The sequence below is a fragment of the Maniola hyperantus genome, chromosome 4 (genome assembly GCF_902806685.2).
Source record: "Maniola hyperantus chromosome 4, iAphHyp1.2, whole genome shotgun sequence".
Lineage (NCBI taxonomy): Eukaryota > Metazoa > Arthropoda > Insecta > Lepidoptera > Nymphalidae > Maniola > Maniola hyperantus.
In genome coordinates, this window is record NC_048539.1 from 335,842 (window position 1) to 480,020 (window position 144,179).

A 144,179-nucleotide genomic window follows, 5' to 3' on the forward strand; every position below is an offset into this window, starting at 1 on the left:
CCCACGGGATTTTTAAAAAACATAATTCCACGCGGACGAAGTCGCGGGCATCAGCTAGTGTATCATACAAATGATTACCTACTATGAATTGTTTCGGTCAGTAAGAAGTAGGTATTTGTCCACCCATCGTCACTCGTAAACAGATCCGTTACAGTTCGTCGGAGAGCAATCAAGTTCTACGCATCATTCAATTGCTGCTGGAGATGATTCGTTGAGAGAAGTTGCTCTTCCTTCTAAATATAACTTCCAGTAGGACTTCCATACAAAATGATTTCGCGAGACATTTCAATTTTTAAACTATTGCACTAAGAGTCAGCGATTGCCAGACGTTCGTTATTTTATAAGAGCTGAAAGTTTCTCTATGTACTTGTCCCCAACACAGGGAAGAAAAATCAGCGACTATGAAGTTTGGATAATGGTGGTGTTGGTAGATAGCCTAAGATAATCTAAATATATAAAAGGAAAAGGTGACTGACTGACTGACTGACTGACTGACTGACTGACTGACTGACTGACTGACTGACTGACCTATCAACACACAGCTCAAACTACTGGACGGATCGGGCTGAAATTTGGCATGCAGATAGCTATTATGACGTAGGCGTCCGCTAAGAAAGGATTTTGGAAAATTCAACCCCTAAGGGGGTGAAATAGGGGTTTGAAATTTGTGTAGTCCACGCGGACGAAGTCGCGAGCATAAGCTAGTATAATATGTAAGATAATGATTGATTATTTATTTATCCATGATGGATTTTCCTCACGTGAGAAAAAAGGCCCCATAGGCAGCACACATCGAAGCTCAGCTAGGGGCTTGGCTCTATTAGAGATCTCATAACTTTTTAACAGTGAAAGCATTAGGGACTTGTAAGTCTTGGCAACCAAATTTATATCAAATGTTGTTTAAATAATGGTGGGATAATACATAGGTATATTCCCGTGACATTGATTGTAACTCATGTTACCTCTACAGCAGTGGCGTGCAGCTCATAGAGGCATAAACGCACTGCTTACCCGCATTGTAATAAGTCAATGCTTATTTTTCAGTTTAACCTGCCGTAAAATAAGTTCATACCTAAATGCATTCCCTGGCTTGAACTCCTGTGCACGCCACTGCTCTACAGGCTACTCTGGGACCTAATCGTCTAGATCCTGTCCGTAGCGTCACTATTTCTGCATACGTAGGAACTAATATTATACTTGGTGATGGAGCCTTTTTGTATTTACTTTTTAAGATTTATTTTTGTAACCTGTCATTTGTGTTTTTGTGGTGCAATAAAGTACATACATACATACACACATTTCACAGCTATTGCAGGTGAAAAATAAGTCTGCCGATCCGCACTGGGCCCTTCTCATTCTGAGAGTAGACCTGTGCTGGTGATGATGATCATGCGGAAAATAAATTGAAAAGCTTTTTCATAATGATGTAATTTAATAAATATAACCTTAAGTTGCCTGTGAAAAATCGCGGAGCAAAATCTCACAAAATTTAAAATTATGGGGTTCCTCTGGTGCTGCAAATGTTTATGGGCGGCGGTAATCACTTAACATCAAGTGACCCGCCTGCTCGTTTGCTCGCTATCTCTATTTTTAAAAAAATTATACGAATGAAATGATTACTTGCATCGATCGCTGCGTGTCAATTTCAGTAAAAAAACCGGCCAAGTGCGAGTTAGGTTCGCACAATGAGGGTTCCGTACTACAGTCGTATTTTTTCGATATTTTGCAGGATAATTCAAAAACTATGATACATAAAAATAAATAAAAATCTGTTTTAGAATGCACAGGTGAAGACCTTCCATATGATACCTCACTTGATATAGTTATCATACTTAGAAAATTGAAAATACTAATTATTAGTTCATGACCACAATTTATATTTTTTGTGTGAACTAACCCTAAATTCCCCGTTTTCAGATTTTTCCCCAAATGTCAGCAATAAGATCTACCTACCTGCCAAATTTCATGATTCTAGGTCAACGGGAAGTACCCTGTATGTTTCTTGACAGACAGACAGACAGACAGACAGAAAACAAAGTGATCCTATAAGGGTTCCGTTTTTCCTTTTGAGGTACGGAACCCTAAAAATCATCTGTGAAAATCCTGTAAAAGAAAAAGAAAATAACAACAACATCGCTAGTTCTAGTAGGAACTCGGTCCGAACTAACTGAATAATGTCGAACTCATCACAGCAATAATGTGCACCGGATCTTACGTACCTACCTACTATCAACTATGGCGTAGTTTTTTTTTCAAAACACCAACTTTGTTAGTAATAGTTGGTGTTTTACGAACTAAATAAGTAGAAGCATTCAATATTTTTGTTGGTATAAAAGGAATGCTAATTTGTTTAGTTTACTTCGACCACCTGCGGCCTCCTATAATCGCACACCTCACTACAATAAAAATCGGTCAAGTACGCGTCGGACTCGCACAGGAAGGGTTCCGTACCATCGTATAAAAAATAACACTTTTTAATTTTTATGGTGGTAATTTTGATTGTTACAGCTGCAATACACGTTCTATGAAAATATAAGATCTCTACTATGGTTCACGAGATACAACCAGAGGAGTCTTAGTAATATAAGATCCCGCTGGCACCCTCGGGTACGGAACCCTAAAACGTATTGAAAACATGCCATATTTACCTACCTATAAGAATAGGATTTTCCAGCTAAGTAATTTGTCCCAATGAACAGAATTGTTTTGTTGTGATGGTACTTAAAGCTTACTTAGATACCTACTTTCAATTTTCAATCGTTTTATATTCACTTACGTCGTTAGTTTACGCAATCTTTCTAAAATAGAATAGGTATCTACAATTTAAAATTTTCCATGCTGGTGTAGAAAATTTGCACAGTTCAATAATAATTATAAAGTCGTCATATTTTATGGAATTAAATAAGAGTATTTTCAACAAAAATCTCGCTACATAAGTAGATACGTAGGTACCTACTTAGTTTTGTAATATTGCTCAAAGGTTTGTTAAGAATACCTACAGTTGGAAATGCCTACCTTTTTTTTTTTTAACCAATATTCAGTCTCATTTTTTATGGAGGCCACTTCACTTACCTACCTAGTTAATCGCGCAGCAGAGTTTAGATAACATGAGTTCTTGTATAAAAGCTGCGATAGCCTAGTGGTTAGGACGTCCGCCTTCTAATCGGAGGTTGGGGGTTCGATCCCGTGCACGCATGCTAACTTTTCGGAGTTATGTGCATTTTAATTAATTAAATATCACTTATGTGCTATGCTTTAACGGTGAATGAAAACATCGTGAGGAAACATGCATGCCTGATAGTTCTCCATAAAGTCTACCAATCCGCACATGGCCAGCGTGGTAGACTAGTGACTACGACCAAAACCGTTCTCACTCTGAGAGGAGACCCGTGCTCTGTAGTGAGCGGGCGATGGGTTGATCATGATGATTATGAGTTCTTGTATTGTATCTAATATTATGTTATCTATCAAAGATCGACATCAACCATCGCCAAGACGAGCCAAACTAAAGGACGGGGCACTACGTACCTTTTCTCGAAGCATTTCGTCGTATTTTCGAGCAGTCATAGCTTCGGTCTGAATGACGCTAGAAAGCCGAAATTTTCAGGATAGGGTGTCCTCAGCAAACTTATTAAAAATATTCGTATTATACCGCAATTCGAGTAGGCTATTAAACTTATGATTACAAGCAAAACGATACGTTACGTTACAATACAATACACATCACCGCGTCGTGGCCCGTGGGTGCCGTGTGCCGTGTGCCGTGTGCCGTGGGTGTAGAACAGCAGGCCGATTGCGAATCGACTGCATCTATCATTTAATGACAGCATCAATGTCAAAATATGGTTTTCCTATCACGGTTCGGTGAGACAGTCCACAAAAGATAGATGTGGACAAAAAAATGTTTTGACAGTTCATTTACACTATCGATAAAATTTATTGTATGAAAAATGCTATTGCGGACGCGTTTTGAAGTTTGATGTCATATAAGAACCTCGACAAATGTTACGTCAAATGAGGTTTTCATTGAAACAACTCGAGAGGCAGGTCAAATTACGCAGTCTATCAGACATGGGTGTTATGATCAGTGACGTAAATAACGTACCATATACCTATTTTTATCGTCTCACATTCTGTCTGTGCTTTTTAATAATAGATGATTAATTATGATTGGCATGTTTCATGAAATATACTCTCCGTACCACCAAAAATAATATCTACTTACTTGAAATAGAAGCTGTTATAGCCTAATGGTTAGGATGTCCGCCTTCTAATTGGAGGTTCGGGGTGGGTTTGATCCCGGGCACGCACCTCTAACTTTTCGGAGCTATGTACGTTTTAATTAATTAAATATCACTTGCTTTGACGGTGAAGGAAAACATCATGAGGAAACCTGCCATAATGTTCTCATGTGTGAAGTCTACCAATCCGCACATGGCCAGCGACCTTTCGGTTTTCAGTCCACCCAAAGGAGTTGAGCCCCGTCAAAAGGAGGAAAAGGAGTCCCGTTGAGCTATTGATGCTCAGTTGATCTAAGGTTGATGTATTCGCGCGGCGTGTGGTCGTCAACTCGTCACATCGCTGTTGAAATGTTTCCACTCGCGGGGAAATTGCGGTTGTCTACTTCCTGCCTCCCCTTTGATGACTACGTCATTTGCCTGTTTATTAGAAAACGCTTACGTCTTACCGTTATAGTATAGGTACGAGGTGCTAGGTAATATCCGTAACATCCTGATAAACTGAGGCTATGAGTTAGGACCAAATGTGTCGACTTTTCTTGACAGACAGACAGACAACGTTTCCGTTTTTCTTTTGAGGTACGGAACCCTAAAAATAAGGCGCAGCGAGCCTGCTGGATTCAGTGGGTGTAAGACCGTGGCGTGTGGAAGTCCTTAAAAGAGACCTATGTCCAGCAGTGGACATCTATCGGTTGACGATGGCGACAACGAACCTAGAAAGGTATTTTAAAAAATATGAATATCCATGATCGAGTTTTCTACAGTTCGCTAAGCAAACACAGGGGGGTCTTTACTCAAATCCTCTGAGACAGGCCCACGGCCCACCGCCCACTGCTGTGGTTCGATAGTCTTACACAACTTGAAACTGCTTTCAGGAACTCTAAGTTAGATACATATATTATTATGCTCGAATGAATCTGGATTAAATGTTTATCTACATAGATTAAACCAGTTTTATCTGGATTAAACCAATTTTATCTGGATTAAATAAAACATTATTTGCTACTAGCTGATCCACCCCGGCTCGCTAGGGTATTTCTAAAAAAATATTTTTGAATTTTTGTTTTTTGTTTGAGCTGCTCAGTCAGTTTCTACTTTGAAACCATATACTCGTTTAGTTTGTAATATTGGTAGTGATTCATATCACAAAATGTAAGTATATAATCATAATCATTTATTACAGACACACTTTCGCATTTATAATATTAGTATGGATTGTGCTTGAAAATTATAATAAAAGACTACACGTTTAGCCAAAAACCTGCATCGCACGTGTGAAAAACAAGTGTTAATTTTGTGATTTTCGCACGTTGTATCCGACATGTTTTATCCGGCTATTAACACAACATGTTGACGTTTTCACATAATGACGTTTTCATGCGCAGTCAACGCGCGTTTCAAAACACGGCATTGCGAATGTATATGGAATGTATCTATCAAAAATGAACGCGTTCTAAATTGTGACGTCTCTGGCGTCACAGAATTAGCACTTGGTCAGCGTCCTGCGTTCTTCTTCTTCTTCGCTCTGGGCTGGTTTCCGCACTTAAACGTTTCCGTCTGTTGTGCGTGTATTGCCCCTCCCCGCTGAAGTCTTCACCCCAGCCATCCAAGCTCACTCCAGAAGCAGAGTAGACCGCCCAGGTTGCCGAGGGCTTCATGGAATGAGGTCGGGGAACCCAAATGGCGTTCGCGTTGTTCTGCTACGCCCGTGCACTGTGTACGTGCGTCGGTGTTTCGTCGACCTCCATGCAGGCCCTGCACAAAGGACTGTCGGTAACACCTATAACGAAAGCGTCCTGCGTTATGGCCAAAGACTTCTTATTCTGAGAGGAGATCCGTGCAGTAGTGAGCTGACAATGGGTTGATGATGATTGATGATGATTACTAAGCTAAGTAAGTTAAATTACTGTAAACTAGTTGTATTCAATGGGGTACAAAGCCACATAGCAAAATAACAAGAAGTAAATGGGGTACGATAATGTTGGCTGTCATACAGCAGCCTTTAATAAAAGATTGAAAAAGAACGGAACGCGTTCGCAGCGCGTTTTATTGCGTCTGACGCGCTTCAACTGCGCGTGAAAATGCTTCCGTGTGCAAATACACTTATGTTTTAAGAGTGATGTGCGAAAAATATAAAGTACATGTAAATTAGTTGTTTTTCCGCATTGTACCGGTAAAGCATGCCGCTAGCGTTCCGGTACAATGTTCGTAGAGACGGGGATAGGTACATGTAGTTCTACAGGAGTACCTACCTACAGTAGGCTTCGGCTTTATAGAGCGTTGTCTCTGTCACTCATACCTATATGACGTGTTGTCAGTCCCAACGACAGCGCTCTACAAATTTGCTATCTCCTTCTAAAGGTCGATGTACATTACTTTCGGCCGCGTACTCTACCATATACCTATTTGAAATGTTAAAGCCTCATCCAAACCTGCGCGGCCAAAGCGACTACGAAGCGGGAACGTCAGCCGCGCGGCGGTCGTTTCCAACGATATATGGCGCGGCGCCATGCACAGGCACACCTTCGCCTTTCGCCTCCCGCATCGCGTCCCGCATCCCGCGTTTTGATGCGCAGGTGTGGCCGTAGCTTTACCCGATGTTTTAAAAGCTTTTTATTACTTTGAAATCTTATGTTGTCATACCGTCGAAATCGGTAGTGTTTTATTTTTATCACTAGGTAGGTACTTTCTCCTAGTTTCGGAAACTCTAATGCTATTCAAAGTCAAAGTAGTTACAGCACCTAAACTATAGAACAAACTGAGGTTTTCTTATGACAACTGCGGGACATAGGCCTAAGTGATATTTTTTTTATTAGATTAAGTAGGTACCTACCTGCATACGATTTAAAAACAGCAGTATGGCGATTTCGTAAAACCTGCATCAATCATTTATAATAATCAATCTCAATTGTAGTGATTGGCTGAATTTGTGCTATTCTTGTTGCAACAATGCATTGTAGCCAATAGTGAGCGAGCGTCAACTAATCAAAAGTGATTGCGATCGCGACATTGTAACTGTCATTCTACCGCAATCGCGCAGCTTATTTGTTATCAGGTGTCGTACATTAAAAAAACAGCTTTACACTCTCTGTAAATATTATATATTATAACATGTACTACATTATGTGCAAAACTAGAAACAACAAATTGATAGTGTCGTACGAGAAAATGAGCCATAATTAGAATTCAGCACCGTGAAATATGCGTGAAATAAGTATCATATTCGAACATAACGCCACGTGTAACAACACTGTGGCAATTTGTTTTGCAGTATTCTAAATTCTTCATACATGAAAATCCATAACTAATATTTTTTGTTAAAAAATAGTATAAGAGTCTTCTGCTTTAATATGTAAATACCTGCTAGTTTATCCTCGCGACTTCATCTAAGTGGATTTTTTTTAAATCCAGTGTTGAAATTGTTGCGTGTTTTCAAAATCCCAAAAGCAAACACACACGCATGAAATATCAAATCTCTTAAGTCTTCGAAACTATACGAGTTCCTTGTTTGTTACGGAACCCTAAAAACAATAAAAACTTCATCGAAACAGAAAATTGGTCCCTTGGGTATTCTTATTACCATCATAAGGTTTATACCGCCACAATATCGTATTTAATTAGAAACGCCATAAGAAGAACGGTCCAAAATACTTCTAGGGGAAAAAGGATGAGGAAAAATTCGCTCAAAAATCTTTCATATTAAAAATGAATTTTTTTACAGCCTACCATAAACGTATCTTAAATACTTCCTGTTTATGACGACGGGGTTTACAATTTTTCCGAAAAAATTAAACAAAAGCTCATGACCTCGTATGCGGCAAATTGAAAGCTATACAAGGGTCAAATTTTCAATTTCCGTAACCTTACGTTCAACCTTTATCCTTTAGAGCACGTCTTTTTAGGGAACAATATTCAAGAACCATTAGCTTCAACAATGATTTATTGCTGTTGACTTGAAATGTTGAAAGCTGGCGAACAAAACGGTTAGATTACACTACTGATGAAAATAATTTTCAGCCACAGAGAATGCAACCTCAAGAGTACGCATTACGCAATACGGTTTTGCATGAAATCAAAATCGTAAATTGTTGGCGGGGGACAGGGGAGAATCCTTCGTTGTGATTGGTGGACTCAAAAGTCACGTAATCAAGACAATGTGCGGAATGAGGGTACCGAACGGGCGTGGGCCGATTTTTATGCTAAGCAGTTGCCTAAGCTTGGCGATGGGTGTCCGGCTATTAGGCGTCTGGTGGTGGACTGTGTTTTCAGCTCACTGAACACAAATCTCAATTCATTTCCAAGCAAAACTATGAGTTATGTATAGCAACCCATTCCCAAAAGCTTTCTTATCATTAAAAATCCTTTAGGTATCATATAAATACGTTTTTTCAATAAGTTTACTTTTCAAAAAAAATAGTCTGCGTGCGCGGCTTCAGCTTCGTTCGCGACCAAATAAATAATATTGAGGAAAATTATATCAGGTACAACCACTGCAATGGACATAATATTATATCTACAAGTACGCTGGAAGAGGGATGCCATACAAAATGACAATTATTTTTGTGTCGATTCGAATCCCCCAACTGAGCGTACCGGGTATCAAAATTGTCACTTTGTGTCCAAATGTGGGCAGGCCATGCCTCTCGTAGAGGCGATGGCCGTTAGAGCCGGAAAATCCATGAGTGGAGACAAGCATAGTGTGGGACACCCGATCCGAGTACGATAGACCGATTAGGTATATAAAGAGGCTGGTGGGAAGTGACTGGTTGAAGAAGGCTGACGATACTGAGAAACGGGTGCGGTGGCGCTGTCAAGGGAAGGCCTATGTCCAGCAGTAGATGTCCACAGGCTGATGAATATGGCAGATGTATCAACACTAACAATCTCTACACTCACCACCTGGGTTTCTGGAGCACTTCAAACACCCGTTGTGCCAGATCCTTTTTTCCACGCATATGCAAACTATGGAATCAACTCCTATCGGCGGTGTTCCCATTAGTTCCCAACAAATTCCTAAAAGGCTGGCAACGCATAGGCGGTTCCTCTGGTACTGCAAATGTTCATGGGCGGCGGTAATCACTTAACATCAGGTGACCCGCCTGCTCGTTTGCTCGCTAGCTCTATTAAAAAAAAGCAATACAAATACGCTCACATGACTGCTCACGGCTGCTGCCTATCAGCGTCAAGATGGCGATCAAACCAAGTTGATTCAAAAATAGGTTGCCAATCGCAGGTCCAGTGTACTCGTATTAGTAGAGGTCAGTGGATACGACTCAATGAAATCGCGCCATGTCGTTGACACTATAAAACTTGATCGAAATATCGAAAGCTTTATTGCGTTGATAGAATAAACGAAATGTAAGTGAATTCAGGAAAGTTCGGAGCTGATTCCAAAAGTGTCGTTATATTTTACGCGCATTGCTTTCATTGAATTAGGTATGTATTTTATGTGTCGTAAAATGGTGTGATGTGATATATAGTGTAAACTAAGACTACAGAAAAATACGGATGGGACTTTACGAATCAACCTACTTCTTTATTAATTTTTGTATGTAGCATATAAACGGAGATGTACGGCGCAGCGTTCAACCCACCACCTCCCATGGCCCCACCAACCTCGCGGTTATATGGGCCGAAGCGCGGGAGGGCGCCCGTTCGGTACTTGCTCGGTGGCTTCTTGACTCCCTACAAATTTATTCTTTCCTGTCCTTGTCCCTAATTGGTCTTTCTCCCCTTTCTGGGGCAGACGTACACAATACGCAGATCCCCGCGTGCCCCGCGGTCCGGATCCTTCCTCAAACACCCACTGGTCCACGATCACGGTCCGAGCTGTTCCGCCTCTTGTGCCAGTGGTGCGCGAACTCCCGTAGCTTGCCGAAGTTTTCCGCCGAAGCAACGAGGTCCTGGTAGTAAACCGGACCCCCTTCCTCGCGAACAATCCCGTCCAGCAGGGCGCACCGGAGGTCCTCGTACAGCGCACACTCCTACAAGACGTGGTGGAGGTCCTCCTCCGCGAGTCCGCACAAGCAAGCACCAGCAGCGTTCAGGGGGAACAGGATATGTACGTGAATTTTTTCGTTAACTATACGCACACACTTGACCACAATCACACCTGATGGGAAATGACTATGGCCTTAGGGCGCCTTCAAATTTTCCCCAAAGTACTGCGCGTATAGGCAGCGTGGTTGCAGTGCTGCAGCCGCGCTGCTGTCGCTAGGTTCCAGCATCACAGGGTTGTTTATCTAGTTTCACGATGGACTCTAACGAAGAAACACTGCTCTTGACTGACTTTTTTTTAGAATAATTTATTTATTACTAGATGATGCCCGCGACTTCGTCCGCGTGGATTAAAAAAGCCCAAGGTAACTCATTGTTTTTCCGGGATAAAAAGTAGCCTATGTCCTTCCCCGGGATGCAAGCTATATAGATGAAATCGCGAGCATAAGCTAGTCTAAATATATAAAAGGAAAACGTGACTGACTGACTAATCTATCAACGCACAGCTCAAACTACAAGACGGATCGAGCTGAAATTTGGCATCATCATGAGCAACCCATCACCGGCTCACTACAGAGCACACGTCTCCTCTCAGAGTGAGAAGGGTTTTGAACATAGTCTACCACGCTGGCCAAGTGCGGATTGGCAGACTTCACAGACCTTTGAGAACCTTATGGAGAACTCTCAGGCATGCAGGTTTCCTCACGATATTTTCCTTCACCGTTAAAGCAAGTGATATTTTAATTACTTAAAAAACGCACATAACTCCGAAAAGTTAGAGGTGCGTGCCCGGGATCGAACCCCCGACCTCCGATTGGAAGGCGGACGTCCTAACCACTAGGCTACCTTAGCTTTATTTTTTACCACAGAAATTTGGCATGCAGCTATTGTGACGTAGACATCCCCTAAGAAAGGATTTTTGAAAATTCAATCCCTAACAGGGGTTTGAAATTTGTGTAGTCCACGCGGATGAAGTCGCGAGCATAAGCTAGTAAAATAAAGAATTAAAAAAGAAGTTTGAAATAAGTTTACAACGCACATAGCTTCGAAAAGTAATGTCTATAAAGATATTATATAATAATTTACCAGACAAAATTCGTAACATAAACAATGAAAATAAATTCAACAGAATATTAAAAAACTTTTTATTAGAAAAGGGCTACTATGCCGTTAATGATTTCCTAAACGACGAACAAAAAAATAAATAATAATATCGGTCTCCCTAACTAAGGTCTAAGGACCAAATTGCGACACGCAAACTGGGTATCCATAATACTTTGTACATACTTAATATGGAAATGCAATAAATGAAAATTGAAAATTGAAGTTAGAGGTCCACATTGCAATTGTGACTATTGCAATGTGGTAATAGCAACTACCGTGCTGCCCCTCGGGCCCTCTCTGCTGAAGCCTGAAAGCTTTAGGTTTCAGGAAGCTTCAGTATACGCGGCCCGTTGGCTGGAACAGGTCGTCTCACGGTGAACTGCGTGTCGTTTTCGCGAACAAGTTAGTTTGATTTACTTACTGGTGAGTGTATTGCTTTTCAAATATTAGCCTATCTTTTATCACGCAGGTATTAAACTCTGTAAAGGAATAAAAAGCTCCGTAGGCGGTATGGAAAATAAGCTTTTGAATTTGTAAAGGTAATTTTTTTTCGATGTTCTGTTTTCATGATAATGGAAAAGCAAAAAAAAGTATTTCAATATACTTACGTAGCGTCAGGATTAGGCTTGTATATTATGAAAGAAGCTGTGATAGCCTAGTGGTTAAGACGTTCGAGGGTTCGATCCCGGAGACGCACCTCTAACTTTTCGGAGTTATGTGCGTTTTAAGAAATTAAATATCACTTGCTTTAACGGTGAAGGAAAACGTCATGAGGAAACCTGCATGCCTGAGAGTTCTCCATAATGTTCTCAAAGGTGTGTGAAGTCTGCCAATCCGCACTTGGCCAGCGTGGTGGACTTTGGCTATGCCCTTCTCATACTGAGAGGAGACCCATGCTCTGTAGTGAGCTGGCAATTTTGTACCATAAAAAATAACACTAGTAAAGGTACCTAGTTTTTGCAGTTTATAATCCATCTTATATTTCATGCAGTGAAATGAACTTTTTAAAATTCACTGACCGTCGACTGCTATTATACATTTTTTATTTAATATTTTTACGTAGAATAGTTATTTTAGTTATTTTAGTGAAATTAAGGGGCGGAGGTTGATATCAAATGGATTAAATAACATAAAAGTGTCATTTATATTATATTATTTTATATATACCTAAAACTTAAAACAAAGGACCCAATCACGGTTGTGATAACGCGCGAACGGAGCAGCGTAATTATTATTTATCTCTGTAATTTGAATTTCAAATCTAATAAAAACTTATTTGCGTTATGAATTTATTACCTTCATTTTGTACAACCAAATTTCGCCATAAAATTGCTTTCCATGGATGAAACGCCAAGGTGCTATCGTCGAGCAAACTAAGCTACATGTAAGTAATGTTCCTAGGCGAGTTTTTCGAACCTTTTATATACTCGTACGTCTTAGAGTTTTCTGCTCGGGCTCTTTTATTTAATAATAATAAGTCGTTGACCTATGTAATTGTACAGGGTCATAAGAAATAGGGACTACCCAAAGGCAAAGGGATCACTGTACTCAGAGTGACATATTATAAACAACTTTTCCTATCACCATCATCAACTGATACTTGATAGACGTCCACAGCTTTTTTTATTATTCAGATACAAGTTTAGCCCTTGACTGCAATCTCACTTGGTGGTAAGTGATCATGCAACCTAAGATAGAAGGGGTATGGCAATTTTAATTAAACCCATACCCCTTTGGTTTGTACGGCATCATACCGGAACGCTAAATCGCTTGGCGATACGGCTTTGCCGGTAGGGTGGTAACTAGTCACGGCCGAAGCCTCCCACCAGTCCAGACCAGAAATTTGGAAATTAAAAATTCCAAACCCCTGCCGGGAATCGAACCCGGGACCTACCACTAACAAGACCACACAGCACTTACCACTGCGCCAGGGAGGCCGTCAAGCTGCTGCTGGAGCTGGACTTAAAATCCCTTGTGGGGACTTCCACACAGTGGAAGAATCCACACGCCATGGTCTTGCCCCGCCCGAGTCCAGTGGGAAGTATCCCGAATGCAAGGTCGCCTTTTGTACCTACTGATACTACTACTATGATAGCCTAGTGGTTAGGACGTCGGCCTTCTAATCGGAGGTCGGGGGTTCCATCCTGGGCACGCACTTTCTTTTCGGAGCTATGTGCGTTTTAAGTAATTAAATATCACTTGCTATAACGGTGAAGGAAAATATCGTGAGGAAACCTGCATGCCTGAGAGTTCTCCATAATGTTCTCAAAGGTGTGTGAAGTCTACCAATCCGCACATAGCCAGCGTGGTCGACTATGGCCAAAACCCTTCTCACTCTGAGAGGAGACCTGTGCTCTGTAGTGAGCCGGCGATGGGTTGATGATGATGATGTAGTACTAGTTGGTAAATAATAACAATAGAGTTTAATTATATTAACAATAGAGTATAATTATATTATATTAGAGTTTGTTTATATTATTTATGGAAGCACTATACCCAAAATCGATTAATGGACGGAATGATAAGCAACATACTAAACCTTAGTGGTTTTTTTGTTGTGTTAAAAGTATTTGTAAAATGTTCAATATTTGATAGTTAATAAAAAAAAAAAAAAAAAAACCGTCCGTGTGAGATATGTTGTGGCCGTATGGTAATAATTAAATGCGGCAACGGTGAAAGATGTTTATTGAGAGCCGACTTATGATCTACTCTCGCTTATGGACTAACAATAACAATAAATAAATCTTACATACTATTGTTTTAAATCTTATTGCTTAACTACCTAACCTACATAATTTTGCATCACCTCTCTTTCAATCCGATGTGCAGGCAACCTACTTTGATATATTGAGGAGTTGCATTTTTATGTTACAGCTAATATGAACATGCTACGTTTAAACTGTCAATTCGTACATATTACACGTGTACTAAGTAAAGTCCGCGACAGGTCGAAATGGCAATCGGGGAATGAGGTGGGGGGACGCCCCGCACGTCACGTGCGCTCGCCCGCACCGGGCTAGCGCGGGGACTGTGCGGGTGTGCGGGGCGTCCCCTCCCCGATTGCCACATCGACCTGTCGCGTACATACGGTATGCTACAATAAGTAGTGTCTGCTAATATTTAACAGTAATGCTTAAACAGTATATATAAAAGGAAAAAAAGCTGACTAACTGATCTATCAACGCACAGCTCAAACTAATGGACGGATCGGGTTGAAATTCGGCATGCAGAATGCAGATAGCTATTATGACGTAGACATCCGCTAATAAAGTATTTTTGAAAATTCAACGGCTGTGAAATGGGGGGGGTTTGATATTGGATTCGTGTAGTCAATCGTTACAAACATACAAATCTTTTTAATATTAGTGGTAACTGGTAGTAGAAGTTTAGAATCTACAATCTAAATCTAAACTTTAGATAATCCATTCCATTATCCAATGTCTAGACTAGGGATGAGACGTATTTACGCTACCAGGTTTTAAAACCAGGGCTTTGCTTGGAAGTAGGGCGCCCTGGTGCGGGTGGAATTTACTTGCAAGTAATTCTTCACAAATAGGATTGTGCTCCTTATACATATGAAAACACGGACCGAATTTCTATGCAAGTATTTTTGCAAGTATTTTCCACAAATAGGAATGTGGACTTTATATGTATGAAGACACGGATCGATTTCATATGCCATAAAAAGATTTCGACCTTCAACGTATTTTTTACCTGACTACGGCAAAGCCAAAAGTAAGGGTTATGAGAACGGCCGGGGCTTCGAACTTGCAAGTCTTTCTTCACAAATAGGATTGTGCACCTTAAACATATGAAAACACGGTCCAATTTTCTATGCAGTAAAAAAACTTCGAACTTGCAAGTATTTCTCACAAATAGGATTGTGGACTTTATATGTATGACAACACGGATCGATTTCATATGCCATTAAAAGACTTCGACCTTCAACGTATTTTTTACCTGACTACGGCAAAGCCAAAAGTAAGGGTTATGAGAAGGGCCGGGGCTTCGAACTTGCAAGTCTTTCATCACAAATAGGATTGTGCACCTAATACATATGAAAACACGGTCCGATTTTCTATGCTTTTAATACTTTAAAGTATTTTAAAACCTGGTTTTAGACCCTGGTATTTTTACGTACTCTTACTTGGAAGCCCTGGTATTGAATTTAGCAAGTATGTCTCATCCCTAGTCTAGACTAGACTCTAGTTATCTATCTATGATAGTATCTTTTTAATATTAAGTGTTACCGTTTCACAACGGCAATATTTTCAAAAATTTAATCTATCGGTTATAGATCTGATGAATATGTCGAAAAAGTGTTATAGATCATGTTTATGACGCGTATGCTACAATGTTATCGCGTGGTGTAAACGACAACTAGCGCCATCTTGTTTTAGCGGGCGCAACTAAGTGATTTTTGTGATACGTGCATGATAAAATAATTTAATTTATTAACCGACTTCAAAAAAAGGAGGAGGTTCTCAATTCGACTGTATTTTTTATTTTTTTATTTTTTTGTATGCTTGTTACGCGATTACTCCGTCAATTATGAACCGATTTTGATGATTCTTTTTTTGTTTTGTAGGACATACTTCCGAGGTAGTCCCCCATTTTAATTTGGTAAAGATCTGTATCTGTAAAGAACTGAGCAAAGGATACTTTATTAAACCGAAATTGCTGGTTATAGATAAGTAGGTAGATACATTCGTCATTCGCCCAAGCGTGTCTCCACACTTTCTGAAGATGCCCCCGTCCTTGGTCGGCGTGCCGTGACCCGCGTACACTGGGGGTACCTACTTACAACACTTTACTTAGGGAAAGTGGTTTGCGTAGGGCGTGAATCGACTGTAACCAATCGTATAACTCTGGATATTGGATAAATATATGAGCTGATATACCTAATATATCCTAGGAAAGGTATAGGTATAAATAGTATTGTACGAAATTTTCTGCACCCTTATTTTACCTACTCACCATCAAAATAAAAATACCATAAAATTTCAATTCAATCCACAGACCTAATATTAAAATCATGACTTTGACGACCTCCCTGGCGCAGTGGTGCGCGCTGTGGTCTTAATAGTGGGAGGTCCCGGGTTCGATTCCTGGCAGGGGTTTGGAATTTTATCATTTCTAAATTTCTGGTCTGGTCCGGTGGGAGGCTTCGGCCGTGGCTAGTTACCACCCTACCGGCAAAGCCGTGCCGCCAAGCGATTTAGCGTTCCGGTACGATGCCGTGTAGAAAAAACCAAAAGGGTATGGGTTTAATAAAAACTGCCATACCCCTTCCAGGTTAGCCCGCTATCATCTTAGACTGCATCATCACTTACCACCAGGTGAGATTGCAGTCAAGGGCTAACTTGTATCTGAATAAATCTGAATAAATAAATCTGGCTCCTCCGACATCAATGATTCAATAACACGTTCATCATCATCATCACCATTAACCCATCGCAGGTCCACTACTGAGCACGGGTCTCCTCTCATAAAGGGAAGGAATCCACTAGGCTAGCCAAGTGTGGAATGGCAGACTTCACACACCTTTGAGAACATTATCACTATTAAAGCAATAATATTTAATTTCTTACGCACAGGAATCGAACCTGACCCCCTGAATAGGAGACCGACGACTACCAGGCTATCACCGCATTATTCACAATACAGGATATTATTTCGAGAGTCAATTTCTCTATCAACGCTTATATCAAACGTTTATAGCCTGCAGATTCTCTACCGTACCCGGCAGGAAATATTGTACATCGATCTTTAGAAAGAGATAGCGGTTTCGTAGGGCATTGTCTCTGTCATTGAGACCGACATAACGTCACATGGGTATGAGTGACAGAGACAACGCTCTACGAAGCCGAAATCTTCTTCTAAAGGTCGATGCATATTTCCTACCGGCTACTGTAAACTTGTTATTTCACTATCGAACCTCCTTGTACTGTGAGTACTGGCGGGTATGTATATTGGATTACAAAAAAAATGAAAACCGACTTCGACACACAAACACTAAAAATTGAAAAATAATTTAATTTATTACCGAATATATTATGTATACAAGAGTTAATATAGTTCCATAATAATATTTTTTGGTGCCGGTGCCAATTAGCTTTAGCTGCGCGAATCGTCTAGACTTCATATTTTTATGAGACTCCACAATGGCACCTCATTGGCACCGACCCCTAACCCTTTGAGCAGCGGAGCGGAAAACTACGCTACGTACGCTTTTCACTGGGGTGCAGAATGTTAACGCCATAACTAACATCCATTACTTGTACCTACTGTTATAATAATAGCCGTGATAGCTTAGTGCTTAAGACGTCCGCCTCCTATTGGTATCCTCTTTTTATAATGTAAATACTAGAAATAAAAATAAACTTGTAATTCCCACCTCCAGGCTAAGTAAAGTTAGCAATTCATTTATTGGAAAATCTATAAGTTTTTATAATAAGCTTCCAGAAGACATATTGGAGATGTCTCTCAACAAGTTCAAGGTTTTCATAAAACGTAAACTAATTGAAAAATCCTATTACAATGTAAAGGATTATTTAAATGATAAGCAAGCTTGGGAATGAGTTGCTTAACGGATTGTGATAGTTCTAATAAGTTTCAATAATTTTGTAAAGTGGTGATAATAAAAAGAATACCCGGCTGAGTTTGTTGTGGGCTCTTCTCAGACCTGGGCGCGTTTGGAACCCTCGTAGCTTTAGTTTTAAGTTTGCGTAATTGTCACCACTATATCTTAGAAATCCAACATCTGACCATCAAAAAGCGTTATTAATTACCTATTTTGAATAAATCATTTGACTTTGACTTTGACTTTTTTAGGCATAATAGTTTTTGATTTATCGTGCAAAATGACAAAAAAATACTACTGTAGTAGTGTAGTGCGCGAGCCTGACTCGCACTTGGCCGGTTTTTTTAAGAATCCCGCGGGATCTCTTTCGCATTTGTACCACTACAATGGAATATGGATTGGCAAAAACAAACCAACGATATCATCCCCAACGTGAAAAGCTTGTCAACAAAGGAAGACGGATAGCTAAAAGCCTTGTAATCAGTAAACAAGACAGCTAGCGATCTCTATTTGTGTGACTTTCGGTCCGGATCAACTTTGCGCTAAATAAATCTCAACTAACTCGATCCTGCATTAGAGGAGCTATTTTGTACGAGACGAATAAGGACAACAGTCCACTAATACCATCATCATGATCAACCCATCGCCGGCTCACTACAGAGTACGGGGTACGGGGCAATTGTGCATTGTAAGGTCTACATCTCCTGAGGATGCTCCGGTGTCGGGGCGAAACGTGCGTCGATTGTGTTTGGGATTTGTGTGGTGCTGCGTGGTGGTGGTGCGTATTGCTTGCCTGGTGGCTGCTTCTTCCTGCATGTTTAGCAGTGGGAGGACGGGCGGTGCATTTCGCATGCTGCATGTTGCACCATACAGATTCGACTTGTTTCAGCGGATTACAGCAAATTAAGCTTTTGGTTCATTGTAGAGTACGGGTTTCCTCCCACTATGAGAAGGGGTTGGCCATAGTCCACCTGATGATTTGCACATTGCAAGGGAAGGACGGACAGAGAAGGCAGGAGGTTTTAGTCCGCAGGTCACCGAGAGCACCTCAGTGAAGTCGGGCATGTCAATTGACACCCATGAGGATTTCCTTCTGCCAAGAAAAAAATATCTACCACGCTTTGCAAGTGTGGATTGGCAGACTTCACACACCTTTGAGAACATTATGGAGAATTCTCAGACATGCAGGTTTCCTCACAATGTTTTATATCACCGTTAAAGCGAGTGATATTTAATTTCTTAACTCCAAATAGAGGTACGTTCCCGGGATCGAACCCCCGACGCGACGGTCTGACGGTTGACGGCATTCTAGGTCAACGGTATCTAATAGATTTTCTTGACAGACACGACAGACAGACAGACAAACAACGAAGTGATTATACACAAGTAAAGTTTGTTTGTAAGTTTGTATTTAGGAGGCTATGGGAATAGGGAAAATAGCCCCATTTTCGGTACTAATGATTTGCTTCTGAAAATTGTTTCACTGAGAGATAGCTACATCTAACATCTATACATTATCCCCGTGCGCTAGAAATTGTAAATTATATAGCTACCTATAAACTTGATTAACTAATAGGTACATTAGGTACTCATCAATTAACGGATAGGTACTAAATTAACCAAACTAAGGCTGCGTTCTCGGCGCCGATATGGTGACAGGAATATCGAATGAACGGACATGCTAACGCATGTAGGTATTAAGGCTCTTTTTCATTTGTAGAAAAACGCGAAAAACAACCGGGAAAACGCTTATTTCTTTTGTTTTATTTTTTGTTGTTTCTGTTACTTTAATTTTTTTTGTTGTTTCTGTTATTTTATTGTTTTTTTTTAAATATGATAAAAATGAGAAAAATAAATAAATGAGAAAAGAAAAGAAAAAGGGAAACCCCATATTTCATAGAAAAAAATCAAAATCAAAATATTTTTTATTCAATTAAACTTTTACAATTACCTACCTACCTACTTTTGGATCGTCGAATTCATATATGTTCGGAATGCCAAGACTTTGATCATGTCTTCCATGATTATTTAAACGATATAAACTGGTAATGTGCATGTTCTCTTACGGCATGCGGTTAGACCATCGCACTGTACAGGGGATTCGGTTACGGACGCGGAGCCGTAAATATACTAAATATAGCTCGAAGGTCCGCCGGGAAGTATAAGATTCAATGTTAGCTTTCGCCCGAGGCTTCGTAATGTGCTGCAATAGCTATTCATAGATCCATCGTTGCATACACACGATCACACAGATGATTTTTACGCGATTGTGAGAAAAAGAGCTGCATCTGTGATGAGCAGGGTGCGTGGGAGCTCCAACAGTATTCTGAGAGCAGGGTGCGTGGGAGCTCCAACAGTATTCTGAGAGCAGGGTGCGTGGGAGCTCCAACAGTATTCTGAGAGCAGGGTGCGTGGGAGCTCCAACAGTATTCTGAGAGCAGGGTGCGTGGGAGCTCCAACAGTATTCTGAGAGCAGGGTGCGTGGGAGCTCCAACAGTATTCTGAGAGCAGGGTGCGTGGGAGCTCCAACAGTATTCTGAGAGCAGGGTGCGTGGGAGCTCCAACAGTATTCTGAGAACAGGGTGCGTGGGAGCTCCAACAGTATTCTGAGAGCAGGGTGCGTGGGAGCTCCAACAGTATTCTGAGAGCAGGGTGCGTGGGAGCTCCAACAGTATTCTGAGAGCAGGGTGCGTGGGAGCTCCAACAGTATTCTGAGAACAGGGTGCGTGGGAGCTCCAACAGTATTCTGAGAACAGGGTGCGTGGGAGCTCCAACAGTATTCTGAGAACAGGGTGCGTGGGAGCTCCAACAGTATTCTGAGAACAGGGTGCGTGGGAGCTCCAACAGTATTCTGAGAACAGGGTGCGTGGGAGCTCCAACAGTATTCTGAGAACATTGGCTGCAAAGTGGGAAAACCCTTTTATGAAACACTGGGTGTACATACACATGAACACCAAGTGGTCAAGGGGGTATATGAATTGATTATAATTTGAATTAATTAATAATAATAATTGTAATTTTATTTAGTTACTAACATAGTTAATAAGGTCTTCTGTTTCTAACACATTATGGATGAAACATCTGAAATAAAATAAATAATAAAAATAAATAAAATAACCATAAGGATAGCACGCGACAGGTCGAGATGTCGATCGGGGTATGAGACACTCGCACGTCACCCGCCCTTCCCGCACCTGGTTAGTACGGGGGCTGTGCGGGGCGTTCCCTCCCCGATTGTAATCTCGGCCTGTCGGTACTATAGATAAGTACCTACGTGTAGTGTTTTTGAGAAGCTAGGTTTTACGAGTCATGTATTTCTACTCTACCGTAGACGTAAGGGACATTAAAGGTGTGATAGCACAGTGGTTGATACGTCGGTCGTCCGATTCGATGCCGGGCATACACCTCTATCTTTTCAGAGTTATAAATAACTAGGTGATGCCCGCGACTTCGTCCGCGTGGATTTAGGTTTTTTTAAAATCCCGTAGGAACTCTTTGATTTTGCGGGATAAAACTATCTATTTATTTATGCCTATGTCACTTTCCAGGTCTTTAACTTACCCATGCAAAAAATCACGTCAATCCGTTGCTCCGTTGCGACGTGATTTAAGGACGAACCAACAAGCAAATACACTAAAAGATTTTTCGGCACGGTTAAAAATTTGTCACTTGCTTTATACATATACTAGCTGATCCCCGCGGCTTCGCCCGCGTAGATTTAGGTTTTTAAAGATCCCGTATAGCCTATGTCACTCAGGAATAATGTAGCTTTCTACTGGTGAAAGAATTTTTAAAATCGGTTCAGTAGTTCTAAAGATTACCCCCTACAAACAAACTTAACGACATTACCTCTTTATATAATACTAGCTGATCCCCGCGGCTTCGCCCGCGTAGATTTAGGTTTTTAAAGATCCCGTATAGCCTATGTCACTCAGGAATAATGTAGCTTTCTACTGGTGAAAGAATTTTTAAAATCGGTTCAGTAGTTCTAAAGATTACCCCCTACAAACAAACTTAACGACATTACTTCTTTATATAATACTAGCTGATCCCCGCGGCTTCGCCCGCGTAGATTTAGGTTTTTAAAGATCCCGTATAGCCTATGTCACTCAGGAATAAAGTAGCTTTCTACTGGTGAAAGAATTTTTAAAATCGGTTCAGTAGTTCTAAAGATTACCCCCTACAAACAAACTTAACGACATTACCTCTTTATATAATACAACGGGCCGTGCAGCAGAAATCGTAATATTTTAATTTCGCCATAACTTCAAAACCAAACGTCCAATTTTAATCATTCAAAGACCAAATATTATCTCCATAAACTGTTCTTAGTGATGAAATCATTTATTTTGATAAGGATTAATAGCATGAGTAAAATAAACGCGTTTAAATGTAGTCCAAAAAAAATTCAAGATTTTTAAATAAAAAAATGGTTGCTGTGCCTCACTCGACATAGATGGGTATAGTGTGTCGCGGACTTTTTTGTAGATATTTATAAGATCTACAATTAATTAGAACATTTTATGGTTCTATCTTTTATAGTTTAGGCAGCGTACGCAAAATAAGTAACTTTTCTGGTTGATTTTTTACACCTTGTGTCCGAAAAACCCAAATATCTTACGGAACCCTATTTTTTTCCAAAATAAAATATAGCCTATGTTACTCGTGGATAATGTAGCTTTCGAATGGTGAAAGAATTTTTAAAATCGGTCCAGTAGTTTTTGAGCCTATTCAGTACAAACAAACAAACAAACAAACAAAGTTTTCCTCTTTATAATATTAGTGTAGAAGTGTAGACAACGGGCCGTGCAGCAGAAATCGTAATATTTTAATTTCGCCATAACTTCAAAACCAAACGTCCAATTTTAATCATTCAAAGATCAAATATTATCTCCATAAACTGTTCTTAGTGATGAAATCATTTATTTTGATAAGGATTAATAGCATGAGTAAAATAAACGCGTTTAAATGTAGTCCAAAAAAAAATTCAAGATTTTTAAATAAAAAATGGTTGCTGTGCCTCACTCGACATAGATGGGTATAGTGTGTCGCGGACTTTTTTGTAGATATTTATAAGATCTACAATTAATTAGAACATTTTATGGTTCTATCTTTTATAGTTTAGGCAGCGTACGCAAAATAAGTAACTTTTCTGGTTGATTTTTTACACCTTGTGTTCGAAAAACCCAAATATCTTACGGAACCCTATTTTTTTCCAAAATAAAATATACCCTATGTTACTCGTGGATAATGTAGCTTTCGAATGGTGAAAGAATTTTTAAAATCGGTCCAGTAGTTTTTGAGCCTATTCAGTACAAACAAACAAACAAAGTTTTCCTCTTTATAATATTAGTGTAGATTAATATAGAACTACCTTATGCCCACGACATCGAACGAGTAGGTACGACCGCGTGGACTAAGTGCACAAATTCAAACCCCTTGTATGAAGCTTTGACTCTGTTCCGTTTCTTTCCTCTGTGCCCTTATATTTTTATTTGAACTTCCAAAAATCATTTCTTAGCGGATGTCTACGTCATAATATTATATTTATCTGCCGCCCGATCCGTCCAGTAGTTTATTTAAGCTGTGCGTTGATAGATCAGTCAGTCACCTTTTTCTTTTAGGTATATACCTAGGTACTATTTATAAGTAAGGTAACGTATAAAAAACAGGAAACAGGAAATGAGCTGCCAATCTACGTATTACGAATCTCGAATTAAAAACCAAGCACGGAACTGGCTCGGATCAAAATTAAGAGACGCGCTTTACAGAATTGCAGATGACAAAAACCGGCCAAGTGCGAATCAGACTCGCGCACTGAGGGTTCCGTACTACAATCGTATTTTATCGACATTTTGTATAATAAATCAAAAACTACTTACGATCGCGTTCAAACCAACTTTCGGTGGAAGTTTGCATGGTACATACATCATACTTATATTTTTATGGAGGGGACACACACACACACACATTTTACCACTTTGGAAGTGGCTCTCGCGCAAACTATTCAGTTTAGAAAAAAATTACATTAGAATCTACTACCTCTCTATCATTTTTAAAAACCTATCCATAGATACACGTATGGGTTTGATGAAAAAAAAATTTGAGTTTCAGTTCTAAGATTGGGGAACCCCCAAAATTATTGTTTTTTTTTCTATTTTTGTGTGAAAATCTTAATGTGGTTCACAGAATACATTTACTTACCAAGTTTCAACAGTATAGCTCTTATAGTTTCGGAAAAAAGTGGCTGTGACATACGGACGGACAGACAGACATGACGAATCTATAAGGGTTCCGTTTTTTGCCATTTGGCTACGGAACCCTAAAACTATGCCTATATATAGGATACTTACTCATTTTCCTTATGACTCTATCCATTTCAAGGTAATGGCGAGAAATAGCAGACTATGGGAAAAATAGACGGATGGACGTATGGCCGTGCTTATACCTAAACGTGAAACTAGAAAAATAAATACAGATGACCCAACTCCCAAAAATAGCTGAGTGATAAGTTCCACGAGTTAAATGCATGTGAAAAAGTTGAAAAAAAATCTAAGTTGAACTTAGAAATTCAAGACTCCTTAAAAGTCTTGTACTTAATAAAAGTAACGGCAGGTAAATACAGTCATGTAATGATTTATTGTGTACTAGATGATGCCCGCGACTTCGTCCGCGTGGATTTAGGATTTAAAAGTCCCAAGGGAATACTTTGATTTTTAGCCTATGTCCTTCCCCGGGATGCAAGCTATCTCTGTACCAAATTTCGTCAAAATCGGTTGAGCGGATGGGCCGTGAAAGGCTAGCAGACAGACAGACAGACACACTTTCGCATTTATAATATTAGTATGAAAGTATGGATTGAAACAGATGGTTGGGCCATTGGCAATTTTGTAAATCACCTCATCCATCATCAGCATCATCATCAACCCATTGAAGGTCCATTACTAAGCACAGGTCTCTCTTCTCATGCTGAGAAGGATTTGGGCCACAGTTTACCACGCTGACCAAGCGCAAATTAGCAGACTTCACACATCTTTGAGAATACAATAATGAAGGACTCTCAGGCATGCAGGTTCATGATCTTTTCTTTCACCCTTAAACCAAGTGATATTTAATTACTTAAAACGCACATAACTACGAAAAGTTAGAGGTGCGTGCCCGGGATCGAACCCCCGACCTCCGATTAGGAGGCGAACGTCCTAGCCACTAGGCTATCACATGCATCAAGCTGTACCTAACCCAAATTAAGTTGCAGCCCGCAAACATTTTAGTTTGCAATGACCGTCTGCTCACATAGAGGTCGTTAGTCTGTCTTCATTTTATTGACGGGACGTTTTCTATGTTTTCCTTTAGTCTATGCATGAAAAGCAAATACCATATTATTTTAATTGTTGTTTCTATTGGTGCCAAAACATACTCGGCAAGTCGGTCACGGACTCGGAACTATCGATAAGTGTATTTATTATAGAATCCTATGAAGTTTAAAGGTCTGGACAAGCAAAACCACGTGCAGTGACGATGTGTAATATCAGTGACATATTATATATTTTTTTGTTTTCAGTATACTTAACAATAAACTAGAGCCTCAATAGTTCAACCGGTAAAGGAGTGGACTGAAAACCGAAAGGTCGGCGGTTCAAACCCCGCCCGTTGCACTATTGTCGTACCTACTCCTAGCACAAGCTTGACGCTCAGTTGGAGAGGTACAAAAGGGAATATTAGTCTTTAACGTGGGGCTAATATTCTTTTTAAAAAAAATCACCGTTTTAATTTATTTTAATTTAATTCAAACAATTAAAATCAATATCACTTGCTTTAACGGTAAAAGAAAGCACCATGAAGAAACCTGCATGATTGAGAGTTCTCCATAATGTTCTCAAAGGTGTGTAAAGTCTGCCAATCCTCATTTGACCAGCGTGGTGGACTATGGCCTAAACTCTTCTCATTCTAAGAGGAGAACCGTGCTCATGTAGAGGGCCGGCAATAAGTAGAGATGATGACGAATGTATAGTGCATTCAAAAGAAACTGGCGTGTTTCCACTTGAGACCGTCATTAGCAATAACAATAGGATTAAGTCGTGGCGGATGAATTCAATAGTATCAACACTGGTTGGTTTGCAACAAAATATATAAGGTTGAACCGGCTCTTTTAAAAATGAATGGGCTCTATGAGTGTTTGCTTTATTACCCCTTTTATTTACGTGGCATGTCGAATGTAATCTTACTGTTATTGCTTATGCCGGTCTCAAGTGGAAACACGCAAGTTTATATTGAATGCACTAAACCTACTAACCGTTCTACTAACCTAGTTAAGGTTCTTATCAAAACGTTCGACTCGACTCTGTCTGTATGCGTGGCCCTTTAGGTTTAGCCTTATCTCGTTTTGCGTCGACTCACTAAATTAGTCATTGTAAATATTTTTCAGTTACGCTTTAATTATTTTATCAGAATAATAATAATATTATGGTTAAGTACCGTTCACGGTTTAAACTAAGTTCCATTGAAACTGTTAACTCCAACTTCCAAGGTTATTCAATGGTTATACCACCATTACCACCATTACCTAATAACACTTCCTATTTAGGGAGCAATAATTATTATTAGTAGCATTTGTTTTCAAAGAGTTACAAACTAATTGTAATGTTCTACGGCTTCACAAATTGTTTCTTTCAAAAACGTTGTAAGTGAGTAAAAAGTAAAATATTCTTTATTGTACACCAAAACAATAGAAATATAATATGTCGGCAGACGTCACATAAAAACCTAAATCCACGCGAACGAAAAAGCATAAAAAAAGCATATTACACAATTGAAGATTATCTAAATGATAAAAGAGCGTGGATTTGACCTGCAGCTCGTTCCAGCAACGCACAAGACTGCAAATACTATTTTATACATGGCATAATCTTGTACCTATATCAAATATTTGAAAAGAGCAACCGCCGAGTTTCTTGCTGGTTCTTCTCGGTAGGAAAGGCATTCCGAACCTGTGGTAGATGCATCCGACTATTCGTAAGTACATACTTGTAAAAGTTTATTCGAATAAAAAAGATTTTTATTTTATTTATTTTATTTTATCAGTAAGTAGACAATTTTTATTGCAAGTTTTAGAACAAGTAGGTTGTTTTTTTTAGAAAAAGTGTTACTAACCTATTTGCCTAGTTAGCAACAGTTGTGTATCTGTTGACATATCACTACGCCGCTAAAATTGTCGACTATCGCATGAGGTCATATTCCTACTGGTCAGCAGGAAAGGTGATTTGTAAGACGTATAGAATTGCTAGCTGAGCTGAGGCCCGACTTCGTCCGCGTGTAGGGTTGCCAGGCGTCCGGATAGAGCCGGACATAGGTAGGCTTTTTGATTGCGTGTCCGGCCAAAACAAACGGTGTCCGGCTTGTCCGGCTTTTTTTAGGTTTTTTACATTTCGCAAACGAGCGTGGCCGAGCGCAGGCGAGTCGATTGTCGGTCGCTCCCGCATGCGGCAGTGCCGCCTGACAACAAGATTTATGACAATAATAAAAAAAGCTTGATTTTACATACAATTTTTTTTTTCGTACCTATTAATACTAAGACACAAAATCCTCATTAATCTAGGGTGTCCGGCCTTTATACCCAAATGTCCGGCCAAACTGGCTAGTCTGTCCGGCTATTAGATTTGGCGACCTGGATATAGATTTTCAAAAATCCCATGGAAACTCCAGGTCTTCAACTATATCTATGTAAAAAATCACGTGTATCTGTTGCTCTGTTGCGACTTGCGACGTGAATGAAGGACAAACCAACAGACCAACACACAACCACAAACACACTTGCGCATTTATGACTAGCATCCTGCCCCGGCTCCGCACGGGTACTTTATAACAATTTTCCGTCTGTAAATGAATAAATAATAAATAAATAAATTCTTTATTTTACCAAATTGTGGGTAAATAACAGTTAGTATTACAATGATTGGACCCGACACAACCTATTGCCGCAGACAGTGTGCAAAATTATAATTAGAATTTTAGAATTAGAATTAAACAAAACATGCAACCACATCTAATTAATGATCACCAAATCAAATAACATTAGAAAATTTAGTCAAAAAAAAAACATTCAATCATAGTCAAAATCAGTCTTAAAATACCTACGTTTTTGAAAATTCAATATCGTCCATTTAACAATTAATATTCATTAATAGCATAATAATTCTTTTTATTCAATATGTCAAAAATCACGAGTTTAAATTGTACTAATGGCAGATTTTATGACAATCTGGAAGTTTATTATATAATTGCGTGTGCGTTGCTAGATCAGTCAGTCGCCTTTTCCTTTGATATATTTAGATGTTGTAGTAGTAGAACATAACCAATAAAGTTATTGAATAGGAAAAAACAAGTTAAAACGAGAGCCCGTATTAAAGAGCTATTAACAATGCTCGCTCATTTTCCTCCTGTGCCTATAAACTATAAATGCCTATAAATAAATACACTAGATGTCAGCTGCAAGGCCGACCCGAAGGCTTTTCCTGCGACGAGAATTTCCGAATAGCTTCAGTAATGATTCGGGACAAAGAGTTTTATAAATAAACAAAAGTTTTTCAATGATTAAGTTTTTACAAAATCATTAGTATATAAAATCGTTTAAAGGAGCGATTTTCACACGACCACCCAAAAAGAGGAGTGTAATGTTTTCTGGGTTAATGTATTATTATTTGTATTAATGTATTATTTATGGTTGTGAGTATATTTTATTCCACCATAACATTTAAATGCCTGAACAGATTTGGATGGCGTATTGTATGGATTTGATATTGGGTACCGTTAGAATCGTTACATCATCTTGAATGACGTGTGGAAACTTTAGATAATTTTTAATTCGTTTTTTGGCAATCCTTGTAATTTTCTTACTTAATTACGACTTATATACTAAGACTTATCAAAACTCTATATCAATACGTATCCATATTTGGAGTGGAGGCGAATGATTTTTCCTAAAAACTTTATGTGCCTGCCACATAATCACATGCCACCAGGTGAGATCGCAGTTAAGGATTAACTTGCAATCGAATAAAAAAAAATCAAAAATATTTATTTCAGTAAAACAATTTCACATAGTGCGTAGAAATTGGGACCATCCGTCCTAGTAAGAGACTAGTATTGCTACGAGTACTTGTGGCAGGCGTGAGGCGACCACGCTCTCCCAAAGTTAAGCACTAAGAGCCCTCGCCCACGGCGACTTTTTGTAGCGATGCTGTCGCGCGTTTACTAAACGCACGCCAGCATCACTACTAACGCGTGTTAGTCGCATTTGCAACGTGCTACTGCATCGCGACTGTATCGATGCAAACGCGCGACTTTGTCGGATGACATCGGGGGAAGAACGGAGGGAGGGTGGCGCGTGAATAGAGAACCGAGCATCAGTGCAACATTTTTTCTCGTTTGCATCGACACAGAAGCGTGACAATATCGCGTTTGCATCGCGACTGAATCTGAGACCGTGGGCGAGGGCACACAGCTAGCGACCGCTTCGCGACTGTATCGATGCGGACGCGCGACAGCATCGCTACTGTATCGCTACAAAAAGTCGCCGTGACCTTTGGGCGAGGGCTCTAAGAGCCCTCGCCCAAAGGTCATTTTTCATCATGACAGCCTCTAAACAGTCATCAATAAAAAAGTATCAATTTAGATGTTCCCAAAACAATAGCAATGGCGATGTAGTTCGCCGTAGTCCCCCAGGGTCGGCCGCTCGCGACCACTTCACGGCTGATTGCCGTTTGCCGACGGACGACGACTAATTGAACCGTCGCGTCCGTCGTACTTCCGCGCAGCTCGCACAAACACAATAGCTAGTTGACTCCCTGTCTAAACCTACGAAACTATTGCGTGTCGTGTTAATCAGCATCATGATCAACCCTTTGCCGGCTTTCAGCTAAGAGAAGCGTTCAGGCCATAGGCCGCCACGCTGGTCAATTGCGCCGACTTCATGTTTTAATAGAGATAGCGAGCAAACGAGCAGGCGGGTCACCTGATGTTAAGTGATAACCGCCGCCCATGAACATTTGCAGTACCAGAGGAACCACTGCGCACGGGAAAGACGTATGTTCAACTGTATACCTGTGTAACTGTATAACTGTATGAATATATATATAGTATAGTATAAATATAGTATAGTATATAATAATTATAATATAATATAGTATGAATGAGGTCGATGAACTTTGTCAGCCCTAGCACAGACTACGGTCTATTTGGGCTGCAAACTGCCAACACCATTCTCGGCTTTTTATCTAGTGCTTTGGTCTAAAAGTGTGGTGTAAATTATTCACTTTTCGTTTTGTCTAAAAATAAATATAAATAAAAAATAAATAAATAAATACGTCCGCAGGCTGAAATCTTCTTCAAACCTCTGTATATCATATCCTCAGTCTGTGGCCCATCGAGTTCGCGACGTCTGGCATGCATCGGATATGCCAAATACGTGTGACTTCCTACCAGCAGCGCCTTTGTCCTGCGCACGCGCACGCCTTACTTATTAGCGCACTCGTTGAGCCATTGTTGTGATTTGGGGTTACAAGTTACAACTGGCAAGTGTAATGTACCGCGAGGTCAGCTATTTTTGGCTTCGAGTATCATTTGGAAGAACACCGCGTTTTCTTAGAGATCTAGAGATAAGTGCTTCCTTATTTACTTTTTACGGTTCCGTACCACAAAAGGAAAACGGAACCCTTATAGGATCACTTTGTTGTCTGTTCGGTCTGTTAAGAAACCTACAGGGTATGTACTTCTCGTTGACCTAGAATCATGAAATTTGGCAGGTAGCTAAGGTCTTATAGCAGACATAAGGGGAAAAAATTTGGGTTATATCACACAAACAAAATTAAATTGTGGTCATGAACTTATAATTAATAATTTTCGAAGTAAGCTAACAATATCAAGTTGGGTATCATATGAAAGGGCTTTACCTGTGCATTTTAAAACAGAATTTTATTTATTTTTAGACATAACAGTTTTTAATTTATCGTGCGTTAAAAGGTCGATAAAATACGATTGTAGTACGGAACCCTCATTGCGCGAGCCTGACTCGCACTTGGCCGGTTCTTTTTCTCTTTATTTTACAACTTTCTCGTACAAATAATAAAAAATTCGCTCGAGCGAAGTCGGGGAGGGTCAGTAGGTACCTACTCAGTAGTATTTTCATAAGTTTAATTTTGATTTAGAAAAAAAAAGATTCCGACGAGTTGAGAACCTCCTCCTTTTTTGAAGTCGGTTAAAAATAAAAAATCATACTAATGTGTTTTCACGGCTATACTTTTCTAAATGAATAGTCAATCAATCGAAGTAGTACAATAGATCAATCGCCTACATCTCGCCTGACAGTTAGCCATTGTACCGTAGCGCCTGACGCTCTCATACATTATCATTGTCTCCCGGTAGAATTTCTAGAGAAAGCAAATAATCAACTTGTTCTTACGTATGGGGGACTTCCACATACTTCTCTACATAGTACGCAAAGTCGCTTCCCGCTGTCTGTCCCTATGTACGCTTAGATCTTTTAAACCATGCAGCGGATTTTAATGCCGTTTTCATCACTAGATGTAATGATTCAAGAGGAAGGTTTATATGTATAGTTTTGGTAAAATAAATAAATAAAAATATTTTTATTCAATATTTATTGTAATAAAACGAATTTTTATGCTCAATTGTTTAGATTCGTTTTATTCAATTAAACTTTTGCAAGTATTTTTGAATCGTCAGCGATTTAATATCAGTAATTATCAGTACTGTCACCTGTCTTCGTTTTTGCCAGCGCAGCGTTATGGTTACACCCTGTACCCTGTACAGCCCGTTCACACTAGTCGTAAGTCGCATATGACTAAAATTCGAATGCTCTGGTCACCATACACTTTATATGGAGCTGTTCACATTGGATGAGACGCGATTTTTAGTCTAATACGACTCAAAAAACCATCCGACGGGCCAGCGCCCGTTGTAAGACTAAAAATCGCGTCGAATCGTGCTCGCATAGGTGCCTGCTTGTTGCTGTTCACACTAGTCGTGCATCTTATCGACTCGAGCGCGTTGTTACCTCTCTCCCCGCCCCGCTTCCTAGATCGCTACACATTGCTTGCTCACTCCATTCGTGTTTTATTCGTCGTCGTCGCTACGTACCGAATGGCGCGAAACTACGACCTATACGACTCGCGATGCAGTGTGAACAGATACATCATACTTTCGACTTTTAGTAATATGCGACTTACGACTAGTGTGAACGGGCTGGTACAGTCGTAATTCCATGATCGACGCAGGTGGTTCCGTCACTTCGTAGTTCGTAGGTAGTATTGTATGCATACACGATGCTCGCATTTGGTATTCGTCACGCTTCGTCTTGTATTCGACCACTGCTGTGTCTGGTGCATTGTGCATTGTGCAACATGTACCTACCTAACACAGTTTGTTATTCTTGAGATTATTTGAACACAAGGGCCCTACCTTAATGCCTTTTGTATACTTAGGAAGACTTCTTGTTATTTAGACGGGATTTTCACAGACAAGTAAAGGATTAACCATAGGCTAGGATAGTAACATAGGCTACTTTTTAACCGACTTTCAAAAAAGGAGGAGTTGTGTTTTTCAACCTATGCACATCGAAATCTCCGAGATTACTGCACTGATTTGCGTAGTTTCTTTTTTAATCGATAGAGAAACTTTGCGATTGTTCCGTAAAAAAATTGGATTCCGACTCCTCAATGCTGATGCTGCACGGGACCTGACCACCAAATCCGATGGGATTTCGAAACTGTCGGTTATAAATCGATATTGGAGGTACCTACCAAGTAAAGCCTTTTTGAACTCGATAACCCACCTTCTCAAACCTGATGCTGTAAGGAATTGCATTCCTATATTATCGTGGTGATCCCACAGGATTTTTAAAGGATCATGCGTTTAAATTTATTTGTATCCCGAGGACGGGCTACTACGGATAGCCTATCCGTAGTAGCCCTTTTGATTGTAAAATCAAAAGTTCCCACGGGACTTTTAAAAACCTAAATCCACGCAGGCGAAGCCGCGGGCGTCAGCTAGTGTAACATAAAACACTTTTAGCACAGAATACATAATATAATATTAGCTGTGTAGGTACATTTTGTCCAAACAACTTTATGCCCAAATGCTTCATGGCAATATAGTAACAATTGTACCTATACGACTTATTGGTTCATGTACACATGCTATTTTAGGACATAAGTTTGCGCCAACTTAGAACGTATTGTGTGTGAATATGGGTCATATTTGCATGGACTGTGTACCCATTTGGATAGATGTTTCTCAATAGGTTAATGCAGGGGATTATGTTCCTAATTTTGTAAGTAGTAAAGGTCAGATTGGTGTGCAGGCTGCAGGTTGTAATACGCAGTATGTAACTAGTAACAATCTCGTGGGTATTGCGAATCGCCATTGACGCTGCGGTGCTGCGTGCTCCACATTGTGATTAAGATTTCCTGTGTGAAACTGTAGTGTCGTCCAGGAGTTGCGTAATACAGGGTGTAACCAGAACGCTGGCAAAAACGAAAACAGGTGATTGTACTGATAATTACTGATATACCACTAAAAAACGCGAAAATTAAAAAAAAAAAAATTGACAAAGCTCACGACATATTATTGCAAATGAAACATCTGACTGGCGCTACAAGTCAACAAACGTTGCGTAAGTAGGCCTATCGGAGTCAATGCCGCGTCGTAGTTGGGGCATTAGCCCCAGTTTTGCGCGCTTTACTTTGCGGGTTTGAAAAATAGGTACTAAATGACTAAAATTACTAAATGAGGCAGATGGTTATTGGTATTGGCTTATGTTTAGGTAGTATAACAATAACGCTAAGTTTTTGCTAGCGTTCTGATTATATCCGGTAGGTACGTGTACCCACTTAGGTACATATCAAAAATAATTCCATAGGTAGATAGCTAACTACTGGAATAATTTTAAAAGGACCAAAATCTCGCATGTTTGTAATTGACTGCGATTAATATTGCAAATAATACACTAATATAAATTATTTATTATCAAATTTCAATTTAAAATTATTCTATGGAGGTCTTAACCACTATCACAGTAAATCAGTAGGTACAACCCGTCGGAAATATCTGAGAAGCTGGCAGTGACATCATGCAACGCGCTTGCATTGGCACCGCGTACTGGATAGGTGATTACAAAAAAAATAAAAACCGACTTCCATAATAATATTTTTTGGTGCCGGTGCCAATTAGCTTTAGCTGCGCGAGTCGTCTAGACTTCATATTTTTATGAGACTCCACAATGGCACCTCATTGGCACCGACCCCAAAAAATATTATTATGGAACTATATTAACTCTTGTATACATAATATATTCGGTAATAAATTAAATTATTTTTTAATTTTTAGTGTTTGTGAATCAAAGTCGGTTTTTATTTTTTTTGTAAAAAAAATTTATTTCACAATTTTTAGTGGTCCCATGGAATTATGCTATGACTGGTTAAAAATCTACTGTTTACTAAGCTATTACACTGATCGCGAGCAATTTACTCTTATCCGTTGAGGAGTTCCAGTATCTATCTTCGAAGATGTTCATCAGATCTTCCCCAAATTTTAATGGGACTAATTTTGAAGTATACCCTTTCAAACAAAAAAAAAATTTCAAAATCGGTCCCGGCGTCTTCGAGTAATCGGGGAACATACATAAAAATAAAAAAATAAAAAAAAAGATTCCGATGAATTGAGAACCTCCTCCTTTTTTTGAAGTCGGTTAAAAACAGGAAACTGCGGGGAAGCGCATTACAGCGCGGTGCGCAGATACTTCCGACGGGTTGTACAGTGTAGGTAAATTGTCCTTACGAGTAGGTAGTGTACATTAGCTAGGTTGGGTAGTGGGTACAGCATTCGTGCCGCTAATACTGATCAATGATCATCCACTTTGCGAACGGCAGCACGAAATGCTAATCGCATCATTACGATAATTACGGTTTGTCATTCCAAGGACGCACATCGAGTCTTATCTACACTCGCTGACGAAAACAATCGGTCAAGTGCGAGTCGGAGTCGCGCACGAAGGGTTCCGTCCCGTACACCTTGACGAAGTCGTTGGTATTATCTATCCCGATCTCAGCCACGGACATCTGACGGACGGAGTGATAGGTTTGTAAAGGGTGATAGAAGGATAAATTAACAAACACACTTTCAAATTTATGAGATTACTAGCTGATGCACGCGACTTCGTATACGCGTGGATTTACGTTTTTGAAAATTCCGCGGGAACTCTTTTATTTTCCGGAATAAAAGTAGCCTATGTATGTCACTCTCCAGGTCTTTATCTATACCCATGCAAAAAATCACGTCAATCTGTTGCACCGTTGCGACGTGATTGAAGGACAAACCAACAAACAAACACACTTTCGCATTTATAATAAGGGTACTAATGTAGTGGACTCTAAAACAGATTTTTATTTATTTTTATGAAGTTTTTGATTTATCGTGCAAAATGTCGAAAAAATACGAGTGTACTACGGAACCCTTGGTGCGCGAGCCTGACTCGCACTTGGCCGGTTTTTTTTTAAATCATGCATTTGAGTCACATATGCATAATGCAAACCTAATTGACAACAATTAGGTAATTGCTCTAATTAATCAGCTCGATTCAAACGAACGTAGTTTGCACTGCAGTAGGTAATGATAGCCAAAGTAGCACGGGTAGCAGTGGCGTGCAGGTCATAGAGGCATAAAAGCTCTGCTTACCCTAGTTGAAATGGCTCAATGGTCATTTTTCATCATGACAGCCTCTAAATAGGTAACCTAACTGACTAATGCCTACCCTAGCTTGGAACCCTATGCACGCCACTGACGGGTAGCTATAATGTGTATCAGTTGGTAGTTGTGCGAAATGCCAGCTCAAATATGCAATTTTATGCAGCGACACAGTTATCGCTAATTAGCAGAGTCCATACTTAGCGAGGCTTAGACCGAGACAAATATGTAAATAATTATTTAATTAAACTTTTACAAGTACTTTTGAATCGTCAAATCACTGGTTCGGAATGTCTTTTCTTTGCTGTTCAAAAGTACATAACATTATATTATATCCGTTGGTAAGGTAGTGTGGCAACTGTTTTTTTATTCAGATACAAGTTAGCCCTTGACTGCAATCTCACCTGGTGGTAAGTGATGATGCAGTCTAAGATAGAAGCGGGCCAACCTGGAAGGGGTATGGCAATTTATATGAAACCTATGCCCCTTTGGTTTCTACACGGCGTCCTACCTACCAGTACAAGATTTTACGTCTCACCAAACGAAACCAAATTCGAGAGTCGAAATACTTCCGCGTTACAGTAAAATGGACCTAAACAGCCTTGAATTGAAGTCAAATATTCAATGCCACTGATTTTAATTTCGCAATGTTTCCGCTTGGAGCGCTGGCTGTAGAAGTGTAGACAAACTTGAGCTTTAAAACAAGGCATTTAAGATCCAGTTTACTGTAACGCGGAAGTATTTCGACTCTCGAATTTGGTTTCGTTTGGTGAGACGTAAAATCTTGTACTACGGGTACAGAATGCTAAATCGCTTTGAGTTTGTATGTAGAAAGTGATCTCCGGAAGTAACGATCCGATTTTGAAAATTCTGTCACTGACAGATATTCATATTATCCTCGAGTGATATAGACGGAAATACTCGTTTTAACTATCTACCTACATATCTCGTTTTAACTAAGTAACTTATATACTAACTTATATACGTTTGGGTAGTATAAAAGGCGGTCACTGAAAATCAGCGTTGGGGCGTCTGGTACCTCAGATATTTGCTCTAGAGGTGTGTGTCTGAGGGGCCCGACGTCTCAACACAAGCTGAGTGGCCTACCTGTTCGAGGTGTTGCACTGCTGTACAGGACGATATTGCCTACACCATGTACCACCTATATACCTCGAATAAACATTATTCTATTCTATTCTACTTACTAAGCCCCTTAAACTACCGTACAAAAAATCACATCATTTTATTACTACAGGCCAAGACCCTAGTGTTAGTGTGCCGCGGTGCTCAGTGTGGACTCGGCTAATTGCGCAACCTACAAATCTAAATGAGTACCTTTTCAGGCGTATACGCGTCGCTGCATTACTGAGAACACGTGACTGTGTTCAGACTCCAGCTAATTGGCTCGAAATTAACTGCTTTGTGACGTTACGCTTCCAATTAGTTTAACGGCAAAGTCCTACGGTCGTTATAGCGCGGATCAGCCCCCCAATTGTGTAAGGATAACCATTTCATGGCTATCGCAATCGTCAAGAATTCTGCCCTTTGATTGGCTGTGAAAAAATGTAAACAGCGAATCAACCAATCAAATGGCAGAATTTCTTGACGATTGCGATAGCCATGAAATGGTTATTCTTACACAATTGGGGGGCTGAGGCTGAATGAATGAAAGGCTGGCTGAAAGGTTGAAGTGAGAGCAGAGCCCTGTTGCAACAATGCATTGAGCGAGCGTCAACCAATCAGAGGTGATTGTTACATTTCGGCTTTGTAGAGCATTGTCTCGGTCATTCATCCTATGTGACGTTTTGTCGGTCTCAACGACAGAGACAATGCTCTACAAAACTGCTACCTCGATCCAAAGATCGATGTACATTATTTTCTGGTTTTCATATACCTACGTAAATGTCACATCTGTCTGCCTGTCACACCGCAGAATGTATTATAGTACTAGTCCCACTCAGTACGTGTTTGGCATTTCAATTTGGTACCTATATTACGCGACAGGTTGAGATGGCAATCGGGGAGGGAACGCCCCGCAAACCCGAACAGCCTCGGGACGGGACGCTAACGGGGTTTTCCAGACCTAAATCCACGCGGACGAAGTCGTGGGCATCAGCTAGTTTTCTATACTTACTTCATATCAAAATCATAATAATGAAGAAGAATGTAAGAAGGTATAGATTACTTAAGTAGGTATACCTAAATACCACGGCAAGTAACACAGCTTTTATAAAGCACAAAAAGTACCTAGTCAATTAATTTTAAAGTTAATTTTTTTTCATTATAGGTTTTTGTACTTTTTAGGGTTCGGTACCTCAAAAGGAAAAACGGATCACGTTGTTGTTTGTCGGTCTGTCACGAAACCTACAGGGTACTTCCCGTTGTCATAGAATCATAAAATTTGGCAGTTAGATAGGTCTTATAGCAGACATTAGGGGAAAAATCTGAAAACCGTGAATTTGTGGTTACATCACACAAATAAAAATTGTGGCCATGAACTAAAAATTAGTATTTTCAATTTTCAAAGTAAGATAACTATATTAAGTGGGGTATCATATGAAAGGTCTTCACCTGTGCATTCTAAAACAGATTTTTATTTATTTTTATTATGCATCATAGTTTTTGAATTATAGTGCAAAATGTCGAAAAAATATGTCTGTAGTACGGAACCCTCTTGCGCGAGCCTGACTCGCACTTGGCCGGTTTTTTCTATTTTTCTTATGGTATTATTCAAATTAAGTTCGAAATGCGTTAAAAGATTGCATTTGACTTTACCGCGGTGAATAAACTCGCTTTATATACTTATAAAGGTGACGGAAAACGTGGTTTACGAGCGTGACTGTTGGTTACAGGAATAACATTCAACACGTTGATGCAATCACTGCAGTAGTCAGCGTGCGTACGATTGGCTGACTCTCTACCATATTAAGAGGAGCTTATTCGTAGCGCGCTCCATATAAATGTACAAAGCTGTCATTTGAATGCTAACCAATCAAACTCATAGATAGTTTTAAGATTTGTGTGTTGTTTCACGCAAATCTTAAAACTATCTATGAGTGCCACTTCACACTGGGCCAGCGTGGCGGATTATGGCCTAAGCCCTTGTCATTCTGAGAGGAGACTCGTGCTCAGTAGTGGACCGGTGATGGGTTGATCATGATGATGATGAATGATTAATATGTTTTTATAACAAGAAAATAGTAAAATCGTACTATAGTGTAATAGTGGGCATCAGAATAACACACATGTTTTCGTCCGCAGGTTGCTGACAGCGGATAAGCGCCGCCACATCGCTCGGATTAAATCAAAGTCGGGATCAACTAGCAAGTGACCGGTGCGCCCGCGCAGCACCCGCCCGCGCCCGCGCAGCACCCGCCCGCGCCCGCGCCGCAACGCCATCCGCCACACGGCATACCTAGTCCGCGAGCCGCGAGACACGGACGCGCGGCACTCCAAGTGTTTCCAAACAAGTGTTGTGACTTCCATACCATCATACCATACGCCATACTCTTTCCACCCAGTGATCCCAACCGAAATTGAACCCCTCGGTACAACAATTTCACTCACAAACCAACAATCAAGTGAGCGGCTGAGGCTACATTCCAAACCGGTGTCGTTCAAGTGTGTTACTACTGTGTGTGTGTTGTTACTTAGAAGTGACTGGTTTAGTGGTTTAGTGCAGCCCCGCGTTGCGAACTAGATAAATAAACAAATAAAGCTGTCCTACGCGAGACCATGATGTAAAGTCTCTCGAACTTAAAGCTCGTAAGTTTAAGTTTTTCAAAGTTAAAATGGCTCGCGGTGCGCTAAGTGAAAATGAACGCCATTGCTTCGATGCGAACGCGAAAAGCCAAGAGCGACTACAGGAAACGGAAGCTAATAAAACTAATGGACTGAGAGTTCGCTTTCTTGACGAGGAAGGAAAGACGGAAAGAACCGTCAGCACCGACGTAGTCGACTGCGCTGTTTCCAGAGTCAAAAAAATTCACATTCTAAAGAACAGAAGCTCTAGTGAAACTAGCATTCTTTTACGAAACCCGTCCCTCATTAAAAGGCGTTTGAGTTCGGAACGCCGGTACAGCGATGGACACACCGATTCCCTAAACAACAATTCCCTCAGCGAGAATCTCAATGGAAAACATAACGATTCCGGAAGTTCGAACAAGACTGAGCAAGGAACGGACCAAACCAAAGACAGCCCGAGCTTTAAAAAGAATTGTAATGTCTACAGCGTGAACCAAGCGAAGACGTTGACGCCAGAACGGAAGAGATCACACCAGTTGACGATTCCAAGATTGATTGCGCACAAAGAACACGATCAAATCAAATCTTTTCTACCGGCAGAGGTCTGTTTGGCTGATAGTGCTTCTGGGAAGGACTTCACCGCTCGTGCGATTGGGAGGCTCTCCCGGGGCTTGGGCCGCCTGCTGCGACGCACCAACAGTGTCCGGATCAGCGAACCTGATCCCATGTACAAAGTGGCGTATCTAGGCAACGTCCTCACCGGCTGGGCCAGAGGTGAGTGCTTTATTATATTAAGAAATAGAGTAAGATTATTCAGGTACATTGGTTTCGATTCTGTGGTAGATAGAGAGAGAGTAACATTATTCGACACCAGCTCAGTGGTATACTCCTCATACTTTTTCATAAGAGCCACTATTTAGCTTAGATGGAATAGGTAGATATTTTTGAATGTGAATATGTTTTTGTCAACAGACTAAAGTTTGACGAACTGGAGAAACGTACATTCTTAACGATTTTATAAACGGTCCAATTCCCATACACTTTAAAATTATCCTATGTACCTATATAGATCGAAATATTTCCTCCACTAACCATCTATGTAATAAATTGCAATTGTTAACTTTTGAAGATGTATAGCCGAAATTAGTCTGTGATCTGTCGATAAGTTGCTTAACAACGGTCTTGTCAAAAAGACCAACAAATTATTGACAAATAACAACGATGCCAATTAACTCTTCGAAAGATTACCAATAGATTAATTATTATTAATTTTGGTCATTAGAGTTCATTGCAGCATTCCAGATACAAATTATATTTAACTATCCAAACATTAAAATACAAAGAGTAGGTAATACCACAGTTCTACAAGGCTGTGGTTATACCTTTCAGTTATTTGCATTCTGAATAATTTTTGATTAAACTAAAGACCTAATAACAAGTTTGCTAAGTTATTACAAAGTTCTAATTAACTGGCATTCAAAGATTGATGATGTTGTCAAATCAAATATAAACAAGTACGGAAACCGAACTAAATTCATAATGTCGTTATTGAATTTACAAAACTTAGGTAATCATTTCTGCGGGCACTCAAATTGAATGAAAGCTCCATAATAATTTTAATAAATAATGTTCACAGCATTTATTTACTAAACACAAAAAGAATGTTTTATTGTGATTTATGACACTATGCGATATCGATGAACTGTACAGTTGAAAATCAGACAAATCTTGAAATAAGATAAGGATAAAAGGAGGAAGCGTACTAAAATAAAGAATGACCTGAGTTGAATGGAATGCAACTCATAATCATTATAATTTAGGTACAAAGATAGAATTGAAACATATTTTCGTAACATCAACTAAATAATTAATTAGTGTTACAAAAAAATGTGTCAATAATTATATTGACACATAATTATCTATTCTATAGTAGGAGTTACCTATAAAACGTTTCAAAACGAGTGACCCTAAGCAAGGTCACCTGTTAGTTGTTAACTTTTCATTACCACTTTATCATTGAATGAATTGCATTGAGAGTCACGTTTTCATAAAAACCTATCAGAATTTTATTGTATTAAATTTTTTTTAAAAGAATATTAGCCATGTTAAATGACTAATATTCCCCTTTCCTCTCCAACTAAGCGTCAGGCTTGTGCTAGGAGTAGGTACGATAATAGTGCAACAGGCGGGGTTTGAACCGTCGACCTTTCGGTTTTCAGTCCACTCCTTTACCGGTTGATGCACAAATGTTTTTATACATTCGTGTGTGACTGTAAATTGCTTTACAATACGGTATTCTAGCGGATATATTTTTAAAGGAAATGCTCAGGAACTCCTCAATTTTGTTCCTCCTTCACTACTACCACAGAACAGTGAAAAATCGCTTCACACCCGAGCACAGGCTCCTTCTCTATAAAGCGCAAGTCCGCCCACATATGGAGTACTGCACTCACCTTTGGGCCGGATCACCCCAGTACCAACTCCTTCCATTTGATCGGATCCAAAGGCGGGCTGTTTGTCTTGTGGACGATCCCAAACTAACCGGCTCGTTGGAAGGCTTGGAGAACCGCAGAGACGTAAACTCTCTTTGCGTGTTCTATTGCCTCTATAATGGGGAGTAAATGAGGACTTCTTCACTTCTATCACGTGTTTAAAATTTGCTCCTCCTTTTATAAATCGGTTAATATGGCTGAAGTCTGGCTAGCCTGACTAACCCCATTGACTCAGTGATTCAATGCTAACTGTGCCACGATTAAATAGTAGAGCATTAATATAGCCGTATTTAATGAAGACTCGTGCGGCAAATACGATAACTTCGAGAAGATGATTGCAAATAGTGAAAAAAACTTACGTAACTGATTAATTTTTTATTCAATTCTTTATGAATACTAAAGCCTAATTTACACGTATTAAGTTGTCAAGTGGTTAACTAAATTTTAACTTAATTTTAAGTAAGCGTTTTCACGTATCCAGACAAGTAATTTAGTAAAACTCTCTAGTTCATTCCGAGATTAATAGCGAAGTGCGTGAAATAATAAACTCTGTAATTCTTTACGTGCTCAGCGAAGTCACAGAAGAAATTAAAATAAAATAAAAATTTAAAATTTACCTTTAAAAGTTTTATCCTACTGTAGTCACCGGCGGGGTTGCGCGGGGTGAGGAGCGCGCGGCTACTTAACCGAAAAATAAACAAAATTCTATTCTACTTGTTTTCTATGCCCACTAAATTTTAACTTGCAACTTATTACTAAATTCACTGTTTACCTACATGCATTATGTAACTTAAAATTAAGTTAGTAATAATTTGTTGATTTTCTTGATTTACGAGAGTTACTTGCAAGACAAATGATTGAACCCAAGGTTGAAAAAAACTTTTAAGTATTACCTACAACATTCAAAAAAACCGGCCAGGTGCGCTCAGAGGGTTCCGTAATACAATCGTATTTACATAAAAATAAATAAAAATCTGGTTTAGAATGCACAGGTGAAGACCTTTCATTTCATACCCCACTTGATATAGTTATCTTACTTCGAGAATTGAAAATACTAATTATTAGTTCATGACCACAATTTAATTTTTTTTGTGTGAAGTAACCACAAATTCACGTTTTTCAGACTTGTCCCCGAATGTCTGCTACAAGACCCACCTATCTGCCAAATTTCATGATTTTAGGTCAACGGGAAGTACCCTGTAGGTTTCTTGACAGATCGGCAGACAGACAGACAACAAAGTGGTCCTATAAGGGTTCCGTTTTTCCTTTTGAGGTCTGGAACCCTAAAAAATAACCTACGACGACTTTTTAATTAAGTAGGTAAGTACTATAAAAACTTTAAGGGCAAATACCAACAGAAACTGGTTTATCGTTTTATATGTGCAATCGGATTTTAACTTTAACTTGGTAAGTATGTACTAATTAAAGTTTTTTTTCTTTTAAAAATGTAAATAAATCTATGGACACACTATACTTACGCTACGAAGTACGCAGTGGCGTGCACAGGGTTTGAAGCCAGGGTAGGCATTTGTTAGGTAGGACTGAACTTGTTTACTGGCAGGTCATAATGTGCATGTGAAAAATATGCATTGAGCTATTACAACTGGGGTAAGCAGTGTATTTATGCTTCTCTGACCTGCACGCCATGTGAATGTGTGATAGTGAAACGCCATGACAATGCCGCGCGTAATAATGTACGTATATTTTGATTTCTTATAGCTATTTTTAGGGTTCCGTACCTCAAAAGGAAAAACGGAACCCTTATTGGATCACTTTGTTGTCTGTCTGTCTGTCGGTCTGTCAAGAAACCTTCAGGATATATCCCGTTGACTTAGAATCATGAAATTTGGCAGGTAGGTACTTAGGTAGGTCTTATAGCAGACCTAAGGGGAAAAATCTGAAAACCGTGAATTTAGGGTTTCAACACACAAAAAAAATTAAATTGTGGTCACGAACTAATAATTAGTATTTTCAATTTTCGAAGTAAGATAACTATATCAAGTGGGGTATCATTATGAAAGGTCTTCACCTGTGCATTCTAAAACAGATTTTTATTTATTTTTATGCATACCTAATAGTTTTTGATTTATCGTTTAAAATGTCGAAAAAATACGACTGTATTACGGAACCCTCGCCTCGCACTCAGCTGGTGTTTTTATGCACATTTTGGGAAACACGATTTAAATTTTTTATACTTCATAAACATGTATATATATAACATAAAGTATCGAATTCTGTCTAAGCAGATTTTTTATGGTAATTAAAACTTAGTGGTGTATCACGTAGGTATAATATATAATAATAAAATAATATGTAAGAAAAGGATGTGAGCATGATTGGTTTCTCTGCGGATATTAAATAATTAGTGATTTCTTAGAAGCTCTTGAAATTGATTAACTAAAATAATCGAGTTCTAATCTTAGCCGAATAATAATTTATCGTAAATTTGGTGAAACCTTCGCGCAAAGAGAGGGCTCTCGACTCGCAGTAAAGGCCGGTGTGCGTAACTAGTTCAAGGTGTATTTGTTAAACCAACAATTTACATGATTTTAATGAAATTTGTTCAATTCTCTTTGATAGTCGAATTCTCTTCATATGCCCAACACATCGCTTGCTCACTAACCTCTCAGAATGAAAAGGGTTTGGCTAATTCTAAATTTCTGGTCTGGTCTGGTGGGCGGCTTCGGCCGTGGCTAGTTACCACCCTACCAGCAAGCCGTGCCGCTAACAGATTTAGCGTTCAGGTACGTTAGTACTATTACATATTCTGTGGTTCAGGTACGATGTCGTGTAAAATAAAAAGGGGGTATGGGTTTAAAAATTGTTGACCAGGTTAGCCCGCTCCCATCTTGGACTGCATCATCACTTACCACCAGGTGAGATTGTCGTCAAGGACTAAAGGTACGGACAGACGTGCTCATTACTAGCACGAAAGCATGCTTTTATTGAGCAAGTGCTCATTAGTAGCACGTGTGTCATGTAATGAGCATGCTTATTTCGAGCATGCTCAAAAATCAACCGACGTTTGATTTTCGAGCATGCTACCTGAGGCGCGGGTAGAAGGGGGCGTGCTCCGAGCGCGTCTGAACAGGGTTTGCTTATTAGCATGTACTCAGTACAACATACAACATATAACTCTACAGTTTATTTAAGCATGCTTATTGCTGGCAAATGTGAACAGTTGCATGAGCATGCTAACATTAAGCTAGCATAAAAGCACGCTTTTTTTGAGCACGTCTGTCCGTACCTTAACTAAACTAGATAACGATACGATAACGATCTCCTAATGATTTGCAGAATATAGAAAACTGTTCATAGAACAATATACCTAATCCAAATATGGAAATTCAAACTTGTAATAATTATTAACAGATACAGTTTTTGTTTCAGTGCTAAAAACTTTGGATAACAAATTATTCGTAGGCTAACAAAGTTGTTGTTATTAAAATTACATTATAACTTTCGCATTGGAGCGACATGTTCTACATAAATGGCATAAAGACAAAAACCGGCCAAGTGCGATTCAGGCTCGCGCAACGAGGGTTCCGTACAACAGTCGTATTTTTTCGACATTTTGCACGATAATTCAAAAACTATGTTGCATAAAAATAAATAAAAATCTGTTTTAGAATGCACATGTGAAGACCTTTCATATGGTACCCCATTAGGTATAGTTATCTAACTTTGAAAATACATAATATTTGTTCATGACCACAATTTTTTTTTATGTGATGTAACTACAAATTCATGTTTTTCAGATTTTTCCCCGAATGTCAGCTATAAGCCCCTACCTACCTGCCTTTCATGATTCTAGGTCAACGGGAAGTACCTACCCTGGAGGTTTCTTGACAGACCGACAGACAGACAGACAGACAACAAAGTGATCCTATAAGGGTTCCGTTTTTCCTTTTGAGGTACGGAACCCTAAAAAATCGATCGGCGCGGCGGTGTGTGCACTTAAACGTTAACTTTCATTTCGCCGACAGACCATGTCACGGTTGACCATTATGTACCTACCTTTAGTTTAATCTTAACTTTTATCTTCTTTACATTTATTCTTTAGATGACTGATGAGTTGTATTATGTTATAAAGTTCAGTTAAATTAGATCTTTGTTCTCTTTTATGTTCAAACATTTCAGTAACATTTATTTTCACTTCATCACCATATAATCAACCGATAGACGTCCACATCTGGACATACTCGAACTTTTAATTAAACAACACGTTTTCACATTAGCTAATGTCAAATCGTAAAATAATGATATGTACCATATTATATGTGGTTCAGTTGTGTCATGTGAATGAGTCAATGAACCAGTTCCCGCTTCACTATTTTAATTTGAGCTTACACAGGCAGAGTAAAAAGGGAGCATTATAAAACTAGTAAATAAATAACTAAACTAAAATAAGTACCTATTTAATTAGTACACCCCTTCCCCGCTTTCTTTAATTTCTATAATATCCTTTACCCTAAGGTTGCCTGGAAGAGATCGCTATTTTAGCGATAAGGCCGTATTGTACAATGCACATGCTATCCTTGTTATGTTTCTATTGTTTTGGTTTTGGTGTACAATAAAGCATATTTTACTTTACTTTTACTTTAATTTACGTAGTAAGATACGATTTTCGATTTTGATTTTGACCAATTACGTTATCTAGATCTATCAACGCACAGCTCAAACTACTGCACGCATCGAGCTGAAATTTGGTATGCAGATAGCTGTTATGACGTAGGCATCCGCTAAGAAAGGATTTTCGAAAATTCAACCCCTAAGGGCGTGAAATAGAGGTTTGAAATTTGTCTAGTCCACGCGGACGAAGTCGCGAGCATAAGCTGGTTAATTATAATATTTTATACCCATATTATTATAAATGGGAAAGTGTTTGTTTTTTGGTTTGTCCTTCAATCACGTTGCAACGGAGCAACTGATCGACGTGATTTTTTGCATGGGTATGGTTAAAGACCTATAATAGAAGAGATAGCTTCTCGGAAATCGAGTTGGTTCGTTATCGGCTGATGCAGGTCACTTGGAGAGGGTCAAGTAGGCCGAGATAGTGAAAGTCAGCTCTCAGCACAGTGTAAGGCAGCGGTCCGACCGCCGGCGAGTAAACGACTAACTATCGGCGATTTTCTCTCTCAAGAAACGCACAATAAATATACATTTCGTGTAAACGAAAGAGATGCTTAAATCAAAAGTTGCTCTCTGCCTGTTCACACTGCATGCCGGCGACGACTCGCTTTACTAGTTTTGTCGCTGAGCGACGAGCTGTCGAAAATAAACTCGCTTAGCGATATTCGTTCAGTGATGCTCGCTCGCTTGAACACGTGTAACGTGCGTGCAGGTTTGCACAGGACTGAGCGACCGCGGGCGAATGGCGCGAGTAATCGCTCGCCGCACTTGCACACTCGCTTATAGGCCGGCGACAAAACTATCGAAACTACACACTCGCTTCCCGCTGATCGCCAACTCGTTTCAATTTCTAGTTGTAATCGTTTCTCGTTCGTCGTCAGCGATCGGACCACTGCCTTATCCTGATGATTGCAAACAAACTGCGCACTCACGCTCGCGAGAGATGACGGCTACAGATAAACTCGTAAATCATCGAAAGTTAAACCAGCTTTGTTTACAATGCTAATAATTTATGGACTTGTTTGTTGGTTGAATAGAAGCAGGCGTTACTTTGCGGAATTCCATGCAACTACGGGTGAAATCTATAGAGCGTACTTTGACTTTGCTCTGACTTAAGCTTCAGTTAAAACGAGACAGATTTATGTCAGTTATACAACGCTGTCTCGCTTTAACAGTGTAACTATAGGTTTCAGCTTAGGAACTACAAGACAAGCTTCATCACTATCATCATCATCAACCGATAGAAAAAGAAATCTGGAGAAAAATCAATTGTCAAGCGAGCAACCATCAAAATAAAGATCGTGATTAATCTTCCAAGAATAGAAATGCAACAAAAGAAGAATAGAATAGAATAGAATTGTCTTACCAAATTGTATCCAAATACCTAATGTAAAGCCCTTTTGCTTAAAAACTCGTGATACAAAGTAGGCAAAGTTCACTTGATGGATCGTTGTCATCATCCTGATTAACCAATCACCGATCCACTACTGAGCACAGGTCTCCAGAAGGTCTCAGAGAAGGGTATAGGGCTATAGTCTGCCACGCTAGTCAAATGCGGATTGGCACACATTTGAGAACATTATGGGGAGGAACTCTCAGGCTTGCAGGTTCCCTCACGATGTTTTCCTTCACCGTTAAAGCAAGTTATATTTAACTTGCTATCTTGACGGCTGTGTGTGGACACAAAGCCTTAGCCCTGTTATCCGAAGATCAAGGCTGGTCTCCGAGTCCGACGTCACAGCATTATTAACGTGATAATATTCTGATAAGGATGTTTGATCAAACGATCAAAATATTTGATCGGGCACTTTGCTTTTGATTAGCGGATCTCTGCGTAGCCGTTTGTATACAAATATACTTAGCATTTAGGTGTCAGACTAGCTGGATAAGATTAGGGTTGGTTCTTGTAACAGAATTGGTAGGATATTATGAAAAAACCGGCCAAGTGCGAGTCAGACTCGCTACAGTCGTATTTTTTCGACATACTGAACGAAAAATCAAACCGATAAAAAAAATTAAAATCTGCTTTAGACGGTACAGTAAAATACTTTGAAAATTGAAAATACTTAAAAAATTATTTGTTCATGAACACATTTTAAATTTTTTTTTGTGATGTAACCACAAAATCACGGTTTTCGAATTTTTCCCCTTATGTGTGCTATAAGACGTATCTACCTGCCAAATTTCATGATTCTATGTCAACGGGAAGTTATATATATAGGTTTCTTGACAGACAGACAGACAACGAAGTGATCCTATAAGGGTTCCTTTTTTCTTTTTGAAGTACGGAACTCTAAAAAATATTCAAAAGCGTTCATCTAATTGCGCATTATTAATTATTTATTATTAATTAATTATAACACACTATTATATTGGTAAATACACTGACTGCGAACTGTTGTACTATTACCACCTATATTTAATTTCTACGTGTAGTTGCAATAAATAAGTCATTATTATGATTACGAAATCAATCACATCGTTTGATTAGTAAATAATACATTATATTTTATGAGCATTATCCTTCTTTGAACCAATAATGAGTCGTTAATCATAATTCAGTGGCTATTAACTATTAATTTCAGCTGTATGAGAACAATGTGTACGTGTGCAACCTCACTAGTGGCTTAATAAGTAGTTACAAGTTACAACTTCATCAACCAATAGACGTCCACTGCTGGACATAGGTCTCTTGTAGGGACTTCCACACGCCACGGTCTTGCGCCGCCGCCATCCAGCGGCTCCCAGCGACTCGTCTGATGTCGTCCGTCCACCTAGTGGGGGGTCTTCCAACGCTGCGTCTTCCGGTGCGAGGTCGCTATTCCAGCACCTTGGGACCCCAACGTCTATCGGTTGTTCGAACTATGTGCCCTGCCCATTGCCACTTCAGCTTCGCAGCCCGTTAGCCTATGTCGGTTACTCTAGTTCTCCTACGGATCTCCTCATGTCTGATTTGATCACGTAGAGAAACACATAGCTCTCTCCATCGCCCGCTGAGTGACTCTGAGCTTTCTTATGAGTAACAACTTACAACACATAGGTATGATAAATATTAATATAAATCTTCATATCATTATCTAAATATATAAACGACAAAGCTAACTATAACTGACTGACTGATCTATCAACGCACAGCTCAAAGTACTGGACGAATCGGGCTGAAATTTGGCATGCAGGTAGCTTATGACGTAGCGTAGGCATCTGCTAAGAAAGGATTTTCGAAAATTCAACCCCGATGGGGGTAAAATGGGGATTTGAAAGTGTAGTCCACGCGGACGAAGTCGCCATCATAAGCTAGTTAGGTTCATTTATTAAAAAGAGGCAAGTACTCTAAATTTTAGTTGCGCTCAAAATCAGTACTTACTAAAATCACAGACCTGACTATTCATAAGCACTTTTAAAAAGTTTACATGAATAAAAAAACATTCTACTCTATTCTATTCTATTCTACAGAAACGGTTTAAAGTGCAATTATGAATAAACAAAATTAATAATAGTAATTAAGCAAAGCTATATGTATTTGTAAGCGTCGGTTCATGACTAACTCGACGGTTGTCCTCAAAAACTGACTTCCTGCTGAGTCGGCAATGAAACTGTATCGAATGTCTACACGCCAATATTGGACACGACTGCCATCGGAAGTGGCAACAAGATGCTAAACTTGTTCTCTTCACGGCCACTAACACAATTAACACTAAGAAACTAAGATCTGGGATTGATTCATGATTAAATCAGATTAATAGTTTTAAAATAATGTTGAAGCGGTAATAGTCTAGTGGTTAAGACATCGGCCTCCTATTCAGGGGACCCCTATTTTACTTATTTAGGGGTTCAATTTTCAAATTGAACTCCTAAATAAGTAAAAAAGGCATTCCGAACCAGTGGTAGATGCATCCGACTATTCGTAAGTGCTTGTAAAAGTTTATACGAATAAAAAAGATTTTTATTTATTTATTTTATTTATTTAAATATCGTTTCTTAGCGGATGTCTACGTCATAATAGCTACCTCTATGCCAAATTTCAGCCCGATTTGTCCAGTAGTTTGAGCTGTGCGTTGATAGATCCTACCTAAGTTATCACATACACCTGAGTCCCCTATTTTTAAATAGCGGAAATACAAAATTATACAGTGAATTGTGCCTCTCGCTCACACAATTTTTAGGGTTCCGTAAACAACCAGATAGAAAAGGAACTCTTATAGGATCACTTCGTTGGCTGCCTGTGAGTTTGTCACGAAAATCTACATATTATTATAGGGTACTTCCCGTTGACCTACAAACATGAAATTCAACAGGTAGGAAGGTCTTATAGCAGAAGTAAAGGAATAAATTTGAAAATTGTGGATTTGTGGTTACATTACACAAAAAAAAAGTGTTAATGAACAAATAATTAGTATTTTAAATTTTTAAAGTAAGATAACTATACAAAGTGGGGTATCATATGGATGGGCTTTACCTGTATATTCTGAAACAGATTTTTATTTTATGCATAATAGTTTTTGATTTATCGTGCAAAATGTCGAAAAAAATACCCTAATACGGAACCCTCGGTGTGCGAGTCTGACTCGCGCTTGGCCAGTTTTTTCGTATCACATTCCATCATTGTTCGCAGCTCCCACCGCCACACTCCGTAGCTCATACAGTACCACCATCAAATGCAGCCAGCAACAACTCTATTGCCTCAATAATACAGTTAGTTTTTATTTGGCAAGCAAACTACAAAAACTTGTTACTAGTCTGCTTGTTTCGCGGTATTTGACAATGTTACAATACATAATAGTATACCTATTTACCATCTAATACGTGCGATAAGTATAGGTATTTACTTCTACAAGAAAAAGCTGACTGACTGACTGATCTATCAACGCACAGCTCAAACTACTGGACTGATCGGGCTGAAATGCATGCAGATAATAGCTATTATAATGTAAACTTTTTTGACGTATGGTACTATTTTGACGTAGACATCCGCTAAGAAAGGATTTTTGAAAATTCAACCCTTACGGGGGTAAAATAGGGGTTTGTTGTGTAGTCCACGTGGACGAAGTCGCGAGAACAAGCTAGTATAAGTTGATAATAATATTATGTGCTCTAATTTTGATTTACGATTTACTTATATACCTACCTACGCTATAACCAAAGACAAATAATGCAATTTGATTCTTCAAAATTTACTATAGGTACCTAGGTAGTCTAGGTTCATTTTGTTTTCCTATAGCCGAAAAACTCTAAAGTAATACATAATTAAACTAGGTAGTATGTAATTAACTGAATAATTAATGCATGATAAATATTTGTGTTCATTAACCTAAGCTAATTTAGCATTGTACCTATTAAGTAAAAATGTAGTTTTTGAAGTCTTAATACTTAATTTTTAATTATATTCAGAAATCAGAATACATCAAATACCCCAAACATTAAAACAAAAGGAAAAAAATCAACTTAAATAATTATCTGTAATAAATTAATCAAATTCATAAGTTTTTGCTGGATGTTATTTAATTATTATATTACGTACCTACTTAATAAGAAACTGAATAAAATACCTAAAGTTGCTAAAAACGTTGGCAGTCATTATTTCTAAAAAATTGGCCAAGTGCGAGTCAGGCTCGCGCACCGAGGGTTCCGTATTACATCCGTAATTTTTCGACATTCAAAAACTATTATGCATAAAAATAAATAAAATAATAGTTGAAGCATTTTTTTGTTTTTTTTTATATTCATTATAGGCAAACGCTTGACCGCAATCACACCTGACGGAAAGTGATGATGCGGCATAAGATGGGACGCGTTTACCTAGAAGATGCCTATTCACTCTTGTTTTAAAGATACCCGGGTTGTAGTTAGTAGGAAACACATATCGTGGAAGAAATGCATGAAAGCATGCTATATGATGCTATTTCAATCTAAAATTATGAGTGAGACATACCAAAAGAAAAATGCATGGCGTATTGACAACTCTAATCAATAAATAATTATTTTGGCAAGAATTTTATCAATATTTTAACCAAACATAAGACATTATTATATGTAAAGTATGACTCATGTAATGCTGTAATTTCTTATCAGGTTTATTTTTGTTCGAAGTTACCTACTTCATGTCCTGAAATAGAGATGTTTCAAGAGTCATACTCATATCTTTCAAAACAAATACATACAATAATTCTACTATATTGTTTACTTGATTATTCATCTGCGACGTCGTCCGCGTGGATTTCCAGTTTTATCAAGATCATATTTGAATATCTCTAGATCCTTCCTTAGTGCACCTCTACGTTCAAATCTCTAGGTTTACTGGTTTAGGTTGTATATTATCTGTCGGTCAGTTAGGCACAATGAGCTGTTTTTAGGGTTCCGTACCTCTAAAGGAAAAAAGGAACCCTTATCACTTCGTTGTCTGTCTGTTCATCTGTCGTGTCTGTCAAGAAAACCTATAGGGTTCCCCCGGGTTACTTCCCGTTAACCTAGAATCATGAAATATAGCAGGTAGGTAGCTATTATAACGTAGGCATCCCCTAAGGAAGGATTTTCGAAAATTCAACTCCTAAGGGGGTAAAATAGGGGCTTGACATTTGTGTAGTCCACGCGGACGAAATCGCGGGCATAAGCTACTTTTAGTAATAATAAAATACTTTAAATAATGGTGAAATCTAAGTACTAAACAGCTTCTTATAATGTTAGTTCCCATTTGTATTACAAATAGATATTGAAACAACATTGAAATGTTGAAATGCAATATTGTTGTGAATGAGACAAACCTGTACGTATACATTAGCGTAATACAAGAATGTGTTACTTATTTTGTTATATACCTCCATAACATATAATAGCATTATGTCATACTTCCTCACAATACAATGTAAAGAAAAGTTGTACTCTAGGAAGTTATGTCATATTATATCAGCGGAATTTCTCGACGAGCTCTGAAATATAGGTAGGTAAGTAGTGAGATTTTTGTTATGTCACTATAATCATCATCACGTCATACATTATATCACTTACAGTACTCGGCGGAAAGTAATGCACATGGGCCTTTAGAATGACATTTCGGCTTTGTAGAGCGAGAGAGACAGAGACCACTCTGTCACTCATTCCTATATGACGTTTTGTTGGTCTCAACGACGGAGACAATGCTCTACAAATCTGCTATCTCCTTCTAAAGGTCGATGTACATGTAACATGGTACGGAACCCTTCGTGTGCGAGTTCGACTCGCACTTGGTCGGTTTCTTAGTTTCTTTTAGATTCCAGATTTATTTTTTCCTTAAAAACATTTAAATCTCGCGCTCATTTTCAGGAAAACCAATAGCAATACTGATTTTTTAGACAAATCTTATAGACCTACAGGCTTAATTTTTGAGATTCATGTGTATGGTTGTTAAGAACTAGCTTATTCTCGCGACTCTGTCCGCGTGGACTACACAAATTTCAAATCTCTATTTTACCCCCTTAGGGGTTCAATTTTCAAAAATACTTTCTTAGCAGATGTCTACGTCATAATAGCTATCTGCATGGCAGATTTCAGTCCGTTCCGTCCAGTAGTTTGAGCTGTGCGTTGATAGATCAGTCAGTCAGTCACCTTTTTCATTTTATATACACATAGATTTGTGTAGAGGTTTAATAACTATGGCGTAATAAAGGCATTAACTATGAGTTAATCAATGTTAATTTATTCATGAAATATGACCGGTGGAGCCGGTGGTTATTAATCACAAAAATCTTAAACATATTTGAGTTTAAACAAGACTAACTAGATAATTTTTTGCGTTGCAAAACGCCTACCTATAAATTACAGTCTGTCTTAAGCACTTTTAATTTGTCTAATTATAAAGATCTAAAGCTTCGAAATAGTAATTAAAGTTCGAAAGGATAATTTTAACTGCGCGCCGCCGCGACGCGCCGCTGCCCGCACAGCCCGTTGTGCCACCTCAGCCAACCCTGACTCCCTTTGAAAAAGGAACCCGGATGAGTTCGAAACTAGTAAATCATGTCCGCCATCTTGGATTTCAGAATAAATGTCATCATCAAATTCAGCACCCTCGAAAACCCTAAAAACGACACCCATGTCAATTTTTTGTAAAAAAAATCATGTCCGCCATCTTGTATTTATAAATAAATAACATCCCGGAAAAGTGCACAATCAGTTAATACTTGATACACGCGCAATAATATGTATTTATGTAGGTGTGACACAAGGTGCCAACAAGTTCAAATTAATTCCCGTTGTGTAACAGTGTTACTCAACGGGAATGTTTTGAAATTTTAGGCACCTTGTGTCACAGTGTTACACACGGGGGTGTGACTCAACGGGAATAACCCGGACTAACGTCGACTAAACACGTGAGTATAGCCGGGTGAGAGATATTATATAATATGCTAAAATTCTTTTTAAAAAGACTTACTGGTCCCTAGTACAGTTTTTCTGTATCTGATATGGGTTTTATTTCCCCATATTGTCCCAATTAAATAAACACAATTTGTCAACAAAGAAAATTAACGATGCAATCAATAACCTACGTTGTTTCAATTAAAGGGCAATTAAAAAGTATGTTATGTACCGTACCGACTTGGTTCATTAAGTTAACGATGTAAATAAGGCGGCTGATAGCTAAACTAATTATCTGACTCTCGAACCTATCGGATATACCTAGGGTTTTTTAATAGAGATAGCGAGCACGAACGAGCAGGTGGGTCACCTGATGTTAAGTGATTACCGCCGCCCATGAACATTTGCAGCATCAGAGGAACTTCAGAGGATTCTACTTTCAATATTTATTTCGACGACCTCCCTATAGCGCAGTGCTGAGCGCTGTGTCTTATAAGTGGGTGGTTCCGGATTCGATTTCTGACGGGCAATTTTGGAATTTTTCATTTCCTAAACCGTCTCTGGTCTGGCTGATGGTGGCTGGCTTCGGCCGTGGCTGGTTACTAAATACCACCCTACCGGCAAAGCCATGGCGTCAAGCGTTTTAGGATACTGGTTACTGGTACGATGCCGCGTAGAAGCCGATTAAGGGTGTGGGTTCAAGGAAACTGTCGTACCCCTTCCACGTTAGACCGCATCATCACTTACTCTCTACCGACCCGCCAAATTTCATGATTCTAGGTTAATGGGAAGTACCCTGTAGGTTTCTTGTCAGACCGACAGACAGACAACAAAGTGATCCTATAAGGGTCCCGTTTTTAGGGTTCCGTACCTCAAAAGGAAAAACGGAACCCTTATAGGATCACTTTGTTGTCTGTCTGTCTGTCTGTCTGTCTGTCAAGAAACCTACAGGGTACTTCCCGTTGACCTAGAATCATGAAATTTGGCAGGTAGGTAGATCTTATAGCTGACATTTGGGGAAAAATCTGAAAACCGTGAATTTAGGGTTAGATCACACAAAAAAAATTAAATTGTGGTCATGAACTAATAATTAGTATTTTCAACTTTCGAAGTGAGTGACTATATCAAGTGGGGTATCATATGAAAGGTCTTCACCTGTACATTCTAAAACAGATTTTTATTTATTTTTATGCATCATTTGATCATTGAGGTACGGACCCCTAAAAAATAAAACGTGTTGCGTCACGTGAGCTTTATAAGTACAAAGTACGAAGTGCCAACGATTAGTGATAAAAAAGTTTGGACAAATTGATGGACTTTTTATGGTACTTCATCGAGCATACGAGAAGTATTGTACAAAAACCATAAGAACATGTCATATTTTTTACCGAATAAATAGATATACGATTTACGTGGAAATACCAAATGGTGGTTGAACTCTGATTTTAAATACTAACTGTAGCTTGCGAATTTGCTTGCGTGGATTTGGGTTTTTGTTATAATATTATAAATTTATAAATTACTAGATGATGGCCGCGACTTTATCCGTATGTATTTAAGTTTTCTAAAAATCCCGTGGGAACTCTTTAATTTTCCGGGATAAAAAGTAGCCTTCCCCGGGATGTACCTAAGCTAAGAATCAAAATAGTAGCCTAATAAGAAGTAAAATAGTAGACAATATGTGTAGTAGTGTAACTCTTCAGTAGGTAGTTAGCTTTGCGTGTGACCTTTTGGTATTGTTTGAGGCCATATCCAGATAAAGACCTAGTTATAATATAATAGCTCGCGCTTTATAAAAGACTAGCTTATTGCCGCGACTTCATCCGCGTGGACTACGAAAATTTCAAACCCCTGTTTTACCCCTTTAGGGATTGAATTTTGAAAAATCTTTTCGTAGCGGATGTCTACGTCATAATAGCTGTCTACATTTTAAATTTCAGCCCGATCCGTCCAGTAGTTAGAGATGTGCGTAGATAGATCAGTCAGTCACCTTTTCCTTTTATATATTTAGACTAATTAGATTAATCCGAGTATCCGCTAGTAATAGATAGAATAGGATTCAAACTTCATACCTATATAGATTTTTTCCTAGGTATAACTGAGATGTGCCTACCTATATAGTATTTATAAAACTAGTTTACTTATTGAATGGGCGAACAATACGTGAGAACAGTCGATACAAGTAGATCAATGGCCGAGTTATCAATGCTCTATAAATAGCGCTTCTTTTGTTGTCTTGGAAACTAGCTGCGGCTTGCATCTAATGGGGATGTTGCCTAGATGTCAAATAATTATTTGTTATGCAAGGGTGCAAAGATGTTATTTTGTCCCGAGAAAACTAGCTTATGCTATAGAATAGAATAGAATACAATGTTTTTTTTATTCATGTAAACTTTTTACAAGTATTTATGAATAGTCAGGTAGTTATAATTTACCACTGGTTCGGAATGCCGTTCCTACCGAGAAGAACCAGCAAGAAACTCGGCGGTTGCTCTTTTTAATTTTTCAATTTACAATATTATTATACCGTACTATACAAGCCATTGCAGCCCCGTGCATTGCTGGAGCGAGTCAAATCCAAGCTTTTTTATCGTTTACATAGTCTGCGACTGTATAATATGCTTTTTTTAGGAGCATACTTTTAACACATTCTTTAAACTTGTGTAAAGGCAAGTCTAAAATTGCTTGTGGAATTTTATTATAAAATATTACACTCATTCCCACAAATGACTTTCCCACCTTCCAGAGGCGGAGCGCAGGAGTAGCTAGCTTATTTCGGTTTCTAGTTTGCCTATCGTGAAAATCACCGATTTTTTTGTAACTGTGAATGTTTTGTCGTACAAAAATTATATTATGTCGCTCGCGACTTCGTTAGCTTCGGCCGAAGCCTCCCAGCAGACCAGTCATGATTAATATGACTAGTATTCTTTTTAAAATCAATGGCAAGTTAACAAACAGAAAAACGAGCAGACAGACACTTTTGCATTTAAAATATTAGTACGTTAGTAGGTACTATTATTTATTCTGTGATATTAGTGTGGATTATATTTAATATTATATTATGTATCTACGCTCACCCAACATAATATTAAGTTTGCTTGTAAATACATAATAACAATTTTATTATTTAATTTTTTCCCCTATAATATCAATCATTAATAACAGCCTAGAAAAAGGCATACTTGAAGATCGTAAGCAGCCAAAATTTCGATAAAAAACGACAATTAGTGTAGATTTCCATAGAAGTGAACTTTTAACCCTACTGAGTACTGACGTCTTTGTCGGCAAGAGCCAAACTTTTTGTATATCGTTTTTGTTTACTTTATGGTCTACGCGCATCTCCGTCACATTTCCGCGTCATCTAAATATATAAAACCAGCCAAGTGCGAGTCAGGCTCGCGCAATGAAGGTTCCGTACTACAGTCGTATTTTTTTGACATTTTGCAGGATAATTCCAAAACTATGATACATAAAAATAAATAAAAATCTGTTTTAGAATGTACAGGTGAAGACCTTTCATATGATACCCCACTTGATATAGTCACTCACTTCGAAAGTTGAAAATACTAATTATTAGTTCATGACCACAATTTAATTTTTTTTGTGCGATGTAACCAGAAATTAACGGTTTTCAGATTTATCCCCAAATGTCAGCTCTAAGATCTACCTACCTGCCAAATTTCATGATTCTATTCTAAATGATTCTAGGTTAACGGGAAGTACCCTGTAGGTTTCTTGACAGACAGACAGACAGACAACAAAGTGATCCTATAAGGGTTCCGTTTTTCCTTTTGAGGTACGGAACCCTAAAAAGGAAAAGGTGACTGGCTGACTGACTGACTCTATCAACGCACAGCTCAAACTACTGGACAAATCGAGCTGAAATTTGGCATGCAGATAGCTATTATGACCTAGGCATCCGCTAATAAAGGATTTTTGCAAACTCAACCCCTAAGGGAGTGAAATAGGCGTTTGAAAATTGTGTAGTCCACGCGGACGAAGTCGCTAGCATAAGCTAGTAATAAATAAGTAACCAGATATCTAGGTAGACTAGGTATGTAGTTACTTAGGAAAAATGATCCGAAATCGTTGATTGATTTAAGTTTAAAGGTTTGGACACTGAAAACCGCAGATACAGATCAAAGGCTTCGGAAGGGGTCATTGAAACCATAAAAGCTTTACCTGCAAGAATCCGGTTCATATTTTGAATGTTTTTTTTTATAAAAATACTGGGAGCTAATGAGTTTTATTTTTGGAACATTATAATTATGTCACCTCTAAAAGAAAATCATCATTCAACCGATAGGTCCACTGCTGGACATGAGTCTCTTGTAGGGACTTCCACACGCCACGGTCTTGCGCCGTCTGAATCCAGCGGCTCCCTGCGACTCGTCGGATGTCGTCCGTCCACCTAGTGGGGGCTCTTCCAACGCTGCGACTTCCTATTACGGTTCGCGAGATAAAGCTCGCTGACAGACAGACGGACGGACGGAAAGCAGAGGTTTAGTAACAGGGTCCCGTTGGCACTTTAGTAGGGAACCCTGAAAATGCAATACTTGTGCAGCTTATATGGTTTTTAAGGCGGTCGACCTCGTGAAGCTTGAATTTTTAATGTTTCGCCCAAAAATGGGTCGTCAATGATGTCTGTTGATCTGTTAACGATCTACGGATTCTGGTTTGTACCGGTTTGGGATCGAGGCGGCCTTGTGGAAGGGCAGAGTTCACATTGGTTAAGTCTCAGAATAAATACCTTTAGAAGTAGCCATATTGTGACACTAACTGTTAGAGCGAGATAGCTAAATGTATTTCAGCTCTTATTAGAACGTGACTAAATGATTATGTTTTGTCCTTATCACCGTGGCCACTTTTGCCAAAATGTATTTGTACGTGAGATTTTGGCAAACAACGTGAAGTGAGGTTATGTTGACTCAAGTGATGTAAATAAATAATTGATTCGTTTTGTTGTTTTTTGTGTTTGAATTTATTGTGCAATGGTGGGTTGCAAGCCGAAGCGAACGTAAAATCGATAGTAGATATAGATAGTAACATTTCACAAGTCATTTCACCTCTGCTTGAGCGAGAGGGACTGAGGGGTCTAGTTGCATATCTGGGACATCTGTGGGTTGAGTGAGAGTCATAACTTTTTTAAGAATATTTTTTTTATCCGTAACCGAAGGGTGTCTACTGTCTAGTACTAAGCCTATTACTAAGCTTCCGCTTTCCGTCCGTCTGTCTGTCAGCGGGCTACAGGAGACCTATGTCCAGCAGTGGACGTCTATCGCTTGGTGATGATGATGATGTATTTCTATTGCCGCTTCAACAAACCACTAACCTTACCTAATATAAACAAATCCGATACAATCTGGCATCACAATATGTTTTTAGGGTTCCGTACCTCAAAAGGAAAAACGGAACCCTTATAGGATCACTTTGTTGTCTGTCTGTCTGTCTGTCCGTCTGTCTGTCAATAAACCTACACGGTACTTCCCGTTGACCTAGAATCATGAAATTTGGCAGGTAGGTAGATCTTATAGCTGACATTTGGGGGAAAATCTGAAAACCGTGAATTTAGGGTTAGATCACACAAAAAAAATTAAATTGTGGTCATGAACTAATAATTAGTATTTTCAACTTTCGAAGTGAGTGACTATATCAAGTGGGATATCATATGAAAGGTCTTCACCTGTACATTCTAAAACAGATTTTTATTTATTTTTATGTATCATAGTTTTGGAATTATCCTGCAAAATGTCAAAAAAATACGACTGTAGTACGGAACCCTCATTGCGCGAGCCTGACTCGCACTTGGCCGGTGTTTTTAAATAATAGGCGAAAATCACCAAATTCAAGTTGAACGAGGCCATCTGCCTTAAAAGTGGTAATAAGCCATAATAATATTTCAATTTAAATGACCAATTTTACTCTTTCGGCCCAAGTTCGTACATTCGTGGCAGGATCGTGACATTGACACAAAAAAATCTTCAACTTTTATATTTGTACAAAGTGCTGATGCAAAATGTTTCATGTAATCCAAAATGTGTGTTTTAGAAATTAAAATTACTCGCTTTAACGGTGAAGGAAAACATCATGAGGAAACTTACATGCCTGAGAGTTCTCTATAATATTCTCTAAGGTGTGTGAAGTCTGTCAATCCGCGTATGGCCAGGCGTGGTGGACTAAGCCCCTAGGGCCAAACCCTTCTCATATTGAGAGGAGACCCGTGCTCCTCGTAAAAGAGTGTAAACCCTTTAAAGATTGAATCTTCTAGAAATCCTTTCTAAGCAAATGTCTACGTCGTAATAGCTTTCTGCATGCCAAATTTAAGTCTGATCTGTCCGTCAGTCAGCTTTTCCTTCTCTACATAGCATGAAATAAAGCCGCTTCCCGCTGTCTGTATCTTTTAAAGTAAGCAACGGATTTTAATGCGGTTTTCACCAATAGCTAGAGGAAGGTTTATAGTTTTTTTTTAATGAAAATGGCGAGCAAACGAGCTGGTGGGTCACCTGATGTTAAGTGATTACCGCTGCCCATGAACATTTGCAGTACCAGAGGAACCACCAATGCGTTGCCGGCCTTTCAGGAGTTTAATATTATTTTGTGTTGATTTGTTCTAAATCTAAACACCCGTGCGAAGCCGGGGCGAGCCGCTAGTTTGTATGATTACGCGTTAGCAACAGAGTCGTTCTCAGTTTAGTTGAGAGAGGCGGTAATGCGACTAGATATTTGATCTGCAGCGGAGCGTGGCGCGAGATGCGAGCTGCAAGTGAAAGTAGATGCGGCTGCATTCCGATCCGCTGCGCAAGTCGAATGTACCAGCTTCTACGCAGCATAGCACATCGATACAGTGAGACGACGCCGTTCGTGTTTGCGGACGAGCCCGCTTTATGGCTGCTCTACGTCAGCTCTGAATGTACCGGCCTCTACGCAGCATAGCACATCGATACAGTGAGACGACGCCGTTCGTGTTTGCGGACGAGTCGGCTTTATGGTCGCTCTGCGTCCGCTCTGAATGTACCGGTCTCTGCGCTTGATAGCACTTGGATCATCAACACAGTGAGACGACGCCGTTCGTGTTTGCTGACGAGCCGGCTTTATGGTTGTAGCACCCACATACGGCACACCCGAAAGACAGATCCATTATTATAGGTCAGAACCAAGCGAAAAATGCGATACTGCCCAAAAAATGTGATACTGCCCAAAAATGCGATACTGCCCAAAAAATGTGATACTGCCCAAAAATGTGATACTGCACAAAAATGTGATACTGCCCAAAAATGTGATACTGCACAAAAATGTGATACTGCCCAAAAAAAGAGTAGGTTATGTTTTCAGGGTTCATGTATGTGATAATTATGTGAGTTTCTTTATTCCATTAAAAGTTAAAGAGATTAACATTTATGGGGTATCGTTAGAATCCTCACACCATCCCGATATTGTTTTTGTTTTTTTTAACATGGTGGCTTTATGGTACCTTTTTGATGTAAAAAAATACTAAACTTTTTAGTTCGTTTTTTTAATTACGACTAGTATAGTGTGCTATACTGCTAAGGGCCTCAATAACCGAAGTAAATCGTCGAAGCGTGACGGGAATGTGTGTCGATGGCCGTAGCTGGCAGCAAGGCCGCGCTACGGCTGATAGCGCTAGGTATTTGCATTCAATTACTCAAAACCAATCAACGTGCTCGCATTAGGCTCAACGTACACTGAGGCAAGCCGCAATATGCGCACGCGTCCAATGCGACAGTTCTTAGTAGTAATACAATAAATTATATTATATTTAATATACAAGAAACGTATAGTTTCGTCCACTCCCTTTGCCCGTCTGTCTGTCACAGCCGTTTTAAAAAGAAAAACCCTTACCTAAGGCTGTGGCCACGCTGTTGTGGCAAAAAACTTTGGCGGTCATTATTTCTTAAACGGTAGTTTTTATAAAAAAAAACTGTTTTAGACACCTCATAATTGGTAAAACAGTTTTTTTCGGCTTGCGCTTTTCATATTCAAAAGTTTAAAATAATATAATATATTTGTGGCTACTATAACTGTAATTAATTTCAAAGGTACTGTTCTTTTACATTACAGACAGACAGACTAAGTTAAGGAAACTATAAGGGTTTCTTGTTTTCTATGCAACAAGATTGTCTTGAAACGTCGAAATTTTTCCTATTGTTATTTGAAATGAGTCATTAATATTATTTCAGTTGCACGATACCAACTTAGTAAAATAACAACAATACATTTAAATGGCCTCATATTATGTTATTTTATTATGTTTAGTAATTTTTAAAATATTTTCTTTGTTTCAGGTAAGCTTCCGTTCCTTTCCAAGACAAAGCAGAATCTGTTATCATTTTATCAATTGGTAAGCACGGTTTATTGGCTCTACATATTATATCATCTTCTCTATGTGACTAATTCCATTGTACCTACACATCTGGCTAATTCTGCTGTACACTTGGCTGTACACAACATCTAAATTGATAGGTCTAAATCACTAATGCCCGGTTTCTGAGGTACTTTTAACGACGGTTTATCTATTCAATAGCGCTTTTGGTCCGATAACTCGAGACAGTGCGTTTCTGAACAACGCAATGCAAGATAAACTCCGTTTACACTTAACTGGCCAATGTGCGTCGTTTATCGATGCCATAAAGCCAGATAATGAGAACATAACTGACGAGTTCAGAAACCGGGCATTAAACTACAAAACGAGGCAAATGGTTATTGGCATTGGATTGTGTTTAGGTAGATAACAATAACGCTAAGCGTTTTGAGTTTTTGCTAGCGTTGTGGTTATACCCTGTATAAATACGTATGCGAACAATTTGCTCAAGAGTTGCGTTTGGTATGAAACACGGGAAGGCACGATTTCTATATTTACCAACTGCCTCCAATTTGCTAAATTAATTATTATGAGTTCGTGGCGCGTGCTTAATTAGGTCCAGTTGCATGACAAGCGGTTAAAATTACGTCAAATTACCGGTTACTTTGACCATCAATAAAAGTAAAAGGGGTTGTCACAAGTCTTGATAAGTTTGAGGTAAAATAGCTTTAAGGCGAATATGTGTTTGTTTATTGGGTTGTCCTTCAATCACGTCGCAACGGTGCAACGGATTGACGTGATTTTTTGCATGGGCAGATAAAGACCTGGAGAGTGACATAGGCTACTTTTTATCCCGGAAAATCAAAGAGTTCCCACGGGATTTTTAAAACCTAAATCCACGATAACAAAATCGCGGGCTTCAGATAGTATTAAAAATAAAATTTACAGGACGAAGTTGTCGAAACTTAGACTACTTACAGCCGCACTCAGAGTCGCTGATCGTTACTTAAGATTGTGTTAAAGCGAGAGAGATTTGTGTGAGAGATATCGCTCTGTCTCGTTTTAACTAAACTTAAGTAACGATTAAGCAACTCTGAGTACGGCAGTTAGTGTTGTTCCAAATAAGTTAAGCGTTTTCGCCTTGACACTTAAATGTAGGTAAAACAATGTTTATCTCTACATAGTATAAAATAAAGTCGCTTCCCGCTGTCTGTATGAACGCGTAGATCTTTTAAACTACGCAACGGATTTTAATGCGGTTTTCACCAATAGATAGAGTAATTCAAGAGGAAGGTTTGTAGGTATATTTTAGTTCTCAAAAAAAATAAAGATCCCTAGGGAAATTAAAATAATGTTAATTAGGTCGGAAAAAATCCTCTCATTTGAAAGTTTCCGAGTCGTGCGCTGCCTAAATGGTAAAAGTTACACGAAAACAATGTATGGTGAAATTGTTTCTCTTAAAAAGTTTTACAAAAAAAATCGCGATAGCAATTATGTATCTTTTAAGGTTGGCTCACAATAATCGATTTTATTATTTTGTGGTCGCATTTATAAAATTAGTATGGAAGTAGGGATTATTATTAATCACTCCTCACTCACTGACACCACATTAGTATCTACATGGCACCCATGCGAAGCCGGGGCGGGTCGCTAGTGTAGATATATAACAAGTTACTCTGTTAAGATTATGTAATACTAAAGGATGCCCGCGATTTCGTCCGCGTGGATTTAGGTTTTTAAAAATCCCGTGGGAACTCTTTGATTATGCGGGATAAAAAGTAGCCTATGTCCTTCCGCGGGATGCAAACTATCTCGGTACCAAATTTCATTAAAATCGGTTGAACGGATGGGCCGTGAAAAGCTAGCAGATAGACAGACAGACAGACACACTTTTGCATTTATAATATTAGTATGGATTGATCCTTGTGTTACGTTTTAATTTACTTAATATTATGTTTCCTTTTAATTTTCATATGTCAAGATTAATCGTGTAACTTTAACAACATACCTAATAATATAATGAACAAGTTTTTGTTCGAATATTTGAATTAACCTCTACATTCTACAAGGTTATACCTACGCAGTATGTATTTTTTTATTGAATCAAAATGAAAATAAAAAAACCGGCCAAGTGCGAGTCAGGCTCGCGCAACGAGAGTTCCGTACTACAGTCGTATTTTTTTCGTTATTTTGCACGATAGGTAATTCAAAATCTATGATTCATAAAAATAAATAAAAATCTGTTTTAGAATACACAGGTGAATACCTTTCATATGATACCCCACTTGATATAGTTATCTTACTTCGAAAATTGAAAATACTAATTATTATTAGTTTATGACCACAATTTAATTTTTTTTGTGTAATGTACCCACAAATTCACGGTTTTCAGATTTTCCCCGAATGTCTGCTATAAGACCTACCTACCTGCCGAATTTCATGATTCTAGGTCAACGGGAAGTACCCTGTAGGTTTCTTAACAGACCGACAGACAGACAACAAAGTGATCCTATAAGGGTTCCTCCGTTTTTCCTTTTAAGGTACGGAACCCTAAAAACGTACAAGTAATGCTTTTTAATTGAAAAGAGGAAGTTCCAACTAAAGAGATTTAGTTTACCTAGAAAGTAGTTTGAAAGACGAGTAAAAATTTTACCCTTTAAGGGCAAAAGGAGCTCTCGTGTTAGTTTGTGTGACCCCTATTTAACTTTCACCTGAACTTAAGACAATGTACAACTTTCACTGACGTGTGCTTACGTCTCCGCTCATCATCATCATCACCATCACCGGCTCACTACAGAGCACAGGTCTCCTCTCAGAGTGAGAAGGGTTTTGGCCATAGTCTACCACAGCTGGCCAAGTGCGGATTGGCAGACTTCAAACACCTTTGAGAACATTATGGAGAACTCTCGCCTGAGAGTTCTCCATAATGTTCACATGCATGCCTATGCAGGTTTCCTCACGATCTTTTCCTTCACCGTTAAAGCAAGTGATATTTTAATTACTTAAAAACGCACATAACTCCGAAAAGTTAGAGGTGCGTGCCCGGGATCGAACCCCCGACCTCCGATTGGAAGGCGGACGTCCTAACCACAAGGCTATCACAGCTTTAACTTTATTGAATTTTGTTATTAAGTACATCAATCCGCGACTGGATTTTTCATCGGCATTTATATTTATGAACTCAAAATTTTCTACAAAGCTTTAAACGAAATAGCCCTTAATCCGATAGTAATTCCTAAAACAAGCAGTTTAATAAGTTGGAATAGCAAATGGTATAACATGAGTCGTTCCCCACGTCGTTCGACGGCACCACAGCCAACACCGCCACCGACGGCACCACAGCCACCACCGCCACCGACGGCACCACAGCCACCACCGCCACCGACGGCACCACAGCCAACACCGCCACCGACGGCAGGCATCCGATCCCGTTGCCCTAACGGAAACCAGAACACGATGTATTATAACCACTTAATCGGTTTAGCTTGGTTAGGTTCGCTTTGTACCTAGCCTGCAGTTCTAGAGCGAAGGCACACTAGCGACTTTTCGATTCATACCTATTTAAAACTAGCTTATGACTACACTTTCAAATCCCATTCACCTCCTTAGGGGTTGAATTTTCAAAAACCCTTTCTTAGCGGATGCCTACGTCGTAATTTTTTTTTTTTTTATTGATCACGTAAATTTCAATAATACATTTTAAAATACAACAGTTCGCCATCCTCTAGAAACTGTTAAAGTTTATGTGAGGATGGCGAGTTCGCGTTATACAAATTTAATAAAATCTAGGTAAAAAACTGTTATAAAAATTAATAGCTATCTGCATGCCAAATTTCAGCCCGATCCGTCCAGTAGTTTGAACTGTACGTTGATAGATCAGTCAGTCAGTCAGTCAGTCAGTCATTCAGTCACCTTTTCCTTTTATATATATAAGATTAATGTAATGTGAAAAATGACTTTAATAGAAACTTTCATCCTCTATTTAACGCTCTTGGGGGTGAAATTCTAAAAATCCTGAAACATCTTCTTCAGTTTTACTCAAAATTACCAAATAAATAACCAGATTGGTTAAAATGTCCACCAAGGTGACACGACAAAAAGTTGCAAGACACAAATGTCGCCTGTGCGTCTATCCACTAATAGGACGCATTGGTTAGTCGAAGCGCGCACTTTACATAGAATGGCCGACACATAAACATTTATGTGCAAATAGTTAAACTCTAACCTCCGTACATTCCTTGCGAGACATTCAACTCGGTGAGCGTAATAAATTCCCATTAATTGTTAACCGCTATAGTAAGTGCAGTAAATAGAGCATTTAACCTCGCATTAAATTTCCGATCCAATTTTTTTTTTTTTTAGCTTAAGGGTCACTTACTGACCATACAAATCACAAAATTCTGATAGATCCAGGTGGAGCTTCGATCGCAATCTTGAGGGAAAGTTTTTGGCCGATATCTCGGAAACTATCCACTTTAGGGCAAAAATTATATAAACTATTATTGTAGAAAATAAAATTTCACATCTTTTGTTTCCTGTAAACTTTTTTGTAAAACTTACCGTTTACGATTTATGGCCGATTTAATGAACCGGTTTTTCTATTTCGGCCGATAACTTTTAAAATATTGACTTTTTAAATAGAGCAGAACTTTTATGTGGTTCTTAATTTTTATGGGATTTTATTCCGACACGAACACCCAGCCATGGGGGCTGAACTAAATTACAATCTAAATTACTTACCTATTAGGTACCTACCTACCCATATTACGCATACATATTATAAATGCGAAAGTGAGTTTGTTTGTTGGTTTATAGGTTGGTCCTTCAATCACGTCGCAACGGAGCAACGGATCGTTGTGATTTCTTGCATGCGTCTAGTATAGTTGAAGACCTGACATAAGCTGCTTTTTATCCCGGAAAATCAAAGAGCTCCCACGGGATTTTTGAAAACCTAAATCCACGCGTACGAAGGTGCGGGCATCAGCGAGTCAGTCTTAAGTCATACCATGTGTACAGTGGCGTGCACAGAGTTTGAAGCCAGGGTAAGCATTAATAAGATAGGCCTTAGATACACCTTATAGAGACCTGCTGAATGGCAGGTCATAAAGAAAAATGAGCACTGGTCATTTCAACTAGGGTAAGCAGTACTTTTATGCCTGTATGAATTGCACGCCACTGCATGTGTACATATTGGTGTTAGCATTGCAAAGCTGTTTCACTCGATTCGCCATATCGCGAACAAGTTACTTTGAACCTGTTTTACACGTTCATTTGGAGTCACATAAATGATATACCTACTTAAAGTACTTATAAGAACCTTACTTACTCTTCCGAACCTTCTTTTTGTAATATCTGTAGTACTGTTTACCTACTCGGTGTGTTTACCCATATTCGCAAGAAATAAATTGGAATTAAATAAAAAAATGTTGAAAATTACGTGGACTTTATTTTTTTAAAGCCTTGGTATTTGACTACATCAAAAATAAATTATTTCTCAGTGATTATTAAATAGAGAATTTTCTAAAATACGTAAAATTACATAAAAATTAAGATTAATATTTCTAGTTCTGCTCTATTCTACATTGCAATCATCATCATGATCAACCCATCGCCGGCTCACTACAGAGCAAAGGTCTGCTCTCAGAGTGAGAAGGGTTTTTGGTCATAGTCTACCACGCTGGCCATGTGCGGATTGGCAGACTTCACACACTTTTGAGAATATTATGGATAACTATCATGCATTATAAATACTATCTGTCCCGGCTTACTCACGTGTGCGGCGCGGCGCGTGCGCGGACGGACTCCCTTGAAAAAGGACCCCGGATGGGTTCGAAACTAGTCGGGCTAACGTCGACTACACACGTGAGTAAGCCGGGACAGATAGTATTTATAATGGAAGTCACTCACGGTAGTTTAAACGCTAAAATTACTATCATGCATGCAGGTTCCTTCACCGTTAAAGCAAGTGACAAATATATTCTGTGGTGACAGGTATTTAATTGCTTAAAAGGCACGTGTTGGTTCACAATGATCATTATTATCCTCAATTTAACATCCATTCAGTTTCCTCATTTAGTCTGTTTCCTCATTCGCTAAGAAGTAAGACCCCAATCATTTCGATCGAGATGATAGACCATCCAATCGGTTGCAGAGAACAAAAACATGATTTATGTATGGTTTAGTCGATTTATAGTCATTACAACAAGGAATTAATTTCGCAAATGTTGCAATGGCTTATTTATATATCTATATATCATTAGTTATCTACTGTTATGATCACTATTGTCGACGCATTTTAAACTGAGTCGTCGAGTTATCTGTCTGTTTCGCTCGCACTTACAGGCCGTAGATACAGGACAGATAACTCGACGACACAGTTTAAAATGCGTCGACTATAGCTGATATTATGATACTATGCTATACTAGCTCATGCTCGCGACTTCGTCCGCGTGGACTACACAAATTTCAAACCCCTATTTCACCCTCTTAGAGGTTTAATTTTCAAAAATCCTTTCTTAGCAGATGCCTACGTCATAATAGCTATCTGCATGCCAAATTTCAGTCCAGTAGTTTGAGCTGTGCGTTGATAGATCAGTCAGTCAGTCAGTCACTTTTTCCTTTTATATATTTAGACTAGCTGATGCCCGCGACTTCGTCCGCGTGGTTTTTGAAAATACCGTGGGAACTCTATGATTTTCCGGGATAAAAAGCCTATGTCCTTCCCCGGGATGCAAGCTATCGCTGCACCAAATTTCGTCAAAATCGGTTGAACGGATGGGCCGTGAAAGGCTAGCAGACAGACACACTTTCACATTTATAATAATACTAGCTTATGCTCGCGACTTCGTCCGCGTGGACTGCAAAATTTCAAATCCCTATTTCACCCCCTTAGGAGTTGAATTTTCAAGTCACTTTTTCCTTTTATATATTTAGATCAGTCACTTTTTCCTTTTATATATTTAGATTTAGAAGCTACTGCCGGCTGACTGCCATCTCGACTTGACGCGTATATGTACATTTCATGTATTTGAAGCTACTTGACTTACAATACGCTCTCATGGCCACAAGTGTACAATTAGACATGGCTAAAATGATAATTAAACTATAGGTAAGTACCTACATACTACATAATCTATCTTGCTAAGGTTCCGTACCTCAAAATAAAAGGAACCCTTATAGGATCACTTTGTTGTCTGTCAGTCGTGTCTGTCAAGAAAAACCTATATAGGGTACTTCCCGTTGACCCAGCATTATGAAATTTTAGCAAGTAGGCAATTAGGCATGTCTTATAGCATAAGTAAAGGAAAAATCCGAAAACTGTGATTTTGCGGTAACTTTAAACTCACCAGTAACTAACCAACATTTCAGACTTGTTTACGCAATCTTAAAGTTAATTAATCTTACCAAAGCACCAATATTATAAAAGCAATATAAAAAGCTAATAAATCTTTACAGTAAAATGATAGTTGCGAATTGACCGGAGACAGTTTATAGACTAGTTTGAGACGACTTTTAAATTACCTTGTCATTTGATTCAGAGGTAGCTAGAGGCAGAGATAGCTAGGGTTGTCAACCGTACTATAATAAAAATAATACCCAGCTAAGTTTGTTGTGGGTCTCCTCAGACCTGGGTGCGTTTGGAACCTTTAGTTTTAAGTTTACGTAAATCAAATTCAACAATTTAACGTTAAAACTCATTGAAATAAAATGCTCAAGAAATGAAATAAATGCTTCAAATGCGGCCTGAAAAATATCAGCCAAAATGGTTATTTCAAATTACTCAAATTTTGAGACTTATTGCTTAGCTGCTAAGTTTTGTTTTAGAAGAAATATTAAATTTGTCATGCGAAAAATTCGAATATTTTAAATTTATTGTCGATAACAAGGGGTCTTAAATATAAATATTTTGCAGTCGTTATTAAACTTTATGTTTAAGTGTTAAGGTTTCCAATAAACTGAAGTTGTTGATGTTATAAACATTTCATAATGAGAAACATACATACATATGTGTATATGTGTGCAAACCAGGCCACTTGAGCGATGTGAATTCGTTTGTGAGCACTCGTCTATACCTAATATTATAAGTCAATGTTAAAACTACTATAATAAAAAAAAAAATATATAAATTGGTATAAAGACTTATTCTGAACAAGTCGTAATTTAAGAAAAAAAATTTAGTGCCCAGCCAAAAAACGAAATCCGTTCAAATCTGTTCAGGCATGAAGAGATGGAACAAAGAAACTCACATACCTACATACATGCTCGTAGATCCACGAACTCTGAAAACATTACACTGCTTTTTTAGCAGTCGTGCAAAAATACTATAAGCAGTCGAAGAAAGTCAAAAGTCAAATGGTTTATTCAAAACAGGTAATAAATTACACTTTTTGATGGTCCGTTGTTGCATTTGTAACATGATGATATTGTGGTGATAATTTTTACGCGAACTTGAAACTAAAGCTACGAGGGTTCCAAACGCGCCCAGGTCTGTGAAGAGCCCACAACAAACTCAAAATGTTGACAACCCTAGTGATGGCGCTTGGATTAACATAACCAGATTAAAACAAGCTTTCGAGTATTTTTATACTATAGTACAGTCTACTAGTTCTATGAAATAGTTTTCTAGCTGTAAACTATTTTTAGCATCGTTAGAACGCGTTTTGTGTTATTGCAAAATAATTGGGAAATTATTAAACTGATGTAACTAAAAAGGATGCTATGTAGGATCAAACTAAAAATCTTGGTGTAGCACACTTTTGTAGCAAAATGAGTTTTTCAAAATTCCCACGTTTTGCCGAAAACTCAAAAACCACTTTTTGGAGTTAGCAGTTTTTTTGGCAAAAGGACGGCAAAGTATAATAATATTATTATGATGCCAAGTCACAAGTTTCTTATCTTGTTTATATCAGAAAAATACGTAAAATGTTCGCTAAGAAGAATTTAACTTCAAAGGTCCTATTTATATAAAGTTATGAGCTTTTAACATACTTTCAAAAAGTTACATAATGGAAAATCCCTTTTAAGCTCATTCCCTCAACTGAATTAAAACTTTCTGTAAAAAATAAGTAGGTAGGTACCTATAACTAGTACAGTCAGCAACAAGGCTAGGTTTTCACAAGCGACTATGGACGGGTGCAAACCTTCGTTAGTATTTACCTTTTAATTATTTTAGTTAAGTTTTCTTTAATATCTTTGAAAAGACAATGGACCAACCGTTAATAAAAATAATTTAGTCACAAATTATTAGATAACTAGCTGATGCCCGCGACTTCGTACGCGTGGATTTAGGTTTTTAAAAATCCCGTGGGAACTCTTTAATTTCCCAGGATTCGACGACCTCCCTGGCGCAGTGGTGAGCGCTGTGGTCTTAATAGTGGGAGGTCCCGGGTTCGATTCCTGGCAGGGGTTTGGAATTTTATAATTTCTAAATATCTGGTCTGGTCTGGTGGGAGGCTTCGGCCGTGACTAGTTACCACCCTACCGGCAAAGCCGTGCCGCCAAGCGATTTAGCGTTCCGGTACGATGCCGTGTAGAAACCAAAGGGGTATGGGTTTAATAAAAACTGCCATACCCCCTTCCAGGTTAGCCCGCTATCATCTTAGACTGCATCATCACTTACCACCAGGTGAGATTGCAGTCAAGGGCTAACTTGTATCTGAATAAAAAATAAATAAAAAAAGGGCTAAAAGTAGCAGATGTCACTCTTCAGGTCTTTAGCTATACCCATACAAAAAATCACGTCGATTCGTTGCTCCGTTGCGACGTGATTGAAGGACAAACCAATAAACCAACAAACAAACACACTTTCGCTTTTATAATGTGGGCAGTGATTTTTAGTGCGTTTTTGGCAGGGCAATCGTGTTTTTTTTTTAAATTATGACTTTTATAGGTGACAAAAGAATAATAAAGGGTAATTGTCAGGAAAGGTCGCAGTGAGTAGTCGGCCGTGACCGCGTCGATTGCTCGTCCTTTGCCGGCCCCGTATGGCGACCTGTTCCTACTCGAACACCTTGCAAAGCAATGTAAAGCCAATAAATACCTAAAATCGTACAGCGTCGTATCGTCTAGCTAGGCAAAGTGCTGTACCCGTAGTACAAGATTTTACGTCTCACCAAACCAAACCAAATTCGAGAGTCGAAATACTTCCGCGTTACAGTAAAATGGACCTAAATAGCCTTGAATTGAAGTCAAATATTCAATGCCACTGATTCTAATTTCGCAATGTTTCCGCTTGGAGCGCTGGCTGTAGAAGTGTAGACAAACTTGAGCTTTAAAACAAGCCATTTAAGATCCAGTTTACTGTAACGCGGAAGTATTTCGACTCTCGAATTTGGTTTGGTTTGGTGAGACGTAAAATCTTGTACTACGGGTACAAAAATCCTTTGTGAGGTCGAGTGGGTATAGTATAAGTCCCGCAAATTGCTAATGCGCAGCCTGGTTCCTTGCCAACAGTCGACCACCTGGCGCGGTAGTTCCAATCTTTCCATTCATAAACTGAGAGAACGAGCAACGCTCCGCCTGCGCCGCTCAAATAACAAACAGACCGACAGATTTAAGATGTAACATACAAGCCCTAGTTCGTGGGGAATTGATGCTATTAGTTCTCAGAAGATCATATTTTGTTTGAGACAGGTTTAAGACGGCTTCTGAGATGTTACTACATAAATAAATATATATTATAGAGTAGATTTATGGTAAACAGTCCATTGCCAGAAAAAAGGTAGACAATACGGTATTTGACAACTAGTCAAATCAGTAACTTTTTATCAAACGTCAAAACGCGCACTTAGTATGCTATATTCTATGAAATACTGGAATGTAACGTCACGTCATAATGTCCTACTTTTTAGTTCGATCGATAATTTAAAATGGTTATTAATTACCTGGATTTTACGTATTTTCGAAGACCCTATATTTAATTATCACTGAGAAATAATTTATTTTTGATGTAGTCTACCCAATTATGAACTACTAGATGATGCCCGCGACTTCGTCCGCGTAAATATTTATGTTTAAAAATCCCGCGGCAATCATGAATTATTACCGGATGAAAAGCAGCCTATGTGTTAATCCAAAACAATCTATCTCCATTCAAAATTTCAGCCAAATCTGTACAGTAGTTTTTGCGTGAAAGACTAACAAACATACACACACACATACAAACTTTCACCTTTAATATTACTATAGCCACCGGCCCCGGCTTCGTACGGGTAGCTTATTAGAATGTTATTATGGATCTCTAATATTTTTTTAAAATATAGCGTATGTCACTCGGGAATAATGTATGCTCGACTTGGCGGGGGCACTGCCGTGCCCCCAGAGCTTTCTAATGGTGAAAGAATTTTTGAAATCGGTCCAGTAGTTTATGAGTTTATTCTTTACAAACATACAAAAACACAAATCTTTCCTCTTTATAAAATTGTGTAGATTTCCTAAGTGCGATAAACTAACTGACGCGGCCCGGTTTTGCACGGGGAAAATCCTTTCTCAGTAGGTAAGACTTTACGTTCTAGGAAAACCCTATATTATGCAAATGTTCAAGTTTCTAGAACAAGCGGTATCTACGTTGATAATAAAAATTTATCCTTTTGAAATTTGAATGTTTAGGATAAATAAATAAATATAAATAAATGTTTTATTTGCAAAATTGTGGGCATAACAAGTTAACAATAACAAGACAGTCCCTTACACAATTGACTGTCACCGACAGTGTGCAAATATTTAGCTTGAAATTAATATTAACATACTAGTATTAACATTTATAATAAAAATCGAAAACTTTTTATACTCGTATATAGTCAAACAGTACAATTTCAAATTACTCAGTCAAGTCAGGATTTGTGTGAATGATAAAGAATGACATACTGAATACTGATATACCGGCTAATGAGTTTTTCATCAGTCAGTTAAGGTCAGATGCATCAATTATTTATTGTCTTACATTCGAGCTATGCTTGGAGTTTCTCTAGTCTCTACGTTGTCAAATCAGAAATGAGCAGATCCGTATAGGAGAACTAGAGTAACCGACAAATCTCGGCCTAAGTGATTCCTTGACTACTAGTCTTGAGATCTACTCATGTGCTTGATGATCGATTTGCAAGACGAGAGATGTACAAGTCCCGCAAATTGCTAATGCGCGTGGCCGCCATTTTAGTGATATCAGCACTAGACTGAAGTTTCGAGCTGATGGTATATTTTATTTCGGCCTACGTCAAAATGACGCCATTTCGATGGTAATGAGACATGGTTCCAGCGTAATAGCAATTTGCGGGATTATACGACGAGAGATGTAACACCGGGCATTGACCCAAGGCACTTATGCGGGTATCCGTCTTCCGGATAAATGCGCATTACGAATACTAACTAAAGTATTGTACAATCCACAATCCACGGGTGAAAACCTGCATGTGAGAACTCGCGACCTTTGGCAAGGCTCCATACGATGTTAACACGTGTCACTACGTTTTTTAGGGTTCCATACATCAAAAGGAAAAAGGAACCCTTATAGGATCACTTTGTTGTCTGTCTGTCTGTTAAGAAAACTATGAGGTAAACTTCCCGTTGACTTAAAGTTATGTTTGGCAGGTAGGTATCTTATAGCTGACATTAGGGGAAAAAATCTGAAAACCGTGATTTTGTGGTTACATCACAAATAAAAAATGAAAATGAACAAATATTGCTATTTTTGACTTTCAAAGTAAGATTGCTATACCAAGTGGGGTATCATATGTATGAAAGGGCTTTACCTGTATATTCTAAAACAGATTTTAATTTATTTTTAGGCATAATAGTTTTTGATTTATCGTGCAAAATGTCGAAAAAATACGCTTGTAGTACAGAACTCTCGTTGCGCGAGCTTGAGTCGCACTTGTCCGGTTTTTTGGGGTGTATAGTCACAAAACATCTCGACATTATGTTAACTTTTTAAATAAATATTCTAAATGAATAAATACAAAAAGAAGATACAGGATATACATGCAATTAAATGTGTTATTTGCATTCCAACAAACTAAACAATGTACAAAAACACGGTTCAAACCGAACACCGGTCAAGTGTGAGTCAGACTCGCACACGAAGGGTTCCGTACCATCATACATGGCGGTACCACCCGGCTTCGCTCGGGTGGAATATACATAGAAAATCGGCGTGGGGTTGAATTTTCAAAAATCTTGAAATAGGTACCGGCCTACCTATCTACGTATTTTTGTCTTTTATAACCGAAAACCCAAATATCAATTTTCATGGAAATAACTTGAAAAATGACGTACTTTCGAACGAACTTTCATCCCCTATTCAACCCCTTTGGCAGTAGAATTTTCAAAAATCGTGAAAAATGTGTTTTTTTATTCTTAACCGAAAGCCTGAATACCAATTTTCATCGATGTAACTTTAAAAAATGATAGACTTTCATACAAACTTCCATCCCAAGAATTTCGAAAAATCCTTTCTTATTGGATAGGTACCTACTTACAAGGAATACACCCTCCAAATTTCATGTCTCTAGGACCAGCAGTTTAGGCTGTGCGTTGATATATAACATATAGAAGATATCAAAGATTGACTTTGGTATCTTCGAAAGCGATCTCAAATTGCCTTTACGAATTATAATTAATGCTAATTATATTCGGCGCAAATACGAGTAGGTACGTTTCTATTATTACTGTAGGATAAATACACGCGCGTAATTGCTTAAACGAGGAGAAATCTAACCATTTATTTGTTCAAGATTTTACTAAGATTACCTACTTACCTATTACGTGCAGATGAAATATTATGTTCACTTCGACTATTATATAATCAGCAATGTAATCATTTTATCAATGTAGTTTAGAAACAAGGACCTTTATAAAGGTACGGACAGACGTGCTCAAAAAAAGCGTGCTTTTATGCTTGCTTAATGTTAGCATGCTCATGCAACTGTTCACATTTGCCAGCAATAAGCATGCTTAAATAAACTGTAGAGTTATATGTTGTATGTTGTACTGAGTACATGCTAATAAGCAAACCCTGTTCAGACGCGCTCGGAGCACGCCCCCTTCTACCCGCGCCTCAGGTAGCATGCTCGAAAATCAAACGTCGGTTGATTTTTGAGCACGCTCTAAATAAGCATGCTCATTACATTACACACGTGCTACTAATGAGCACTTGCTCAATAAAAGCATGCTTTCGTGCTAGTAATGAGCACGTCTGTCCGTAGCTTAAGTTTTTCAAGGTTCGTGCAAAATTACGATAAAATTCAACTGTGGTACGGAAGCCTCGGTGCGCGAGTCTGACTCACACTTAGCCATTTTCGACATTTTGCACTATAATGAAAACCCTTTCATATTATGATACCCCAATTGGTATAGGTATGGTTATCTAACTTTGAAAATTGAAAATACTAATTTAACCACAAATTCACGGTTTTCGGATTTATTCCTTGTGCTATAAGATAAGACGTACCTACTTACCAAATTTCATGATTCTTGGTCAACGGGAAGTACTCTATAGATTTTCTAGACAGACACGACATACGGATAGACAGACAGACACAACAAAGTGATCCTATAAGGGTACCTTTTTTCCTTTTGAGGTGCGGAACTCTAAACAGGTAGGTATATAACACAAAAATCTTGTCATCAAACCACAAATTCCACTAGGTAACTTAATTTGCCGTAAAACTTTATTATTTTGTGATCTTGACGAATTTAGCTGCAATAAAAACCAGCTGTTTTTATTTACAACACACTTACGTCTTATAAAGTTTAAATTAATGACTTTAAAATAAAATACAACAGTGAAACTAAACACGTTTTCGATTCTAGAAGGAGTAAGAAAACCTACTTAGGTACCCATTTTTAGAATTCCGTAGCCAAATGGCAAAAAACGGAACCCTTATAGATTCGTCATAATATTATGTCTGTAAGATGTCTGTCTGTCCGTCCGTATGACACAGCTACTTTTTTCCGAAACTATAAGAACTATTCTGGTGGGAGGCTTCGGCCGTGGCTAGTTACCACCCTACCGGCAAAGCCGTGCCGCCAAGCGATTTAGCGTTCCTGTACGATGCCGTGTAGAAACCAAAGGGGTATGGGTTTAATAAAAACTGCCATACCCCTTCCAGGTTAGCCCGCTATCATCTTAGACTGCATCATCACTTACCACCAGGTGAGATTGCAGTCAAGGGCTAACTTGTATCTGAATAAAAAAAAAAAAACTATACTGTTGAAACTTGGTAAGTAGATGTATTGTGTGAACCGCATTAAGATTTTCGTACAAAAATAGATAAAATACAATAAATTTTGGGGGTCCCCATACTTGGAACTGGAACTCAATTTTTTTTTTCATCAAACCCATACTTGTGGGGTATCTATGGATAGGTCTTTAAAAATGATATTGAGGTTTCTTACATCATTTTTTTCTAAACTGAATAGTTTGCGCGAGAGACACTTCCAAAGTGGTAAAATGTGTCCCCCCCCCCCCCCCCTGTAACTTCTAAAATAACAGAATGATAAAACTAAAAAAATATAATATGATGTTTACATATGTTTACAGCTTGTGCTGCCTAGTTATAGTGCAAGCTGTGATAGCCTAGTGGTTAGGACGTCTGCCTTATAATCGGAGGTCGGGGATTCGATCCCGGGCACGCACCTCTAACTTTTCGGAGTTATGTGCGTTTTAATTAATTAAATATCACTTGCTTTAACGGTGAAGGAAAACATCGTGAGGAAACCTGCATGCCTGAGAGTTCTCCATAATGTTCTCAAAGGTGTGTGAAGTCTACCGTGGTAGACTATGGCCAAAACCCTTCTCACTCTGAGAGGAGACCCGTGCTTTGTAGTGAGCCGGCTATGGGTTGATCATGATGATGATGAAGGGGTTAAAATAGGGGTTGAAATTTGTTTAGTCCACGCGGACTAAGTCGCGGGTATAAGCTAGTGATGGATATGAGAAATGCAGAGGGACTCAAAGAACTGTTTCATCAACTGTTTCATATTGCACCAAGTAAGACTAAACACGCTGATAAGTGATAACACATTCATACGACGAAGTTGCAACCAAGCTAATCATCTATTCGCGAAAAGTGATATTTTTCATCTCTCTCTCCATAGGTATAAATTAGCAATTAAGGATGTTATATCAAATTCTGCCTAGTTATAGTTTATACTTTAGTCGATTTTAGTTCTGTGTTCCATAAGTTTACCTACCTAGTTAGTTTTAAATACTCTGTGCCTAGTTTTTCATACGCATACTATGCCCGTGTGTTGTGGACATAATTCTTTATTATAAGTGTTAATTTCTCATTGGAGACTGCTTTGGTTTAAGTGTTTCTATATATATACTATCTAGTTAACTAATTGTAACTGTTTGTCTCTACAAAAAAAAAAAAAAAAAGAAAGCAAAGGATATGTCAATTGGAGTTGATTACAGCGACGCGTATCACATGAGTCACAAGAGCTGTATTGTAGTGGGTCTAATTAGTGATTGCTCGTAATCTGCGCTCAGGGTCGCGGGGCCATGGGGTCGCGGGATCATTGGGAATTAGACCAGAAAAACCACTGCTATTATCTCGTAGCTTGATAATGATACCGCGAAATTGTAAATTACAATTTCACTAGCGAAATTGTAATTTTTTTTTTTTTTTTTTTTTTTTATTCATTAGAGGTGTACGCTTGACCACAATCACACCTGATGGGAAGTGATGGTGTGGCCTAAGATGGGACGCGTTTACCTAGAAGATGCCTATTCACTCTTGTTTTAAAGATACCCGGGTTGTAATTGGTAGGAAACCCATATCGCGGAAGAGTATTCCAAACCTTAGCCATACGTATGAGGAATGATGACGCAAAACGTTTCGTGCGTGTTTACAACTCAATCACAATCTCAATTACAATTTCACTAGCGAAATTGTAATAATGGTATTGTAATAGTGTAATAATAAAATACTGCAATCTCAGGTAAGTGTTGATGCAGTCTAAGATAGATGCGGGCCATCCTGGAAGGAGTTCATTTAATTGAGATTCTAAGAAATACTGAAATGTGACGTCACAATCATTTGACGTGCTTTGTTTAATCGATAATTAAAAATAGTTATTACACTCAAAACTAGCAAAGGGCGTGGATTTAACATATTTTGGCAGACCTATTCAATAATCACTGAGAAATAATTTGTTTTTGACACAGGCACGACATCCCTGGCGCAGTGGTGAGCGCTGTGGTCTTATTAGTGGGAGGTCCCGGGTTCGATTCCTGGCAGGGGTTTGGAATTTTATAATTTCTAAATTTCTGGTCTGGTCTGGTGGGAGGCTTCGGCCGTGGCTAGTTACCACCCTACCGGCAAAGCCGTGCCGCCAAGCGATTGGGGTATGGGTTTAATAAAAACTGCCATACGCCTTGCAGGTTAGCCCGCTATCATCTTAGACTGCATCATCACTTACCATCAGGTGAGATTGCAGTCAAGGGCTAACTTGTATCTGAATTTAAAAAAAAAAAAGGCAAATACGCAATTGACCTACATGAAACAAATAAGCAGAATGTGGATTTTGTAACAATAAACGAACAAAGCGAACAAATTCCGGCAAGCGCTTAGTTTAGCATTGCAGTCACGCAGCCGGGATCTTGCGACCATCTGCAAACCAAATTGAGTTTCACGCGAAAACGAAAATGGCGGACGAAAGTTCCCTAAGCAGCTACGTGTGCCGGAACTCGGATGATGACATTAGCCGGCTGATGGGGTGTTGAAGGGAAATCGAAATCTGACGAACAAACTTGCCAAAACTGGTCAAGTGCGTGTCGGACTACGGGCAGTGCAGGCTTCCGTAGTGGCCCGTCACAATATACTGTACGGGAGCGGTGTGCAGGCTCGACCGTACCATAGGGGAGATCTCCCACCGAGCAGTTGGTTGTGCTCGGTAGCGCCAGCTGGGCCGACGGTTATGTCTTGAAACAGTCCATATATAGTCCAGATTACAGAAAACTCCGTTAGTGCGAGTACTGTCGGCGGTACTTTTGTTCGGGACTATGTCATCGATTGAACAGCGCCATCTAGTTTCTATTGTGGCAACCGCCACAATACTACTCCCATTTAATAGTCAAGAGCGCCCTAGGCGCCCTAACACCCATATTAAAAATTCTTACTAATTAACTTCGAAAGAACGAGGAATCGTCTCATTGCATAGCTGGTAGTTGGTGATTATATTTATTTATGTGAAGGAGTGAAGAACATCACTTGACACTTTCCTATATTAAGGAGGAGGCAGTTTCGATCATTGCAAGATAATATTACTTTGTAGGGATAATCAGGTAGGCCAGGTAATGGCCTCTCTCTAGCCCTTGTGGCGCCCGTGTGCAACCAGTACCCTGGCGCCCTCTAGTCTAGTAGGAACAGGGTCAAAATGGAATACTAACAGTTATATTTTCAAACGGAAATTCGGATGCAAATGGTGCAATTTTAAATGATGACGGCGTCGGCCATAACACGAGCGCAGGGTCTTTGAGAGCGCCGGTATCGACGCATCTTTCAGAGCCTCAATAGCTCAACGGGTAAAGGAGTGGACTGAAAACCGAAAGTTCAAACCTCGCCCGTTGCACTATTGTCGTACCTACTCCTAGCACAAGCTTGACGCTTAGTTGGAGAGGAAAACGGAATATTAGTCATTTAACATAGCTACTATTCTTTAAAAAAATCTTTGGAGGTGTCGCATTAGAGGGCCTCGGCGCCCCCTTAGACCCGCCGCACACCCTGCACCATAGGTAAAGACGCCTCTGGGTAATGGAACTCTATAATGTAAGTACCTAACACAAACTTGGACGACACAATACCCTTGTCTTTATGCAAAGTTTCAAGACTTCCCGGAAGCTATTGCTCTAGTTCGCAATGTCTACAGTCTAGACTTGATACAGTGAATTATTCATGATACTTTATTTTAAAACAGGCGCAGTGGTTGCGTTGCGCTGTGGACTTAACACGGGGTTCTAGGTTCGACTTCTGCGGATAACTCTCAGAGATTACTTAGGTATAGGCAGTGGCGTGCAGGTCATAGAGGCATAAATGCACTGCTTACCCCAGTTGTAATAGTTTAATGCATATTTTTCATTATGACCTGTCAGTAAACAGGTTTCTACCTAACTAATGCCTACCCTAGCTTCAAATCCTGTGCACGCCACTGGGGATAGGTATTATGGGAGATTCAGGCCGCGGTTAGTAATTATCCTATTTTGGTATAAGTTCGTTGTTGTTAGGTACTACGAGGGGCCCATCCAGTAGAAACTTTATTTATTTATTTTTATTTTTCATGTACCAAAATTGTAGTTACAAAGTAATAATAAATAAAGTTACATTGGAAATGCTTATCTCTAAACAGAGATTTCTTTATTATATTCATATATCATTTATATCACTGCCGGAAAATTAAAAAGCTCCCACGGGGTTTTTAAAAATTCAAATCCACGCGGACGAAGTCGCGGACATCATCTAGTTCATAACAGTACCTACTACTTACTAGATATCTGCAATAATAAAGGTACCTACGTATTCATGCGAGACGTACCTACTGTAGCTATAGTACGCGACAGGTTGAGATGGCTATCGACGTGGGGACGCCCCGCACGCTGGCACAGCTCCCGCGCTAACCTGGTGCGGGTGATGTGCGGTTGTGCGGGGCGTCCCCCGCCTCTTAAAGCTTGGATTTGACTCGCTCCAGCAATGCACGGGGCTGCAATGGCTTGTATAGTACGGTATAATAACATTGTAAATTGAAAAATTAAGAATTAAAAAGAGCAACTGCCGAGTTTCTTGCTGGTTCTTCTCGGTAGGAATGGCATTCCGAACCAGTGGTAAATTAAAACTACCTGACTATTCATAAGCACTTTTAAAAAGTTTACATGAATAAAAAAAACATTCTATTCTATTCTATTCCTCATACCCCGATCGCCATCTCGACCCGTCGCGTACTATAGATGGGTACTAGGTAACCACGTATGTTTTGCAAACGGACGTGGCCCGCAGCGCCGGGCGTTGGGAAACTGACAGTTTCCCAACGCCCTCGTGGAAATACGAGCATGTTGCAGGCCGCTAAATTATTACTAGACCAACTGAACCTAGAACGGAATTTGTGATTCAGTAAATTTTTTTTATTTTTTTTTATTTGCGTGCTTGTTGACATAAGCATATACAATATTAAAAATGGTACAAGATCAAGAACTGGCTATCCTAGCTAGATTTTTAGATCTGTGTTAAGAATAGCCTCGGTTAACTAAAAAGTAAATAAGAACATGAGTGCACAAGCACAAATCAGTTATTACAGAAGATTGCTGTTCTTTAACGTTTTTACACTTAAATAAATTTACATACAAGTTATGTAGTACATTATTACAGCTCCCCATACAGCCCTAACTCTGATTTATTATTTTTTATTTTTATTTTATAGACCATTTTACACCACACTTTTGGTGCACTACACACCACACCAAAGCTGAGACTGGTGTTCGCAATTTGCAGCCCAAATAGTCTGTGCTAGGGCTAACAGTGATCATCGACCTTACACGATTTATATAGATTTTTAATAGTTAAGTAGTAGGTACTTATTAGGTGTTAGTTAACCTTTCATACAAAACATTTATGTACAAAACATCCATACGTACAAACCTTTATATTTTTACTTTGTTTTAAATTATTATTTGGTGTACTTTCTTCTTTAAATAAGGGAATTTAGTAAAGTAATTAAAATAAATAAAGTCTTCTTCATATTAAGAGTAGTATGATTGGCGTGAGTCATGCATGACTCATGAGTCAGGCGACTCAGGCAGGTATAAGGAACCAGCTGATTACATCTGCGACACTGCGACATTGCGGGGCAAAGGTCGCGTGTCTCATCCGACTCATTCAAACAATTGGCTAAATTAACACAAGGAAAGGAAATTTCATTTTTTTCCGCAGTACATGTTAATATTACAGTTAATGTACCTACTTATTTATCCTCAAATTCAAAGTAACGTACTTATAAAGGTACGCGACAGGGCGAGATGGCAAAAACATAGTCTTTGTTATATTCGAATCTGTACTTAAGTACTAAAACCCAACATATTACATATTGTTATATCTTATTATGGTTCCGTATCTCAAAAAGAAAAAGATAAGAAAAACTGGTCAAGTGCGAGTCAGGCTCGCGCAACGAGGATTCCGTACTACAGTCGTATTTTTTCGTCATTTTGCATGATAATTCAAAAACTATGATGCATAAAAATAAATAAAAATCTGTTTTAGAATACACAGGTGAAGCCCTTTCATACGATACCCCACTTGATATAGTTATCTTACTTCGAAAATTGACCACAATTTTTTTTTGTGAGATGTAAACCACAAATTCACGGTTTTCAGATTTTTCCCCGAATGTCTGCTATAAGACCTACCTACCTGCCAAATTTCGTGATTCTAGGTCAACGGGAAGTACCCTGTAGGTTTCTTGACAGACCGACTGACAGACAACAAAGTGATCCTATAAGGATTCCGTTTTTCCTTTAGAGGTACGGAACCCTAAAAACGCACATAACTACGAAAAGTTAGCGGTGCGTGCCCGTGATCGAACCTCTGACCTCCCGAATAAGAGGCAGACGTCCTAACCACTAGGCTATCACGATAAAATCTCAAACTTGTGTGTCGCGTGTACATCGTTATTCAATCTGCCACCGGTTGCGCAACTGTGAGGCAACCACTCGCCGGCAATAAGGCCAGCGCGCACTCCACTGACACGGTTCGCTTTCCACACCAATCAATACGCCTTTTTTGGAACATACTTTGTATAAATTCGCCGAAAATTTATTTATGGCCTTCAAAACAATTATAGTTTAGTAATCCTTTTACAAAACATTGGTCCAACCTGCATCGGTGCGACAATAACACCTTTACTTAGATTAGTTTTTTAAATTGTTAGCTCCATTTTTTTTTTTTTTACGTTTATATTATATTCTATTCAATTCTAATATTAATTTAATCCGCTTCATACTGTGTATATTGTTATGGGTTGTATTTTCATTGCCTGAAATAAAAATTTATTATTATTATTTATATATTAAAAATTCTAACAACATTGATGACGTAGGCTGTAGATGAATAGGTTTACATCACAAAATATTTTTTCTTTTCAATATACTTTAACTACGCGTAGATAATGCCCGCGACTTCGTCCGCGTGGATTTAGGTTTTTTTGATATCCCGTGGGAACTCTTTGATTTTTTAAGACAAAAAGTAGCATATGCCTGTCTACAGGATGCAAGGTATCTGGATATCTTGGATATATCTATCAAGGTGTGCCTGTCTACAGGATGTAAGGACCTTTCATGAAAAACGGTTAAACAGATAGGCCGTGAAAAGAGACAGACAGACACACTTTCGCATTTATGATATTAGTATGAAAACTATGGAAGAATAGATAGCGGTAATGTAGTTTTTTTTTAATTTATAGACTAGCGCTTGGCTGCAATCAGACCTGGTGGCAAGTGATGATGCAGCTTAAGATGGAGCTAAGATACCTAGTTATTTAAGTATTAGTGAAATAAAAAATGGGATCATTACCCGCTAACTTGCTAAGCCTCAATAGCTCAACCGGTAAAGGAGTGGACTGAAAACCGAAAGGTCGACGGTTCAAGCCCCGCCCGTTGCACTATTGTCGTACCTACTCCTAGCACAAGCCTGACGCTTAATTGGAGAGGAAAGGGGAATATTAGTCATTTAATATGGCTAATATTCTTATTAATTAAAAAAAAAAAAACTTGCTAACTTTATGATACCGATAGTGTATTATTGAGCTAACACAATCGAGCAAGTATTTACATAATAGCTGCGATTGCCGTCTGCGTGGAATTGCTAAACGACGTATCGCTTACGTGTTGAAAGGCAAGCGGCGAGTCACTCGCGCAAGTAGGGGTCAACGACCCCCGGGGGCAGAACAACCTACCTACCTACGTATTCAAAAATACTTGTAAAAGTTTAATTGAATAAAAATTTTTTTTTTTTTTTTTTTTTTTTTTTTTTTTTTTTTTTTTTTTTTTTTTTTTTTTTTTTATTCAGATACAAGTTAGCCCTTGACTGCAATCTCACCTGGTGGTAAGTGATGATGCAGTCTAAGATGATAGCGGGCTAACCTGGAAGGGGTATGGCAGTTTTTATTAAACCCATAACCCCTTTGGTTGCTACACGACATCGTACCGGAACGCTAAATCGCTTGGCGGCACGGCTTTGCCGGTAGGGTGGTAACTAGCCACGGCCGAAGCCTCCCACCAGACCAGACCAGAAATTTGGTCTTGATGGTTTCCGTTAATTAACTTTTTAAATTAATTAACTTTTCAAACTTATTTTGTCACTATAGAGTTCATGATTTTCAGAGCTGTCCGTGAGTCTAAAGCCAAAACAGGGTTAAAAAATTTGAGCCTTTACGGTTGAGGAGCTGACTGAATTCCGTAAGGTCAAAAATATTTAATAAATAGATTTTGAGGCTACAACAACTTAGTGGGAGGTAGGTATCTGACGAGCCGGGCAGCAACGAACTCGGCAGTTTCATTTTTCAAAACGCAACACAATCGTTATAATTACCTGCTCAATGTAACAAACCATTTTTCTTTACCCGGGCAGGTAAATGCAAAGCTGATTGCTTATTAAGCTACGGCCATACCTGCGCGTCAAGGTCGCGGGATGCGGGAGCGTCCACGACGCGAATCTATACGTGCTCTCGTGCGACTATGATGCCATTCGCAATCCTCATTTGTTAGTGCATTGTTGCTAATCTTTAGATTACCAGACTAGTGCGTTCCACTCTGCAGACGCAGTCAAATCGCATTGTAGTCGCGTAGTGGTGCCTGACGCACCATTGAATATCGTGGCAGGCGACCAACGTGCGACTGACGTTCCCGCTTCACAGTCGCTTTGGTCGCGCTGGTTTGGACGATGCTTTATGCTACTTAGTCAATAAGAAAAACAATTTATTAAAGTACCTATTGAAATATGCATGAAGTAGTCATTTAGGAGCGGAAACTTTTCTAAGCGAAATTACAAATCTGCATTATTTATAGCGTGATTACTTAAAGTCAGGTCAGGTCAGTCAGTACCCTTAGTATAAGATTTTACGTCTCACCAAACGTTGCTATAACTCGAGAGTCGAAACACAATGCCGTCAAAGTAAAATGGACGAAATGGGAATTAAAGTCAAAAATTCAATGCCACTGACTTTAACATCGCAACGTTTCCGCTAGGATCGCTGGCTGTAGATGTGTAGACAAACTTGAGCTTTAAAACAAAGCAGTTTAGATCCAGTTTAACCTTCGCCCAGTCGAATACTGTCAACGTTGGTGAGACAACATCTCGTACTAAGCGTACTGTAACTCAGTGTTGTGTCGAGTCCGTCTCAGAGGAAAGACCTTGGAGTGAAGTTTGCAACGATTGGGAAACTGGCGAAATGTTTTGAACACGTCGGTCGTTGCCAACTTCGAGATGGTCACGTTCTTGTTGAAGTTTGTTTTGGGATATTTCTTAATGCCCCTTGGTCAGGTGTTATGACCTAAAGATGCCAGTTCACCGATCATCATCATCATCATCATCAACCGATAGACGTCCACAGCTGGACATAGGTCTCTTGTAAGGACTTCCACACGCCACGTCTTGCGCCGCCTGAATCTAGTGGCTCCCTGCGACTCGTCTGATGTCCTCCGTCCACCTAGTGGGGGGTCTTCCAACACTGCGTCTTCCGGTGCGAGGTCGCCATTCCAGCACCTTGAGACCCCAACGTCTATCGGTTGTACGAACTATGTGCCCTGCCCATTGCCACTGCAGCTTCGCAACCCGTTGAGCTATGTCGGTTACTCTAATTTTCCTACGGATCTCCTCATTTCTGATTTGATCACGTAGAGAAACTCCAAGCATAGCTCTCTCCATTGCCCATGTCCATAGTTAGCGACCATGTCTCGGATCCATATGTCATCACTGGCAACACGCACTGTTCAAAGACTTTGGTCTGCAAGCACTGCACTGAGGAATTTTAAACAAGAAGACATCTCGAAGCTTTCTGAACGCTGCTCAACCGAGTTGGATTCGGTGGCTGCCTGGCGACGGCAAAAATACGATAGCCCGTTATTAAAGAAAAGCAGGAAATCATTTCTATTGCCTTATTTAAGATTCATTGGTCGCGACATTTATACGGTTGTTTAGCGTTATTCGCCGTAAATACTGGCATCTTCGTTAAACCAATCCGTGCGTCAAACGTTATTGGATTGTAAACCTTTTATTGTGCCGATAAAAACGTATGTCTTACAGTCGTACCTATATGTTACTGCCATTCCATGAGGACTTAGCTTTTATGGCAATGGGTGTGTGCTAGATTCTGTTCCCTAGGTTGATAACTTAATCTTCTACCTACCTGAACAGAATAGAATCTTCTAAATATTTAAAAGGTGACTGTCTGATCTATCAACGCACTGTTCAAACTACTGGACGGATCGGGCTGTTTGGCATGCAGATAGCTATTATGACGTAGGCATCCGCTAAGAAAGGATTGTTGAAACTTCAACCCCTAAGGAGGTGAAATAGGGGTTTGAAATTTGTGAAGTCCACGCGGTCATTGCTAGCGTAAGCTAGTAGAAAATATTTTTATTCAAGTAAACTTTTACAAGTACTTTTAACTCTTGATCGTGGAACTCGAGAACCCAACTCCTTAGCCCTGAAGCTGTAAGAAATCCTAAATCCTAAATCGTGCATCCTTAATCATGCAATCCATTGTGCAGTGCTCAGACAAGCCGCCAAGCGCTTACGAGCATGAAGAAACCAATATTGTAAGCGTTTTTTTCTTTTTGTGTGGAAAAAAAATAAAAAAAAAAATCGTTGCATTCCTAAATTGTGGTGATCCTACGAGATTTTTTAAGAATCATCCGTTTAAATGTTTTACGAAATTTGGTACAGAGATCCCTTGCATCCCGGGGTCCGGCTACCTACTACGGATACCACTTTTTGTCCTATAAGATCAAAAGTTCCCACGGGATTTTTAAAACCCTAATTCCAATTTCATAAAATATTTATTAAACTCTTTGCGTGTTATTAATTAATGTATTTTTGTTCACAGGTAAATATCTACTAGTTATTGCTGTTTGTAAGTATGAAACAGACTCCAAAGGTAAAAGATGTTAAAAAATTATACCACAAAAAAAAAACGCGAAAAAAAGTAAATTATTATTGCAAATAAAATATATGACTGATACTAAAAGTCAACGAAAGTTGCGTAAGTAGGCCACTAGGGTCAATGGCGCGTTATAAGTGGGACATTGACCCCAGTTTTGCATGCTATACATTGCTGTTTAAAAAATACTGAATCACTAAAACTACAAAATGAGGAAAATAGTTCTTGGTATTGGATTGTGTGTAGGTAGTATAACATAGTGGCTAATTCCATTGTACACAATCTCTAAACTAAACTAAAATGGCACGTCTAAATCTATTGCTATCCCTTTCATAATGTTGCTTGCGGAAAAGGATAGCATTAGATTTAGACCTGTTAATTTAGTTTAGTTTAGAGATTGTGTACTAGAGAATCGGCCCCAATAACGCTAAGTTTTTGCTAGCGTTCTGGTTACACCCTGTATAGCCGAACAATCCGGAACGCGTCAAGGACGAACTAGTAGGTAACATTATCGCATAGCGTAGGTGTGGGCGAGGCTTTACCGTGCTACGGTATTGGGCGCCGCGTCGGTATGCGGCGTATTTGGATAGATGGCGCGGGTGACGCGGCGAAAAAGTACAAAAGAAATTCATCATCATCATCAGGATCAATCCATCGCTGGCTCACTACAGAGCACGGGTCTCCTCTCAGAGTGAGAATAGTTTGGCCATAGTCTACCATGCTGGCCATGTGCGGATTGGTAGACTTCACACACCTTTGAGAACATTATGGAGAATTCTCAGGCATGCAGGTTTCTTCACGATGTTTTCCTTCAGGTGGGAGGTCCCGGGTTCGATTCCTGGCAGGGATTTGGAATTTTAAAATTTCTAAATTTCTGGTCTGGTCTGGTGGGAGGCCTCGGCCGTGGCTAGTTACCACCCTACCGGCAAAGCCGTGCCGCCAAGCGATTTAGCGTTCCGGTACGATGCCGTGTAGAAACCAAAGGTGTATGGGTTTAGTAAAAACTGCCATACTCCTTCCAGGTTAGCCCGCTCCCACCTTAGACTGCATCGTCACTTACCATCAGGTGAGATTGCAGTCAAGGGCTAACTTTTACCTGAATAAAATAAAATAAAATAAAAACCGTTAAAGCAAGTGATATTTAATTACTTAAAACGCACATAACTCCGAAAAGTTAGAGGTGCGTGCCCAGGATCGAACCTCCGTCCTTCGGGATAAGAAGGCGGACGTCCTAACCACTAGGCTATCACCTGTGTAGTAGTGGTAGACTATAGCCAAAACCCTTCTCACTCTGAGAGGAGACCCGTGCTCTGTAGTGAGGCGGCGATGGGTTGATCATGATGAGTGTTAAAGTACCGCAATTAAGATAAAGGCTGCAACACACGTCACTCATGCGTTGAATTACGCATAACGTGTCGCTGACACCTCCACCCTCTCCACCCTCTCCACCCTCTCGACCCATTAACGTATCTATAGTTCATGTAATTACTAACGTCGCTTGTTTACTTCGACACCTGATATCCGCACGGTTGTTTATTTCCTTGGTAGGTGTCAACGAACCACCCACTCCTCCGATCCGAGTCTGTGAAAATCAGTACTCTTATTATAAATAGTGATGTTCCGGATATCCGTATCCGTATCCGCGGATATCCGCGAGAGAAAAAAGATCCGTATCCGTATCCGTTTCTTTTTGGCGGATCTTTTACGGATCTTTTACCCTATTAACTTTTAAAAGGTACATAGATTTAATTCTATTTTTAAGGGGACTCAGTTCGCTGCTTTCTTCATACAAACGTAGGAGGGAAATTACAACAATATTCGATATTGTACGCACAAAACTAAGAATTATATCGATTTATCTCGTCATTATCTAGGTTTATTGATATATAAAACATTGAAAAAAATATTGAAAAAAAGTTTATTTATTCATTAGTTGAAATAACTTTACTTTGCAAACATAAATTCAGCAGTTTTTTCTCAAAAATACTTTTCCTAAACCCTTTTCGCGCGCTTGATTTCGGTGAAAATCATCGTGCCTCTCAACTTTCTCATACAATGTCAAGTGAAAAGTTATGTTAACCACGTGCGCTGTCAATTTCGGTCGAGCTTCCTGCGTCACCTTAAGTGCTCAGGTAGCAATAAAATACTATTAAATAATTCCACAACAAACAACAAACAAACACAAAATTTATTGCTACTTAATGTCACACTAAATTATAAACAAAACAAAAGAAAGGCCCCCGCAATGCAAGTCGAACCGCGCATCGACACCGATTGAGTAAGAAAGTTAAGATCCGTATCCGTATCCGCGGATCTTGACGCCAATTATCCGTATCCGGATCCGTATCCGCGGATCTTGGCGCCAATTATCCGTATCCGGATCCGTATCCGCGGATCTTGGCGCCAATTATCCGTATCCGGATCCGTATCCGCGGATCTTGGCGCCAATTATCCGTATCCGGATCCGTATCCGCGGATCTACATTTTTAATGATCCGGCACATCACTAATTATAAATGCGAAAGTGTGTTTGTTTGTTGGCTTGTTGGTTTGTTGATTTGTTGGTTTGTGGGTTTGTCCTTCAATCACGTCGCAACGGTGCAACGGATTGACGTATTTCTTAATTCTTTGCATGGGTATAGATAAAGACCTGGAGAGTGACATAGGCTACTTTTTATCCCGGAAAATCAAAGAGTTCCAAAGGGATTTTTGAAAATTTCACGCGGATGAAGTCACGGGCGTCAGATAGTACGGATATAAAAAACTCGGACCGAACTCGGATATTGCTTACGCACTATAATCCGTCAAAGAGAATATAATCACTACAATCCAGCAGGTTTCCTCATCATGTTTTCCTTCACCATTAAAGCAAGTGATATTTAATTACTTAAAACGCACATACGAGTAACTTAGAAAAGTGTGTGCCCGGGATCGAACCACCGACCTCCGATTAGGAGGCGGACGTCCTAATTATTAGGCTATCAGTTATCACAGCGTCGAGCTAATTGACCAAAATCTAAATAACTTTTCGGTATAATTATCCCAAAAACAAAAACATCTAACCTTCTAAAACTGACGGGTAATTATAACGTGCGAATAATTATTACACAATTATTAATTTGATAAATTATTGTACGCTTGTTAGGTCTTATTGTTGTAACAAAACCTAATTCAAACACAACCAATTTTAATTCTATTAAAACATGTTTTTGTAATTTCTAGAAGCCTAGGCACGGAAAGTTTTATAACGGTAAACAACCTTAAATTACTTACATATTTTATAATATTTTATACTAAAGGTAAACAACCTTATATTACATAATATACCTACATATTATAATATGTTACATAAGGTTAAAAGCTGAAGTACCTACGCTTATATAGTCAGCTATACTACTGGTAGGAGTTAGTTAAACTTAGGTGAATACTATTTTATTCATAGCTAAGACTACTTAGGCGTATACATATAGTCCGTTTTTCTTTATCTATACTTCCATAGAGGTTTTTTTTTTTTTTTAAATAGATATAGCGAGCAAGCGAGCAGGCGGGTCACCTGATGTTAAGTGATTACCGCCGCCCATGAACATTTGCAGCACCAGAGGAGCCGCCGATGCGTTGCCGGCCTTTTAGGAATTAGTTGGTCCGCCCCTTGAATAGCCCCATGTTATAATCTAGTGGGAACACCGCCGATGGGAGTTGGTTCCACAGTAAAAAAAAAGGTAGAAATTGTAAGTTTGTTTTTAGGGGGTAATCTCTGAAACTACTGTAAATATTACTCAGGAATACCTGAGTAATATTTTGACATGGTTCCAGCGCAACAGCAATTTGCGGGACTTATAAGTGGGCTAAGGAAATTTAAGGTATAGAGGAACTGACCCCAATTTTAACGAGCGAAGCTGAAGGCAAGTCATATATTTGTCTCAGAAGTCAGAACCGACGGACGAAGATGCGGGAATCGGTTAGTGATCATTGAAACCATAAAATACCACCATAAGTTCTCTATTCTAGTCACACCCACCTACATACCTAACATAGGTACATATCTTACTTAATTCGACCATAGTTACATAAACAAAATGCCATAACCACACACTCCTTGTTGGTCAAATCACCACAATATTATGTCATTTAGGGTGCTTAGGAATGTGTGATATCGAATAATGGGGCCCATGACCTCATGTCACCTACCTACACACACAACCATAACAATGCACCGATTTGACTCTATTAAGTTAAAGTTACATAAGGCCGCGATTACACCTGTTAGTTTTGCTAACGTAGGCATTACATTTACGGTACAGTTACACGGGGCAGCCATTTTGTGAGTGTTCGTAATTTGTTTGTTTTACTTTTTATGAGCGAGAGTACCGAGAGTACATAAAGAGTGTTTGCATTAGTAAAGTTGTAAGTTAATCATGTAAGCTATTTACATACTTGAGAGTAAAACTTACAAGTGTATCCTAGGCCTAAGAGGTATTTAGGACGTTATAAACCTTACATGAATGATATGGGCCGCGTATAGTGCGCCTCTTACTTTGCAGCGAAAAGTTTCAGTGAAATGCTGCTTGTTTACCTTTTCACTGCCGCACTCAGAGTCGCTTAAACGTTACTTAAATTTAGTTAAAACAAGACAGAGCTATATCTCTCACATAAATCTCTTAGCGACTCTGAGTGCGGCTGTAAATCGGTCAAGGAAAATTAGATTATAGTGGAATCGATTTTAAACAAAGTTGGAGCAGCTGTTCTTTATGTGATGTTCAGACAAACAAAGCGAAAAGATATTAACGTTTTATATAAGCAGAGATAATATCCAACTGGAACAACACTAGCTTTGATATTTAAAGAAATTTTGGAATCGGTCCAATTCTTCCCAAGTTTACTTAAAACATAGCAATGCCACATGTATAAGTACGCGACAGGTTGAGATGGCAATCGGGGTAGGTATGCCCCGCACACCCGCACAGCCCCCGCGCTTGCCCTGTGCGGGATAGCGCGGATGACGTCGGGCCTCCCCCCGCCTCATACCACGATTGCCATCTCGACCTGTCGCATACTAAGTATACCTACATGATAGGTATGGGTATGCAATGCATTATGCATAAGTTAAATTATAATACGCATATTATTGTAATTCATTGTAATATATTCATCATGACCCATACCGCGCTACTGAGCACGGGTTTCCTCTTAAAATGAGAAGGGTTTAGGCCATAGTCCGCCACGCTGGCCCAGTGCGGATTGGTAGACTTCACGCACCTTTGACAACATTATGCAGAACTCTTAGGCATGCAGGTTTCCTCACGACGTTTTCCTTCACCGTTAAAGAAAGTGATATTTGTTGCTTAAAACGCACATAGTTAACTCCGAAAAATTAGGGGTGCGTGCCCGGGATCGAACCCCCGACCTCCCGAATATAAGGCTGATGTATTAATATAGGCTGTCACTGCGCATTGTAATATAATATTATAATGTGTAGGTACATAAATAATAGGTAAGTATAGAAAAGTCTAACGACCTCATACACAATATGTTTTCTTCATAATATTTTTTATTGCGACACTATATCACTTTGTACGAACATAATGTAATATTATGTACATTAGTTGTAAGGGCCATAACACACGATAGTATCGGTCGGCAACTAAACAGCTTTTCGAAAGCTACAGCACAAGACTAGAATAAACCGTTTTGGCTTACATACGAACCCGATTGCACTGCATGGTTTGCATGATTGGTGATTGATAAATAACTCATTAAAGTTAATATTAACATGAACTTGTAATGTATAACTGACACTATTGTAAAATTGCGCGCCATTGATGGCAGATTGTAATTGGACTTTTATATTTTTAAGACTCTATGTACATACAATTTTGCAACTATAAATAATCTAATCTGCGCGGCGCTGCACGGCGTGGCACAAAGCATCAAAATAGTATTTCATTCATTTTGTATAGTGTAAGTTGCAACAGAGTGACGCCACACGAGTAGATATTATAGACCAGAGGGGAAGCTTCACACTAGCTCACGCACACCACGACGTGCCACGGACGCTCCGTGCGCCCAGTTTGGCGGCAAACGGACCGTCCGTGACACGTCGTGGTGTGCGTGAGCTGCGCTAGAGTGAGTGAACCTACAGCCAGCCGCTAGTATGAAGGTTCCCCTCTGGTCTATATATCTACTCGTATGGTGGCGCGGCGCAGTGCGTCACAGCGCGTCGCGGGTTAGTTGCCTCCGAGAGAATATTTTGACGTGCAGCGCAGCGATGCTGTGCGACACAGCAAGCGGTGCGCGTAGGTATGCGAACTGCGCACGAGAGATATTATTATAATGTGGTTCCAGTGCAATATAGTATTTTGTCAGTTGTTGTTGGTCAGTTAAGGAATACTATGTGCTCTAGCCCTATCATACGAATCCGTTCCATCACCGGCGTGTCAATCTCTATAATGTCTAATGTATTGGCACACGAGTAGATATCCCGTATTGGCGCGTGAAGGTAGGTAAACAACACGCGCTATTGTTTACGTGCAGGTTGTTTACACTCATACACTTCATTCTGCCGTAAACAATTACTTACTATGTTCCAATTTGTTCATGTAAATCTAATGTGAATCATCATCATCATTGTAATGAACCCATCGCCGCGCCGCCTGTAAGCACGGGTTTCCTTTCAGAATGAGAAAGCGTTTAATTAGGCCATAGTTCGCCATTGGCCCAGTGCGGATTGCCAGACTTCACACACAAAGGTGTGCAAAACCTGCATGTTTGAGAGTTCTCCATAATGTTCTCAAAGGAGAACGTTATGGAGAACTCTCAAACATGCAGGTTTCCTCGCGAATCACTGCAAATGTTTGGCACTTTGATACTAGCTATGAATAACCTGGACTTATCTAGCTCGATTGTGATGAACTTTTTCACCTACATTATTATCTTTCCCGATCTTTTTGAGCTAATTTAGTGCTAATTAGAAAGTCTATGTTATCACCTCCATCTAGAACTGAAGACTGCCGCATTTCTTGCTCGGACGTTGACACTACAAACAACTTTGCAAAAAATTTTCTCTATTCTGATTTTAGATAAATTTGTATAATGTATTCTCAAAGTTCAAAATGTCGATATTAACTTTGTAAGTAGGTACAGTACGCGGCAGAAAGTAATGTACATTGGCCTTTAGAATGACATTTTGGCTTTGTAGTGTTGTCTCTGTCACTCATACCTATATAAAGATTTGTCGGTCTCAACGACAGAGTCAACGCTCTGCAAATCTGTATTCTCCTAAAGGTCGATGGGTATTTTATAAACCAGTAGTTTCTAAGTAAATTCTTATTGATAGTTTTAATGTATGAAACGAGTGTGTGAAACAGTCTTTATATTATAAAATCTGAAACAAAATCTGAAATCCTTTATTCAGATTAGGTATAATTGTACCTACTTATACACTTTCTGATCGTCACTTGCTTAGTTTGCAATACAATGATGTAGTGGTGATAATTTCAAAAAAATTCAATATTCATATAATTTATACAAAAGAGGTAAAAAATTACTCTTTTTGATAGTCGGTTGTTGTATTTGTAAGATATAGTGGTGATAATTATTTCGAGGGTTCCAAGCACGCACACTGCACAGGTCTGAGTTAAGAGCCCACAGCAAGCTCAGCCTGGTATTCTTTTTTACTATCACCACTTTACAAGATCATGTACTTATTAGAACTATCAAAGCTGTTTGGCAACTCATTCCCAAGCTTTCTTATCATTTAAATAATGCTTTATGATTAATTAGATATAAAAGTTAGACCGCCTATCTTTAAACTATGTATAATTATTTATGTAGTGCGACTACTTAAAATTTTGTACGTATTGTATATAAGCTTGCCTTAATAATACTTAGAACTTTCTCAGACCATTATACAAAATGGCTAAAAATTATAACAAAGCATATTATGGTTGCGCAACAACAATAGGTGGAAGCTGCAATATAAGTTGCGCAACAACAATAGGTGGAAGCTGCAATATAAGTTGCGCAACAACAATAGGTGGAAGCTGCAATATAAGTTGCGCAACAACAATAGGTGGAAGCTGCAATATAAGTTGCGCAACAACAATAGGTGGAAGCTGCAATATAAGTTGCGCAACAACAATAGGTGGAAGCTGCAATATAAGTTGCGCAACAACAATAGGTGGAAGCTACAATATAAGTTACGCAACAAAAATAGGTGGAAACTGCAATATAAGTTGCGCAACAACAATAGATGGAAGCTGCAATATCAGTTGCGCAACAACAATAGATGGAAGCTGCAATATAAGTTGCGCAACAACAATAGGTGGAAGCTGCAATATAAGTTGCGCAACAACAAATGTCCGCTCCGATCCGTACCTTAAAATATTATGTTGATGTTTGTTCTCTGTGACATTTTGCACATTGCACAAAGACTGAGAGAGTCTGACTCGCATTTGACTGATTATTTAAAGATGGAACAAAATAATTAGTGTTCCACGCCTCAGTTCGCCCGATGCCGCCGACTCCCGTTACGTGGGCATTGTTCGGCGTTCGCACGACCTTAACATCGACGTCGTCACCGAGTGCAGGTGGAAGTTAAACTCCGCCACACTACTGAGACCCGTTACTTTGATAAGTGTTACGAGCTTTCTTTAGGAGACCAGGCGGGGAAATTCGCTGGGGCTATTACACCTTCCTAAAACTAATTTTAGGCTACTAATTAATTACTAAATTTTTGACTAATTTAATTGTATAGATGCAGGCGTTACTTTGCGGAAGTCCATGATTAAAATTAAGCTTTAAATTGGAAATTAAGCTTTTGGTTCATTGACTAATTTAATGACTAAATGATTTTGTTACTGACTTCAGAGCCGTGTAACACACACATTGCACTGCTCTGAAGTTAGGAACATGGGTTAAAAATAAATGTCAAATGAGCTATCATTCTGTGTTAGACCACAGAATATATAATAGTACTAACGTTAGACATTGAGTTAGCGAATCGCCCCCGCGCCGCGCTGGGCGCGTTCAGAACCCACGAAGCTTTAGTTTTAAGTTTACGTAATTAATTACCACCATTAATTATATGGCAGTTCTTATAAAACCCATAGGTTTCCCTTTGGTTTCTGCATCGCATCGTAAAACAAGCTACATACTAAAGTCAATATTGAAAAAAAAACTAATTCCTTCATCAAGCCTTGAACTCGGAGTTTTTACGTGTCTCCGTCATACGTACGTACTACGTGCAAATTGTGTTCTACCACAATATTACCAATGTGCTAAGTACGCAGGGCGCGTACATAGGTGTCAAAGAACGCGGAAAATGTGCGAAAAGTTCCTACTTATGAAACTACTTAGTGTTTTTAAGGGTTCGTACCCAAAAATGAAAAAAGGAACCCTTTTTAGGGTTCCGTACCTCAAAAGGAAAAACGGAACCCTTATAGGATCACTTAGTTGTCTGTCTGTCTGTCTGTCTGTCCGTCTGTCTGTCAAGAAACCTACAGGGTACTTCCCGTTGACCTAGAATCATAAAATTTGGCAGGTAGGTAGATCTTATAGCTGACATTTGGGGAAAAATCTAAAAACCGTGAATTTAGGGTTATCACACAAAAAAAATTAAATTGTGGTCATTAACTAATAATTAGTATTTTCAACTTTCGAAGTGAGATAACTATATCAAGTGGGGTATCATATGAAAGGTCTTCACCTGTACATTCTAAAACAGATTTTATTTATTTTTATTCATCATAGTATCATTAATTATCGTGCAAAATGTCGAAAAAATACGACTGTAGTACGGAACCCTCATTGTGCGAGCCTGACTAGCACTTGGCCGTTTTTTTATTTAATTTATAGACTAGCGCTTGGCTGCAATCAGACCTTGATGCAACCTAAAGATGGAGCGCGCTTGCGTAGAAGATGCCTATTCACTCTTGACTTAAATTATAGGATACTCTTAGGTTAGGGATGATTTATGCTAGACCGTGCCGGGCCCGAGCCATGCCACGTCCGAGGCACGGCCGACAAGCGATCTACGGATTGCAATTTTGTATGTAGAAACGTAACACAGACGAGGCTCGGATGACTCGAACACGGCAGGTCAGTACCCGTAGTACAAGATTTTACGTCTCACTAAACGATACCAAATTCGAGAGTCGAAATACTTCCGCGTTACAGTAAACTGGATCTGAAATGCCTTGTTTTAAAGCTCAAGTTTGTCTACACTTCTACAGCCAGCGCTCCAAGCGGAAACATTGCGAAATTAAAATCAGTGGCATTGAATATTTGACTTCAATTCAAGACTGTTTAGGTCCATTTTACTGTAACGCGGAAATATTTCGACTCTCGAATTTGGTATCGTTTGGTGAGACGTAAAATCTTGTACTACGGGTACTGATGTGACCTCATTCGAATTCCCAATTTGGTGTCTCGGATGCGGCACGGCTCGGGCCCGGCACGGTCTAGCATAAACATCCCTTAGGATGACTTCATTGTGAGTTGTCTATCTGTCATGTCTGTCAATACCCGTTAAGGGTATTAAAAACTACAGGATTGACCTAGAATCATGAAATTTGACAGGTAGGTACCTAGTGTCTTATAGCAGCACAAGTAAAAGAAAAAATCCGAAAACCGTGAATTTAACATCACAAAAAAATTAAATTGACATCTTGTACGATGGTGCGGAACCCTTCGTGCGTGAGTCCGACTCGCGCTTGACCGGTTTTTATTGTTTGGCCCGAGTACTTACTCTACGAGTTATATCGTACAATAAATTATTATTATAATATTATGCTTCCTTATAATAACTTTCACATTATTTAAGTTCCTTCAAGTGTTTTCTTATGTAATGCGGTGTCGGTACTGTTAATATTTAGCAGAATGTTATTATTGCACAACTACCTGATGCCCGCGACTTTGTACGCGTGGATTTAGATTTTTAAAAATCCCGTGGGATCTCTTTGATTTTCCGGGATAAAAAGTCTATGTCACTCTCCTGGTCCCATGCAAAAAATCACGTTGATCCGTTGCTTTGTTGCGACGTGATTGAAGGACAAACCAACAAATAAATACAATTTCACATTTATAATATGGGTCCTGTTTATCGAAATTAAAATATTGTAATGTATTTCATAAATTATTGTAATGTATTTCATAAAAGTTCATTAGAGCCTCAATAGCTCAACCGGTATAGGAGTGGACTGAAAACCGAAAGGACGACGGTTCAAACCCCGCCCGTTGCACTATTGTCGTACCTACTCCTAGCACAAGCCTGACGCTTAATTGGAGAGGAAAGGGGAATATTAGTCATTTAACATGGCTAATATTCTTTAAAAAAAAAAAAAAGCTTATGTCGTCTAGACGTCGGTATATAAAAGGAAATAAATTAGACGAAAAAAAAAAACTTCCTGTAGTGCAGAATAATATTGCCTTTGCTATTTAGGAGTGGAGCAATATTACTTTTCTAAATATTTGTAAGACGTGCGCAATGAGAATGACAGACGTGTGTATTGATTGTAGTGTAAATAGTGATTATTTATCATCTATTTAGAGCTTACATCAACCAAGTTTTCCTACATTATTATTTTCTTGCGACTTCGTCCGCGTAGACTTCGACAATCGACATCATTACCATTATTAACAAAGTGTGTTTGTTTGTTGGTTTGTCCTTCAATCACGTCGCAACGGTGCAACAGGTTGGCGCCAAATTTCAATGGGAAGTACCTACCCTATAGGTTTGGACCTTAACGGGTCTTGACAGACAGACAGACAACGAAGATATGAGTTCCTTTTTCTCAGGAGATACGAAATCCTGAAAATCCCAGAAATATGTGTTTACTACCAGTTTCTCACTGGTAAACGCAAAAATGTTTTTCTTTGTACCTACTGATAATAATTATTATTACTGTACGCGGCAGAAAGTGATGTACATCGACCTTTAGAAGCAGATAGCAGATTTGTAGAGCATTGTCTCTGTCGCTGAGACCGACAAAACGTTATATATGTATGAGTGACAGAGACAATGCTATACAAAACCGAAATGTCACTCTAATGGCCGATGTAGGTACATTACTTTCTGCCGCGTACTGTACAGAAACATTATCACCCCCTTTGGAGTTGATTTCCGAGAAACGAGTGATTATCCATGTCTGTCACGGTTTATTTAGTATATTAGGGTTCCGTACCTCAAAAGGAAAAACGGAACCCTTATAGGTTCACTTTGTTGTCTGTCTGTCTGTCTATCTGTCGGTCTGTCAAGAAACCTACAGGGTTCTACTTCCCGTTGATCTAGAATCATGAAATTTTGTCTTATAGCAGACATTCGGGGAAAAATCTGAAAACGGTTTATTTAGGGGTTCATACAAAAAAATTAAATTGTGGTCATGAACTAATAATTAGTATTTTCAATTTTCGAAGTAAGATAACTATACCAAGTGGGGTATCATATGAAAGGGCTTTACTTTTGCATTCTAAAACAGATTTTTATTTATTTTTATATATCATAGTTTTTGAATTATCGTGCAAAATGTCGAAAAATTACGACTGTAGTACGAAAGCGGAACCCTCAGTGCGCGAGTCTGACTCGCACTTGGCCGGATTTTTTTATACCTATGTGTCTAATTTCACGGAAAAATATCATTTAACATACATTACGTTACGTAGGAAAGCGTGCTGTGTACATTTACAAATTGGTCTAATTTGTATGACATCTTTTTCTAAATAAATGTTTATTTTTAAAATTCTCGTCGATTAGAATGATCTAATAACGCTTATATACGTATGGTAGGTATGTACGTGTTAACAACAACATAAGCTACAACAACCATGATCAACCCATCGTCGGCTCACTACAGAGCACGGGCACACGAGTCTACTCTGTGGCACAGGTCTCCTCTCAGAATGAGAAGGGGTTTTGGGCGTAGTCTGACACGCTGGCCAATGTTGCCTTTGGCATTAAACAGACTGCCGCAATTTTTTTGACAACCTCTCTTTTTGACGCCGTGCAGGTGACTGTGGTCATATAAGTGGGGGTTGAATCCCGGCAGGGTAATTAGGAAATTTATATTTTCTAAATTGTCTCTGCTCGGGTGTGGGCTAATATGCCATATTGCGCACAAAAAAACCAAGTATACCCTTCCGTTATGCCCATATTATGTAGAGCCCTTACATTATGATACCCCACTTGTTATTTTATTTTTTTATTTTATTTTATTTTTTACATCTTATTAGAACGGCAGTGCCACTTACACTAACTAGATAATTAATAATAAATTTAAATACAAATAAAGGTACAAGAAAAAAGACATAAAATACAAAACGATAAAAAATCAAAGGATTTTGAATATGTACGCTGAGAACATTGAATGACATATTCATGCAATGCTCTCAGCGTACTTCAGTAACTCCCGAACCAGTATTATAGACCCATCATTAAATGGGTCCCATTGAGCATTATTGTCCAAAAGCGCGTTGAATGATGCTAATGAACGGGGTATAGGTGACATAGATCGGATCTGCCAAATTTCATGATTCTGGGTTAATGGGAAGTACCCTAAAGGTTTCTTGACAGAAACGACAGACGAACAGACGGACAACAAACTGATCCTATAAGGGTTCCTTTTGTCTTTTGAAGTACGGAATCGTAAAAATACACAAAAACCAAGCCTTGGCAACGCTAGCACACATTAGGTAATTTCTTCTGAGTACAACATACCTACAACAATTGGCTAGTCTGACGGACTTTCACTTTCATTCCTCAGTGTATCGCGTCGATTCAATGACCTCTGAGATTACTCCTACCTATCACTGGACAACCCCCCACCTCTGGCCCCAGCAACCTCGCGGTTATATGGGCCGAAGCGCGGGAGGGCGCCCGTTCGGTACTTGCTCGGTGGCTCTTTCCCGGGGCGCCTTCTTGGCTCCATACAAATTATTTATATCTAGTCCTTGTCCCTGTGTGTCTTTCTCCCTTTTCTGGGGCAGACGTTCACTACTCGCAGATCCCCATGTGGCCAGAGGTCCGAATCCTTCCTCAAACACTTGCTGGTCCACGGTCACGGAGCCAAGCGGTTCCGCCTCTTGTGCCACTGGTGCGCGAACTCCCGTAGCTTCCCGAAGCTTTCTGCCGATGCGACGAGAGCCTGGTAGAAGATCGGGCCCTCTTCCTCACGAACGACCCCGCCTACCACTGGACAGTGTGAAATGTTGAGGTTTTACCAGACCACACCAGAAAGTGAAGCGATGATAGCCTAGTATAGATAGATTGTTAGTAGACTATAGTAGATAGTAGTAGTAGTTACCTAGATAGTTGATAGATCAGTCAGTCAGTCAGTCACCTTTTCGTTAATATAGGTACATACTAGCTGATGCCCGCGACTTCGTACGCGTGGATTTAGGTTTTTTAAAATCCTGTGGGAACTAAATTTTCCGGGATAAAAAGTAGCCTTGTCCTACCCCGGGTTACAAGCTACCTCTGTACCAAATTTCGTCAAAATCGGTTGAACGGTTGAGCCGTGAAAAGCTAGCAGACAGACAGACAGACACACTTTCGCATTTGTAATATTAGTATGGATGGATTTAGATTTTGTTTGTTACGAATCAATCGTAAAAACCCACATTTCTTTTTATGATAAATCAAAAAGTGCTGCATAAAGCAATGAATGGTCCGAAACCATTACGAAAGCGGTCACCGACTGACGTAGTGACGTCACATCGCTTGCTTCACGAGCACCTATATAAACATGCTAGGGTGACCAGCTTTCCGGCTACCTAGGGATTACTATGATACCTATAGTCCGCCATATTCCGTCCGTCCGTCCGTCCGTTGAAATGGAAATCGGGGTATGAGGCGGGGGCGCCCCGCACACCCGCTATAGAGTGCACTAAAATTTAGTCTTTAAAGAAAAACGAGAAAAAGTAAAAGATTATTTTAATAATGAAATTTAATTTAGAGAAAATATCAGAATGACGTCATTATTACCATAACTTTGTTCACATTCTTTAAAAAGAGCAACCGCCGAGTTTCTTGCTAGTTCTTCGTGGTAGGAAAGGCATAACGAACCAGTGGTTCAGAACATTTGACGATTCAAAAGTACTTGTATAAGTTTAAATAAATAAAAATATATTTATTTATTTATTTATACATAAATTTCGGAACAAGTTTAATGACCTCCTAGGAATGTGGAATATACTAGGTATGAGTGGGAGGTCCCGGGATCGATTCCCCGTAGTAGCAATTTGGACAACGTCTGAATTAGCTCTGATATGGTTAGAGACATCTGCATCAGCCGTAGCTACCATTCTACCAATTTAGCGTTATGGTATGTTGCCGAAGATGAATATGCCATACAACTTTTGGTTAGCTCGCTTCAATGTTAGACTAACATCATTAATTAGTAATTGTTAAGAGCTAACTGGTCAGTGAATTAAAAAAAGTGTTCGATATATTTTAGTGTGTGACGTTGTAAATTTTGAATGTTGATTGGATACCTGGCTCTCACCCAGGAGGCTCGGGTTCGATTCCCGGTATCGGAACCAATTTGTAAGGGTGGTAAATTCCCTTGTAATGTATATGAGGTGTTATAAATGAAATTTGCTAGATGTTAGGCAAAATTGTTTTTAATGTAACTTTTACCGGGGTCGCTTAATACATAGTGATGGCTAATAATGCTTAGTTATTCTAGCTTAATGCCAAGACTTAATTTAGATACATTAGAATGCCTTAGGTAGATAGTACATAAAATCTATGTTTTAAATTTAAGATGCCATTGGCATGGAATAGACAATGACACAGTAAAATTCATAAAATTGTTTCAAAATAAAAGCTCAGTAGTAAAGACAGGGTTCTTACTGTACACATACACTAAGAAGGTTCACTAAACTGTTCCAGGATACAAACATTTGCTTACTTGTAGGTGCGAAGACTGCAATGTAGCTGGACGGCATCGGCCAAGATCCAAAACTCAATTTAACTTGATTCTTCACAACCGAAATGTTTCCTTACAAAGATTTTCACCAAGTCTTATCCATAGAAATTAAGTTGCCAACGTGAATGTGCAAAAGAAATAAATACGAAAACCGAAAACTAAAAACGGAAACGCAAACGGAAACGCAAACGGAAACCCTGCAACAAAGAAAAACAAGATTATAATTTGTGCTGTGTGAAAATTTCGACACGTGGAATTTTCCCGATCAAACACAACTCACCTATTGAACTCCTGGCCACCAATGGTTTTCAGGAGTCCACCCACAACCCATTATCCTCATTTATTTGGGAAGGTAAAAATAACTGGAACTGAAAGGGAAATCATGAAATTAGGATTTTCTCCAACCAAACCGCCATTTTGTCGAATCCACATTACTTGATTTTTCACTCACCATAATTGATGAAACATTGAAATACGTTAGGATGACTAAATTTATAACAATTGTATTTTCCCAGGCGAAGCCATGGGCGAAAAGGAGTGAGATTTTCCTGGAACGAAAAAATTCGTCTTCACATGTTGACTCCAGAAAAATTCTAAATCTCACCAATCGGTGTTGCCAGACGCAACCCGAGTGTGGCCGCTCTCATTTAGTTTGATCATGAAGCCAATTCATTTTTGAATATTTGCGGAACCTAAGGATATATTATAAGAACCGTTTTGTTAATGACTTAACAATAAACAAATGATATTATGGTTTTATTTAATTATTTTGTTTTATTTTTACGACAATTGACAACGAAGCAAACGCCATCTATTGTGGCTCGAATGAACTCTGAACATCGACCCACGCGTAGTTCTGCACCTTGATGCTAGGTGGCACCAACATACTTTGAACAAAATTGATTTTTATTAAAAGCGAAACGCTAGTTAGTAGTTCAAAATTTACAACGTCACAATACTTAAACGCAAACGGAAACGCAAACGGAAACCCTGCAACAAAGAAAAACAAGATTATAATTTGTGCTGTGTGAAAATTTCGACACGTGGAATTTTCCCGATCAAACACAACTCACCTATTGAACTCCTGGCCACCAATGGTTTTCAGGAGTCCACCCACAACCCATTATCCTCATTTATTTGGGAAGGTAAAAATAACTGGAACTGAAAGGGAAATCATGAAATTAGGATTTTCTCCAACCAAACCGCCATTTTGTCGAATCCACATTACTTGATTTTTCACTCACCATAATTGATGAAACATTGAAATACGTTAGGATGACTAAATTTATAACAATTGTATTTTCCCAGGCGAAGCCATGGGCGAAAAGGAGTGAGATTTTCCTGGAACGAAAAAATTCGTCTTCACATGTTGACTCCAGAAAAATTCTAAATCTCACCAATCGGTGTTGCCAGACGCAACCCGAGTGTGGCCGCTCTCATTTAGTTTGATCATGAAGCCAATTCATTTTTGAATATTTGCGGAACCTAAGGATATATTATAAGAACCGTTTTGTTAATGACTTAACAATAAACAAATGATATTATGGTTTTATTTAATTATTTTGTTTTATTTTTACGACAATTGACAACGAAGCAAACGCCATCTATTGTGGCTCGAATGAACTCTGAACATCGACCCACGCGTAGTTCTGCACCTTGATGCTAGGTGGCACCAACATACTTTGAACAAAATTGATTTTTATTAAAAGCGAAACGCTAGTTAGTAGTTCAAAATTTACAACGTCACAAGTGTACTGATATTTTGACTGTCTTAATCCTAGTATTATGTATTTGACTGTCTTAGGCCTAGTATTATGTGTGATGCGCGAGTAAAAACGTTAACAAAAAAACTGTTAGGTAGGTACATAAATTAATCTTAGTACAAATGATAAAATATCAATTTATTATACACGAGTCTAACAAAAACCGTTGCTTTTTCGTAACTCGACAAAAGCATAATAAAACTTTACCACTGAAGAGATTCTCCAATAAATATTTATGAGTTTATCTTTGCATAGGTCAACCAAAGCTGTCTCTATGCAAAATACATCCATCTAATATTATAAATGAAAAAGTGTGTCTGTCTGTCCGTTAGCTTTTCACGTCCCATCAGTTTAACCGAATGTTGACGAAATTTGGTAGATACAAACATAGCTTGAATCTCGGAGAAGGACATAGACTGGAGTCAGAGTTTAGTTTCCACGGGATTAAAAAAACCGAAACCAAACCAAAGTTCTAGATCATCTAGATTTTAGTACCTAAGTAATAAAAAATGTCATTAAAAATATGAGGATAAAATCTTATAATTCTATTAATAATTTATTACACAATAAATACTACTCGTAAAATATCAATGTAAAAATATTGTAAACGTGATAAAAAAAGGTTGTAAAAGCAACATAATTAGTAAATGTGACCCTTAGACATGCTAGACTAGACTAAATATAACTCATCATTTGTTAGTTTCGATAGTTGAACTTAAAAAACTTAACATGATTTTATTATTACTAATCAAATAATTTTCACGACTATTCAATATTTTATTATATATACATATATATTATTTATATTCAATATTTCAATACTAATTAACCATTTTGTACTAGACTCTATTTAGAAAACAAGGTCAATACCAATTATTATTGTTAGCAAAAAGGTGTCTAGAGAATATCAATTTAACAAGCGGTCAAGGATGGTTAGTATAATTCAGATTTCAGATGCCATTTGTTAACTACTTACAGACAAAAGTACTTGATTTTTATCCGATTACGACAAAGCCAAAGTGGTAGGGTTATGATTGTTAATAATTATATTAATATTATTACCTCTTGCTAATTCCACAACTAAAAAAATAAGTATAATAAGAAAAATTAATTTAAGGTTAGATCAATAGTTTCTTAAAATTGCAGAAAAATAGTTAACATATAATGTTAATATTAAATGTAAATATTAACTTATCATAATAATAAATCATAATAAAAGTTTATTAACCCAAGATACAGCTAGATTCTGATATTAGGCGGGCAAAATTGCGGGTTTTTGTTAGATATAATACCCATATTGTTTTTATCAAAACAAAAGTAATATTTTCTGCTATAGGCCAAGGTTAACTAAATATTAAACAAAAGTTTTATTTAATAAAATATATCAGCAGATTTTAGTAAAACAAATAGGTGCTTATTATTTTGTTTTAATTAGGTTTCTCGATTTATCTACTATAATGTGGTTTTCAAGCTTATATAAGACTAAAACATTGGGAATAATAACATTATGTCATATTTTGTGATATTCTCTATCCTATAGGACATCAGTTATACAACTGGTCATTGCGTATGATACTTGCCTATGAAATAATATGCCAATCATTGCGCATACTATGACAAAATAGATATAAGATAGTAAAGGTAATCCGATGACTTCATAGTAACTTATTAGCATATTGTCAATTGTCTTAATGCAGGCTGCTTTTTGGAGTATAATCTCATTTATGATCTTATTTTATATCAAACTATATTATTATACCCGCGACTTCGTACTCGTGAGTAACACCAAATTTTAACCCTCTATTTTATCTCCCTTAGGGGTTGTAAAATAACTTTCGACAATCCTTTCTTCGCAGATATCTACGTCATATAAAACATCATAAGCTATCTGCATGCCAAACAGCCTGATTCGTCCAGTAGATTGAGCTGTGCTTTGATAGATCAGTCAGTTAGTTACCGTTTCCTTTTATATATTTAGACTAGACTAGCAATTTCGTCATTGGATTTAGCTTGGTAAGTACCCCGTGGGAATACTTTAATTTTCCGGAAGCAGTTTATATCCTTCTCGGGAATGAAATATATCTGAACCTATCACATTTTCTCAAAATCGTTGTGATTGTTATATTTGCGCATTAGGTACTACACTCATTTTGATATAGGTAATTATATTTCAAAACTATAAAAATAAAACATTTTTTGTTTAGTTAATTAGAATCAGGAAGTAAATAATTATAAACAAAAATGAACAAAACGCAGCTGCCTGTGATAAAATAAATAAATTGCTTATTGTGCAAAATTATGTATGGTATAAAAACAAAGAAGATTATTACAGTCCTGTGAAAATTAAAAAAAATCTTCCTTTGTACTACTATTACAAAATTTGAACATTTTCACACTTTTGTTACCTACGTAATACCATCGCATTTTACCTACAAATTGCATTAAAATTGAATCACAATTGAAAATGGTGCCATACAGTTACTATATTATTATTATTTTTCAAAAAAATTATAGCTAGTGTCACTTGAAAATATGATGTAAGGATTCCAACGATACCCCGTACATCCTAATCTGTTCACGTTTTTTTTAATTTTTAAAGACTTTTAGCCATGTTAAATGACTAATATTACCCTTTTCTCTCCAACTAAGCGTCAGGCTTGTGCTAGGAGTAGGTACGACAATAGTCCAACGGGCGGGGTTTGAACCGTCGACCTTTCGGTTTTCAGTCCACTCCTTTACCGGTTGAGCTATTGAGGTTTATATTTAAAAGTCATGGTGGAATATAAAAACTAATATACTCATGAATACATGAAAACGTTACATTTCTTTTTTGGATAGTCGTGTTAATATTTAAATGAAAATAATTTTGATGTAGTAGGTAAATATATATCTTATTAAAGACCTCTATCAAAAGTTAATATTAATCATCTGTAACCTCTGGCACGAAACTTTGACACTAATCAATGCTATCATTCATTTGGTTGTATGAAATTATTCCACTATTGATTAAAATAATTTTTATCTTTATTTTATTGGTTTGCCAAAAGATAATACACATATAAGAAACAAAATACAGTGCACTCAGTAAAAAAAATTGCGTGTACACCCAATTACTTTATTATTTAGAGCCTCAATAGCTCAACGGGTAAAGGAGCGGACTGAAAACCGAAAGGTCGACGGTTCAAACCCCGCCCGTTGCACTATTGTCGTACCTACTCATAGCACAAGCCTGACGCTTAGTTGGAGAGGAAAGGGGAATATTAGTCATTTAACATGGCTAATATTTAAAAAACAACAAAAAATTACTGCCCAACCGGCATGCATTTTTACAAGAGTGCAAGTGCGGGATTACCAGTTAACTTAAATCTAAAAATACAAATATGACAAAACACTATAGGTATAATTAAAAAAAAATTTACTATATAACAAGAAAAATTGAAAATTAAGAGGAAGCATACGACAATTTTAACAAACACTCTCAACATTATTGCAATTACAGTGCGACAAGGCTCTCTTGGCACTTGAATGACAATGACAGGGGGGCGCTGTTAGAGAACAAAGGCTTAGAATATTCAAACAAGAACAAATACTTGACGGCAACGTTAGTTTCGATTTTCGCCACGCGCCAAGATAGCCTTGTCGCACTGTATGTCTAATGTAGTAAAGGATTAGTATTATGAATTTAATAGAATACAGGCTTTATAGTAAATGTTGCCATTATCTTAATTAAAAGGAAAAATTTATACGTGTCAAGTAAACGTTGAAACATGAAATTACGACACTAATAATAAATTCACTACCTAACCCATGGGCACCCTAATACATGTATGATTGCAATTTCTTTATGCAATAGCAAAAATAAGGACACATGTTTACAGTGACTGAGTGAGTGATGATAAATATATATATGCGACTAGATGCCGCGACTTCGTCCGCGTGGATGGAAGTTTCCTTTGAATTTCCGGGATTAAAATTAGCCTATGTTCTTCCCCGGGATGCAAGTTATCAGCTCTGTACCAAATTTCATCAAAATCAGATCAACGGATGGGCCGTGAAAAGCTAGAAGACATACAGACGCACTGTCGCATTTATAATATTAGTATGAAGGATATGGATTAAAATTAAAGTTTTATAGCGACCTTATTCTAAACCAGAATTATGTTAATCACAGCTTATTCTAGGTTTGCCGAATATATCTACTAAACATATAAAAACATATGTAAATGCCAAATCAAAACGGGCAAAGTCACCGCACCATAACCTGATAACAATCGATTATAGTCGCCACTTGTTTGCCTCGACTACTACTTTTAGTTTACGTTTACTAACACAATCGCATACAACACTCAAGATCACTCTGATGGGGATCGATAATATCCCACGCGTGGGCGTGGCCGCACCCCACGCCGATATTCGGCCTAAATGCTTCACAAATTAATTCAAACTTTGCGCCATATTACAAAACGATTTGCCCATAACAGATTCTATAGATATGCCTTTTCTTGATTTCAGGTGAGAGCTGCATAGAGAAACCGCTCGCGACCCTGTGGAGGAACTACCAGCAGTCCACGAAACCCGACGTGGTGATGAAGCTGTCCGTCACCAACTCCGGTCTCAAGGGTTTCACCAAAGAACACGGTCTCACCGAGTACTGGTCACATCGCATCACGTACTGCGCGTCCCCACCCCACTACCCCAAGCTGTTCTGCTGGGTGTACCGCCACGAGGGCAAGAAGCTCAAACACGAACTGCGCTGCCACGCCGTTCTCTGCACCAAAGAATCCATATCAAAGAAAATCACCGAGGAACTACAGGTCAAGCTCAAACAGGCCCTAGTTGAATTCAAAAAGGATAGAATCTCCAAGCAAAACGCAAGGCTCAGCCTCGCAAATAGCGTCTACGACAACCCCAGCATGCCGCGCAGGAAAATACTTCTAAGCGTCGGAGCGACGAACTACCGACCGCCGCTAGAGAGATCAAAGTCAGCTCCTAAACTCGGTGCCATCGAAGAACTCTGCTCAGAAGAAGACGAAGAGGAAGCGGAAATGAATGCGAAAAAGGAGCGATGCCAGTTCACGACGGAACTTTCCACGTCACAGACTCTAGACAGGCGGCGATCCGAAATGATGTCACCCCGCAAGCTATCCTGCCCCGAAGGAGTAATGGATAGGATGCTGCTAGAGTCCGAGAAAAACAAGGTAGAAGCGGCCGAGAAGCTAATCAACCTGCTCGTCCAGGAGAGCAAACTGAAGGCGGAAATCGAACGCCAAAATGAAACTAGTCAAGAACGTATCGAAAAACTGGAATCGAGATTGAAAACGCTCGAGTCGATCGAGGAGACCGTCGAATTGAACGACAGTTTGAGCGCGATCTGCGATAGGAAAAATTTGTTATCTCAAAGTAACTACCTCGTCACGGACAGTGATGATGGGTCTGTTTCTTCAGGGTGCGAGACGGCGAGCACGGTCACCTCGAGCGACGCCGAGCCGTCGTCGCTTCCTTCGCAGTTCTCTCATGAGGAGCATAAGGAGTTGGACAGTGATGAAGAGCGGGTGCCAATGTTCGGGAGGATGCGTAACTTCGAGAGCGCGTCACTGAGGAACGGCAGTAGATGTTATACGAACTCCATTCACACCCTGAGCAGGGACTCAAATAGCACGGTAGCTTCAGATGAAGTCATCCATGTACCGATCGGGGAGAAGAATACATTCCGTCGGCGCTCCACGTATCCTCCCCTAAGAACTGACTCCAGAATACTGGAATCGAAGTTCGAGAATCTCATTGACAATTTGACAGATGTGGACAGTTTAAACTCTAGCACGGAGACTGAAGTTTTCAAAAACTCTGGCGATAACGACAGCGCATGCAGCGATGAATCTGGTTATTCTGAACTTCTGGATGGCAAAGAGAGTATTATTGGCAACACTATTATGGTCTAATCTAATGATTAAGAGGGGTTTATACGTATAGTATGCGACAGATCGAGATGGTAATCGGGGAGGGAACGCCCCGCACACCCGCACTAACCCGGTGCGGGCGAGCGTGGGTGACGTGCGGGTGTGCGAGGCGTCCCTCCCCCTCAATTGCCATCTTGACCTGTCGCGGACTATAGTACGCTTTAAACAAATGTAGTTAGGCTCTCATTTGAACTAACCAATCAAACGCAATGAAATTTTCTAGATACGTTCTAGAAACTAATATCTGCTTGTGGTGCTGCGTGTGGAGTTCTGTTAAAATATTCAGTTTCAAAGATAAACCGTCTCAAGAATTTACACACAAATCTTTGATACCTTAAATAACTTCTTATTTTTAAAGTTACACAACTTTAAAACTAAGTAGTTATTTCTAAGGAATTTATATTATATTCTAAATTCATAGGTATCAAAAATTGCGGACTTCTCTAGTGTAAAAACACTATAAAAATTATAAAAATGCTTTCTAAGGAAATCTGGCAAACCACAGACATATTATGTAGATATTGGTTTCTAGGACGTGTCTCCAAAATGACATGGGTTTGATTCTTTAATGAGGACCAAACTACGTGTGTATGGAGCGAGCGACAGAGAGACTTCCGTTAATTGAGAAAGAATATGTCTGAAAAAGCCACAGCAATGCACGGTACCGCTAACTTTTAGGGTGAGTTCAGACGTTCAATAAAAATCACGATCTTATATTGATGGGATCACGAATGGGCTATAATAGTTCTTGCATTTTACGAGGGCGCGTGGCTCATGCCATGTATAAGTCGTATCGATATAAGTAAAGTAAAATACTGTAGCCGGCAAGAAATATTGTACATCGACATAAAGAATGAGATTTCGGCTATGCCACCTGTGTGACGTTTTGTCGGTCTCAACGACAGAGACAACGCTCTACGAAACCTTTATCTATCTCTAAAGGTCGATGTACAATATTTTCTGCCGCGTACTGTAAATGGGTTGCGACCGCTTGCTAGCGACTGATTGGTCCGGCAGGCACGCACACATACGCAATGTGCTTGTATACGACGTAACCACAAATACAGTACGTAACAGAAAATAATGTACATCGACCTTTAGAAGGAGAATAGCGGATTTGTAGAGCACTCTCTCTGTCGTTGAGACCGACAAAACGTCATAATATAGGTACGAGTGACAGAGACAAAGCCGAAATTTTCATTCTAAAGGTCGATGTACATTGCTTTCTACCGCGCACTGCGCTCGCGAATTGCAAGAACTAGGTACCTACCTATAACGTATTTTTATTGGACGTCTGAGCATTGCCTTATATTAGGATTTAGCTTATACCTACTTGTTTATTATTAGATGTAAATAACAGGGTACATAATGTACTTTATCCAGTTGATATACTGTTGTTTTAGATACCTCTATGTATATATTGTAATTTAGTTTGTAAAATTTGATTTTACGAATAGTAGAAAAAGATTTTAGATATTTTTATTATTATTTTTATTCTTTATCTCGAATTACTGTTTTGTTTGTTAATATAATAAATAAATAATTAATTATTTATCGCTCGTGTAATATTAGTTAATTGATGTAAAGTTTAGATTGAATTCTCAATGTAATTTAATGAATCTGTTTTATGTATAATTGTATAATTAGGTATACAGGAGGACTATAGGTACTTACACATTCCACTTATGTATACATTAAACACCGTTTATTATTTCGGGTCAACCATGTGACATGTCTGTAGTGAGGATTTGAAACATAATAAAATATAAGAAAAATATTCTAAATCTGTATTTTATTTTCCCTTTTAATAATATCATAATATCCATTGAGAATAATTATAATACTTACCACAAAGCTTATCAAAGGAAAGATAAGATCTGATCATGCTTTCAATTGATACACATTATGGTATCATTTCAGAATATAAGTAGGTATCTGTATTTTTTTGTAAAATTACGAATTACGATATTTGTATATTTGAGCTATATCGGTTATTCTGGTTTTCCTACGTTCCATTTCTGATTCGATCACATAAAATCAGTACCATTATTTATAAATGCGAAAGTGTGTTTGTTTGTTGGTTTGTTGGTTTGTCCATCAATCACGTCGCAACGGTGCAACGGATTTACGTCATTTTTTGCATGGGATAAAGACCTGGAGAGTGACATAGGCTACTTTTTATCCCGGATAATCAAAGAGTTCCCACGGGATTTTTAAAAACCTAATTCTACGCGGAGGAAGTCGCGGGCATCATCAGTCAATAAGTACTTACCTTCTCGTCTTATCTGAAAAATATAAGTCCGTTACTAATAACTAAACGTATCTGCAACCGAAACACCATCTGTTGCCTCTTGCTATAAGTAGTAGGTACGGTTGGTATAACCCTTGTAAACCAACCACTAATTGTCACGCAAACACCTGCTACATGCAGTAGGTATACTATACGTATAATGTTTTACTTTATAAAATAATAAAAAAATAAAATAAAAATCTTTTTTATTCGAATAAACTTTTACAAGTACTTACGAATAGTCGGATGCATCTACCACTGGTTCGGAATGCCTTTCCTATCATAATAATATATATATATATATATATATATATATATATATATTATTATGATAGGAAAGGCACTAGATGATAGATTTTGGTTGTTTAAATCCCGGGTGAAAACTTTAATTTTCCCGCTAAAAATCACTACCCAATCCCGTATTACAAAATTTGTTGTGTAATGTGTTGTGTCGTCGCACCGGAGCAACGAATCGACGTGATTTTTTGAATGGGTAGGTATAATTTAAAACCTGGAGAGCTACTTTTTATCCCGGAAAATCAAATAGTTCCCACAGGATTTTTATAAACCCAAATACACACGTCCGAAGTCGCGAGCATCAGAGAGTTATTTTATAAATCCGTCTCCTATCCCGGAGGCGGACAACAATTTTCTGGGATAAAATGTACCTACTACCTTTCCGAGGTGCAAGCTCTCACTCTCATTATTAGTTACTACCAAGTAAACCTGCATGCCTGAGAGTTGTCCATAATGTTCTCAAAGGTGTGTGAAGTCTACCAATTCGCACATGGCCGGCGTGGTAGACTATGGCCAAAACCCTTCTCACTCTGAGAGGAGACCCGCGCTCTGTAGTGAGCCGGTGATGGGTTGATTATGATGATGATGATGAAGTTTCCCATGCCGGGAACCGAACCTCGGGCCCTCCCACTAATAAAACCACAGAGCTCACTTCTGCGCGAAGGAGGTCGTGACGTCATACTTCATGAGAACCTGCTCGTCGAACTTGTATCAGCATCACTCGAGATGTTATCTTAAAACTGAACGCGGACGAAGCTGTCGAATTAATGAATTCTTGCAAAAGGTATATTTAGTAGGTGTCAAGTGTTCCAAACTGCTAAAAATAACGTGACAAAAGGTTATTTTACAATCCTGCTGTTCTGTGGGTAAAAAGTGGCTAACCCCAAAAAAGCTGTTTTTGAGTTATCGCCAAAAAGCATGGGAATTGAATAAAAACGGCCAATCCGGCGCGAGTCTGTCTCGCAGACTCGCGCACCGAGGTTTCCGTACTACAGTCGTATTTTTTTGACATTTTGAACGATAAATCAAAAACTATCATCATCATCATGATCAACCCAAAGCCGGCTCACTACAGAGCACGAGACCCGTGCTCTGTAGTGAGTATTCTCTAAAGGTGAGATCTATAGAGCGCACTCTGACTTAGCTTAGACTTAAGACAGCGATAAAACGAGACAGAGCTACATCTCTCACATTAATCTGTCTCGTTTTAACTCAATCTTAAGACTGAGCAAAGTCAAAGTGCGCTCTATAGATCTCAGCCTCAGAGTGAGAAGGGTTTTGGCAATAGGCTGCGGATCTATGCACTAACTATGTATTTGGTATGGTATGGATTTATCAAACACGCTCATTGTAGGTATATAGGCTAGCGTTAGACTGCAATTACAACAAGTAATGATGCAGCCAAAGGTGCAGCGCGCCTGCCTTATTCACTCTTCTTTTGAAGGTATATTTGTACCAATATTTAGTATAGCTAGCGGGGAAAATGGAAGCGGGAAGGGTATTCCATATTCTAGCAGCACGTATTAATTATTTTTGGGGTTAATCCGCTTTTCAGCAAAAGTAAGGATGGCTACAATAAGCCTTAACTTTTAAACAATCGATCAGGTTTGAAATTTATTGTTGGACATAATAATTCTACCCTTTACAGTTTTTCCTTCTACCTGGTAGGTATATATGACCTTTTTCGTGCGGGGTTCACGGAAAGACCCCCAGGTCATCGACCGACAAGGACACGTCGGTCAGTCGGATTGTTACCTGCCATTCGTGAGGATAAATACAAATGATTGCTGGACTTTTCGAGAAAACGACTATCAATCATTACTGCCGACTTTGTTTATCCTGTCTATGACTGTGATAGCCCAGTGGTTAGGACATCGGCCTCCTCATCGGAGGTCGGGGGTTCGATCCTCGCACATCTCCACCTCAAATAAAAAAAACATACAGTCGAATTGAGAACCTCCTCCTTTTTTTGAAGTCGATTAAAAAGAATACCCGGCTGAGTTTGTTGTTGGCTCCTCTCTTCTCAGACTTGAACGCGTTTGGAATCCTCGTAGCTTTAGTTTGAAGTGTGCATAAACATAATAAATTAGTACTTATTTTCAACTTTCAAAGTAAGATTAATATACCAAGAGGGGTATCATATGAAAGGGGCTTTACATGTACATTCTAAAACAGATTTTTATTTATTTTTATGTATCACAGAACATACCTCGTACATCCAAATCTGTTCGACATTTAGAAGTTAACACAAACATGAACCCTGAAAACAGTAGGTAAGTAGGGTAGGTACACGCCTGTTTTGGGCAGTCATGTAAAAAAAATATATAGAAGTAAGTCAAGGAGGTATTATGGAGAGACATGTTATATTAATTCAGCAAATCATTGGAAAGTCAATACCCTGCATGATTCAGTGTTGTGGCGCTCGTCTCCATGGAGATGACCTGGTTCGACTCCCGGTCAAGGAAATCCTGAATATTTTGACTGTTACAGCAACTTTCCCAAAATGTACTTAGTCAAAGCTAAAACAAAAATACCTATTCATTAGGCAAGCGGATTTACGCTTTGGTTGCATTGTATTATTTAAAATAACATGAATTATTGTTTTATCTCATGGATCTTTATTTCAAACTAAAGATCCACGAGATTAATAGGATTTTTTATAATACTAATTACAAATAGAGTGCCTAGGCTTAACGAATTAACGTTGCATGTCGTTATTATGTAGGTAGGTAGCATCGATATAAATGACAAGATATGGTCAAGCGAACAAAATTTTTCACGGTTTTGGAACCAAATAAATCAGCGCTACCTCTTAGATACTAATGAACGACCTGTTTGAAATCCAGACGTCACTGAGGTTGCATTGGTGCTAAATAAACATTTTAGGACCAATGACTTGAGTCGGTAGGTACATGCGTGGTACGTGCCGTCAGAGGAAGTACAGTACACAGCCGCAATTGATGAACATCGGCCTTTACAATGATATTTCAGCTTCGTAGAGCGTTGTCTCTGTCACTCATACCGATATGACGTTTTGTCGGTCTCAACGACCGAGACAGTGCTCTACGCTATCTCCTTCTAAAGATCGATGTTCATCACTTTTGGTCGCGTAGGTACTGTAATTACCTACTATTATAACTAGTCTGTCTCTGTGTTTTTAAGGTTCTGTACCTCAAATGAAAAAAAGGAACCCTAGTAGGATCACTATGTTGTCTGTCTGTTTTCATTCCGTATGTCCGTCGTGTCTGTCAAGAAAACCTATAAGGTACTTCCTGCTGACCTAGAGAATCATTTTTGGTAGGTAGGTAGGTCTAGTGAAACAATAAATCCGAAAACCGTGAATTTGTTACAACAAAATATTTAAAATGTGTTCATGAACAAATAACTACCTACCTAATTAGTTTTTTCAATTTTCAAAGTAAGATTTTACCAATACTTACCAAGTGGGGTATCATCCTATGCATTATCCTATTGCTAGATGATGCCCGCGACTTCATCCGCGAGGATTTTGGTTTTTAAAAATCCCGTGGGAACTCTTTGATTTTACGGGATAAAAAGTAGCCTATGTCCTTTCCCGGTATGCAAGCTATCGCTGTACCAAATTTCGTCAAAATTGGTTGTGCGTATGGGACGTGAAAGGCCAGTAGACAGACAGACAGACACCCTTTCGCATTTATAATATTAGTATGGATTCAATGTACTCTGTGTCTACTACCTACCTATTTAATAAGTTAAATAATTATTCGAGGTGGTCTGTGGTAAACCAAAAAAAAATATTCGACTCTCGCTTTTAATGTTCCGGAGATAGGTATCCTGAAAATGTGTTTTTTCATATTTTTGAATCTGTATCCATAAAGTGCCATCTGATGTAAATTTGTTGAACTAGCTTAAACAGCGCTGTCCTGTGAAAAAAGTTCGAACTTCTACAAGGATGGATTCACCGCTGCCACTGTCAACATTCACGTCACATCGTAATACATAAAATGTGCAACAGATGTCGTTAATAGTTCACGTTTTTGGAAAAGATATTTTGTAAAAAGTATAATCTTCTTCGCATCTATATGCGAAAGTGAAAATATAGGTTCAGTAAGTACTTACTTAAATAAAAATCAATCATTAGATCCTAATTTCATATTTTCATACGATTTACGAATCAATGCGAACTGTTCAAAGTTTTGTGGAAATTATACCGAACTTTCATGCCACATCGTAGTATATACAATGTCTGACAGATGTCGCTAATAGGTACTATTTCAATTCTAGTTTTTTTTTTAGTTTTTGACATAGATAACTAATTTACTAATTTCTATCTTTATTATTCGTTTATTTTTAAACTAAATTGATCGTTTTAAGTTTGCAAGGATCACCATCATCATCATTATGATCAACCCTGGCCGGCCTGATCACGGGTCTCCTCTCAGAATGAGACGGGTCCATAGTGTACCTTGAGTCTACCACGCTAGCCAAGTGCGGATCGGCAGACTTCACAAACATTATGTAGAACTCTCAGGCATGCAGGATTCCTCACGATGTTTTCTTCACCGTTAAAGCAAGTGATATTTTATAAGTAATTGTTCAAAACGCACACAGGTCCTAAAGTGCGTGCAGGAAGGTAAAGGTAAATAAATCTTTAAATCTAACAAGTGCAAGGATGACAGGTATGACAATAGCGTGACAATAAGACAAAAGATTTCGGAAAAATAAGACGGTAGCATTTACGGAGGTAAATATTTTGGTTTGTTCATTGTTTGGACCCCGGCAGGTGCTTTTGGATCTACTGCTATTATATTGGGCGACGAATTCTTGTGCAATTCAATAGCATAGGTAATTGTTTGGTAGTCAAAATAACGAACAAAATGGCGATTAAAGTGTGACAAGAAGAAATAACTCAGTAGGCAGGCACTGGTCCTATATCAATCAGGTAGAGTAGACGTGAAAAAAAGATTACTAATGCTATGAAGCAAAGTGTGTTATGTAAAGGTTGAAATTATAGGTTAAAACTTATTTTATAATTAGTATTAATAATGAAAGTAATAGGTAGTAGGTACATACTTTTTTATAATTAATAATGAATATTTTTTATAAAGAAACTGACTGTTTCTATTTTCTTTTACCCAAGATTTAAGATGCGCCATTCTAGCAATTCTTCTAGAGTTTAGAGTTCAAAGAGAGATCGCGTAGAGAAACTTCAAGCATAGCTCTCTTCGTCGCCCGCTGAGTGACTTGAGATTTCTTATGAGGCCCATAGTTAGCGACTAAGATAGCGACCATGTCTCGGATCCATATGACATAATATATCATCACGCACACGCAATGTTCGAAGACTTTGGTCTATAAGCACTGAGGGATTTCGGACGAGAAGACATCTCGAAGCTTCCCGAATGCTGCCCAGCCGAGTTGGATCTCTTTTACATCATTTTACATCAAGTAGTATCACGTTCACGTATACGAACGGCATCTCTTATTGGAACTTAGAGCCTCGATAGTTCAACGGTTAAAGGAGTGGACTGATAAACCGAAAGGTTGCCGGTTCAAATCTCACCCGTTGCACTATTGTTGTACCTGCTCCTAGCACAAGCTTTACGCTTAATTGGAGGGGAAAGGGGAATATTCGTCAGCAAAAAAAAAATTGTCCCCTTTTCGTCACTGTCTTGTTTGCGACTCCTGACTGTCCCTCTGGTGTGACAAATGCCCGCCCACGTCTACATTGTCGCTGGCTAAGGTAGCTTTTTTTATTATAAAGGTAGGTAAATATTGCACAAAGATGTAGGTCGATTGTTCCACTTAATGCTTAAAATTGTTAGAAGCACATTTTCTTTGTCAACTTGTGCTACCGAATCCTAATCAAGAACAAAAAGTGTTTTTTCGATACATTCCAATACAATCGATAGATGTCGGGTATTATTTACAATCGTCCAAATTTTTAACTGAATTCAAGAAAGGAGACCTCTGTTTATTAAAGTCGATCATAATTCGATTAGGTAGGTATAAGTGCCGCAAATTGCTAATACGTGTGGCCGCCATTTTAGTGACGGCAGCACTAGACTGAAGTTTCGAGCTGTCGGTATGTTTTTACTTAAATATACGTCGATCAAAAAGACGTCATTTCGATGTTAATGAGACATGGTTTCAGCGCAATAGCAATTTGCTGGACTTATTTACCTATTTTATTTTTAGCCGTTGCAACCTGCAAAATTCCATGACTCTATGCCAACGGTAAGTAGCCTATAGGTTTTGATTTCCTTGACAGGTCTTGGCAGACAGACAGCAAAGTAATCCTGGAGATACGACTCTAAAAAGCCATTAAAAAGCGCCAAGCTTCAAAATGCTGAACAGGTTTTGATTGGCCGTGTGAATACATAGTATTAAACCATGTAGGTAACTTTTTGAGCTTTTTCTATATAATATCTGTACGCGACACGTCGAGATGGCAATCGGGGAGCGAACACCCCGCACAGCCCCCGCGTTATCCAGTACCCGCCTCATACCCCGATTGCCATCTCGACGTGTCGCGGAGTAGGTATATTCGCAGTACACAAGATCGAGGTCAGTGTGCCACCGCACACATCACTGAGGCCAGGGTTGCCCCTCGCCATTAATCCGGGTTTCCCTGACTTTGTCCCTAGTTTCCACACCCACAAGGTTGTGTAATGTATTGTGTACTAGCTTATGCCCGCGACTTCATCCATGTGGACTACAAAAATTTTAAACCGCTATTTTACCCATTTAGGGGTTGTATTTTCAAAAATCCTTTCTTAGCGGATGCCTACGTCATAATAGCTATCTGCATGCCAGCTTGATACTCCAGTAGTTTGAACTATGCGTTTATAGATCAGTCTATCAGTCAGCCAGTCACCTTTTCCTTTCATATTATATTAGCTTATTCCCGCGACTTCATCCATGTAGATTACAAAAATTTCAAACCGCTATTTTACCCATTTAGGGGTTGAATTTTCAAAAATCCTTTCTTAGCGGATGTCTACGTTATAATAGCTATCTGCAAGCCAAATTTCAGCTTGATCCGTCCGCTTGATGCGTTGATAAATCAATCAGTCAGTCACCTTTTATATAGTTAGATTTAGAAGATTTAGATAAATAATAATAATTTGTGATTATTTTATTTATTAACTAGCTGAAGCCCGCGACTTCGTTCGCGTGGATTTAGGGTTTCAAAATCCCGGGGGAACTCTTTGATTTTCCGGGATAAAAAGTAGCCTATGTCCCTCTCCAGGTCTTTAACTACATATACCTACCCATGCAAAAATCCATTGCTCCGTTGCGACGTGATTGAAGGACAAACCAACAAACAAACATCTCTTCTTCGATCCGAAATCTGGGGTGTTCGAGCTCCTTGGCCTACTTCGGAGATTTTACACAAATGACAACCCTAGCTTTTCCCAACTGTTACTTCGAAGTTTACTTTTTAGTTTTACTCGAAAATTAATGCACGCGACAGTTTGTGATATTCATGAGACCGTGATATCGCAAAATATTCAGCTTCGTAATTTAAGCTAAATGACTAATAAATAATGATCAACTTTCTCCTGCAACTGGGAGCAAAACTACGAATAAATAACCTTATTCATACAAAAACTAAAAATGAAATTGAGGTAAGTACGGAACCCGGAAAATGAGCCAGCCCTTCTGTCACTAGATGAGGCTATTAATCGCGGTGAAATGTCTCGTAAATTTCTTTTAGCACTAAGTGCCGTACTCAGAGTCGCTTAATCGTTACTTATGTTTAGTTAAAACTAGACAGAGCCTATATCTCTCACATAAATCTATCTCGTCTTAAGTAACGATTAGCGACTCTGAGTACGGCGGTTAGACTCCATGGTCCCAGGGTCTCCACGGCAAACGGAACAAAACTGTAACTCTCGATAGGAAATAGAAATAGAAATAGAAATAGTTTTTTATTTGCCAGAATGTGGTACAATTTGGTCTTAAATCTAGGAGAGGCATACTTGCGCCGCTTGCCGTTTTCAGCTTTCCGCTGCGGCTCCCGGTCTTGATGCTGTCTCCCTGATATGACACGGGGCCACAGAATAATATAATAGTACCAAGCCAATATGCCACTGGAACATCAATCGACAAACGATAAACGACAAGTGGGAACGGGGGGTTACGCGGGTGTTTTATCGTGTTTGTTCGTTCGTTTGTTTCACCACAGAATCTAAATATATAAAATGAAAACGTGACTGACTGACTGAATGACTGACTGACTGACTGATCTATCAACGCACAGCTCAAACTACTGGACGGATCGGGCTGAAATTTGGCATGCAGATAGCTATTATGACGTAGGCATCCGCTAAGAAAGGATTTTTGATAATTCTACTCCTAAGGGGGTGAAATAGGGGTTTGAAATTTTGTAGTCCACGCGGACGAAGTCGCGAGCATAAGCTAGTATAATATAATAGTACGTTTCACCTCTTTCCATTTAAGTCTCCATTCAAACCATAGCTCACCTTCAAAAAGGACGAGCAAATTGACAGTACCCGCTACCTGCGTTTTACTCAAAAGATACAAAAGTTATATTATACTAAATTAAGATACTGCCAAGGGTCACTGGTAGAGATCTCTCATAGAGATAATCGAATTAATTAATCATAATCATTTATTTATTTTGCTCAGATATGGTAGGTACAAGTATATTATTATTTAGGTACATTGGGTCTTAAAAATTTAATTTTGGTAATCAGTCACATACCTATTCTATACAATGAACCAAAAGCTTAATTTGCTGTAATCCGCTGAAACAGGTCGAATCTGTATGGTGCAACATGCAGCATGCGAAATGCACCACCCGCCCTCCCACTGCTAAACATGCAGGAAGAAGCAGCCACCAGGCAAGCAATACGCACCACCACCACGCAGCACCACACAAATCCCAAACACACTCGACGCACGTTTGGCCCGACACCGGAGCGAAACCTCGACCTGTTTCAGCGGATTACAGCAAATTAAGCTTTTGGTTCATTGTATATCATGGACTTCCGCAAAGTAACGCCTGCTTCTATACAACATACCTATTCTGCCAAGCATGGCGTGCAAAATTAATTGAACCCAGCATCTCATTTCACCGTCTTAAAATATTGTTATGTCATCATGTCAAAGTTATTAATAATTCAAATAAGATAAGTGCACTTTTACTCTCTTTTTCTCTTTATTGTAAACTAGATGATGCCCGCGACTACGTCCGCGTGGATTAAAAAAAAAAAAAATCCTTTAATTCGACCATAAAACACGATCATAATTTGTTAGTAATAACACACGCCTTAAAAACTAATGTTAGTAATCTTATAACTATTTACCTAATCCTAATACTATATCTAAGACAGGCCTGATTAGTCAGCACGTGCACCATATGACAATGGTTCAGGTACTGACAATCAAACCTGTCAGCAAATGCCCTCAGGATACCACTGGAGCTAGCCGTTTAAAATCCTGTGGGAACTCTTTAATTTTCCGGGATAAAAAGTATAACCTATGTCCTTCCCCGGGATATAAGCTAACTCTGTACCAAATTTCATCAAAATCGGTTGAACGGTTGGGCTGTGAAAAGCTAGCAGACAGACAGACAGACAGACACACTTTCGCATTTATAATATTAGTATGGAAGTATGGATGTTTTCGGTACAAATAAATAAATAAAAAAGTTAGTATAAAACAATAAACCTGTACCTTGGTCCTCGCTAAACGTAACCCTTTGCCCTTTAGCGCGTCGGTGCCGCGCGCCAGTGATCGAGGGCGCGCGCCGGTAAGTGGTAACCTAAAATGCAAGTGGAGCGAGCGGCCTCCATTCCGGCTTTTCGGAGCCGAGATCCGCACGGTCTGTGCGAAACTGTTTTATTGGCGTTTGGCTTACTTTATTATATATTAGGTACATTAAAAGTGAAACAACTAAATATTAATACTTATATATAAGGAAAGGTGACTGACTGACTGACTGACTGACCGACTGACTGACTGAATGATCTATCAACGCACAGCTCAAACTACTGGACGTATCGGGCTGAAATTTGGCATGCAGATAGCTATAATGAAATGACGTAGGCATCCGCTAAGAAAGGATTTTTGAAAATTCAACCCCTAAGGGGGTGAAATAGGGGTTTGATATTTTTTTAAGTCCACGCGGACGAAGTCGTGGGCATAAGCTAGTTTAATATAAAGAAAAAGATCATAGCCATTGTTTTTAAAACAAACAAACTTCCTGTAAAACTTACAATGTCTTAAACTTTTAATGTTTTTTACTAATAGAAGCACATGTTGTCACCAAAACAACGCAGTTAAAAACAATGATAACAGCTTGTTAAACAAAATAGACCCATAATCATGCTTTCTTCACGCTAAAGATGGTAATAACACCAAAACACAGTTAAATAATCACTACACAATATTGTTAACAAGCCATGGTGAATCGAAGCTTTGCAGTTCGACCAAATGTTTTGGCCATGATCAAAAACACATGCGATTATTTTTAAGTTGTTTCAAATTATAATGAACGAACTTTTTCTAAGTAATTTACTATTTTGGCACAGTGCGGATTAGCAGACTTTACGTACCTATGAGAATATTGTGGACTAGTCTACAAATCTCAACAAATAAATCATTTAATCATTTAACTCTCAGCCCTCAGGCATGCAAGTTTACTCATTTTTTTTCCTTCATTGTTAAAGCAAGTGATATTTAATTGCTCGAAAAGCACATAACACTAAAAAATTGCAGGTGCTTAGCCGGGAACGAAAGCCCGAACTTGTCACGGCTTAAAAAATATCAAATGGTACCGAAATACCTAGGTATAATTTATAAGTATATTTTTAATTTCTGCACATCATCGAAAACTGCAGAAATCTCTTTTTTGTTGCGGTATATTAATGAAAGTTTAATTTTAGTGTAGTTAAATGAAGTACGCGGTAGTCAAATAACTTGAAATTAAAATATGAGATTATTAGGTATTTTCAAATTTCAAGAGGATGAAACTTAAGAGCCAACATCTAAAATTCATGGTCTAAGTAGGATTTCTATAGAAAGTGTAGTCTCTTAATAAGAAAAACATATACCTAGGCATTTCTTCTTAACCTCGAAACAAGTCCTTGAAAACATTTTAAGTAAAGTCTAATCTTAAAGAAATATCCAAATACATGCACTTAAGTTATAATTTACGAAAACGTTTTCTACTTTTAGACCGAATGCAAAAGAAATTAAACATGATTTAATTATTCAAAGAAATCAATCAATACAATAGTGGGGAATAAAGAGGATGTTTTAGCCACGCGAAGCAGCGGGCATTCGCTAGTCTAATCTAATACATATTGAACAATTTTGAATTCAGTTTAAATCGCTTTATCAGAGTTCCGTACTTCGAGGCTCAAAAGGAAACAGAACCCTTATTATGGGATCACTTCGTTCTCTGTTTTTTGATTAGTCGGACATTTCTAAGCGTACATGAATCTAAATGAGAACTACATAAAAGCAGATGTGTATGATGATATTCGGTGTGAGCAATAAAGACTTATCCAAGTGTGTCAATAGTCATACACGAGTGCTTACTAATGCTGCAGCGCTTCAACTAAACTGTCGTCTAATGGTTATAATTTGTAAAGCGCTGTAAAACCGGCGAAGGATGTAAACACATACAATACCGCGCGGGCTACGGAGCGCGACGTATGCAAAACTAGGCTTTGGAATCTATTGTTAGATGGAATAGTTTTATAAATAGATATTATTTATATAGGATTTACTAAAATATAACCTTTATGATATAGGTATCCCGCGAACTCGTTCACGTGAATATAAGTTTGATTTTCAGAGATGAAAAGTTTTCTGGGATGAAATGATATCCCTCCGTATGAATAAAGTAAATGGTTCTGTAAATTGATTAAGTTTTTTTTTTAAATAAGTAAGTACACTTTGTCTTAAAACTATAATCTAAATCTATTTGCTCTAATGCGCTTGGAATTGAAGAGACTGTAAGATAAAGGTTTAAAATATATCACCACTAGGTATATCATCTTACAAATTCAACAACCGACCATTAAAAAGTGTAATTTATTTCCTATTTTGAATAAAATATTTGAATTTGACTAATAAGTATTCTCAGTAGATACCTAACTAACTAAGGTATTTTCATAAAGCGTAAATGAGAAAGGACTTGCCATGATTTGCTCTCTATGTAACAACTATCATAATATTATCAATTTTTAACATGACAATTAACATATTTTATAGTTTACTAGCTTATTGCTCGCGACTTCATCCGTGTGGACTACTCTTCAAAGCCCTATTTAACCCCCTTAGGCGTTGAATTTTCAAAAATCCTGTTTTAGTGGATGCCTACGTCTATAATAGCAATTTGCAAGCCAAATTTTAGCCCGATCTGTCCAGTAGTTTGAGCTGTGCGTTGATAGATCAGTCAGTCAGTCAGTCAGTCAGTCAGTCAGTCAGTCACCTCTTCTTTTTATATATTTAGATAGAGCAAATATGATGAGTCCTTTTTCAAAAATTACGCACTGTACCTATCTACCTGCTATTTGAAATTACATGGTAAAACCAAAACCAAACAACTAGATACCTATCTGACATTTCTATTACACAAAAGAACAACGAGTATGCTTCCCAAATTCCAAACCAGTCAATAAAATTATACAATAAACAAATTTTGGCCAATAGACAATAACAGAATGGCCACCTTCCGTTCGTGTATAGTGTTTACATTTATAGCACCTGCAATTTGGGACCGTGACGACCATCCAATTGGCTTAAACCGTTAATAACATATTTAGCAAACACTATTCTACCATCGAAACACGGAACTTTAAACCCTATAACTATTAGAATAAGTTTAACAATGCCGGCAACATATTTGTGTAACGCATCGTCAAAGGAGTACAATATTTAACAACATTCCAAAGTAGTCAGCTATACAACTTTGAATCGTATGGATTAAGGAATAAAGAGTTGTTTAATGCATGAAGAAATTGGTAATTTCTACCGCCAAAGAGGATTTTTTGCTGTCAACATCATATTTGACCGTAACAATATTTATTTTTCGCTCTTGTATAGAGTTGCGCTTGCGCATCTGTGAAAGAGGTAGATCTTAATTCTTATTGTGATATTTCTATCTATTGAGCTACGAGTATTATAGTCTTTTACAATATGAAAAGAAAATAACTTAACTTAGATCTTATAGCAGAAAAATCTGAAAACCATGAATTTGTGGTTACATCACACAAAAAAAATTTAATTGTGGTCATGAACTAATAATTAGTGTTTTCAATTTTCAAAGTAAGATAACTGTATCAAGTGGGGTATCATATGAAAGGTCTTCACCTGTGCATTCTAAAACAGATTTTTACTTATTTTTATGCATCATAGTTTTTGAATTATCATGCAAAATGTCGAAAAGATATGACGTTAGTACGGAACCCTCGTTGTGCGAGCTTAACTCGCACTTGGACGGTCTTTTTACATCATAAAAGCTAATAATGCAAAAATTAAAACATTCGATTTTAATATCGGACTAAGAACGCGTTGAAATCTTTGGGAGGCGCTACGGCGTAGCACTGTAAGATAACTTATGATAAATATTATTTTCATTATTGTACCTATATCGTTTGCCCGTAAGGTAGTAACTAGCCACGGCCGAAGCCTCCCACCGGACCAGACCAGAAATTTAGAAATTATAAATATCCAAACCCCTGCCGGCAATCGAACCCGAGACCTCCCACTAATAAGACAACAGCGCTTACCACTGCGCCAGGGAGGTCGGCTAATTTTTAGATAAATCTATTGGATTTTACTATGGAATTAGGTCTGAGAGCCCAACGCAATAATACCTAATTCCAATAAAATCTCAAATAGACATTTAATGCTTAAAAGGTACCTACGAAAACTAAAAGTATTCAGTCCACAAGTCGTGTCCTAAAAATCAGCTAACTAGTAGCAACAAGTCTTAATTAACCGATATCATAAAATCCATAGCAACAGTAATATTTAAAGTTATCACGTTTCATATAAAACCCATTAGTATAATAAACCAGTAACGCTTAGTACGAGATTTTATGTCTCACCAACGTTGATAGTATTCGAGTGTCGAAAACCTTCCGCATTATAGTAAACGAGATCTCCATTGCCTTGTTTTAAAGCTAAAGTTTGTATACACATCTACAGCCAGCGCTCCAAACATTGCGAAATTAAAATCAGTGACATTGAATTTTTGACTTCAATTCAATGCTCTTTAGGTCCATTTTACTTTGACGTTACTGTGTTTCTAATTTAAAATTCCTATTACAATGTAAAGGATTATTTAAATGATAAGAAAGCTTGGGAATGAGTTGCTTAACGGTTATGTGATAGTTCTTATAAGTTTAAATAATTTTGTAAAGAGGTGATAATAAAAAGAATACCCGGCTGAGTTTGGTGTGGGCTCTTCTCAGACCTGGGCGCGTTTGGAACCCTCGTAGCTTTAGTTTTAAGTTTCTGTAATAATTATCACCAGTATATCTTACAAATCCAACATCTGACTATCAAAAAGAGTAATTTATTACCTAATTTGAATAAATCATTTGACTTTAACTTCGACTCTCGATTTCTAGCAACGTTTGGTGAGACATAAAATCTCGTACTAAGCGTACAGAAGTGATTTCGTTCTAAGATCTACATTCCATAGCATTTCGGCTCGCAAAAACCCGCCTGGGCTGTGCTACTTCCAGATGAGCACCGTTACTAAAAGGGGGTCACGACAGACCGACAGACTACAGACCGACACACAGCCTGCCAGACGGCGCGGTTTGCAGGCTATATCGATTACCTACCATTAATAATATGTATTATTAAAATTAATTTTCAATGAGGTCTTTGTTCAGACGTTTCTATAAATATCTGGAGATAAATAAAAATAAAAATTATTTTATTTCAGACTGAGTCTATAGGTATTAAATTTACAAACATACTAGATGATACTCGTGACTTCGTCCACGTAGATTTAGGTTTTTGAAAATCCATCCCACAGGATTTTCCGGGATAAAAAGTAGCCTATGTCCTTCCCCGGGATGCAAGCTATCTCTGTACCAAATTTCGTTAAAATCGGCTAAACGGTTGAGCCGTGAAAATCTAGCAGACAGACAGACACACTTTCGCATTTATAATATAAGGTATGGATATGGATTAGTATGGAAGTATGGATAAGAATTGTGGTAGTAACAATATTTTCCTTATAAAATTCAAAGGTTTTGCATGAAAAATGGAATTTTAACACTAGGAAATGCCTTTACGCAAAACCCCCCCCCCCCCCCCCCCCCCCCCGGATGCTAGCCAGTTAACCAGCCAGCCAACCAACTGGACCGGAACCGGAATACCCACTAAAACCCAGCGGCGCTCCTGCACGTCGCCTGGTGACTGGGTCACGGGAACACCGAAGCAAACCACCGCGACCCAGCCAGTGACATCCGCCGAGGCGAACCGGGGACTCCGCTCACGAGGTTCCCCACCACACGTCCGAGGCGCACCGACGAAGTGCGTACGCCTCCCGACCCGGGGACCCAACGGGCGACAACTGCAGACTCCGCGCACCACGTCACCCGCGTCCCATCCTCCGCCTCGTCCGCTGCGCCCTCTGCTAGTCAGAGGGACACGCGGAGAAACCTCCCCCCTGCCAGGCCATTAGCCATGGCTAACAATATCCCCGAAGAGAGATTATTAGCCATGTTACCGGGGTGCATCGGCCCGAATACTGCTCTTTCCCTCGGATGCCCGATGCATCCAAAAGGGACCAGCAGCACCCAGGCACACTGGGAGGCTACCTGGCTGGCACCCCACACCTATAGACATTCTCTGTCCATATCCATTAGTTATTTCGACCATTAACTGGCTCAGTACCCGTAGTACAAGATTTTACGTCTTACCAAACCAAACCAAATTCGAGAGTCGAAATACTTCCGCGTTATAGTAAACTGGATCTTAAATGCCTTGTTTTAAAGCTCAAGTTTGTCTACACTTCTACAGCCAGCGCTCCAAGCGGAAACATTGCGAAATTAAAATCAGTGGCATTGAATATTTGACTTCAATTCAAGGCTGTTTAGGTCCATTTTACTGTAACGCGGAAGTATTTCGACTCTCGAATTTGGTTTCGTTTAGTGAGACATAAAATCTTGTACTACGGGTACAGTACGCGTATGTACATATCTAGCAAGACCCAAATTTTGGTCTTGAATATTTAAAAATACCTGAGTACTAATGAAAGATTGATCCATTTAGTGATAAATACCATACATCTAAAGGTCGTACTGGCGGTTCTAAAGAATCCCCAACGGTTTTATCTTCCGATATCATGGAGGTTAGGTTGCGCTTTAGGTTATATCATTAATCAACATATAAGTGGATATCTTAATCCTCACTGGAATTGTTACACCTCACACCTCAATAGCACAACCACGCACAACTGTACCCATAAATAATTAATCATCATCATCATCATCATCAACAACCGATACTGTCCACTGCTGGACATAGGTCCAGGACTTAAGGGGGCGTCCATAAATTACGTGAGGTGTTTAAGGGGGGGGAGGGGGTCGAGTCAAATCTCATCTAATCTTACGTTGGAGAGAGGGGGGGTCTCGGCAAATATCACGCAATTTTTTTTTCTGATTGAAACAAAAAGAAATTATACTATTTTGGTCCATTTAATCCAGATTGTACATGCTTAAGATATATTTTTTATATATTTTTTCTTTTTACAATAACAATCCAACGCGTTTCCGTAAGAAACCCACATTTTGAAAAATCTCACGTGAGATTGGGGGATGGGGGAGGGGGTTGAATAAAATCTCATGACATTTCACCAGGGGGGGAGGGAGGGACAGAAAATTCAAAAAAACACCTCACGTAATTTGTGGACGCCCCCTAAGTTGTCGTTGTGGTAAAAATTACTATCATTAACTTAACTCGCCTATTTTACCTACAAGTTTACTGGACATTTTTTTTACTTTATTTCAACCAAATAATAATAGTGAATTTTAATAAATATCTACAATATTGTGGGTCAATTTTAAAAACGACTTAGTTAGTTAATTTTTGTAATATAAAGCTAACTTTCATCTTTATGTTCATTTTAAGTATTATATTATACGCATTAAAATACATCTTTTTGGAAAAATACGAGTATTTATTGAATGCTTAAAATATTAAGCTGATGATAAAATAACTTTCTCCTTTGATTTTCTTTCAGACAACTTTTTTTTGCATTCGTCATGCAAAACGGAAAATTCTTTATGAGTACTTATTATCGAGTGAGGTTGACATGGCAATCGTAGTGGGAACGCCCCGCACCCCCGCACAGCCCCCGCGCTAACCCGGTGCGGGTGTGCAGGGTGTTCCCCCGGCTTCATACCCCGAATGCCACGTCGACCTGTCGCGGACTATACATAGTTAACATGTAAGACTGATTATCAAGTAATTACTTACATATCGTAAGCACCGTTATACTAGTCCTATATATCATGTCCAGTAGCCCGTCATTACCAAGATGGATGGTCTGCGAATCGGTTTCTTATGATATAGACTAGCGGGTGGATCAAAGAGCAGAACATAGCGGGAATTGCCAAATCATATCTATAAAAGGAAAAGCTGACTGACTGACTGATCTATGAACGCACAGCTCAAGCTACTGGACGGATCGGGCCATAGATAACACACTATATAACAGGATCGGGCTGAAATTTTGCATGCAAATAGCTATTATCACGTAGGCACACGCTAAGAAAGGGTTTTTTGAAAATTCAACTTCAAAGGGGGTAAAACAGGGGTTCGAAATTGTGTCTAGTCCACGCGGACGAAGTCACGGGAATAAGCTAATCATATCTATAAAAGGAAAAGTTAACTGACTGACTCATCTATCAACGCACAGTTTTTCAAACTACTGGATGGATCGGGTGGGGCCCAGTCCGTGTTCGGGAGGCCAAACCCCCGTTTGGCCAAAGGCCTCCTACGTCGTCGTATTGTATCAACATGTACGGGAGCGATGTGCAGGCTCAACCGTACCAAAGGGAGATCTCCCACCGAGCGGTTGGTTAGCTCGTTAGCGCCAGCTGGGCCGACGGTTGTGTCTTGAAACTTCTATATATAGATAGTCGAGATTGTAGAAAACTCCGTTAGTGCGAGTACTGTCGGCGGTACATTTGTTCGAGACTACGTCATGAAATGTTATTGATTGAACAGCGCCATCTAGTTTCTACTGTGGCAACCGCCACAAACATATAGTGGTGACCACCACCCTTTTATGACTTGTTCCACACAGCGGGTCTCCTCGAATTCGGCGTCTAATGATCGAGTCTGACCCACTAGCACGGTTGAGGAGCGTCGCCATTTTCGCCTTTGTTCTGCCTTCGAGCGTCTTTGTTACCATCTAATACCTATTTATTACATTCATAGCTTTAGCTAGCTTTTTTGTAAGGCCCATAGTTAGCGACCATGTCTCGAATCCATATAATACTTATTATTATTATCACTGGTAACATGCACTGTTCGAAGACTTCGGTATTCAAGCACTGAGACATTTTGGACGAGAAGAATCTACCAGGCCTGCCTCTCGATTGTGTAAGAAAAACGCGTATTCATCGTAGTCGTAATCGGTAGCAAATACTGCCCTTGATTGGCTGTGAAAATATATGAACAGCTAATTCAACCAATCAAGGGGCAGAATTTGCTGTCGATTACGATGAATACGTTTTTCTTACACAATCGGGGGCAGACCAGAGTCAATTTAACAATTATAGGTATACTCCCGAATTCCCAAATTGCCAAGAATTTTACCCGGAGTTATGACCACTTTTTATCCAATGAACCAAAAGCTTAATTTGCTATAATTCGCTGAAACAGGTCGAATCTGTATGGTGCAACATGCAGCATGCGAAATGCACCGCCCGCCCTCCCACTGCTAAACATGCAGGAAGAAGCAGCCACCAGGCAAGCAATACGCACCACCAGCACGCAGCACCACACAAATCCCAAACACACTCGACGCACGTTTGGCCCGACACCGGAGCGAAACCTCGACCTGTTTCAGCGGATTACAGCAAATTAAGCTTTTGGTTCATTGTATATCATGGACTTCCGCAAAGTAACGCCAGCTTCTATACCACACTTTTTTATTTTATTTTTAGGTACGAAAGTAACAGTACTAAAGGTAGAAAACAAAAGTATGATTTCCACCATGTTGCGCAACCACCGTGCGTCATTTTGCTAACGGTACTATATTTTAAGATGGCTCTCTTTAGGAGGTATTGGGTACAAAGTAGCTGTTCTTCTATATAATACCTACTTATAATAAAACTGTTAAATAAAACTGACTTGATGTGATTATATTATATTGACTATTTTTTTTTTAATTATTTCTTGGTTAATATATTATAGGTAGATAATTATTATGGGACATGTGATATTATATTATGTGATATGTGACTGTTGAACATTATAATTCCAAAAAAAAGTTATAAAATAGCTTATTAATAATAGATAATAAGAAAATAAATTTTGCATGCCCTTTTGCATTGCATGCATTATGGCGGATTGTAGCCGTAAATAAACCACTGTAACACCATCATTGTACCTGCAATCGTGCAAATAAATGATTTGATTTGATTTGTTTCTGAACATTTTTTTTTGGAAGTTTTGATCGCACGAAACATTATTATTATCGATATAGACCCCAAAACATTTTTTTTTTTAATTTGTGTCTGTTTATCGGTCTGTCTGTGCTCGCTTCACGCTGAAACTACTGAATGGATTCAAGCGTTACCTAAGTAACGCTTGAATCCATTCAGTAGTTACACACACTTATCTAAATATTTAAAAGGAAAAGGTGACTGACTGACTGACTGACTGACTTACTTACTGACTGACTGATTTATCAACACACAGCTCAAACTACTGGACAGATCGGGCAGAAATTTGGCATGCAGATAGCTATCATAACGTAGGCATCCTTTAAGAAAAGGATTTTTGAAAATTCAACCCCTAAGGGGGTGAAATAGAGGTTTGGTGTAGTCCACGCGGACGAAGCCGCGAACATGAGCTAGTAGCTAATACTCTCGCTTAACATATTATAGAATAATTTATATCCTGAAAAACATAAAGATCATAGTTTTCATCTATTTTACTCCATAATTCCCGTCTTTGAAACGATTTTACCGATTTTTCTTAGAAAGCTTATACCATCAGGCTGGTTCTTTGGAGATAGAGTAGGTACGGAACTCCTCATATTTTGATATGTCACTCGACACGAAAATCCAGAGACCCCCCACTTTTTGTTTGCAGATGTAGGTACCTAAGCTATGACGATGCGAAAATACGACGAAACGCTTCCAGAAAAGGGTCGTCTCTCCTGTACTCCTTCATTCTTAGCATCGAGAAAGGAAATTTTATCGCAATTATTGGTAACTAGATGATGTCCGCGACTTCGTCCGCGTGGATTTAGCTTTTCAAAAATCCTATGGGAACTCTTTAATTTTCCGGGATAAAAAGTAGCCTATGTCCTTCCCCGGGTTGTAAGCTATTTCTGTACCAAATTTCGTTAAAATCATTTGAACGGTTGAGCCGTGAAAAGCTGGCAGACAGACAGACAGACAGACACACTTTCGCATTTATAATATTAGTATGGAAGTATGGATTCCTACTTAAAGTTTTATGCTAATAGAAACAGCTTAAATTCGAAATAATTTTTTTGAATAGAAAGTCAAATAAAATTACAAAACAAGAAATAAAGAAAGTAGGAACTTAGCTTTCGAAAATTTTTGATTTCAAAATTTTAATAGCTATAAAACTAGGATGTTTAAATAATATATTTATTCAGTAGGTACGACGTTTTAATAGAGTTGTAATTTTATTGTTATTTAATATTCTCTTAGAACAGTATGTACTATAGGTAATTCGATAAAATTTTCATAGATGGCGCTAAATAATAAATAATCAAGTCGATTCAAACTTTTTAAATTTTTCTCTCCGTAAGAACCATCCTCGTACTTCAAGGAATATTATAAAAAAAGAATTAGCAAAATCAGTTCAGCGGTTCTCGAGATTCGCGATGAGCAACACATATTTTAGTGATTTATTTTTATATTATAATAAAAGAAGATTATATTATAGGTAGACATGTGGAGAAAACGTCTAGGTTGAGGAAGGTGTGAGTTTCTTCCTAATTAATGTATGCAAAACCGTCAAAAGTGCCTTATAATGAAACTTAATACGATCATAACTGTTCTGAGTAACACCTCAGTAGTAGGGGATTCGCCGGTTCTGGCCCACCTCCTGGGCCCCCTCCCAACCTCGGCCCCCTCCGCTGGTCGGTCAACTTCGAAATCTAAAAAAAAAAAAAAAAAAAAAAAAAAAAAAAAAGGTTTTGGGGTGCGCTGAATCGTTTGCGCTCACTCCCGTCTTCGTATCTCTAACCGTTTAAAAGTTAGCTTTTCGTCAAAATTAATCCCTAGTTCGTTATCTACTTGCTAATGACCTACTAATCACCCTCTATTGTTCGCATGCTCGCTGCTTCATTTCATGGGAATTACAAAGGAAACTCTTATCTCTCAATAAGTACTGTTTATTGGCCTCCAAATATTGATTTAAATAATTCTAACAAGAACATATCATTCTCTAACGTATTTTTATTGAATAAATCTAAAAAATCTGAACTTGTAACATGAAATACAAATACACTATACAATATTCACCGCAAACTGCTCTGTAGTCTTTTTGAACCCTCATTGTATTGAAAAACTTTGAACTTGTATAGTAAGTAACCAGCACCAATCAACCTGTTTGCGTCCACTGCTGGACATGGGCCTTCCCAAGAGTGCACCACCACACACGATCCTCTGCCTTCCTCATCCACCTACTTCCCGCTACCTTCACGCTGAGCGACTTTGAATTACTAATGACCTACTAATCACCGGTCTATTGTTCGCATGCATGGGGATTTCAAAGGAAACTTCTTATTTGTCATAACTACTGTTTATTAGTCTTCAATATTACGGTACGGTATTTTAATTGAATAAATCTAAACAATCTGAACTTGTATTGTAAGTAACCAGTACCAATCAACCTATTTAGCGTTCACAGCTGGACATAGGTCTTCCCAAGAGCGCGCCAACATATACGTTCCTCTGCCTTCCTCATCCATCTACTTTCCCACAGCTCAACATATTATTTTGATGACATTTCGTACAGACTTAGCTTACTTACATCCTGGGATAGGACGCTACTTTTTATCCCGGAAAATCAAGAGTTTTCACGGTATTTTAAAAAACTTAAATCCATGCGGACGAAGTCGCGGGCGTCATCTACTCAGAAATATATTCGTATTACACTAACGATTGCTTTTCTGCATATCGGGCATAACATTTTATCCAATGATAAAGCACACTTAATACACGTTATAGCATGACCACATGGTCTATAACACATGCCTACTTCTTCTACAAGACAAATTTTACAGCAAAGTTTAAATGTTCTTCAGCATTTTCAACACATAATATGTTTCTGCCTGCAAATTTAGAACTTATTGTATTGTTATTTACAAATTGTTCAGAGTCTTTTGATGTACCACAAACATCTTTGGCAATAGTTTGTATGTATGTTTCACCCATCACAAGTAAAACATAGGGGCAGGACGGAAACCAACGAGCGTGCTCCGACCATGGAAGATCTTCGATGTCCCAATCTTTGAGTCCACCATCACAAAAGTAACAAATCACTCGATCACTTTTTCCTGTATAAAAAAAACCAGCGTCTGCCATTTCTTGAGGTTTTTGATTTAAACCTTGAGGCCAGGTATCAAAACTTCGCAATCTTGCGATTTGAGTTGCATAACTAGGATATTTGGGATATAGAAACTCCATTTCGATCTACGAACAATGGATTTCAATGTTAGTAAAATATATTATAACAGATTTTTAGTAAGGTTTGCAAGCTTATTACACATTATTATTTATTGAAAATTAATTCTTTAATAACGATTTTACACACATTTACTGCTATTTAAGTATATTTCGATTTTTAACATTTTATATCTACCTATATAAAAAAAAAACATATTTAAGGTGATGGTGGATAACTTAAAATAAAACAAAAAATATCTTTTAGCATTGTTTTATTACAAACCTTAATGATAATGTAGATACAAGTTTTGGCTTAATCTATATACAAAAATTAGATTTTCTTAACTGCTAGTATGCATAATATGATAATTTTTTAAGTTGAATGAGTTTCTTTGTAAGAGTTCCTTACATTCATTTTAGCAATTTTTTCGATTTAATCATTCTTTAGTTTTAATAATTTATCAAAGCTACTAAACCAAACAGAGTGATTTTGGTCATAATATTAATTATTTCTAATAAGGGGTCCATTTTTCCCAATCAATTTTTTTCTTAAATTTTTTAATGTATTTATCATCACTACCCTGTGGAGTCTTTAAAGTTCCTTCGTTAGATGTAAAATTTCCTTCGAGCGATTTCATCTGCAGTTGATGAATAAAATCAGACCTTTTAGAATTTCCGATGTAAGTCAAAGGTATTTTAATTGCATGTAATGTCTTAGCAAATTTTTCCCAACCTATTGGATCACTTTTTTTTAGAGGTCTCAATGTACCATTAATTAGATCAACAATATTACTGCCGGGAATTTTTTCATTGTTTATTAACACTGTACCATCAGCATGATCCCAATAAATTGCATTTTTACTCAAAGAAATCGAGTTTAATAACAACTCACCTTTTTTCAAATATGATTTTGGTATCAGACTTAAATTTGAGTTGTTGTGTAACGTGGTTGATTATTTTCTTTTTCTGTTACATCATCTGTCGGTGTTTTGAATGACATTAAGTTTTCATTTTCTATGTCTTTATTTTTGTAACTCTTATTTTCATTAATACTATCAGTAATAATTGGTAACAAGATAGGTTGACGTTCTTCCTCGGTGAAATGTAGATATCTTTGTAGAATTTGTAAATATAAAATACATTTTTTACGATCTTCAATATTACTATTTAAAATCTTTTGCATTTCTACATCTAATCGGGACATGGGATTTTCAACATTGGTTTGCTGTTTGAGTCTTTCTATAAAACTAGGCTCAACAAGCAACATTTTTTTGGCATTTTCCATATTAAACTAATCCACTCAAAATAAACTCCAAAATGAAAGGTAAAAATGCTCCTACTTTTTGTATCAATATATTTTTCTTTAGTTTTTTTTTTTCCCTTGTGATACAAAGTGCGAAGTATACTTTTAAATTTTTTTAACTTTTTCTTTTGTACATTCACAAATGCAATTTATCTCTTCTTCTCCACACGATTTTAATAATGCTTTTTGACATTTAGGTTTAAGTATATGCAATGCGAGTAACAACTTTTTATGTGTCTTTAGACTTCAGTGCATTATTTGTAAATAATAGGAATTTGACGATTCTTTAAACTTAAATTAAAGCTACATTATTTATTTTTAAAATCCTCGTGATATCATAAAACCAAATACGATACTTATCAAGACAAGTGTCACCAGATAATTTAAAATTCATCGAGGATGGCTATAAGGATGCAACAAAAGAAGCACATGGATATTTAATGATTGATCTTAAACAAGATGCAAATGATGTGTCCAATTAAATCAAAAATATTTACCTGTGATGAATTTTGTGTAGTATATATTATTTCAACAAAGGATATAGTAAAAGTTTAAAGAATCGTCAAATTCCTATTATTTACAAATAATGCACTGAAGTCTAAAGACACATAAAAAGTTGTTACTCGCATTGCATATACTTAAACCTAAATGTCAAAAAGCATTATTAAAATCGTGTGGAGAAGAAGAGATAAATTGCATTTGTGAATGTACAAAAGAAAAAGTTAAAAAAATTTAAAAGTATACTTCGCACTTTGTATCACAAGGGAAAAAAAAAACTAAAGAAAAATATATTGATACAAAAAGTAGGAGCATTTTTACCTTTCATTTTGGAGTTTATTTTGAGTGGATTAGTTTAATATGGAAAATGCCAAAAAAATGTTGCTTGTTGAGCCTAGTTTTATAGAAAGACTCAAACAGCAAACCAATGTTGAAAATCCCATGTCCCGATTAGATGTAGAAATGCAAAAGATTTTAAATAGTAATATTGAAGATCGTAAAAAATGTATTTTATATTTACAAATTCTACAAAGATATCTACATTTCACCGAGGAAGAACGTCAACCTATCTTGTTACCAATTATTACTGATAGTATTAATGAAAATAAGAGTTACAAAAATAAAGACATAGAAAATGAAAACTTAATGTCATTCAAAACACCGACAGATGATGTAACAGAAAAAGAAAATAATCAACCACGTTACACAACAACTCAAATTTTAAGTCTGATACCAAAATCATATTTGAAAAAAGGTGAGTTGTTATTAAACTCGATTTCTTTGAGTAAAAATGCAATTTATTGGGATCATGCTGATGGTACAGTGTTAATAAACAATGAAAAAATTCCCGGCAGTAATATTGTTGATCTAATTAATGGTACATTGAGACCTCTAAAAAAAAGTGATCCAATAGGTTGGGAAAAATTTGCTAAGACATTACATGCAATTAAAATACCTTTGACTTACATCGGAAATTCTAAAAGGTCTGATTTTATTCATCAACTGCAGATGAAATCGCTCGAAGGAAATTTTACATCTAACGAAGGAACTTTAAAGACTCCACAGGGTAGTGATGATAAATACATTAAAAAATTTAAGAAAAAAATTGATTGGGAAAAATGGACCCCTTATTAGAAATAATTAATATTATGACCAAAAACACTCTGTTTGGTTTAGTAGCTTTGATAAATTATTAAAACTAAAGAATGATTAAATCGAAAAAATTGCTAAAATGAATGTAAGGAACTCTTACAAAGAAACTCATTCAACTTAAAAAATTATCATATTATGCATACTAGCAGTTAAGAAAATCTAATTTTTGTATATAGATTAAGCCAAAACTTGTATCTACATTATCATTAAGGTTTGTAATAAAACAATGCTAAAAGATATTTTTTGTTTTATTTTAAGTTATCCACCATCACCTTAAATATGTTTTTTTTTTTATATAGGTAGATATAAAATGTTAAAAATCGAAATATACTTAAATAGCAGTAAATGTGTGTAAAATCGTTATTAAAGAATTAATTTTCAATAAATAATAATGTGTAATAAGCTTGCAAACCTTACTAAAAATCTGTTATAATATATTTTACTAACATTGAAATCCATTGTTCGTAGATCGAAATGGAGTTTCTATATCCCAAATATCCTAGTTATGCAACTCAAATCGCAAGATTGCGAAGTTTTGATACCTGGCCTCAAGGTTTAAATCAAAAACCTCAAGAAATGGCAGACGCTGGTTTTTTTTTATACAGGAAAAAGTGATCGAGTGATTTGTTACTTTTGTGATGGTGGACTCAAAGATTGGGACATCGAAGATCTTCCATGGTCGGAGCACGCTCGTTGGTTTCCGTCCTGCCCCTATGTTTTACTTGTGATGGGTGAAACATACATACAAACTATTGCCAAAGATGTTTGTGGTACATCAAAAGACTCTGAACAATTTGTAAATAACAATACAATAAGTTCTAAATTTGCAGGCAGAAACATATTATGTGTTGAAAATGCTGAAGAAACATTTAAACTTTGCTGTAAAATTTGTCTTGTAGAAGAAGTAGGCATGTGTTATAGACCATGTGGTCATGCTATAACGTGTATTAAGTGTGCTTTATCATTGGATAAAATGTTATGCCCGATATGCAGAAAAGCAATCGTTAGTGTAATACGAATATATTTCTGAGTAGATGACGCCCGCGACTTCGTCCGCATGGATTTAAGTTTTTTAAAATACCGTGAAAACTCTTTGATTTTCCGGGATAAAAAGTAGCGTCCTATCCCAGGATGTAAGTAAGCTAAGTCTGTACGAAATGTCATCAAAATAATATGTTGAGATGTGGGAAAGTAGATGGATGAGGAAGGCAGAGGAACGTATATGTTGGCGCGCTCTTGGGAAGACCTATGTCCAGCTGTGAACGCTAAATAGGTTGATTGGTACTGGTTACTTACAATACAAGTTCAGATTGTTTAGATTTATTCAATTAAAATACCGTACCGTAATATTGAAGACTAATAAACAGTAGTTATGACAAATAAGAAGTTTCCTTTGAAATCCCCATGCATGCGAACAATAGACCGGTGATTAGTAGGTCATTAGTAATTCAAAGTCGCTCAGCGTGAAGGTAGCGGGAAGTAGGTGGATGAGGAAGGCAGAGGATCGTGTGTGGTGGTGCACTCTTGGGAAGGCCCATGTCCAGCAGTGGACGCAAACAGGTTGATTGGTGCTGGTTACTTACTATACAAGTTCAAAGTTTTTCAATACAATGAGGGTTCAAAAAGACTACAGAGCAGTTTGCGGTGAATATTGTATAGTGTATTTGTATTTCATGTTACAAGTTCAGATTTTTTAGATTTATTCAATAAAAATACGTTAGAGAATGATATGTTCTTGTTAGAATTATTTAAATCAATATTTGGAGGCCAATAAACAGTACTTATTGAGAGATAAGAGTTTCCTTTGTAATTCCCATGAAATGAAGCAGCGAGCATGCGAACAATAGAGGGTGATTAGTAGGTCATTAGCAAGTAGATAACGAACTAGGGATTAATTTTGACGAAAAGCTAACTTTTAAACGGTTAGAGATACGAAGACGGGAGTGAGCGCAAACGATTGAGCGCACCCCAAAACCTTTTTTTTTTTTTTTTTTTTTTTTTTTTTTTAGATTTCGAAGTTGACCGACCAGCGGAGGGGGCCGAGGTTGGGAGGGGGCCCAGGAGGTGGGCCAGAACCGGCGACTCCCCTACTACTCACCTCAATAGCTCGAAACGGCGGAAATGTGCGGAATCCGCCCGGTCATCACAAGCTAATAGCATCAGTGTCAAGTCAAAGATGGCTGCTACCTTATTTGCATAATATGTGTCTCTCCAGCAGAGGTGTGCTATCTATCAGTCGTTCCTTCTCTTCTAAATCTAAATATATAAAAGGAAAAGGTGACTGACTGACTGATCTATCTATGACGTAGGCATCCGTTAAGAAAGGATTTTTGAAAATTCAACCTCTACGGGGGTGAAATAGGGTTTGAAATTTGTGTAGTCCACGCGGACGAAGTCGCGAGCGTAAGCTAGTATAATAAAAGAAAATGGCGACTGACTGATCTATCAACTACTACTACTACTACTACTAACGTGCAATGTATGATGCTAATGTGCTACCAGTATGGTTATTTTTCAGTGTAGTGCTGACGTCACTAAAATGACGGCTACGCACATTAGCAATATGCGGGACGTATACTATTAAGTATTATCATTTACAACGATAATACTCTTCAAAAATTTCAGTCTGTTGACTGGTGAATTAATATTAAAAGTTAAGTCGATATAGATCTTGTAAATGAGGGGTATAGTACAATATTTTTACGTGATTGAACCGACAACTAGCGCCATCTCGTTTTAGTAGGCGTAACTAAAAGATTTAAACATTTATGATGTTCGCTTATTAGAATGCGACACATTCC

General features: G+C 38.5%; 1 protein-coding gene across 1 annotated transcript; it reads left to right on the plus strand.

Annotated features, from left to right (window-relative positions):
* The first annotated feature begins 11,715 nt into the window (after positions 1-11,715).
* LOC117997012 (uncharacterized) lies at positions 11,716-114,748 on the plus strand. The gene is made up of 3 exons (XM_034985179.2): positions 11,716-11,762; positions 38,941-40,197; positions 111,526-114,748. Exons 2-3 carry the CDS (start codon positions 39,471-39,473, stop codon positions 112,950-112,952), a joined length of 2,154 nt encoding a protein of 717 aa, XP_034841070.1. The 5' UTR covers positions 11,716-11,762; positions 38,941-39,470; the 3' UTR covers positions 112,953-114,748.
* The last annotated feature ends 29,431 nt before the right edge of the window (positions 114,749-144,179 follow it).

Bases quoted from the DNA above. Each gene is read 5' to 3' on its own strand.
- LOC117997012 (XM_034985179.2), top strand. From the start codon at position 39,471: ATGGCTCGCGGTGCGCTAAGTGAAAATGAACGCCATTGCTTCGATGCG. The intron at 40,198-111,525 runs GTGAGTGCTTTA...TCTTGATTTCAG, and splicing joins CCTCACCGGCTGGGCCAGAG to GTGAGAGCTGCATAGAGAAA.